Source organism: Diceros bicornis, chromosome 15, assembly GCF_020826845.1.
Source record: "Diceros bicornis minor isolate mBicDic1 chromosome 15, mDicBic1.mat.cur, whole genome shotgun sequence".
NCBI lineage: Eukaryota > Metazoa > Chordata > Mammalia > Perissodactyla > Rhinocerotidae > Diceros > Diceros bicornis.
Genome location: NC_080754.1, coordinates 14,706,392 through 14,850,570, shown reverse-complemented (window position 1 = coordinate 14,850,570; position 144,179 = coordinate 14,706,392). Strand labels below are relative to the sequence as shown.

The 144,179-nt window shown below is 37.8% G+C and overlaps 3 protein-coding genes and 1 long non-coding RNA gene across 5 annotated transcripts; all 4 read left to right on the top strand.

The window, feature by feature from the left end:
• The first annotated feature begins 19,764 nt into the window (after positions 1-19,764).
• LOC131415072 (serine/threonine-protein kinase 24-like) lies at positions 19,765-21,384 on the top strand. Its single transcript, XM_058556519.1, is given in 2 exon segments — positions 19,765-20,470; positions 20,473-21,384. Coding segments are annotated over 2 exon segments (1,482 nt in total). The 3' UTR covers positions 21,249-21,384.
• An 11,063-nt stretch (positions 21,385-32,447) lies between these two features.
• SLC9C1 (solute carrier family 9 member C1) lies at positions 32,448-115,320 on the top strand. The gene is made up of 25 exons (XM_058556518.1): positions 32,448-32,601; positions 33,739-33,839; positions 35,385-35,513; positions 45,288-45,453; positions 48,319-48,447; positions 52,409-52,570; positions 56,430-56,529; positions 61,055-61,198; positions 62,367-62,541; positions 71,978-72,059; positions 74,350-74,516; positions 76,336-76,461; positions 79,424-79,521; positions 82,884-83,003; positions 95,093-95,288; positions 98,429-98,614; positions 99,725-99,874; positions 101,249-101,300; positions 102,494-102,642; positions 109,363-109,488; positions 110,605-110,703; positions 111,819-111,992; positions 113,194-113,322; positions 113,459-113,644; positions 115,144-115,320. The coding sequence occupies exons 1-25, from the start codon at positions 32,448-32,450 to the stop codon at positions 115,318-115,320; spliced, it is 3,477 nt and encodes a 1,158-aa protein (XP_058412501.1).
• Positions 115,321-117,074: 1,754 nt separating this feature from the next.
• Positions 117,075-121,926, top strand: LOC131414521 (uncharacterized). The gene is made up of 3 exons (XR_009222191.1): positions 117,075-117,111; positions 119,370-119,456; positions 121,638-121,926. It is a non-coding gene; the product is annotated as an uncharacterized LOC131414521 (long non-coding RNA).
• Positions 121,927-130,133: 8,207 nt separating this feature from the next.
• Positions 130,134-140,004, top strand: GCSAM (germinal center associated signaling and motility). 2 transcript variants are annotated; one of them, XM_058555777.1, is made up of 6 exons: positions 130,134-130,248; positions 133,056-133,124; positions 135,774-135,818; positions 136,852-136,898; positions 138,655-138,683; positions 139,573-140,004. In XM_058555777.1, the coding sequence occupies exons 1-6, from the start codon at positions 130,220-130,222 to the stop codon at positions 139,885-139,887; spliced, it is 534 nt and encodes a 177-aa protein (XP_058411760.1). In that variant the 5' UTR covers positions 130,134-130,219; the 3' UTR covers positions 139,888-140,004. The 2 variants fall into 2 exon arrangements, with proteins under 2 accessions (XP_058411760.1, XP_058411759.1); XM_058555776.1 differs by having other exon boundaries at positions 139,570-140,004.
• Positions 140,005-144,179: the final 4,175 nt, after the last annotated feature.

The following is a 144,179-nucleotide window of genomic DNA, read 5'->3' as shown; positions in this document are numbered from 1 at the left end:
AAAACGTTATTGAAATAAATTGAAGAAGACACAAAGAAATGGAAAGATATTCTGTGCTCTTGGATTGGAAGCATTAACATAGTTAAAATGTCCAGATCAAAGTCAAGATGGCAGCATAGGCAGATTTGGAACTCAACTCCTCCCGTGGACACAGCCAATTGACAACTACTCATGGAAAAATTACCCCTGAGAGAAAAGTGAAAACTGGATAAAAGGAACCCCTGCAACAAACGACAATCCTAATTGAGGTGGAAGATGCAGAAAGTCTCCTCTGGAGAGAAAAAACGCCACCTTCACAAGCTGCAGCACTTCATGGCCGCCCAGGAGCAGCGCAAAGGTACATAGGCCTCTCTGGAGGAGTGGGGACCTGAGCCAGAGAGCGCTCCCGCTGTAGGCATTTTTTTGGATCCAGCATAATCAAGACAGGTGGCATAATATCTGACTTTGCTTGCTACTAAAACATTGGGGACTATCCCCAAAAAAGCTGGTTCACAAAGAAATTAAAACCAGCTCTTAAGGGGCCCACACACAAGTTCATCCATTTCAGAAAACAACCTAAAATCACCAGAAAGAAAGGTGCACAGTGCTTTGGTGAAAAGAGACTCACCTGACAGGCTCTGAGTGCATCTCAGTGAGAGCTGAGACCTCTCCAAGGACTGGGACATTGGGAGTGGCCATTGTTGTGGTCTGATGTGGGCATGCTGACACAGACACTGGCAGATGCCATTGGAGTTCTCCCTGGGGCCTGCTGGCCCGGGGTCTTCCCCACCCACTAGAGCACCAACTTAATCCAGCTCAGCCAGGGCAGGCAGCCCACCCCAGGGACTGGCCCCACCCAACAACAAGCCCTACTTAGGGCAACTTGTGGGCCTGCTAAATGAGCTGCCTGGATTCTCCTCAGCCTGGCGAGTGGGTCCATCTCTGTGGGGCAGGGTGTGTGCAAGGAGCAAGTGGAGAGTATGGGGCAGTGGTGGAGTGTCTGGGACTCCCACCTTGAAGAGACTGGGTCCACTTCAGGAGGTCAGAGTGCACACATGGGTCAGGACTGTGTTGACTGTGCATGTGGACCTGTGGGTGGCGGGGCTTGTCAGCTGCAGAAGACTTGTGCTTCTCAAAGACCCACATAGGGGGTTTGATCCACCTTCCAAAGCTTGAAACAACTGGGTGTTCCCATGCCTGAGGCCAGCCCCACCCAGCTGCAATCCTCAGAGAGCTGACAAGAGACCTAAAGCCTGGAGGCTTATAGAAACTGTAAGGCCCTGAGCCTAACAACCTGCCACGCTGGGGGCCTACTCACTTAAAAGAAATACTGCAACACAAATGTGCTATTAGAACTTGGAGCCAAATGTGCTGGGGCTCCCCGCACCCGCTAAAGACACTGAAGAGCCCACAACTACAAGCAGCTGAGCATTACAACAGCTGGCTAGGGGCATAGGTCAGCCTCCCTCAGCACCTACAGGGAGAGCAACCCTGCCACAGCAGAAGGACACATGTAGCCCACAGAGGGGTCACTCCTGGAATATTCAGAACTGAGGGAAGCACACTGTGGGCCTCATAAGGCATCACTTATATAAGGTTACCTCTCCAAGAGCAGGAGATGTAGCTGACCTACTTAATATGTAGACACAAGCCCAGTGAAAGAGGCAAAATGAGGAGGCAAAGGAATATGTTCCAAGTAAGAGAACAGGACAGAACCCCAGAAAAGGAACTAAGTGAAACAGAAATGAGCAACTTACCCAACAGAGAGTTCGAACAAAGAGTGTTAAGGATGCTCACTGATCTTGGGAGAATGGATGAACTCAGTGAGAACGTCAACAAAGAAATGGAAGATATAAAAAAGAACCAATCAGAAATGAAGAATACAATACTGGAAATGAAAAATTCACTAGAGGGACTCAAAAGCAGAGTAGAGGATACAGAAGAACGGATCTGCAAGCTGGACGAAAGACTAGAAGAAATCACCCAAGCTGAAAAGATAAAAGAAAAAAGAATTAAACAGAGTGAGGACAATTTAAGGGACCTCTGGGACAACAACAAGCACATTAATATCCGTGTTATAGGTGTCGCAGAAGGAGAAGAGTGAGACAAATGGGTAGAGAATCTATTTGAAGAAATAAGAGATGAAAACTTCCCTAACCTAAGGAAGGAAACAGACATCCAGGTACAGGAAGCACAGAGAGAACCAAACAAGATAAACCCAAAGAGGTCCTCACCAAGACATATAATAATTAAAATGTCCGGAATTAAAGATAAGGAGAGAATCCTAAAAGCCGCAAGAGAAAGACAAGTTACATACAAAGGAAACCCCATAAGGCTATCAGCTGACTTCTCAGCAGAAATCTTACAGGCTAGAAGAGAGTGGCACAATATATTTAAAGTGCTGAAAGAAATAAACCTACAGCCAAGCATACTCTACCCGTCAAGGTTATCATTCAAAATGGAAGGAGAGATAAAACGTTGCCGAGACAAGCAAAAATTAAAGGAGTTTGTCACCAAGAAACCAGTACTATAAGAAATGCTAAAGGAAATTATTTAAGGGTAAAAGAGAAGACCACAAATAGGAAGAATATCTATTTCCATGATAAGAGGGTAATGGATACAAATGCACAAAAAAGATGTAGATATGATATCAAAAATATAAAATGTGGGAAGAGAGAAGTTAAAGAGTAGAGCTTTCAGACAGAGGTCAAACTGAAGAGACCATCGACTTAATATAGATTCCTATATACGTAGGTTACTGTATATGGACGCCATGAGAATCACAAACCAGAAACCTATAATAAATACACAAAAAACTAAGAGAAAGGAACCCAAACATAATATTAAAGAAAGCCATCAAACCACAAGGGAAGACAGAAAGAGAAGAAGAAAGAAACAGAGAATGGCTACTAAAACACCGAGAAAAAAAGTTACAAAATGGCAGTAAGTACATACTTATGAATAGCTACTTTAAACATCAATGGACTAAATGCTCCAATTAAAAGGCATAGGGTGGCGGACAGGATAAAACAACAAAACCCATGTGTATGCTACATACAAGAGACACACTTCAGACCTAAAGACACTCACAAACTGAAAGTGAAGAGATGGAAAAAGATACTCCACGCAAATGGCAATGAAAAGAAAGCTGGGGTTGCAGCACTCATAACAGACAAAATAGATTTTAAAACAAAGACTGTAAAAAGAGACAAAGAAGGGCATTACATAATGATCAAGGGAGCAATCCAACAGGAGGTTATAACACTTGTAAATACCTATGTACCCAATGTAGGAGCACGTAAATATATAAAGCAATTATTAACAGACATAAAAAGAGAAATAGATAGTAACACAATAATAGTAGGGGACTTTAACACTTCACTTACACCAATGGATAGATCATCCAAACAGAAGATCAAGAAGGAAATATTGGCCTTCAATGACACACTAGAACAGATGGACCTAGTAGATATGTACAGAACATTCCATCCAAAAACCAAACAATACACATTCTTTTCAAATGCACAAGGAATATTCTCCAGGATTGATCACATATTAGGCCACAAAAGAAGTCTCCATAAATTTAAGATTGAAATAACACCAAGCATCTTTTCTGACCACAACGGTATGAAACTAGAAACCAACTATAGGAAGAAAATCAGAAAAGCCACAAATACGTGGAGATTAAACAAATGCTACTGAACAACGATTGGGTCAATGATGAAATCAAAGGAAAAATCAAAAAATACCTGGAGACAAATGAAAATGAAAATATGACATGACAGAACTTGTGGGATACAGCAAAGCGGTTCTAAGAGGGAAGTTTATAGCAATACAGGCCTATCTCAACAAACAAGAAAAATCTCAAATAAACGATCTAAAAGTGCACCTAACGGAACTGGAAAAAGAAGAACAAACAAAGCCCAAAATCAGTAGAAGAAGGGAAATAATAAAAATCAGAGCAGAAATAAATGAAATAGAGGCTAAACACCAATAGAAAAAATTAATAAAACCAAGAGCTGGTTCTTTGAAAAGATCAACAAAATTGACAAACATTTACCTAGACTCACCAAGAAAAAAAGAGAGAAGGCTCAAATAAGTAAAATCAGAAAGGAAAGAGGAGAAATTACAACAGACACCTCAGAAATACAAAAGATTATGGGAGAATACTATGAAAAGCTATATGCCAACAAAATGGACAATCTGGAAGAAATGGATCAATTCTTAGAATCATACAACCTTCCAAAAATGAATCAAGAAGAAATAGAGAATTTGAATAGACCAATCACCAGTAAGGAGATTGAAACAGTAATCAAAAACCTCCCCAAAAATAAAAGTCCGAGACCAGATGGCTTCCCTGGTGAATTCTACCAAACATTCAAAGAAGACGTAATACCTATCAGTCTCAAACGCTTCCAAAAAATTGAGGTGTGGGGGAAGACCCTACCTCATTCTCTGAGGCTGACATTACCCTGATACCAAATAAGACAAGAACAACACAAAAAAAAGAAAATTACAGGCCAATATCACTGATAAACATCCATGCAAAAATCCTCAACAAAATACTAGCAAATCACATACAACAATACATTAAAAAGATTATACACCATGATCAGGTGGGATTTATTCCAGGGATGCAGGGATGGTTCAACATTCGCAAATAAATCAATGTGATACACCACATTAATAAAATGAAGAATAAAAATCATATGATCATCTCAATAGATACAGAGAAAGAATTTGACAAGATACAGCATCCATTTACAATAAAAACTCTGAATAAAATGGGTATAGAGGAAAGTACCTCAACATAATAAAGGCCATATATGACAAACCCACAGCTAATATCGTCCTCAAAGGTGAAAAACTGAAAACTACCCCTCTAAGAACAAGAACCAGACAAGGATGCCCACTCTCACCACTCCTATTTCACGTAGTATTGGAAGTCCTAGCCAGAGCAATCAGGCAAGAAAAAGAAATAAAAGGGATCCAAATTGGAAAGGAAGAAGTGAAACTGTCACTATTTGCAGATGACATGATTTTATATATAGAAAACCCTAAAGAATCCACCAAAAAAACTTTTAGAAGTAATAAACGAATATGGTAAAGTTGCAGGATACAAAATAAACATACAAAAATCAGTTGCATTTCTATACACTAACAACGAGGTAGCAGAAAGAGAAATTACGAATACCCTCCCATTTACAATTGTAACAAAAAGAATAAAATACCTAGGAATGAACTTAACCAAAGAGGTGAAAGATCTGTACACGGAAAACTATAAAACATTGTTGAAAGAAATTGAAGAAGACACAAAGAAATGGAAAGATATTCTGTGCTCCTGGATTAAAAGAATTAACATAGTTAAGATGTACATACTTCCTAAAGAAATCTATAGATTCAATGCACTCCCTATCAAAGTTCCAACAACACTTTTCACAGAAATAGAACAAAATATCCTAAAATTTATATGGAATAACAAAAGACCCTGAATAGCTAAAGGAATCCTGAGAAAAAAGAACAAAGCTGGAGGTATCACACTCCTTGATTTCAAAATACTACAAAGCTATAGTAACCAAAACAGCATGGTACTGGCACAAAAACAGACACACAGATCAATGGAATAAAACCGAAAGCCCAGAAGTAAACCCACACATCTATGGACAGCTAATCTTTGACAAAGGAGCCAAGAACATACAATGGAGAAAGGAAAGTCTCTTCAACAAATGGTGTTGGGAAAACTGGACAGCCACATGCAAAAAAATGAAAGTAGACCCTTACCTTACACCATACACAAAAATTAACTCAAAATGGATTAAAGACTTGAATGTAAGACCTGAAACTATGAAACTTCTAGAAGAAAACATAGGCAGTATGCTCTTCGACATGGGTCTTAGCAACATATTTTCAAGCACTATGTCTGACCCGGCAAGAGAAACAATAGAAAAAATAAACAAATGGGACTACATCAAACTAAAAAGCTTCTGCACAGCCAAGGAAACCATCAATAAAACGAAAAGACAACCTAACAATTGGGAGAAGATATTTGCAAGCCATATATCTGATAAGGAGTTAATCTCCAAAACATATAAAGAACTCATGCATCTCAACAACAAAAAAACTAACAACCCAATTAAAAAATGGGCAAAAAACCTGAACAGACATTTCTCCAAAGAAGATATGCAGATGGCCAACAGGCACATGAAAAGATGTTCAACATCATTAACTATCAAGGAAATGCAAATCAAAACTACAATGAGATATCACCTCACATCCTTCAGAATGGCTATAATCAACAAGACAGGAAACAACAAGTTTTGGAGAGGATGCGGAGAGAAGAGAACTCTCATACACTGCTGGTGGGAGTGCAAACTGGTGCAGCCACTGTGGAAAACAGTATGGAGATTCCTCAAAAAAACTAGGATAGAATTACCATACAATCCAGCTATTCCATTGCTGGATATTTACCCAAAGAAGGTGAAAACACCAATGTGTAAAGATACATGCACCCCTGTGTTCATTGCAGCGTTATTCACAACAGCCAAGACTTGGAAGCAACCTAAGTACTCATCAAGGGATGAATGGATAAAGAAGATGTGATATATATACACAATGGAATACTACTCAGCCACAAGAAACGATGAAATCCAGCCATGTGTGACAACATGGATGGACACTGAGGGTATTATGCAAAGTGAAATAAGTCAGAGGGAGAAGGTCAAATACCGTATGATCTCACTCATTAAGCGGTAGATAATAACAACAACAAACAAACACAGAGAGACAGAGATTGGATTGGTGGTTACCAGAGGGGAAGGGGGGAGGGAGGAGGGGGAAAGGGTTAATTAGGCACATGTGTATGGTGATGGATTGTAATTAGTATTTGGGTGGTGAACATGAGAACATGATATAATCCATGCAGAAATAGAAGTATAATGATGTACATCTGAAATTTATACAATGTTACAAACCAATGTTACTGCAATAAACAAAAAAAAAACAAAACTAAAAAAACATAGTTAAAATGTCCATACTTACTAAAGCAATCTACAGATTCAATGCAATCCCTATCAAAGTTCCAATGACATTCTTCACAGAAATAGAACAAAGAATCCTAAACTTTATATGGAACAACAAAAGACCTGGCATAGCCAAAGGAATCCTGAGAAAAAAGAACAAAGCTGGAGGTATCATACACCCTGATTTCAAAATATACTACAAAGCTATAGTAATCAAAACAGCATGGTACTGGCACAAAAACAGACACAGAGATCTATCGAACAGAATTGAGAGCCCAGAAATAAACACACACATCTATGGACAGCTAATTTTTTACAAGGGAGCCAAGAACATACAATGGAGAAAGGAAAGTCTCTTCAATAAATGGTGCTGGGAAAACTAGACAGCCACACTCAAAAAAATGAATGTAGACCATTATCTTACACCATACTCAAAAATTAACTCAAAATGGATTAAAGACTTGAATGTAAGACCTGAAACCATAAAACTTATAGAAGAAAACAGTGCATTCTTTGGCACCAGTCTCAGCAGCATATTTTCATATACCGTGTTTTTCCAGGCAAGGGAAACTAAATTAAAAATAAACAAATGGGACTACATCAGACTAAAAACCTTCTGCAAGGCAAAGGAAACCATCAACAAAATGAAAAAAACAACCTAACAATTGGGAGAAGATATTTGCAAGCCATTTATCTGATAAGGAGTTAATATCCAAAATATATAAGGACCACATGCATCTCAACAACAAACAAACTAACAACCCAATTAAAAAATGGGCAAAAGGTCTGAACATAAATTTTTCCAAAGAAGATGGCCAACAGGCACATGAAAGATATTCAACATCACTAATTATTAGGGAAATGCAAATCAAAACTACAATGAGATATCACCTCATGCTTGTCAGAATGGCTATAATTAACAAGACAGGAAAAAACAAGTGTTGGAGAGGGTGTGGAGAGAAGGGAGCTCTCATACACTGCTGGTGGGAGTGCAAACTGGTGCAGCCACTATGGAAAACAGGATGGAGATTCCTCAAAAAATTAAGCATAGAACTACCATATGATCCAGCTATTCCACTGCTGGGTATTTATCCAAAGAATATGAAAACACGAATGCATAAAGAAATATGCACCCTTATGTTCATTGAAGCATTATTCACAATAGCCATGACTTGGAAACAACCTAAGTGCCCATCAAGGGACCAATGGATAAAGATGATGTGGTATATATACACAATGGAATACTACTGAGCTATAAAAAAGATGCAATCTTGCCATTTGTGATAACATGGATGGACATTGAGGGTATTATGCTAAGGAAATAAGTCAGATGGAGAAAGTCAAATACCACATGATCTCACTCAGAAATAGAAGATAAAAACAACAACAACAACAAACACATAGATACGGAGATTAGATTGGTGGTTACCAGAGGGGAAGGGTGGAGGCAGGAGCTGAAAGGGGTGACTGGGCACATGTGTATGGTGATGGATTATAATTACTCTTTTGGTGGTGAACATGATGTAATCTATACAGAAATTGAAATATAATGATGTACACCTGAAACTTACATAATGTTATAAACCAATGTTACCTCAATAAAAATAAATAAATTAAATTTTAAAAAAGTGCAAAGCTTAATGGAAAAATAAATAAATAAAAAATAAAATAAAGTATTATATAACATCTATTTGGCTGGAGTAGCCGATGATTTCTTAAATAAGACATCCATCAACAGTTATTTGATACCTTATTCCTTTCTTAGAAATGTAAAATGATAAAGATCAGAAGTGAAAAGTTGGCCTATTTTAAGATTTAATAACTTCAATCCATGAAAAGATACACCTTCAGAAGTAAAAAAGCAACCCACAGAGTGAGAGAAGATATTTGCTATACATAGCTATAGCAAAGGACTTGTATTCTAAAGTATATATAATTCCACAAATCAATAAGACAAAGACAGGTAACTCAATAGAAAATTGAGCAAAATATTTGAATATGCACATCACAAAAGAGAATGTCTAGATGGCCAATAAACATATTTAAGATATTCAACTTCTGGGCCAGCCTCGTGGCTTGGTGGTTGGGTGTGCGCACTCTGCTGCTGGCGGCCTGGGTTCGGTGTCCCCGGCGCGGGCCGACGCACCGCTTCTCCGGCCGTGCTGAGGCCGCGTCCCACATACAGCAACTAGAGGGATGTCCAGCTATGACATACAACTACCTACTGGGGCTTTGGGGGGAAAAAAATAAATAAATAAAATCTAAAAAAAAAAAAAAAAGAAAAGATATTCAACTTCTTTAGTCATCAAGGAAATGCACATTAAAACTGGACTACAGGGCCGGCCCTGTGGCTTAGCGGTTAAGTGTGCACGCTCCACTACTGGCAGCCCACGTTTGGATCCGGGTGCGCACCAAGCCACTGCTTCTCCAGCCATGCTGAGGCCACATCCCACATACAGCAACTAGAAGGATGTGCAACTATGACATATACAACTGTCTACTGGGACTTTGGGGAAAAACCAAAAAGGAGGAGGATTGGCAATAGATGTTAGCTCAGAGCCGGTCTTCCTCAGCAAAAAGAGGAGGATTAGCACGGATGTTAGCTCAGGGCTGATCTTCCTCACACACACACAAAAAAACTGGACTACATATGCACCAGAATGATTAACATGAAAGACAGACAATACAAAGTTTAGTGAGGATGTGTAGAAAACACGATTCACATACACTCTGATGGGAGTGTAAATTTGAAGACCCCTTGGTTGTATCTTAAAGCTGAACATAGGCGTATCCTATGACCAGCAAATCTACTCCTAGGTATACATCTAATAGAAATGCATATATATGTTCTCTAAAAGACGTGTACAAGGATGTTCATAGAAGAACTATTTGTAATAGTCAAAACCAAGAAATTACTCAAGTGCAAATAAACAGTAGAATTGATAAATAAATTACAGTATTTACACAATGGAATATTATACAGCAATGAGATTTAATGAATGACATCTATTCTCAACAATATAGATAATGCTCACCAATATATTGTCGAGCCAAAGAAACCACACATAAATGCATAAATGCCAAATGATTACATTTATATCTATAAAAAGATAAAGAATAACAGATAAAGAAGTTAGGGTAGTGGTACTCTTAGGAAAGGACAGCTAACAGGAAGGGAGTATGAATAAGGCTTTGTGATGCTGCTAATGTTCTGTTCTTGATCTGTGCTGGATATATTGCTGTGATCACTATGAAAATTATTATAACTGTATACTTATGTTTGCATACTTTCCTGTATGTCTGTTTTACTTAAACTCAAAAGTTAAAAAAAATCTTCATGGGGCTGGCCCGGTGGCATAGTAGTTAACTTCACGCGCTCTGCTTCAGCGGCCTGGGGTTTGCAGGTTCAGATCCTGGGCGTGGACCTACGCACCGCTTATCACCTGCTGTGGTAGGTGTCCCACATGTAAAGTAGAGGAAGATGAACATGGATGTTAGCCAAGGACCAATCTTCCTCAGCAAAAAAAATAATAAATTAAAAAAAAAATCTTCATGTACCTTCCTCCACTTACCTCATATCATGTTGTCTGTATTTTATTCGCTTCTCTTGATTTTCGTGTTCAAATTATAAACAAAATTTTTCTCAAATATTTTTCAAAAATACACTGGTCTGTATGTATACAGCATTGTAAAATATTTAAATACATATAACACATATGTTATAATAGTGTAAATAGTATTCCATTTGTCAACAAAAGACCTGTGATACTGTCTTACCTGGGCTAAATCAAGAAGTGTGGTTGTGTAGCAATCCTTTACCTTTCTAAGCCTCAGGTTTTTCATCTGAAAAATGGGTTTAATGATACCTGACTCACAGGGTATAGTGAATATCAAATGAGAACGTGTAGATAGAATGGCAGTTATCAATCACCACAGACATTTTAGTTCTCATGGGTAATATAGCCCCTGTCTTCAAGGAAAGACCCAATAATACATAGGGAAAGTCCAAATAGCAACACAAAAGAGTAATACTCAAGCTATCTATCACTATTTCCATAGCGATTTCTATGACTGTTTTTGCCATACCCCTTCATCATTATTTGTTCACATACTTGCCTCCCCCACTAATTTCTGAGTCACTTGATGCGAAAACAAGTCTTCTCCATTGTACATTTTAGATGCTGAAGTAAGGTAAGGAGAAGGAACATGGACATACTGGTTTCCTCCACCTGTCACATTTCTTTTGTCCTCAGCATATGTCGCTCCTCACTCAACTTTTGAGTGAGCCATCTAATTTAATTCAAATGATACTTCCCCCAGGAAAAACTCCTTAACTAGACGTTATCATGATTTTTTTCCTCTGCTGAATTCCTATAGAACATTTGTTATCGCCCTTACCATGAACCAAACTGATTTTAGATGGATTCAAGTTAAATATCTTTAATCAAATAACTTTAAATGACTAGAAAATAACAGGACTTAGATATTTAATACATCTTTAATGTGTCTCAGGAGTACTTCAGTTTGTAAAGATAGATAAACCCGCAAAGGAAACAATTAACAGATTAAACCACATAAAAATGAAAAACTTCTTAATGACCAAGAAGAGCCTCAAAACAAGTCAAACTCAAACTTAAAAGGCAAATGGGCTGCAAGTAATACTGCAAAACAAACTAAACTGACTAACTAACTGACCAACTAATTTGCAAAGAGCTCGGTTGGTTCTAGCATGTTTGTGGTCTCCCTCATTTGAGCTACTTGGGCTCACTTCAGAAGCAGTGCTTACTACCTTTCTCTCATTCTCTGTTTACTAAGTCACTGTTTCAAATACGCTCAACTGAAACAGTTTGCTAGTGGCCAACTACTTGGATAGTTCCATGATTAACATACAGACCCAAACATAATGTCCCGTTCACCTAACTTTATGAAAGTAAAAAGACTACAGCCTGGGATTTTTCTGCCATTGATTTCCAACCAAATGCACTGGAGAGAAAAAGTGAAGAGTTACCTAATCCTTGTACCCGGATGGGAAGCATAAGGAGCTGGAGAGCGGGATGGAATGGAAAGCCCATGAAATTTGATGATAAAATCTTCACTAATATGAGAGTATTTCATTTTCTAACTGAACTTTAGCACTGAAATGGAAAGTTTATTGGATCTTTTGTCATTCCCACCTAAATCGATTACTCATTAACCATTGTCCATTAAAACAGTTTCTTCACCTTACCACATTTTTGAACTTCCTTGTCTGCCTTTTTAGAATCTTAGGTCTATTTATATAATTTTCTTAAACATACCTGCCTACTGTTCTGTAGCTGTCACATAATTCAAACACAGGCTCTGAAGACTTAACCTGCTGACTTGCAAGAAAGTTTAATTAGCTCTTCTTTTGAGTATTTCAACCTTTCCCAGTATTCCATGCCCTGTTATTTATGTAAATAATAGACATCGAACTAGTTTATCCACAATGAGTAACGTCAAGTGAAAAGACTGCTCCCCACAGAAGTATGCTAAGTTTCTAAAAATAAGTTCTCTTGGCATCTAAATTCCTACAGTCTGCCTCCTCAAACAACTGGAGTATGAAAATTAAAAAATAAGTTTCCTGTAAGATCATTAAACAGTTTAAAATTAAATACTATTTACGCATTAGAATGAAAAAAAAAAAAAACAGACACAGATCACTTCCATTTTCTTATAAACTCCTCTCTCTACATCCTAGCACGTTATGGAGAGGGAAAGCACCCTTGCCTGGTGCTTTTGGTTTCTACTTTTCTCCTTTGAAGTCCAGCCCTGCCACCTGCCTATTGGCATTTTATGCACACAAACTCATCCAGGTTTTCCACAAAAGCTTGTCTTCCTCCTGGGGGATCCTGGAAAACCAGTGCTCATTCACTACCAGTTCACAGAATACTTGAACATAAACAATCCATTTGAAAGTAAGGATTCTTTTTCTCCTGCACTTCTGTTATTGCTGGCTTAATGATTAGTGTGTTCTGGACCAAATGTTGTGCCTTACAAGCTAGGAGTAGTGATCTTTACGAAGAATCTCCTAGAATTATATTTAATTAGTCAAGCAGATCAGGGGTGGGGATTGAAGCCAGGGCTAGGACTTGGGGAAAATACTGTCCTCAGAGAAGTGAGTTGGGCTTGGCTTCTCTGGACTGAGATCATTTCACACACACATACATATAACCCCCTGCGCCCTCCCCTCTACAAACACACACAGTAATATGTGCACATGCAGGATGCATTTTGGGCAATAAGCCTTTTCTTTTCCCTTTTTGTCACTCATAAATCCCTATAAAAAATCACCTTCCCCTCTCACAATTTCTCTCTCTGCTTCTGTCTCAGAAGTAACAACAGCCTCCATTGGCATGAATGATCACACCTCCACCTCCCACCCCCATACACTATGATTCATCTCTTTCCTGTGGCTCTAGGTGTGGAGGTCTTTCTTTTCTGTCTTTTCTTAAGACAAACCTTCTCTATATCTAAATTCCAGCCTCTTAAGCCCACACTCTTAGCCCGCTACCCTTCTGAGAGTGGTTGACTCGGTTAATGAGGCAGAGAAAACTCAGTTCCCAAAGAGAAAAGGAAACTGATACTATCAATCTATGACCTCTACTGTTGGGAGCCATGCCTGAGACAGAGGGAGGGGTATTGTGAATAAAGAGGTGTTAGGATTAGAGGCCCAGCAGCCTCTGAATCACTGAGTAGCACTGCTGCTATGTTGGAAATTCTACGGAGTTTCTGTGAAATTCTACTGAGGTGAAAACCCAGTCCCTGGTTCTTGTCTTGTGAGTCATAAAGATGTGAACACAAACATTCAAACTTGAAAAGGATCCCAGCAAAGTGTGCTAAAGGAAACTATGTCTAAAGAATTAAAGGAAAGTATGAGAATGATGTCTCACCAAATATAAAATATCAATAAAGAGATAAAAATCATAAAAAGGAATGAAAAGAAATTCTGGACTAGAAAAGTACAATAACTAAAGTGAAAAATTCACTAGAGAGGCTCAACAAGAGATTCGAGCAGGCAGAAAAGAGGATCAGCAAAGTCGAAGATAGATCAATTGAGGTTATCCAGCCTGAGGAACAGAAATAAAACAAGGAAGAAGAATGAGTAGAACATCAGAGACCTGTGTGACACTTGTCAGTGCAGCACCGTAAACATAATGAGAGTCCCAGAAGAAGAGAGGAGACAGAGAGGAGGTGGAAAGAATATTTGAAGAAATAATAGCTGAAAACTTCCCAAATTTGATGAAAATCATTAGCTTACATATCCAAGATGATCAGCAAACTCTATGTAGAATAAATACAAAGACACATCCTGATCAAACTGTCAAAGACAAAGCGAGAATCTTGAAAGCAGCAAGAGAGTGTGACTCATATGAACAAAGGATTTTCAATAACATTAACAGCTAACTTTTCATTAGAAACCACAGAAGTGAGAAGGCATGTTAAAAGGGCTAAAAGAAAAAAAACTGCTAACAAGGAATTCTATATTTGACAAAACTACCCGTCAAAAATGAATGAGAAACTAAACATTTCCAGATAAGAGCATGAGTAAAGTCTGTACTTCCCGCTCAGCTTTTGCTGGGGTGTGTATTTGTGTGTGAGGAAGGGGGCAGTGAAAGTTTTCCTGTGGTTTTTGGCTGGAGTAAAGTAGTTATTGTTAAAAGTTTCCTCTCTTGTTAGGCTGCCTCTTTCCTGGTCCTTTGGCTAGAGAGAACAGGCTTTTCTTGGGTCTTTTAAAAATCTGTACTCATTGGTGTTTCCAGGTTTCCAGTTTCTCTAATACCTAGTCTGAGACACAGGAGGCAAAAAGATAACCCAGGGAACTCATCACTGTGTAGTTACCCACGTCTCAAGGTCCCTATCTGGTCTCAGTTCCCTTCATCTTTCAGAGTCTTCTTATGTTTATTTTGTGTATAATGTCCAGAGGTTTTAGCTGTACTTACTGAGAGGGATAGGAAAAAGTACATAGACTCCATCTTCTTGGAGATGGAAGTCTCACATAATTCAATTTTTAACAATAGGCAACAGTCTTAAACAGGCACTTCACAAATAAGAATATTCAAATGGTCAATATACACATGAAAAGATAGGTGCTCAACATTGTCGTTCATCAGGTAAATGAAAATTAAATCTACAAATACAATAATACCAAACATCAAACAGAACCAGTAAAATTTTTTTTTAATTGTCAATACCAAGTATTTTGGTGAGTATATTGGCAAAATTGACGCGAGTTTAAATTGGTACAATCATTTTGGCAGTATCTACTACAGCTGTATTTTGCATGCCATTTGACCCACTAGTTAGCTCCTAGATGTACACCCAAGAGAAATAAATGAATATGTCCATCAAAAGACATATACCAAAGTGTCACAGAAGACTTATTTGTGGTAGCCAAAACTAAAAACAACTCAAATGTCCATCAAATCTAGAATGGATAAATTGTGGTAATATTCATAAAATTGAATACTACACAGCAATAAAAAAGAAAGAAGAAAACTATGCTGTGGATGAATCTTACAAAATAATGAGTGAAAAAGTCAAGGACGAAAGAGTATATACTGTTTGCTCCTATTTACATGAAATGCAAAAATAGGCAAACTATTCAAGGGCAATAGAAATCCAAATAATGGTAATTCTAGGGAAGGCATATTGACTGGAAAGAGGTATAGGAGATATTCTGGGTTGCTGGAAATATGCTGTATCTTTGTATGGGTTGTGGTCTCACGGGTTGCTATATATGCAAAAATTAATTGAGTTGGAAATCTAATATTTGTGTGTATGTGTGTTTGTTAAAACTTACAAAAAAATTTTTAAGGTTTTCTTCTATTTCACTTTGCAATACGCTCTAATGGCTACACACTGGACATCTTTGTAATCCAGAATCATTCAACTTTTGAGAACTTTTTTTTTAACCACACCTTCTTCGACTACCCATTCTTTCTACCTTAATTCCCATTGTATTTGCTCTTCAGCTTCCTTAGGGCATACAGTCTTCTACTTGTCTATCAAGACCAATGGTACCGCCCCAACGCCCACTATAGTGAACTATGGAGAATGTCTTGAATACATCACAGTATTTCACGAATCCCTGTGTATACATAAGCTTAGTTTATCTATCAAAATCTGCTATGACATTATCTCATTTGTGCCAACCTCTAATTAATTCTCAGAAAAAGTTCATTATTTCCTTACATAAATAATTGTTTGCTTGCAAACTCAGGATAAGTCCTGGGTAAGATCTGAAACCAGCCACCGTATATGAAGGGCAAAGAGAGACCAAAAAGGTAGATCACTCTTGATTGGTAGGTGGCAGGTTTAGTAAGCAAGGGAACTTATTTATCAGGCTTGCCTCGGGTGGCCACAAGATGAGCAGATCTAGATCTCCACATGCATCCACCAGAATCTTAAAAGTTTATATAGAGGCCTTACCTGGGTGCAGTTACCTATATCATCCAGATGGTCTTAACGACACATTACTCTCTCAAGGCTGCGTCCGTGAAAATGGCTCCCACTGTGGGAACAGTGAGCAGAACCTACATTCCAAGGACAGGAGAAGGGGTGAGGAGCGTCCAATTGCCTGAGTCCAGCTCAAGGGTCAACCAGCAGCCATATCCTCTTGATGATTTCCTCCAACAATTATTAACATAACTGCTTTATTATTATACATACCACACTATTGATGACTGTTTACATACAAGTAAGCTGCTTGGTAGAAGAAATCTCTTATCATTTATCTCTGTATCCCCCACAGCTCCCAAGTATATAGAAATAATGCAGATAAGATGATTTTATTTTGCCAGGGACCCTCATTTCCTCACTAAACTCATCCGTTCAATCAGTTCTTGCCTGTTTTAATAAGGTTCAAATTCTGCTTCCTCTGGAGAACTTTTGTCGATCGTGTCAGTCAAAAGTGATTATGACCTTGCTTCTCCTAGATGGTTGTAGTACACAGGCTGTGCCATTCTTCTGGCAGTTACTATGCACCTAAATAATTTAGAAGGGGTATGAGTTAAACAGGTTTTTGTTAAAAAATCAATTCATTAAAAGTTAGAAGTAAATAGGTTTTAATATTTATTAAACTTCTTAACCATAAAGGGTGGACTTCACTTGAAAATGAAAGAAGAAATCACTGACAAAAAGCATCAGTAAGTCTTAGAATATAAAAAATTTAAATTTACTAATGGCAAAATTTTTAAAAAGCATAATCAAAATTTAAAAAGGCAAATAACAGAATGGGGGTCAAGATGGCGGCGTAGGCAGACTCTGAACTCACCTCCTCCCGCGGACACAGCCAATTTACAACGACTCGTGGAAAAATTACCCCTGAGACAGAACTGAAAACTGGATAAGAGGAACTCCTGCAACAACGGACAATCCTAACTGAGGTGGAAGAGGCAGAGACTCCCTTCTGGAGAGGAAAAACGCCGCCTTCACAAGCCGCCAGCTTCACGGCCACTGGGAGCAGCTCACAGGTACGCACCCTCCCTGGAGGCGCCGGGTCCTGAGCCGGGGAGCGCCCCCGTTGTGGGCATTTTGTGGACCAGCACAATCGACACCAGCAGCATAATATTTGACTGTGCCTGCTACTAAAGCATTGGGGAGCACCCCCAGAAAACCCCGTTCACAAAGAAACTAAAACTGGCTCTTAAAGGGCCTGCGCGCAAACTCACCTGTTTCAGAAAGCATCCTAAAATCACCAGCAAGAAAGGTGCACAGTGCTTTGGTGACAAGAGACTCACCTAACAGGCCCTGAGTGCATCTCGGTGAGGGGTGAGACCTCTCCAGGGACTGGGACATTGGCGGCGGCCATTGTTGTGGCCTGGTGTGGGTGTGCTGACACAGACGCCATTGGAGTTCTCCCTGAGGCCTGCTAGCCCAGGGTCTGCTCCACTCGCTAGAGCACCGATTTAATCCAGCTCAGCCAGGGCAGGCAGCCCACCCTAGAGACTGGCCCCACCCAACAACAAGCCCTCAGGCAACTTGTGGGCCTGCATAGATTGGTGACTGGATTCTCTGCAGCCTGGCAACTGAGCTGACTTGAGCAGGGCAGGGTGTGCACAAGGAGCGGGTGGAGAGTGTGGGGCGGCGGTGGAGTGTGGGGCTCCCTCCGTGGAGAGACTGGGTCTACTTGGGGAGGTTGGGGCGCTCACACGGGGCAGGACTGTGTTGACTGTGTGTGTGGACCTGTGGGCAACAGGGCTTGTCAGCTGCAGAAGACTTGTGCTTCTCAAAGACCCACATAGGAGGTTTGCCCCACCTTCCAAAGCCTGAAACGATTGGGTGCTCCTGTGCCTGAGGCCAGCCCCACCCAGCTGCAATCCTCAGAGAGCTGACAAGAGACCTAATAGGTTAGAGGCTTACAGCAATTGTAAGGCCCTGAGCCTAACAACCTGCCACGCTGGGGGCCTACTCACTTAAAAGAAATACTGCAACACAAATGTGGTATTAGAACTTGCAGCCAACTGTGCTGGGGCTCCCCACACCTGATAAAGAGACTGAAGGGCCCACAAAAACTTCAAGCAGCTGAGCATTACAACAGCTGGCCAGGAGCATAACTCAGCCTCCCTGGGCGCCTACAGGGAGAGCAAACAGGCCACAACAGAAGGACACAAGTAGCCCACATAGGGATCACCCCTGGAACATTGAGAACTGAGGGAAGCACACTGGAAGCCTCCTAAGGCATCACTTACATAAGGTCACCTATCCAAGAGCAGGAGACGTATCTGACCTACCTAACACGTAGACACAAGCACAGGGAAAGAGGCAAAATGAGGAGGCAAAAGAATACATTCCAAGTAAGGGAACAGGACAAAACCCCAGAAAAGGAACTAAGTGAAACAGAAATGAGCAACCTACCCGACTGAGAGTTCAAACTAAGAGTGTTAAGGATGCTCACTGATCTGGGGAGAAGAATAGATGAACCCAGTGAGAACGTCAACAAAGAAATGGAAGATATAAAAAAGAACCAATCAGAAATGAAGAATACAATGCTGGAAATGAAAAATTCATTAGAGGGACTCAAAAGCAGAGTAGAGGACACAGAAGAACGGATCTGTGAGCTGGACGAAAGACTAGAAGAAATTACCCAAGATGAACAGGTAAAAGAGAAAAGAATTAAAAAGAGTGAGGACAGTCTAAGGGACCTCTGGGACAACATCAAGCGCACTAACATCCGTGTTATAGGTGTCCTGGAAGGAGAAGAGCGAGACAAGGGGGCAGAGAATCTATTTCAAGAAATAATAGATGAAAACTTCCCTAACCTAAGGAAGGAAACAGACATCCAGGTACAGGAAGCACAGAGAGCCCCAAACAAGATAAACCCAAAGAGGCCCACACCAAGACACATCATAATCAAAATGTCCAGAATTAAAGATAAAGAGAGAATCCTAAAAGCCGCAAGAGAATGTCAAGTTACATACAAAGGAAACCCCATAAGGCTATCAGCTGACTTCTCAGCAGAAACCTTACAGGCTAGAAGAGAATGGCACAATATATTTAAAGTGCTAAAAGGAAAAAACTTATAGCCAAGGATACTCTACCCAGCAAGGTTATCATTGAAAATGGAAGGAGAGAGGGCGGGGCGTGCGGGGCGCTTGGCACTCGCGGGCTGGGCCGGCTGTGCGCGCCCACTCCGGCTCCAGACCACCGTGGGCACGGGCCCGGGCAGCCCGGCTCCAGCGGAGCAGCAGCGGTGGCAGCTGGCGGCGAGGCCCCGCGCCCCTCGAGCCCCTCCCCGGCGCCGCGCATGGAGACGCGGCCCGCCGCTGAGCTTGCCGCCCGCCCCAGGACCCACCGGGGCTGGGGTGGCCTCGGGCTCCGGCCGGCGCCCCCGCCGCCCGAGGGCTGCACGCGGCCCGCGGGCCTCGTCGCCCGCGCGGATCGCCGCGGCCCGACCGTCCCGCCCCAGGCACTGGCCGTCCCGAGCGCCACGGCACACTCCCCGGTGCAGTCGGACCTGCCCGGCATGCAGAACCTAAAAGCAGATCCAGAAGAGCTTTTTACAAAACTGGAGAAAATTGGAAAGGGCTCTTTTGGTGAGGTGTTCAAAGGCATTGACAATCGGACTCAGAAAGTGGTTGCCATAAAAATCATTGGTCTGGAAGAAGCTGAAGATGAGATAGAGGACATTCAACAAGAAATCACAGTGCTGAGTCAGTGTGACAGTCCATACGTAACCAAATATTATGGATCCTATCTGAAGGATACTAAATTGTGGATAATAATGGAATATCTTGGTGGAGGCTCTGCACTAGATCTATTAGAACCTGGCCCTTTAGATGAAACTCAGATTGCTACTATATTAAGAGAAATACTGAAAGGACTAGATTATTTGCATTCAGAGTAGAAAATTCATAGAGATATTAAAGCTGCCAACGTTTTGCTCTCGCAACATGGAGAGGTGAAACTGGCCCATTTTGGAGTGGCGGGCCAGCTGACAGATACCCAGATAAAGAGAACACCTTCGTGGGCACCCCTTTCTGGATGGCCCCCGAAGTCATTAAACAGTCCGCCTACGAGTCGAAGGCAGACATCTGGTCCCTGGGCATAACAGCTATAGAACTTGCAAAAGGGGAGCCACCTCATTCGGAGCTGCATCCCATGAAGGTTTTATTCCTCATTCCAAAGAACAACCCCCCGACGCTGGAAGGAAACTACAGCAAACCCCTCAAAGAGTTTGTGGAGGCCTGTTTGAATAAGGAACCAAGCTTTAGACCCACTGCTAAGGAGTTACTGAAGCACAAGTTTATAATACGCAATGCAAAGAAAACATCCTACTTGACGGAGCTCATCGACAGGTACAAGAGATGGAAGGCCGAACAGAGCCGTGAAGACTCCAGCTCCGAAGACTCAGACACGGAAACGGACACGGACGGCCAAGCATCCGGAGGCAGCGACTCGGGGGGCTGGAACTTCCCGGACTCAGAGAAGAATTCCCTGAGTCTTGAGAATGGAACTCTTCAGCCATCGGATTTAGAAAGAGATAAGAAGAAAGACATCCCAAAGAGGCCTTTCTCTCAGTGTTTATCTACAATTATTTTTCCTCTCTTTGCAGAGTTGAAGGAGAAGAGCCAGGCGTGCGGAGGTAACATGGGGTCCATAGAAGAACTGCGAGGGGCCATCTACCTGGCAGAAGAGGCGTGCCCTGGGATCTCGGACACCATGGTAGCCCAGCTCGTGCAGCGGCTCCAGAGATACTCTCTAAGTGGTGGAGGAACTTTATCCCACTGAAATTCCTTTGTCATTTGGGGTTTTGTTTTTCCTTTTTTCTTCTTCATCCTCCTCTTTCTTAAAAGTCAACCAGAGCCTTTGCTGACTCCGCTGAAGAGGTGCGCCATCGAGGGGCTATCCTCCCCGTCACGGGTGCCTGTCCAGGCTACACAGTCCTTCCTTGCGGACCTTGGCCACCTGATGTCTCCAGATGGGGTGGGGAGGGTCAGCTCCTTCAAGCGATCATTTTATTTTATTATTATTCTTGTTTTTAATTTTAACCATAATGCACATATCAAGGAAAGTGTCTTTCAAAACAAAAACAAACCCTGAAATGTATATTTGGGATTACGATAAGGCAACTGAAGAAATGAAACCTCAGGTATCCTGCTTTAAGTTGATGACTCCCCCTCCCCAGGTGGATCAGTGTACAGATGTGTATATAGTGTCATTTTTACGGAAACTTTTTTGGCGTGCATAAGGAATCACTGTGTACAAATTGGCCAAGTGCTTCTGTAGATAATGTCAGTGGAGTAAATATTCGACAGGCCATAACTTGAGTCTATTGCCTTGCCTTAGTTACATGTAAATTTTGAATTATGTGACCAGTGATTTGGGTTTTATTTTGTATTTTCAGGGTTTTCCATTAATAATAATTAATGCCCCTCTTATGGAACGCTCCTATTTGTACCTCAACAAATGCAAATTTTCCTCTTGTCTGCCCAACAGCCCTTTTGGTACACTTAGAAGTTGATTTCCTTTTTCATTGATGGTACTATTTCTTAGTGTTTTAAATTGGAACATATCTTGCCTCATGAAGCTTTAAATTATTATTTTAAGTTTCTCCCCAATGAAGTGCTCTCGTCTGCCATTTGTTTGGAATCGTGCCACTGCCAACCCTCGCTGGCTATACCGTCCTTTCCAGTATGATTTTTCTGTTGCACCTTGTAGTGAAATCTGCATATCATCTTTCCCACCTAAAAATGTCTGAATGCTTACACAAATAAATTTTATAACACAAAAAAAAAAAAAAAGAAAAGAAAATGGAAGGAGAGATCAAAAATTTCCCAGATAAGCAAAAATTAAAGGAGTTTGTCACCAAGAAACCAGTGCTACAAGAAATGTTAAAGGGGCTGATTTAAGGGGAAAAGAGAAGACCACAAATAGGAAAAATTATCTATTTCCATGATTAGAATGTAATGGATACAAATGCACAAATAAGAGGTTAGATATGATATCAGAAATATAAAAGGAGGGAGGAGGGGAGTTAAAGAGTACAGCTTTCAGACAGAGGTCAAACTAAAGTGACCATCAATTCTGTATAGAAGAAGAAAGGAACAGAGAAGGACTACTAAAACACTGAGAAAAAAAAAAAGTTAAAAAATGGCAGTAAGTACATACTTATCAATAGCTACTTTAAACGTCAATGGACTAAATGCTCCAATTAAAAGGCATAGGGTGGCTGACTGGATAAAAAAACAAGACCCATATATATGCTGCATACAAGAGACACACTTCAGACCTAAAGACACTCACAAACTGAAAGTGAAGGGATGGAAAAAGATACTCCACACAAATGGCAATGAAAAGAAAGCTGGGGTAGCAGTACTCATATCAGACAAAATAGACTTTAAAACAAAAACTGTAAAAAGAGACAAAGAAGGGCATTACATAATGATCAAGGGAACAATCCAACAAGAGGATACAACACTTGTAAAGATCTACGCACCCAATGTAGGTGCACCTAAATATATAAAGCAATTATTAACAGATATAAAAACAGAAATAGACAGTAACACAATAATAGTAGGGGACTTTAACACTCCACTTACACCAACAGATAGATCATCCAAACAGAAGATCAATAAGGAAACATTGGCCTTAAACGACACACTAGAACAGATGGACCTAGTAGATATATACAGAGCATTCCATCCAAAAACAGAAGAATACACGTTCTTTTCAAATACACATGGAACATTCTCCAGGATTGATCACATATTAGGCCACAAAACAAGTCTCCATAAATTTAAGAAGATTGAAATAATACCAAGCATCTTTTCTGACCACAACGCTATGAAACTAGAAATCAACTATAGGAAGAAAATCAGAAAAGCCACAAATACGTGGAGATTAAACAAAATGCTACTGAACAATGACTGGGTTAACGGAGAAATCAAAGAAGAAATCAAAAAATACCTGGAGACAAATGAAAATGAAAATACGACATGCCAGAATTTATGGGATACAGCAAAAGCGGTTCTAAGAGGGAAGTTTATAGCGATACAGGCCTATCTCAACAAACAAGAAAAATCTCAAATAAACAATCTAACAATGTACCTAAAGGAACTGGATAAAAAAGAACAAACAAAGCCCCAAATCAGTAGAAGAAGGGAAATAATAAAAATCAGAGCAGAAATAAATGAAATAGAGACCAAAAAAACAATAGAAAAAATTAATAAAACCAAGAGCTGGTTCTTTGAAAAGATCAACAAAATTGACAAACCTTTAGCTAGATTCACCAATAAAAAAAGAGAGAAGGCACAAATAAGTAAAATCAGAAATGAAAGAGGAGAGGTTACAACAGACACCTCAGAAATACAAAAGATTATAAGAGAATACTATGAAAAGCTATATGCCAACCAATTCGACAATCTGGAAGAAATGGATAAATTCTTAGAATCATACAACCTTCCAAAACTGGATCAAAAAGAAGTAGAGAATTTGAATAGACCAATCACCAGTAAGGAGATCGAAACAGTAATCACAAACCTCCCCAAAAATAAAAGTCCAGGACCAGACAGCTTCCCTGGTGAATTCTACCAAAATTCAAAGAAGACTTAATACCTATCCTTCTCAAACTCTTCCAAAAAATTGAGGAGAGGGGAAGCTCCCTAACTCATTCTACGAAGCTGACATTACCCTGATACCAAAACCAGACAAGGACAACACACAAAAAAGAAAATTACAGGCCAATATCACTGATGAACATCGATGCAAAAATCCTCAACAAAATACTAGCAAATCGCATACAACAATACGTTAAAAAGATTATACACCATGATCAAGTGGGATTTATTCCAGGTATGCAGGGATGGTTTAACATTCACAAATCAATCAACGTAATACACCACATTAATAAAATGAAGAACAAAAATCACATGATCATCTCAATAGATGCAGAGAAAGCATTTGACAAGATACAGCATCCATTTATGATAAAAACTCTGAATAAAATGGGTATAGAAGGAAAGTACCTCAACATAATAAAGACCATATATGAGAAACCCACAGCTAATATCATCCTCAATGGTGAAAAACTGAGAGCTATCCCTCTAAGAACAGGAACCAGACAAGGATGCCCACTGTCACCACTCCTATTTAACATAGTATTGGAAGTCCTAGCCAGAGCAATCAGGCAAGAGAAAGAAATAAAAGGGATCCAAATTGGAAAGGAAGAAGTGAAACTGTCACTCTTTGCAGATGACATGATTTTATATATAGAAAACCCTAAAGAATCCACCAGAAAACTTTTAGAAGTAACAATCGAATATGGTAAAGTTGCAGGATACAAAATCAACATACAAAAATCAGTTGCATTTCTGTACACTAACAACGAAGTAGCAGAAAGAGAAATTAAGAATACCATCCCATTTACAATTGCAACAAATAGAATAAAATACCTAGGAATAAACTTAACCAAAGAGGTGAAAGATCTGTACACGGAAAACTATAAAACATTTCTGAAAGAAATTGAAGACACAAAGAAATTGAAAGATATTCCGCGCTCTTGGATTGGAAGAACTAACATAGTTAAGATGTCCATACTTCCTAAAGCCATCTATAGATTCAATGCAATCCCTATCAAAGTTCCAACAAGATTTTTCACAGAAATAGAACAAAGAATCCTAAAATTTATATGGAACAACAAAAGACCCCGAATAGCTAAAGGAATCCTGAGAAAAAAGAACAAAGCTGGAGGTATCACACTCCCTGATTTCAAAATATACTACAAAGCTATAGTAACCAAAACAGCATGGTACTGGCACAAAAACAGACACACAGATCAATGGAACAGAATCGAAAGCCCAGAAATAAACCCACACATCTATGGACAGCTAATCTTTGACAAAGGAGCCAAGAACATACAATGGGGCAAAGAAAGTCTCTTCAACAAATGGTGTTGGGAAAACTGGACAGCCACATGCAAAAAAATGAAAGTAGACCCTTACCTTACACCATGCACAAAAATTAACTCCAAATGGATTAAAGACTTGAATGTAAGACCTGAAACTGTGAAACTTCTAGAAGAAAACATAGGCAGTATGCTCTTCCACATCGGTCTTAGCAACATCTTTTCAAACACCACATGTGACCCGGCAAGAGAAACAATAGAAAAAATAAACAAATGGGACTACATCAAACTAAAATCTTCTGCACAGCAAAGGAAACCATCAACAAAACGAAAAGACAACCTAACAATTGGGAGAAGATATTTGCAAACCATATATCTGATAAGGGCTTAATCTCCAAAATATATAAAGAATTAATGCATCTCAACAACAAAAAACTAACAACCCAATTAAAAAATGGGCAAAAGACCTGAACAGACATTTCTCCAAAGAAGATATACAGATGGCCAACAGACACATGAAAAGATGTTCAAAATCACTAACTATCAGGGAAATGCAAATCAAAACTACAATGAGATATCACCTCACGCCCGTCAGCATGGCTATAATTTACAAGACAGGAAACAACATGTGTTGGAGAGGATGTGGAGAGAAGGGAACTCTCATACACTGCTGGTGGGAGTGCAAACTGGTGCAGCCACTGTGGAAAACAGTATGGAGATTCCTCAAAAAATCAAGGATAGAACTACCATATGATCCAGCTATTCCACTGTTGGGTATTTATCCAAAGAACTTGAAAACACCAATGTGTAAAGGTACATGCACCCCTGTGTTCATTGCAGCGTTATTCACAATAGCCAAGACTTGGAAGCAACCTAAGTGCCCATCAAGGGACGAATGGATAAAGAAGCTGTGGTGTATATACACAATGGAATACTACTCAGCCATAAGAAACGATGAAATCCAGCCATTTGTGACAACATGGATGGACATTGATGGTATAATGCAAAGTGAAATACGTCAGAGGGAGAAAGTCAAATACCGTATGATTTCCTTCATTAAGTAGTAGATAATAACAACAATAAACAAACACATAGGGACAGAGATTGGATTGGTGGTTACCAGAGGGGAAGGGGGGAGGGAGGAGGGTGAAAGGGATAATTCGGTACATGTGTGTGGTGGTGGGTTGTAATTAGTATTTTGGTGGTGAACATGATGTAATCTATGCAGAAATAGAAGTACAATGATGTGCACCTGAAATTTTTACAATGTTATAAACCAATGTTACTGCAATAAACAAAAAAAGTGTGGAAAAAAATAAATAAAAATAAAAAGGCAAATAACAGATGAGAGGAAATCACTCCAGTAGATATTATAGAGACAAATCATGACTAACTATTTATTTTCCACTGAATTCCTCCCAAATGAATCAGAGAAAAAAAGGGAAAAATACAGTTACCTATTCCTTGTAGTTGCTGGGGTGGAATTAAGAGGGACTGGAGAAAGATGAAACACAGAGAACAAAAAATAAAAATAAAAAACAACTTTAAAATAAATGTCAATATCTTTCTCATGAGTGTATAGATACAGTGATTGTTTCATTTGCTAATATAATTTTAACTCTAAAAGAAGATATCTTGTATGTGATCCTTATATTTCCATCTAAATGACTTACTCAGAAACAATCTCAATTTTTATTTCATTAAAACATCGTGTGTATTTTATTACTTTAAAAAATCTTTCTTAGTTTCCCTGACTGACCATCCCCAAAATGAATTTATATCGTTAACTTTGTGAAGACAATTTCCTTCAACAAAGTCTATTGCTTTGTTCCCACTACAAGACCATGCATGAAGTCTGAGGAGGATAATTTAATGAGAGATTCTTTAGTATTTACTTCTGTCTTTGGTAGGTTTGCCTTTCACTTCCCCACTTTTTCACCTCTCTTCTCTGCACTTTCCTTTTCATAGGAACATCAAAATAGCTTCACAAAGGCTTTGTGTGAGTAATATTATAAAGAGGTGATGGAGTTCAGGACAGGCTACCCCAAGGTGTGCCACTCTGGTACGCAGATTATTTTAAGCTGAAGACAATAACGGCTCAGAAGACTCAGGAAGAACATTTGACCTTCCCTTCAACTGCCTAAAAGGATTTAACATGGAAGGCCTGTTCCAGGAAAAAGTCAATACCGTATGATAGCTATGGTATAATATAAAATGTGTGCTAGAAAGGCACCAAGGAGCCCATTTTTGGCCCAGCAAAACTTGTTTAACAAACATTTGCATTTCCATCTCCATGTAAATTGTCTTCCTCCTTTCGGAAATCCCAAACCACTACCCCCAACATCCTCCTTTGCCTTTAGCTGAAGATATTTAAGGTTGTGGCTTTGGCCATTCTGGCAGAGCTACTCAGTTTTCCTGGGTTTCTGCAATGTATACATGCTATTAAACTTTGATTTTCTCCGGCTAACCTGCCTTTTTAATTATTTGACCAGCCGTGAGAACTTCAGGGAATAGGGGCAGAGGGGATACTCCCTCTTCCCCTACAGAGGTATTAGACATGCCAAATAAGTATCTAGACTTCAAAATCATTACAAAATTTCTCACCAAATATTTTATGATGAAAGTGGGAATATGAAAATTGGCTCTACGGTAATATCACTAAGTTCAAGTACAGCATCCTCTCTTTTATGTTTAGAAAAAAGAAATGAGTATATCATTGTTCCTAAAAAAAAAAAAAAGAGAGAGACCCAGAAGTGATAGTCCACGTTGCCTATCTTGATTCCATTCTCCTACATGCCCAGAATAGCCATTCTCTTTTTTTTTCTAACCCAACAATCTGCATCCTCATATTTCAAAATCTCTACCGTCCTAACTTATCCAGGAAACTCACTCCTACCAGAATCCTGGAAAAACAGTGTCCATCGGCTCTTTGCCAGAAATCCACTGTTTGAAAGCTTTAAATTAACATAGCAATACGATTTCTGGAGGTTCCTTTTCACCCTTGTTAATAATCACGGCCTTAAGGCTTCAGAGGTTGCCCTAGGTGTGCAGGGGCAATGATGATATGTAGTGCCTTCTAGGACTGTATTTCATCAGCCAATCAACTCAGGGGTTATGAACCTGAAGCCAATGGGTGTAGACCAGGGGCGGGGCTTGGAGCAAGTAACTGTCAGTGAGGTTGCGGTTGGTTGTAGCTGTTCCGGAGTGAACGGAATAGCTAGACTCCACTTCTCACTTAGGTACCACAGGATACTCCTCCTGAGGATCTGGATGGTGAGCTCTCCCCTAGTTTCCCTTTCAGGAAGTTGCCCTTCCCCTGTGGTACTTTCTCCCTCAACCTCCCCTCCCAGAGGAACAAGTGCTCCCACAGTATTCCAGCTACAGATTCAGCCAGCCTTCCCTCCTGGAGTTTCCACCTTTCCTATGGCAGCCAACCCAGGGCTTTCCCAAAGATCAACGAGCAGCTCAGTTTGAATGTCTGCCTCTCAGCCCCTGCCCCTCCTCCGTTACACCTGCTATGTCAATTCTCCGTGCTATTCACTGGGCTCATGTTTGTTCCCTTTGCCTTAAGGAGAAACTGAGAGGAAAGCACACTGATGCCTCAATCTCCTCAGGTGTGTGGAGCTGAGCCGAGGGGGAGGCAGGGCTCATTGTGAGTGAAGAGGCGTTAGGAGGGCAACAGACCGCGCGCCCTCAGCGCCCGCGAGTGAGACGACTGCCGTGTGGGGTCTCAGGCGAGTTTACTGAGGAGACAATCCAACCCCAGCTGTTCATCTGTCATAAACCATTAAGCAAGAGCTTTGCAGCTTGTGACGATTCCTGGGATCCCACAGTGCCCTCTTCAGGATTCTTTTGTCACCTAATTCCTGCGAAATGTAGTGATTGAAAGGAAGAAAGACTTCCCATTTTCAGGGACAGGTTGAAGGAGTATGACTTCCACTCCATGAGAAAGGGAACTTCTCAAGGCTGACTGATTGCTGAGGTCAGATCCACGAGCCGTTTTTGAGAGGGCAGTCCTTAGTTAACTCCACACCCAGAGAATTGAGGCATTATCTAATTTATTGATAAATTAATGTAGGAAACCTATGTAGTAATTTCAAGACAAACCAATATTTTCTCCTTAATGAGACATGGACTCATAAACACATCCAAAGTTGTCAAAAGTCAATTTAAACTGAAGAAAGAGTTTTAATTACACTGAAAGTCTGTTTATTCTCACTGCTACTTCTTTACCCATATTGGAGTTAAATATTAAACTAGTGTCAAATATTAAATATTTAAATTATTAAATATTAAATTAAAGTGATATCAGCATTTACGTGCTAACTTAAGATCATTTCTTAGGGGAAAGGTTTGTTAGGAGAATTTGGAGTAGAGGTTGATGAAGCTGAACCAAGTATTTGCCACATATTCACAGCCAGAGAGTGAAATTCTGTTGAACTTGATCATATGTATCCTTGAATTTCAAGAATAATTAAGACTTGGAGTAATTTTATTCATTTCTCAAAGGGATTTATTAGGATTGAATATATAAACACTTATTAAAGTTTTCAAATAAACAATTTTAAAAATGAGAAAAATGCTTACGGGACCATGTATCCCTATCTTTAGTTTGGAAAACAATAGACTCCTTTACTGTATTAAATTCTGAAAGCATGTAGGAATGTATAACAGTAATGCAGAAAATACTTTTCCTTTTTTGGTCAAGCCCCCTTGGTCCGGGAATAACAGTGGGTAAGTTAATAGGTGACATGGACAATATTTTCCTAAATAGTTTGACGTTAACTCAGAGCGAATATCACCAGTCTGTCACAATGTTCTTCTCTAATAGTGTGGACTTCTCTGGGTCAGTGCTTCTAAACAATGCCTGCTCACTAGAATTACTGGGAAGCTCTTCAAGTTCCCAATATCCGCTGCACCTCAGACCAATTAAATTAATGTCTGGAGGTGCCACCCAGGAATGTGTATGTTGAAAACTCTTTAAGTGATTCCAATGTGTAGCAAAGGTTGAGAATCTCTGTCTTAGAGGGATAGCTGAGCTTGGTTTGCTCTATCACTTATATTACTATCAAGATCCCCTGGTCTACTCCAGCTCTTGACATGTTAAAGTGAGGTTACGGAACATAGAATCCTTTGAGGAAAAACAACAAACAAAAAAGCGACCCCTGACATCAGGGAACGGATCTGATACTCCGAGTTAGGGCCCACTCAGTGTTACCACAAGCTGGCCGGACGCTCACAGCTAGTCCATCCTGTTGTCCTGTTGGACATAAACAATCTCACAGAATATCAACGTCAGATGAGGTTACTCTGAGACCACAATAAAGTGAGACAAAAACAGTCACTGTACAACCCATAGAATACCAAACATCCCTTCTCGGCTAAAATTAGTGACTGCCGCTTCTGTACCCGTTACAGCTTTATCCTCATTCTAGTCTACCTCCCTAGAGATAAGATTTATTGAGATACCCAATCACGGAATTGTCCTTGCTTTCTGACAGCACCTAATCTATAGAAAACTTCATTTCCTTCGACCCTCTCCAAAATTACTCAGCACAGCCCAGATCTACAATAAGTTCGTTCTAACTTCTTTTTATTGAAACATCCCACAGTTTCCCAGGGTGAATGTTCTCCTTCACTGTGACAAATAATAAACCAAACTTGCCAACAACAGATGTGTTCCTGGTAGTCTTTGCCTAAAGGGCACTGATACCCTTTCTCACAAAACTCGACACAAAAATATTGAAAAGAAGCTTTGCATGCAGACAGTCTGATCACAAAGTCAGCACTTTTACATTGATGCTAATATGATACAACCTTTGTAAGTGATGTTTACAAGGCTCTTTGATGCTAGCAATACAATACCAAGTGGAAAATGGCATAAGGATGAACCCGACTATATAAATAAAACATATAAGAGCCACTAGATGACATGACTGTGGGTGATTTTTTTTGTTGTTTTTGAAATGTTTGTTTGCATATTTATTTCAAGTGTTCACAATAAGCATGTATCCATTTAATTTTCTCTTTCAAAATATTATTTTTTTGTAATCAGAAGAGCATATAAGAAAACATAGATATGTATACTTGAAACTGAAAAAAAAAAACATTGCTGGATTATGAGAGAAAGTTTAGTAAAAACTAATTGAATTCTTAGCAAGGCAGCCAGGTGAGATGCTAATGGCAGACTCTAGAAAATATTAAGCCACTACTATGAGAGACAGAATTGGAAGAATTCCCGGCAGGAAGTTTCAGATCCCTGATATAACACTTTCCTTACCACAGGAAGCAGGTGAGATTGGCAGACTGCAGCTATTATTTCTTTTTTCAAACCAACACACATCGTGGCCCTGTTGCTTCCAAGAAGTAACAATGAGATAGAACATGTTATAACTCCCCTGTTCTAAATCCTTTTGGTCTCAATATTTTTCTCACGTTCTTGGTTGCTACATAAATATATAAAATTTAGAGAAGATCTGGCCCATTGGTGTCCCAAATTAGATAAAAGAAGGCTATGACTGAAGATCATGATGGTCTATCAATTTCTGTCTGGATAGAACAACAAAAGAGATCAGAATATTCTTCCCCCATCCCACCTCTCACTTTGGAATAGCTGCCAGAAAATGCTTCCAGAAGCTCAGGTAAGCTGAGAACAAACCCCTCAGTTGTCCATCCCCAGAGCTAAGTAACTCGCACCAGCTCGTGGTCGTGGTGACCAGTTAAATGAAAAGTCCTTTTGGACGGTTGGATAGATGCAGGGTGACTGATAGCTGAGCAGTACTTGGCACTGTAAGTGAGCATAGGGTGACCCTGGTGAGTCCCTATCACTTGGGGTTGAACCTTTCTATCTCATTTAAATTGAAAGCACCATAGCAGGGCGAGGCATCCCTAATTTTGGCAAATCCTAAGATATCACTAGAAATAATTAAGGAATTAAGGAGAAATATGGGCTTCTTTTTTTTTTTTTTTTTTAGAAAAGCATTAGAAGGCCTTCAAGAAGGCAAACCTTACATTCCTTTGAGCCTATGTGAGTTTTGCAGAGAGTCATAAGGACTGGATGCAGATGATCTGTGAGAAACAACAGGATGGATTTCAATTCCCGTATTTCTAATTTCACTTTTCTTAACAAAGAATTTACTAGCAGCACGTGGATGGAATTTTTCAGGAGTGTGCTCATAACTAATTCTGAGGACCTCCCTGAAATCATTCTCATATTGTCTTTGATCTGCACAGTTGGAGGTAGGTGTAAGTCTCTTTATTTGAGTTTATTCTTTGGATATATCTTGTAAATGCCACCATATGGAATTAAGGAAAGTAGCAGTACTAGGAAATTAGAATTTTGTTTCTAAATTCATACCTTTATCCCAAGATTTTCAATGAAATGAATCTAAAGGTAATCTGCCCCTGAGAAGAGACATGTAGAATCTGATCCATATTCTTCACCTCCATTGGGTTCAAATGACTTGCTAGGTCATGGTTGTATTTAAGTGATTGGGAGAATTGAAGCAGAGAAGCAGAAACTCAAGGGTTGGGGGATTTTATCGTTACCTGCATTATCATATATTATAGTTTCATTCATATTTGAAAGTTAGCTGTGCTACCGCTTTCTTCACTTGGACAAAGAATTTTTAAAGTGATAGGTCTTCTGAATGGTTCGGTTACTTTTTAACTTTGTAGGGTGTCCTATAGGTTTTGTCCAAATGACAAATTATACCTAGCTCTAATGAGAAGAAAAAAACACTGTAGAAATCAAAAGAAAGCACTTTTTCTTTTGCATTCTTTGACCTGATTAAGATTTGTATTACAGAGAAGCAGAAAACATTAAACTGAAGGAAATGCTGTGATATTGCTTAGTGCACTTTGATAGAAATGATGAACAAAGTTAAATGTTCATTATAGGCTTGCTAATCTGTAGTGGGTAACTATTAATAGGTAGCTAGTTTTTCTTATTGGTCAAATTATTGTAGCTAGTTCCTCATTATTATCTTGGGAATTAGCCAGGAGATTTCCTTAAAGTTTAGTATTTATTAACCTCTCATTGCAGGATTGCTAAAGAAATTAATGTCTGATTTATATCACGTACAAAAACTGCTATAAATATTTTAGTAGTAATCCAAGAGCCAATGATTGCTAGCAATATTTACTAAAGATTCTAAGGAAATGGGATACTTCATAGAAGAGGTAAAGCAAGAATCTAGTGGAATAACAATTACATTGATTCTGTGTGCTTAAGTGTGAGGGAAGGTTTCAATATAGGGATATAGGTGAGTAGTGAATGGTATTTCATTGTCTTCAGTATTAAGAAATTATATCAATTTAAAGTTCTATAAATGTGATATTTTGCTGCCTTTTAGTAAAGACACATTTTTTTTGCAGCATTTTTAAACCTACACTTGAAAGACTTTCCAATTCCTCTCCCTGTGATATTATTTTTAATTGGATGCAGTTTTGAAATGTTAAGTTTTACATCTGACCAGGTGTGTATAATAAATATGAGTATTTTGTACTATATCTAAGATTCATATAAATACAAAGATGGCTTAAGAAAATTTGTAAAAATACTTATTTCTTCACTGCTCTGCCAGTTGATAGATGATTGTGATATAGATAACATAGGAGCAGATGTGTAGAAAAAGGAACCAGGCGTGAAAGAGCTCAGATCCATCTAAACACAGTCAAAATAGAGCCTAGGTCTGAAACTAGGTAGGTGATTCAGAATGAGTACACATACAGCTACTAGGAGTGTGAGTGGCTAATGAGTATTTAAGCAGACTTCAAAAGCTTAGATAAGAAATTGGTTAACAAGATAGAAGCCTAGAGAGACTTTGAGCTACTGGTACAGGACTCTAGTAGCAAGAGAATTCTAACATTGAACCAATCTATTGCCTCAGTTAGGAATGTTCCATAGAGTTCCCATTTGAATAGAGGCTAGTCTCTAAGTGTGTCTGGCTTAGAATATATTAAGAAATACAAGTGGAACCTCTTACCTGGAGTTGGAAGTGAGGAGCAAGGCAAACTATAGATATAGTCAAGGCAGCTACAATGTTACTAAACAGTTAGGAACAGCTGGAGTCAGGTAGAGGAGAGAGAATATACTTAGTATAAGGGATATAGAATGCATTATTGACACATTAAATAGTCCTCTAACACAGGGGTTGGTGGCAAACCTTTTCTGTAAAAGGCCACATAGTAAATGTCTAAAGATAAAGAGTGTTATATAAGTATGTTAAATTTAAGCTCATCTGCCCTCTTGCCCCAGAAGGAGACATTATCTTTATTACACTAGACAGTATAGTAAAGCTGCCCTTTGCTCTGGAGGGAGAAGCTCTATCTCCCAAAGCTGTTAGCCATGCAAATATTCTTGAAAAGATACTCTGGAAGAAAAGCAATCAGTGCCTCTGCTCACAAGACATAGAGAAATGTAAGAGACCCACGGACATCATCTCCCAAATGCAGATATCACCTAACACAGTTGGTACTCAGTGTTTCCTTAATGAATGAATGTTGAATGGATGCCCCTAATAGGATTTACAAACATCAACCAAATATTTTCTGATAAACACCATAAATTAGTTACTTCATGAACTGTATTCACTTCCCAGTCTCTATCCCTGCTATTTTTTCACACACGTCTTTTATATAAGCCATGCCTAATTATTTGTAGTTTCTGGAATTTGATATGATTGTTTACTCCTTTGTGGATTTTGTTCATGATAATCCATCTACCTGAAATCTCTTTCTTCCTCTTGTATGCCTGAAAATCTACTTATTCTCTAGTACCCACGTCAGTTACTTCCTATACCTGTTCTTTAAAAAAATAAAATGGGCATGGAGATGTGCATTAACTTTCCGCTGTAATTGGTAATCTGATGGAAAATTAAAATTAAAGAGTTAAGACTGTAGCGCTTATTACATTGTGATGTATCTTTTGCTCGTTTGCTAGAGACAGGAGTGCCTGGCGTGTATTCTATGCTAATAGAAGGATGGATAAATGAGAAAATGACATATTTTTATATTATTAGGTCCAAAGATATGCAGATTCCATACAGTGGATAGAACCAGGCTTATTTTTTGATGTATTTACACCAGTAATTATCTTTAATGTTGCATTTGACATGGATGTTTACATGCTCAACAAGTTATTTTGGCAGGTAAAAAGTATTCTTTTTCAATAATATCATTCGCTCATGAACTACTACATGTTATCTATGTTCAGATTTTTAAAATTTTGCTCCAAATTAGAAAATAAAGAAGACAGTGAACAAGTACTAGATGTGGGAAACGTCAATTCCGCTTTATAGTCTAGAGAATAAACCATGTCTTGGCAATTGTCTAGCATATTGAAGACTCAGGAAAAACACTCGTGGAGGAAAAAAGTAATTCTAAAAATCTGACTAGCAGCACTTAATGCCAGTTATAATTTCTGAGATTCTATAAGAGAGCTGAAATCAATTAGATCCAGTAAAAGGAAATTGTTGGTAAAACTCGTGGGTTTTTGTGTGTGTGTGTTGGGGGGTGGTGTTTACACTCGAAAATGTTTATTGTAGTTACTTTCTAGAAAATGAGATTGTGTGTATGGAATAGTTTTAAGATAAAATTTCCACTGACTACCTCTAGACTTAAATAACGTTGGAATTTCCCAAACTACCATGAAACAGTTTATAAGTAAAATTTAAAGAACAGAATTTATTTCTATGTTTCTACTAACAACCCAAAAGTGCCTAATTCTTAGCATAATAAAGATCTTCCACGATGTCTACGATCCTCTTCTCTAGCTCTCAAAATGCCTCCTGTTGCTTTTGACTTCGAAGACTCTCTCCTCACTAGTGTCTCTATCGGGCTGTCAGCACATAGTTCAGTCTGGCCATTGCATTACGCATGTGACCCAGACTGGGCCAATCATAGGTAAGGGGTTTCCTTTTTCTCACTCTTACACACACTACCAATCATCTGAGGCTCAAATGCCATGTCTGATATAACCTATTTCCCTACATGCTCAGGACTGTATGTATACATTTATCATCTTTTTTATTATTATTATTGAGCTAACATTGGTTTATAACGTTATATAAGTTTCGTATGTACAACATTGTAATTCAATTTCAGCATGCTCCACCAAAATTTAGTTTCCATCCATCACCATACAATTGACCCCCCTTACCCATTTCAACCTCCCCCCACCCACCTTCGCTTCCTATAACCATCAATCTGTTATCTGTATCTATGTGTTTGTTTTTGTTTGTTTTGTTTGTTCATTTATTTTGGTTTTTTTTTATATTGAACATATGAGAGAAATTACATGGTATTTGTCTTTCTCCAGCTGACTTATTTCACTTAGCATTATACCCTCAAGGTCCATCCATATTGTTGCAAATGGCAAGATTTCATCTTTTTATGGCTGAGTAGTATTCCATTGTATATACGTACCACATCTTCTTTCTCCATTCTTCCATCTATTGGCTCTTAGGTTGTTTCCATATCTTGGCTATTGTAAATAATGCTGTGATGAACATAGTGGCACTTATATCTTTTCTAATTAGTTTTTTCATATTCTTCAGATAAATACTCAGAAGTGGAATAGATGGATCATATGGCAATTCTCTTCTTAATTTTTTGAGGAATCTCCATACTGTATTCCATAATGGCTGCACCAATTTACATTACCACCTAAAGTGTCTGAGGGTTCCCTTTTCTCCACATGCTCTCCAACACTTGTTATTTCTTGGCGTTTTGATAATAGCCATTCTAACAGGCATGAGGTGATATCTCATTGTGGTTTTGATTTACATTTCCCTAAAAATTTGTGATGGTGAACATCTTTTGAAGTGCCTGTTGACCATCTGTGTGTCTTCTTTGGAAAAATGTCTACTCAGATCATCTGCCTATTTTTAAATTGAGTTATTTGTTTTTTGGTTGTTGAGCTGTATGTGTTCTTTATGTACTTTTGATACTGACCCCTCATCAGATATATGATCTACAAATATCTATTCGCATTCAGTAGGTTGTTTATTTGTTTTGCTGATGGTTTCCTTTGCTGTGTAGAAGCTTGTTAGTTTAATGTAATCCCATTTATTTATGTTTGCTTTTGTTTCCCTTGCCTGAGGAGACATATCCAAAAAGATATTGCTAAGACTGATGTCAAAGATTGTACTGCCTATGTTTTCTTCCAGGAGTTTTATGGTTTCAGTTCTTACATTCAAGTCTTTAATCCACTTCCAGTTAATTTTTGTGTATAGCATAACATAATGGTCTACTTTCATTCTCTTGCATGTGGCTGTCTAGTTTTCCCAACATCATTTATTGAAGAGACTTTCCTTTCTCCAGTGTATGTTCTTGGCTCCCTTGTCAAAAAATTAGCTATCTGTAGATGCGTGGGTTTATTTCTGGGCTCTCAATTCTGTACCATTGATCCATGTGTCTATTTTTCTGCCAACACCATGCTGTTTTGATGACTATAGCTTTGTAGTATAATTTGAAATCAGGGAGTATGATTCCTCCAGCTTTGTTCTTTCTTCTCAGGATTGCTTTGGCTGTTCAGGGTCTTTTGTTGTTCCATACAAATTTTGGAATTTTTTGTTCTATTTCTGTGAAAAATATCATTGGGATCTTGCTAGGGCTTTCCTTGAATATGTAGCTTGCTTTAGGTAATATGAATGTTTTAACAATGTTAATTCTTGCAATCCATGAGCATGAAATATCTTTCCATTCCTTTGTGTCTTCTTCAATTTCTTTCAACAATGTCTTAGTTTTCAGTGTACAGGTCTTTCACCTCCTTGGTTAAATTTTTTTTTTTTTTGTGAGGAAGATCAGCCCTGAGCTAACATCCATGCCAATCCTCCTCTTTTTTTTGCTAAGGAAGAACAGCCCTGAGCTAACATCTAATGCCAACCCTCCTCCTTTATTTTTTTCCCTTTCTCTCCCCAAAGCCCCAGTAGATTGTTGTACGTTACAGTTGCACATCCTGCTAGTTGCTGTATGTGGGACACCGCCTCAGCATGGCCCAACAAGCAGTGGGTCGGTGCGTGCCTGGGATCCGAACCCAGGCTGCCAGAAGCGGAGCGTGTGCACTTAACCACTAAGCCACGGGGCTGGCCCCTTCTTGTTAAATTTATTCCTAGGTATTTTATTCTTTTTTTTGTGATTCTAAATGGGATTGTTTTCTTTATTGTTGTTTCTGCTACTTCATTGTTGTTGTGTAGAAATGCAACAGGTTTTTGTATATTGATTTTGTACCCTGCAACTTTACTATATCCATTTATTATTTCTAATAGCTTTTTTGGTGGAGTCTTTAGGGTGTTGTTTTTTTTTTTTCATTTTTTGTTTATTGCTGTAACATTGGTTTATAACATTGTAAAAATTTCAGGTGTACATCATTATACTTCTATTTCTGCATAGATTATATCATGTTCACCACCAAAATACTAATTACAACCCACCACCACATACATGTACCGAATTATCCCTTTCGCTCTCCTCCCTCCCCCCTTCCCCTCTGGTAACCACCAATCCAATCTCTGTCCCGATGTGTTTGTTTATTGTTGTTATTATCTACTACTTAATGAAGGAAATCATGTGGTATTTGACCTTCTCCCTCTGACTTATTTCACTTTGCATTATACCCTCAAATGTCCATCCATGTTGTCACAAATGGCTGGATTTCATGTTTTTTATGGCTGAGTAGTTTCCATTGTGTATATATACCACAGCTTCTTTATCCATTCATACCTTGATGGGCACTTAGGTTGCTTCCAAGTCTTGGCTATTGTGAATAACACTGCAATGAACACAGGGGTGCATGTACCTTTACAAATTGGTGTTTTCGAGTTCTTTGGATAAATACCCAGTAGTGGAATAGCTGGATCATATGGTAGTTCTATCCTTGATTTTTTGAGGAATCTCCATACTGTTTTCCACAGTGGCTGCACCAGTTTGCACTCCCACCAGCAGTGTATGAGAGTTCCCTTCTCTCCACATCCTCTCCAACACATGTTGTTTCCTGTCTTGTAAATTATAGCCATGCTGACGGGCGTGAGGTGATATCTCATTGTAGTTTTGATTTGCATTTCCCTGATAGTTAGTGATTTTGAACATCTTTTCATGTGTCTGTTGGCCATCTGTATATCTTCTTTGGAGAAATGTCTGTTCAGGTCTTTTGCCCATTTTTTAATTGGGTTGTTAGTTTTTTTGTTGTTGAGATGCATGAGTTCTTTATATATTTTGGAGATTAGGCCCTTATCAGATGTATGGTTTGCAAATATCTTCTCCCAATTGTTAGGTTGTCTTTTCGTTTTGTTGATGGTTTCCTTTACTGTGCAGAAGCTTTTTAGTTTGATGTAGTCCCATTTGTTTATTTCTTCTATTGTTTCTCTTGCCTGGTCAGACATGGTGTTTGAAAAGATGTTGCTAAGACCGATGTCGAAGAGCGTACTGCCTATGTTTTCTTCTAGAAGTTTCACAGTTTCAGGTCTTACATTCAAGTCTTTAATCCATTTGGAGTTAATTTTTGTGTATGGTGTAAGGTAAGGGTCTACTTTCAGTATTTTGCATGTGGCTATCCAGTTTTCCCAACACCATTTGTTGAAGAGACTTTCTTTTCCCCATTGTATGTTCTTGGCTCCTTTGTCAAAGATTAGCTGTCCATAGATGTGTGGGTTTATTTCTGAGCTTTCGATTCTATTCCATTGATCTGTGTGTCTGTTTTTGTGCCAGTACTACGCTGTTTTGGTTACTATAGCTTTGTAGTATATTTTGAAATCAGAGAGTGTGATACCTCCAGTTTTGTTCTTTTTTCTGAGGATTCCTTTAGCTATTCGGGGTCTTTTGTTATTCCATATAAATTTTAGGATTCTTTGTTCTATTTCTGTGAAAAATCTTGTTGGAACTTTGATAGGGATTGCATTGAATCTGTAGATGGCTTTAGGAAGTATGGACATCTTAACTATGTTAATTCTTCCAATCCAAGAGCACGGAATATCTTTCCATTTCTTTGTGTCTTCTTCAATTTCTTTCAGAAATGTTTTATAGTTTTCGGTGTACAGATCTTTCACCTCTTTGGTTAAGTTTTTCCTAGGTATTTTATTCTTTTTGTTGCAATTGTAAATGGGATGGTATTCTTAATTTCTCTTTCTGCTACTTCGTTGTTAGTGTACAGAAATGCAACTGATTTTTGTATGTTGATTTTGTATCCTGCAACTTTACCATATTCGATTATTACTTCCAAAAGTTTTCTCATGGATTCTTTAGGGTTTTCTATATATAAAATCATGTCATCTGCAAAGAGTGACAGTTTCACTTCTTCCTTTCCAATTTGGATCCCTTTTATTTCTTTCTCTTGCCTGATTGCTCTGGCTAGGACTTCCAGTACTATGTTAAATAGGAGTGGTGACAGTGGGCATCCTTGTCTGGTTCCTGTTCTTAGAGGGATAGCTTTCAGTTTTTCACCATTGAGGATGATATTAGCTGTGGGTTTCTCATATATGGTCTTTATTATGTTGAGGTACTTTCCTTTTATACCCATTTTATTCAGAGTTTTTATCATAAATGGATACTGTATCTTGTCAAATGCTTTCTCTGCATCTATTGAGATGATCATGTGATTTTTATTCTTCATTTTATTAATGTGGTGTATTACGTTGATTGATTTGCGAATGTTGAACCATCCCTGCATCCCTGGAATAAATCCCACTTGATCATGGTGTATAATCTTTTTAACGTACTGTTGTATGCGATTTGCTAGTATTTTGTTGAGGATTTTTGCACTGATATTTATCAGTGATATTGGCCTGTAATTTTCTTTTTTTGTGTTGTCCTTGTCTGGTTTTGGTATCAGGGTAATGTCAGCTTCGTAGAATGAGTTAGGGAGCTTCCCCCCCTCCTCAATTTTTTGGAAGAGTTTGAGAAGGATAGGTATTAAATCTTCTTTGAATGTTTGGTAGAATTCACCAGGGAAGCCGTCTGGTCCTGGACTTTTATTTTTGGGGAGGTTCGTGATTACTGTTTCGATCTCCTTATTGGTGATTGGTCTATTCAAATTCTCTACTTCTTCTTGATCCAGTTTTGGAAAGTTGTATGATTCTAAGAATTTATCCATTTCTTCCAGATTGTCAAATTGGTTGGCATATAGCTTTTCATAGTATTCTCTTATAATCTTTTGTATTTCTGAGGTGTCTGTTGTAACCTCTCCTCTTTCATTTCTGATTTTACTTATTTGTGCCTTCTCTCTTTTTTTCTTGGTGAGTCTAGCTAAAAGTTTGTCAATTTTGTTGATCTTTTCAAAGAACCAGCTCTTGGTTTTATTAATTTTTTCTATTGTTTTTTTGGGGGGTCTATTTCATTTATTTCTGCTCTGATTTTTATTATTTCCCTTCTTCTACTGATTTGGGGCTTTGTTTTTTCTTCTTTTTCCAGTTCCTTTAGGTGCACTGTTAGATTGTTTATTTGAGATTTTTCTTGTTTATTGAGATAGGCCTGTATCACTATAAACTTCCCTCTTAGAACCGCTTTTGCTGTATCCCATAAATTCTGGCATGTCGTATTTTCATTTTCATTTGTCTCCAGGTATTTTTTGATTTCTTCTTTGATTTCTTCGTTAACCCAGTCATTGTTCAGTAGCATTTTGTTTAATCTCCACGTATTTGTGACTTTTCTGATTTTCTTCCTATAGTTGATTTCTAGTTTCATAGCGTTGTGGTCAGAAAAGATGCTTGGTATTATTTCAATCTTCTTAAATTTATGGAGACTTGTTTTGTGGCCTAATATGTGATCAATCCTGGAGAATGTTCCATGTGCATTTGAAAAGAACGTGTATTCTTCGGTTTTTGGATGGAATGCTCTGTATATATCTACTAGGTCCATCTGTTCTAGTGTGTCATTTAAGACCAATGTTTCCTTCTTGATCTTCTGTTTGGATGATCTATCCGTTGGTGTAAGTGGAGTGTTAAAGTCCCCTACTATTATTGTGTTACAGTCTATTTCTGTTTTTATGTCTATTAATAATTGCTTTATATATTTAGGTGCACCTACATTAGGTGCGTAGATATTTTTAGGGTGTTTTTTATGTAAAATTGTGTCATCCACAAATAGTGACAGTTTTACTTCTTATTTTCCAATTTGGATGCCTTTTCTTTCTTTCGTTCGTGTTTTTTTTTTTTTTTTTTTTTTTGCCTAATTGCTTTGGCCAGGACTTCCAATACTATGTTGAATAAGAGTGGCAAGATGGGAATCTTTGTTTTGTTCCTGATCTTAGAAGGATAGCTTTCAGATTTTCACCATTGAGTATGATGTTAGCTGTGGTTTTGTTATATGTGGCCTTATGTTGTAGTAGGTTCCTTCTATACTCATTTTATTGAGAGTTTTTATCATAAATGGATGTTGAATTTTGTCAAATGCTTTCTCTGCATCTACTGAGATGATCATATGATTCTTTTCCTTAATTTTGTTAATGTGGTGTATCTCATTGGTTGGTTTGCAGATGTTGAACCATCTTTGCATTCTTGGAATATATCCAACTTGATCATGTATATGACTCTTTTAATATATTGTTGTATTTGATTTGCTAATAATTTGTTGAAAATTTTTGCATTTATGTTCATTAGGGATATTGGCCTACAATTTTCTTTTCTTGTAATGTCCTTGTCTGGTTTTGGTATCATGGTAATGTTGGCCTTGTAAAATGAGTTAGGAAGCATTCCCTCCTCTTCAACTTTTTGGAAGACTTTGAGAATGATAGGTATTAAATCATCTTTGAATGTTTGGTAGAATTTACCAGTGAAGCCATCTGGTCCTGAACTTTTGGTTTTTGGGAGGTTTTTTGATTACTGTTTCAATCTCCTTACTAGTGATTAGTCTATTCATATTTTTTATTTCTTCATGATTCAGTTTTGGAAGGTTGTATGATTCTAAGAATTTATCCATTTCTTCTAGGTTGTCCCATGTGTTGGCATATAGCTGTTCATAATAGTCTCTTATAATCCTTTGTATTTCTGTTGTATCTGTTATAACTTCTTCTGTTTTGTTTCTGATCTTATTTATTTGAGCCTTTTCTCTTTCTTCCTTTGTGAGTCTGAATAAAGGTTTTCAATTTTGTTTATCTTTTCAAAGAACCTGCTCTTAATATAATTACTCTTTTCTATTGTCTTTCATTTCTTTCTCCTCCGATTTTTATTATTTCCTTTCTTCTCCTGATTTTTGGCTTCATTTGTTCTTTTTCTAGTTCCTTTAGTGTAAGGTTAGATTGTTTATTTGAGATTTTGTCTTATGTCTTGAGGTAGGCCTGTATTGCTATAAACTTCCCTCTTAGTATAACTTTCCTAAAGTAGAAAAAAGAGACAGGAACCTGGAGGTATCACTTGATTTTACCTCTCTGGAGAATTGTTTTAAATGGGAATGAATGAGACATTGCTCGTGGCTTTGCTTGCTGGTAAACCGTTTTGGAGGGCAGTTTAGTAATCTCTACAGAAGGCCATAAAATGATGCATGTCTTTAATTTTACTTATTGAAATTGTAAAGAAATAATTAAAGATGTACGATAAGGCTTAGTCACAAGACTCATTGTTTTTATACTACCGTTTTTGTTTTATATGGGCAGCGGGAGCATTTTTCAACATCATTACTAAGTCCTTATAGTTATCCTTTTTTATTTTCTTATTTAAATTGAGAGATAACTGACATATAACGTTATATTAGTTTCAGGTGTACAACATAATGATTTGATATTTGTATATATTTCAAAATGATCACCAAAATAAGTCTAGTTAATATCCATCACCTCGCATAGTTACAAATGTTTTTTTTGTGATGAGAACTTTTAAGATCTACTCCTTCGACAACTTTCAAATATACAATACAGTATTATTAACTATAGTCACCATGCTTTACATTATGTCCCCATGATTTATTTATTTTATAACTGAAAATTTGTACCTTTTGACCCTCTACCCCTGCCTCTGGCAACCACCAATCTGTTCTCTGTATCTATGTGTTTAGCTTTGTTGTTGTTTAGTTTCCACATATAAGTGAGATCATATGGTATTTATCTTTCTCTGTCTGACTTATTTTACTTAGCATAATGCCCTCAAGGTCCATCCATGTTGTTGCAAAAGGCAAGATTTCCTTCTTTTTTATGGCTAAATAATATTCATTGTGTATATGTATAATATATACATGTACTTATACATATATAACACATTTTCGTTATCCATTCATCCATTGATTGACGCTTAGGTTGCCTCTATGTCTTGGTTATTGTAAATAATACTACAGTCAACATGGGGGTGCAGTTCTGAATTCTTATAGGTACCTTCAGGCACAATTATCACATTTCCGAAGTCCATTTAGAAAGGAAATCTTAATAAATAGCTGCCACAGATAGAATAAGAAAAAGTAGAAAGCAGTGATGGGAAGGCAGATGGCCAAGTTCCAGTCCTAGAATAACAGAATTTCCCTTCCCATCTTGTCTATGTTCTTCTGCCATTTCTCTGCATTCTTTCAATTGTCTTATTTTCTTTTCCTCTTTTGTAACTTCTTTTTAAACTTTTCTTTTTTTTTATGTTAATAGGCTATGTCTCAGTTTTCATGCATAGTTACATGTGTGTGTGTATATATATATGTATATATATAAACGGTATGTGTGTACCTTCATACATAAATATCTATATTCAATGGCCTTATCAAGAAAAGTAAATGTTCCTTTTTAATTATAATATGGTATTTCCTACAACTGGTATTTCTTAGGTCCTACGAATTTCATTGCAGTATTTGCCCCTTATTTCCAGAGTTGCAAGCACATTGTTGTTAAATAAAATAACTTAAAATTTCCCTTTGAGGGATCGAGTGTGATTCTACATCTCCAATAATCCTGATTATCTGCTTTTAAAAATGGAATACAAAGACAATCTGATTTTTCTATCTATAAAATTTCTTTGCAGATACTTTTAATTACAATTCCTGGCTTTTTGATGAATTATATCTTAATTCTTTGGTATCTGGCATCTGTGAATAAATTACTTTTGAAAACTACCCCATGGTTATTATTTTCAGCTATCCTTGTGAGTTCAGATCCCATGCTGACTTCAGCAGCTATAAGAGACCTTGGTAGGTATATTCTTCTCTTTTTCCATATTTAAAATATCATATTCTGTTTTTAACTTGTCTATTTTTAAGATATTTTGTTCACTGTAGCTTTTCACTATACGAAGTGGGGTATGGGGGCTTTGGGATTGAGCAGAGAGATTCGAGTGGTGATGCTTAGAACAAAATGAAATGACAGTGATGGGCTTAATTAGTATAGGTTTTTTTACAAGTCTTGCATCCAGCTGTGGAACAGGGCAGGGATTAGTTGGAATCCTTGACTTTATAAATGCTTCTACCTTGAGTCAATAGAATAGTTCTGGAGGCATTACAATATGGCATATACACGGTGGTGACCATTTCTATTGCCTAACACCTCTTTCCTTTGAAAACACTGTCATTAGGTTAATGCCATTTGTAAAAAAATTTGTCTTTGGAGTTATTGTCACCATTAGGACCAAAAACCTAAGTAGTCACTAACAATAAAATCACTAATAATACAGTGTTTCCTATTTTAGGAGAAAGAAATTTATATTTAAAAGTGAAATATCAAGTCAACATAACTCAGAAAAAAAATCTAAGAGCCTCCTTCAAGAAAAACAGCAACCAAATTTGTTTTCTCTTAGTCATTTTTTTATAATAAGATCTAGAACATTTGTATTAAAGTAGAATTTTAATATGGCACACACATGCACACGTGACCACAGACACATACAGACACTCTTCTCATTTTATGGCCAGTTAAAGGAGAAGAACTATCTGAGGGTAGAAATTGAGCTGAGGAGACACATCAAGTGTACATATATGAATAAAGGAAAGCCAAGTCTTCAAAACAAGGATTTTAAGATTGTGAGCTAAGACTTCAGAAGAAGGAAGTGCCAGCATCTGTCACCCAACCCTGACTCTACAGGACTCTGTCAGTGCCAGCCCTTTGTCTACTCAAAAGATTTGGGGGAATTCTATGCTACCTGAGAGCATTCCATACTTTTCTTAACTTTATAATCTCATAATCTAGTTGGTTTTCCACTGATTTCCTGGCCTGCCATTGTTGAATTTAAATAATTTCTTTGGGTTAATTTGCAAGGTTATTCTCAAAAATGTTGGCCATCTTGCCATTACTTTTGGAATTTTGTTATTCTCCTCACTTTGCATCTTTTAAAAAATATTTTTATTTTGTTAACATTTTTGCCTGAGTTTTGAAAGCAAAAGTTTTATATTTTTTTATTTTATCATCAAAAAAGAAATCTGGGGGGCTGGCCCGGTGGCGCAAGCGGTTAAGTGCGCGCGCTCCGCTGCGGCGGCCCGGGGTTCGCTGGTTCGGATCCCGGGCGCGCACCGACGCACTGCTTGGCAAGCCATGCTGTGGCGGCGTCCCATATAAAGTGGAGGAAGATGGGCACAGATGTTAGCCCAGGGCCGTCTTCCTCAGCAAAAGAAGAGGAGGATTGGCGGATGTTAGCACAGGGCTGATCTCCTCACAAAAAAAAAAAAAAAAAAAGAAATCTGCCCAAGCCTATGAGTAGAGTATATAAGTACATTCACGTTGCCTTGAGATTTTTACAGTCGGTTTACTCCTCTTATGCCCTCATCTCTGTTATTTATTTCCAAATATTCACATTTTGTTATAGTTCCATTTTCTAAAATGGAATAATTATACAACAGTATCAGTTGGGTTTTATTGAGTAAGAAACAACTCTAAAACATAGTGGGTTAAAACAATAATTTATTACTCTCGTGAGTCCAGAAGTTCTGCTGATATGTGCTGGGCTCTGCTGATCATGGCTAGGCTCACTAATGAATCTACAGTCAGCTGAAGGGTCATCTGGGGGCTAACTGATCTACGATGGCCTCAACTTGGAAGATCCACCTTTGGATGGATCTTGCTGCCATGATGGTGGCAAGGGTCCAAGAGAGAGTAAGCAGAAATCTTTCTCAAGCCTCTGGTGCCTCAAGTCTTATAACAAAACAGACTGGATCTTTTTGGTGAGAGGAACTGCAAAGTCTTACAGCAAAGGGCATGGATGCAGGGAGAGGTGAAGTATTGGATCATCAAGGCAACTGAACTTCCACAGGAACAGACTGCCTTGGCTTTCCTTCTCCTCCAACAGCATACTTACTGTATTAGGTTGCGATCACAGCTCTAGAGAGGATGGTTCACAAGAAGGGCTTTTACCATGTAGTAACACTTCCCTCCTATGGGCATTTAGAAAATTATTAAAGATACTTAAAGTTATAGTTTTGCCACTAGAGGCACAATTAATAGCAGAGAACAATGATAATTGATGGATATCAAAACTTAGAATACCATTGTAAATGAAGAAAAATTAGGATGGAAATAGATAATATCAGGGTGCTCTCCATTCATGGAGCTTGATTTCTAAAACCATTAAAAGGAATGTATGGGAAAGTCAGACAATTTCTAAGTATGGTTAGATTATCTGGACTATTGTCTTAATACTTTGCTTAGGTATCATGTTATAAAGCCTTGGTTTATGAATTTATCCCTCCATCATAATTTTTGGTCTTGCCTTAAATACATGATGTGTGTATTTATATAAGCCAAATCACCAAATTAAAAAATAATAAATTTCATGTTTTTATTTGTGCTTTGAAACAAAGAATGACAGCTCTAATTGATTATCTCACTTACATAAACCATAATCAACCACAATTAACTTGGTACCTAATGATGATGATCTAGACCTAACTTACAGCTGATACATAACTAAACTTCCTTGAAGGGAGTTTTCAAACATAACTAAAGTTTACTTAAGTATATAGGAGAAGTATGTGATATAAATCCATAGCTAGGAACATCCTTCTACTTGATAATAAGATTTTATTCTTTAATATTGAAGTTTTCCCACCTTAATATTTTCCCTTCCATAGGTCTTTCTAGAGGCCTCGTCAATTTAATTAACGGAGAAAGTCTGATGACTTCTATAATGTCTTTAATTATGTTTACTGGTATTGTGGATATTAACTCTGGCATGCAAAAGAAGACAAACCATTCCTTAGGTAAGGACCTATTTTTTCTGAATTTCTTAAAATCAGAACCCTGTATTTTCTGAAAGCTGATGTGGTTTCTGTAATATCTTACCATAAGTTATGCTTGTACAAACATAATCGTATTAGTATAGTGATTTACTCTTTACAAAGCACTACCACACATCCCCTATTTAATATTAGTTGTGGTTTTGTTGTGAGGCTGGGTTGGGGCTTTTCATGAGGATGCTTATAGGAGCAGCGTGCCACAGGCCTAGGCTGAACCAGAATGCTTGACAACAGGAACAAGAGGTGCTGTTTTTTATGTGCTGGAGATGAACTCAGAAGATAAGCCAGGTAGTGCATCCACCAGTGAGGAGAGGAGCCAGCTTCCCTTCCCTTCGCCCTGGGACTGGCTCCCTACAGACAACACAGAAAGCTGTCAGCTCAGGGAGGAAGTGTGAGCTATATGGCCATTTACAGGGCCTGAGAGCAGGGCTGGTAAGCAGAGAGATTGCAAGGTCCCCACAAGCTCATTTACCACCATCGGATAGCCCTGAAGCATAAGTATTTTTTTTCCTTTATCATATACATGTATGTGTGTGTGTATAAAATAAATTATATATGCACACTATAGTGAATGATTATAAAGTACACAGATGTGTATTTCTCAGTCAGGACAAGAAATACAGTGTTACAAACACCACCGGAAGCATCTATGTGCCTCTTCCGACCAAAACCCGGTACCTTCCTCCTAGAACAGTGGTTCTTAGGGTGTAGTCTCTGGTTGGGAGGGGGTCCACAGCATCCTGTAAGGGTGTCCATGAAGTCAAATATTTTTATAATAGTACTAAGAGGTTATTTACCTTTTTTACTATGTTGCCATTTGCACTGATTTTGGAAAAGCAGTGACTATAATCTTCTTGAGAAAAGTGCTGATGTAAACTATTCTACTACTGAATATCTCGTGTGTTCTAAGGCCTTCTGCAGCATCCTCTCATTCCACTCCCCTAACCCCCTGAAATAGGAGTGTGTAAGAGGTGCTTCCAGACCACGTTCTAGTACATCGAGAGTCTGTGTGACGCCACATAATTCATTATGTTGAAGTAGGATCCTTCTACTACCCCTCTTCCCAGCAGTCAAGCATATCCCAAATTACCTTTCCAATCACTGAAGAGAAGAAAGTGTTAGCTATAGTTGTTTTCCCTGTCCCTGGAGAGGGCTTCATTGTTGGGCAGCCAGGGACCCTGTTTACCTCTATTCTGACCCATCTGTGCCTTACGTATTCGTAATCAATGACTCAAACTCAGAATTGAAGACTATTCTTTCCCAAAAAGACCCATTCTGAGGACCATCGCCCCTCTCGTGCCTTCCTCAAAGGAGCTGGTCCTGATGATGGACAGCTTCCCGACTTGAGCGGAAGAAGCACTCTCCTTCAGCCTTGCTCCGTATCCAGTTAGCTTACCCAGGCCGAGGCAGCTTGGAACATCTGTGGTGAACCCTCAAGTTAGCACAGGAAGGTACATCCTCTTCAAATGCTTTGTATATGCCATCTGTGGTGTGTGAGAAAGTTAAACAACCACACACATACAACCTCTTTCGAAATCCAAAGTACAAAGGGAGGTGACACAATATGACACTCAGAGAGCTTTCACCATAAAACTTCCTACAGATATGGCCTTCCTGAGGGTAACTAAGGTGAGCAACAAAGAGATGTCTATATTCAGAAGCATCTTAAAAACTCAAGGACCACCCTAGGGGGAAACTGAAAAAAGCAAAGAAGTATAGTCATACAGGCGGGTCGGAAGGATCCATGCCCGGCCTCTAAAACTGGCCCAGTATTCTACCAGGCCCCATTTAAGACAGTAAACATTGACCACAGAATTTCAGAGAACCTTATCAGAGATGACATCTATAGTCTAATCAAGAGACCCTTCTTGATATTCATAGGGAAGCAAAAAAAAAATATGGAAAAGGAAAAGCAGAAGAAAAAGAAAGGTACTGATGAGGAAGTTCATTCGTTCGTTAATCCAACAATTATGTATTGATATGTACTATGTGATAGTTTCTATTCCAGGCCCTGGTGATTCAGCCATGTACATAATAGTCCTTGCTTTCACAGAGCTTGAATTTTGAATTGCCTTGCATTTTTTATAATAATCAATGGAACAGAATTGTGTGTTTGTTTAGGTTTCAAAAGAGTAAAACCTTAAGTAATCACTCTATTAAAATAATAATAATAACAACCACAATAATAAAAGCTCTGCTGTAGGAGGAAGAGAATAGTGAATTTATTTCCTTAGCCATTAGAACTGTCTCTGAATTTTTAATGGCTTTGAAAGAAAAGTTTCCCTTAAGAAAGCAAGATGCTTTATAAGCTTTAATGATGTTTCATTTATATTTCAATGATATCAATTGACACAATATGAAACAATTATTTTCATAGTAATCATTGTTTTAATAACTTATGAATTATTTAAACAGTATTGCTCTATCTTTGAAGGTAGCACATATTCCATAATAGGGAAAAACTAAGAGTTATTGCACTCGGAATTCTTACCTTTTCCAACTTGTGTATTAGGAGTTTAAGAACATCGTAAGAAGTAACGGATTTGCTTTGAGGCTTTTCCTGGCCTAATGAATCCATTCAGCAAACATTTTACTGATGAAAAGCTGTTTTCCTTTCTTAAAGGAGAAAGCAATTTTCAGACTAGGTCTTCTAATTCCAGTTTACTGCATCCTTCTGGAACCAGAGTCAGCATCCATCCTATGTTTTAGTTACAGAAGGTACTGGGACTCCCCAAATTATCACCATGGCCAGCTCAATGCCTAGAACAGATGTGACCTAGAGGGCCTTTCATGAAACTCTCCTCTCATGTTCACACTATCCCTACAGATGTTCAGTCTTTCTACCTGGCAAATCTAGAAACCCTGGCTCTCTTTCAGCCATGGGAATGAGACTAGGTAAGAAAGAATCTGAATCGCCTCAGCACTTTTAACAGTGCCCTCTCCAGCAGTGGGCCTCTGTGGACAAGGATTCATAAAAGGATTCTTTCTCCTTCATTTTGCCACCTCAGAGCACAGTTCTAGGATTTACTTCCCCAAATTTAGCCTTGTTTTTGTCGTGGTGCCTGCTGCTGTTTTCTGTTGGCCATTCTTTGTCTTGGTTTTGTTCTTGCTCTCCTACCTTTTCTATTGGGATTGACCCTTCAGGCTTTCCTGATCCCGGACCCACTCTTAGCTGTGATTCTGTTCCTCATCTTGTAAAGGTGGAGAGGACTTCCTCAACCTTTGGCAGCCCTGATTCCAGCAACCAGGGCTATCAATGGCTTAGGCTTCCTGTTCTCCTGAGAAGGGCATCATAATAACTGTAGAAAGCAGTTTGGCAAAATACAACCCTATCAATAAAGGACAACTATTCTTAGTGCAGTAATTCCACTTCTGAGGCCTAAGGAAGTAATCAGAGAAGTCAAAAAATTTGTGTACAGAAATGTACACTGCAGCATTGTTTATCAGGAAACAGTGAAAACTGGAAACAATGACATGCACAGCAATAAGGAAGCAATCAGTCGGTTCGGCAGGCCAAGACATCACGGGAGATGCCCTCAGCTGGGATCCGGAGGCAGTCCTTTCTCTGTATTTCCTGTGTGTATTACATTAGATCTAGAATATAAGTGTCATGAGTTCAGAGAATTTCTACTTCTCGTTCATTACCGTATCTCCCAAATTTATTATACTGTTTGATACTGAATAAATATATATTCCTTAATGGGGACTGAAAGAAGCTCCTAAACTAAACTGACTGAATTTTACAAACTTAAGTGTGACTTTCAGCATTTGAAATGAAACTCCTTCAATTTAGGAGTAAGAAAATACCCTACATCTACCCCAAAGGCAATGAGCTATTTTTAAAGGTAATTGACCAGAGTATCACTTAAAATTAAGAGAAAATAAGTTCTATTAACTATTTTCTATTTACTCTCCTTTCTTGCAGCCCATGAAATCATGGAAAAAATTTGGTCGTCTGTTATACAAAGCTTCTTGTGTGGAATTCTAAGTGTAAAACTGATTCAGTTGTGGATGGCTACTGTTTTTGATGATGATGTCAATCATATAAGTCTCAGCTTTTCAGTTATGTACCTCATCTTTTTTGCTTGTAAGTGAGGGGCCTATGCCTAAAATTAAATGAAATAGAAAAATTCCAAATAAAGATACAGGAAAATACATTACAGGCAAAAGTTAGTAAAAAAACAAAACAAAAACAAATAAAACAAAACAAAACAAAATGTTCAACTGATCTAAAAGGAGTATTTGTGTTAAAATAACCTATCAAAAGAGATAAAAAGTACTAATATCTAGACAACAGAAAACAATCTACCAAGATATACAAAGCAAATGACATTATAAAAGATAGAAGAATTTGACAAAACCGTAATTACAGTGAGATACTTTAGCATGCCTTTCCCAGATAATTTCATAACCAATTGGACAAAAAATAATTATGGTTATAAAAATATTTAAATAAAAAAATTAAATGCTTGGTTGTATAAGATATACAAAACAGAATGCATATTCTTTACATATACCTGTAACCGTTCACAGAAATGAAATAGACTAGAAGAACATTTCAATAAAATTCCAAACATTGTTTAAACACAGTGCAAGTAAATACTAAGTACAAAAAGAGAGTCTTAAAAAAATAATTATTCTAACTGCCTGAAATTAAATATACTTTTTTGGTATCTTTTAGATCAAAAAGGAAATAAAAACAGAAGTTACAGATCAAGTAAGGCTAAGTATTAGAAAATCTATCAATATTATTAATCCATTTACCACCCCTCCCTTCTCACAGAAGTATGGCAGATATTGACAATTAGCCATATCATTGCTTCCTGATACGCCTCAGAATCGCGTTCAACCCAGCTCTTCAGACAGCTCTACAAATGCCTTGGCGTTGGCTTGCATGATGATACCTAGTTACCAACTTATACTATGTCTTTCCATTACATTTAGGAATAAGGGAACGTTGCCTATTCTCATATCTGTGATTAAAAATAGTTTTGGAAACTCTAGATAATACAATAAGAAAAAAAAAGAAGTTTATACATATTTTGAAAGAGAAAATGTTTACATTAGTCACAATGTTTTAGATTACATAGAAAACCCAAGAGAATTAATTAATAAACTAAGCCAGCGAGGCTCTTTAACAGCTGATATAAGGTAAATATTTAAAAAAAAAAAAAAAAAGCAATAGCCTTCTTATAAGCCAGTGGTAACTACTTAGAAAATTTAATGAAAATTTGATTCTCTTTACACTGACAAAAAGTTATAAAATATCAAGGAATAAACTGAACAGAAAGTTTGGACCTAAACAGAAAACTACACACGTTTACTAAGCATAAAATTTGAAGAAATTGAGACAGAAAAACCTTCTCTTTAGAAATGCTAGAGTAACAGGCTTCTTTATTTTCGTGTCTGAGAAAAGAATGGCAGAACATAGAATCGTAAAGTCTCCTAACTCATCAGTGGATTAAAGCCAATTGTAATCTAGTGAGGTCACAGAATTAAGGTAATGAATTAAGACACAGTGAGGGAATGATCAGTAGTACAAGTACCCTCATCATGTACTGCTTTAATTGTGTATACCTAAATTCCTACAAAAATATATTCCAGCGAATATAATTTCCTCTAACGTCATTTAAAGTAAGCAGAGCCTCAAAATTAAAGGTCATGCCCAAAGAAATAATTCTAAACTTTCAGAGTCAAGATTTCTCAAAAAACATTTTAGAAAGAAAACTTCTAGGATAGATTTTCGTGAAAACAAGATACAGAGTAAATACAAAAAATCTAACAGAAAAAGACTTTCACTCTGGGGGCTGGCCCAGTGAGTGGTAGCTGTTGAGGTCACATGCTCTGCTTCCCCAGCCCCGGGTTTGCAGGTTCGGATCCTCGGCACAGACCGACGCACTGCTTGTCAGACCATGCTGTGGCGGCGTCCCATATAAAGTGGAGGAAGATGGGCACGGATGTTAGCCCATGGCCAATCTTCCTCAGCAAAAAGAGGAGGATTGGCAACAGATGTTAGCTCAGGGCTAATTTTCCTCACCGAAAAAAAAAAAGAAAGAAAGAAAGACTTTCACTCTGACCTAGCCTGTTTATATTATTAGTATCTTCAAGTTAGTCATCATAAATATTTTCCAAATTTTACCATTACCTAACAATGACTAGTCCAAGACTTGATCTCCTCAAGGCACCTATGGCCACAGTTCTCTCCTCTTTCATGATTCAAAAATGACTAAAGTGTTAGTTTCTGGCTTAGGTACCGTTTCTAGCCAGGACTAAAATAAAGAAAATAGAACTTGTAATTTTCCATCTCTAGAAGGGAAGACTCAGTAATGTGATAACAATACTATTTTCATCAAATTAAAATATGTCACAATCTGAAGCAAACAATGACAGAAATTTTTTTTCGGTTTTGAAATTTTACAAAACAATTAAAAAATCATCTGGAAATATTAATTGTGAGAATAAGCAAGATAATTTTTTAAAAAGTGGAGAACTTTCCCTACTTGGTAGGTATTAAATATTTAATAAGCCTACAGTTGTAACAAAGGAATACAAAGTAAACCAAGGAAACAAGGTGCACAGAACTGATCCCAGTATGTATGGCAATTTGATAAATATGGCAATATGATAAAAATGGCATATCCACAATATTCTTTAATATTAAAAAAACTTTAATTTTTATTTATTAACTACAATGACGTCTGCTAAACATTAAGTGAAAAAGAAGCCTATTACAGAACTATTACTGTATAATCCCACTGTAGTTTTTCTGTGTGTGACTTTGTGTCTATGTATGTTGGATGTAAGCCACTGAGTGGTCAGTGGGTCCTGCACTCCATTCAAAGATCTTAATCCAACTATCTTCAATTCCCAATTCAATAGCCTATGAAAACCCAAAGATCTCCTCATGACTTCTGAAAATTTCTGGGGTTTCCTTCCTCATGATCTCTGCTGCCCCCTCTTAAATATACAGCAGTTTCTGGTCCTCAGTAAATTTCACCCACGTTGGGGACAAGGGGAGCTCACAGGGCAAGTTACATTATGTAGTTCACGGGTTTATGGGATCTGATAGCTATCTCTACTTCCTCACATTTCCATGTTTTCTGCTGAATTTTTACCATTTGTCTCCAGTACAGAAATTCAGTGAGCATCCTTTAGTGCTCAAAGCTGCCCTTTGGGTCTTATTCTCTATTCTCAATAGCTAATCAAATTATTTCTTATAGGTGAATATAGTCCTCTCCCTAATAGAAATTCCAATCAAAATTCTCTTTAAAATTATACCTGAAATCTTGGCAGTAGAATTATAGCTGTTCTCTTTTTAAAAAAATATAATCTCTACACGGTACCATATTATTTGAATTTTTCACAGTGATACTATATCACTTCCATAAGCTAGGGGGGAAAATAATTCTAACAGAGCTACTTTTAAGAATATTCCACAGTTTTTTATGCTTTACAGCCCCCCACAATAAAAGTACCAAAACAAAATTATACTAGGGAAGCAGATCCGTATTGGGTTTCTGCTGGCTTGGCTCCCTTAGTCGTGTCACAAAGTCAAACCATTTCTATCTCTTACTGTCTCCCAGTGTCTTTACTTTCATTTCATTCATCCAGATCCGCTCTGACAAAATTAGACCTGTAGAGGGTGGTCCAGCCTCACTAGGACACATGAAGTGTTTTGTGAGCTCCATACTGTTGCCAGTGATCTGAAGCCAAAGCAGTGCAAGGCTGCCCAGTATAGACTTTACTACACAGTTGTGTGTGAATCTGAGAAGAAGGATGATGGGTGGTGGTAATAATTTGCAATATTATCTAGTTGAAACCAAGCAAAGTAGCCTCCCTATAAAGTCACTGTACTATGAAGATATCTGGTATTTTCATCCCCGGTCAAATTTCTGTCACAGTTGATGTTAAATGAATACTTAATATTTATATCTTTTTAAAAATAGGTGAGCTAGCTGGAATATCTGGAATATTTACCCTGGCCGTTACAGGACTTTTTTTAAATTCTACCAGTTTTAAACCAGGAGTTGAAGCACTTCTTCTCAAGTGAGTGGCTAGCATATTTTCACTTTGTTTCATTCATTAGAAGTTATAATATTGTGAGAGTAATTACATCTACATCTACATGGTCAAAGTTAAGATAGTGACTTGAAAACTACCAAACTAGAAACCCTTCCTAAAAACTCTATTGCCTGTGTCTTCTGATCCTCTAATTTTAGGCACCTCACCTTGAGTTCCTGTTGGCTCTGTTTCCCCATTAATTCCCTCAAGTCTCTGACCATCTACCCAGTAATTTCCAGTCTAATCCACTAGACAGGGCCAGGATTAAGGTAAGACAAGTGAGGCACCCATCACAGGCGCAAAATTTAAGAGGGTGCCTAAAATCTCAGTATTCACCATAAATAATATTTTTGTGCTATATTTTTTTTAAATTTGAAATTAATGCAAAAAGATCCATGGTGAAAATATAAAAATTTTAAATGAAGATAAGATCAATATTACTGATAATTCCTTTTGCCTCAGGCTCCAGTAAGGCTCAGCAAGGCACTGGTGCTGGAATGGAAGACCAATATTTTAAGGAGAATGAAGAAGAGCTATGCAAAGCAAATTAAAAGATTAAGCTAGGGCATTTGCAGAGGACTGGTGGTGTTATAAAAGAAAGTATTGCCAAACTAAATGTAAGAAAGACTCACATTTAGTAGAATTTTACAAACTGTGTCCTGCTCGAGGGCACCCAGCTGAGGGGTGAGCGGAATCTGAGTCAGGCTAGAAGAGGGGTGTTTTCTGTAATGCTCCAATACATAGGGTGAGAACTTGGTCTAAATCACACTGTTAACAGAGGCCCTGAGCATAATCAATGGTTTTTGGAGTTTGGAAGACTGTTATTAAAGGTAGAATAAATTCAGAAGTTAGAAGCTTAAAAGTATAGGTTTTTAAAGGATTTTGGAGCACTTCACTAAAATTTCATGTCAATTACAATGGAAGCCAATTGTACTAGCAGCTAGGCAGAATTAATTGTGCCACAGTTGTAGGAAGAATTAAAAATGTTATGCAAGTGTTTAACTACATCTCTGGGAAGTGATTCTGAAGGTTCCCTTCACCTTCTTGCTCTAACCAAAAGCTGGATCTTCCCTGAAGACATTACTTTCTTTGTATTCTTTAAAAGTCATGATATCTTTCTTACCCATGTCCCTGGTGCTATTGAGCCTAGAGATGAGGTAGGTAATTTCTCTGTACCTCAGTCATTTCTACATCATTCTTTCCCCTTCTTCCCCAGGGGAACCCAATTTTGATGTTCATGCCATCAGATTATACCATTTGCCACTCTCTTGGTTGTAGTTATCTCTATAGCCCTGGGTCACACTCTCCCTTTCGTGAAGATTTTGGCCCCTCTCTCTCTCTCTGTGACTCTCTCCAACATTACCGTGTCATCACTCTCAGTGATGTCAATCAATATCCACACAGTTGAGCCTTCTACTCCCTCACCTTTTCGTTCCTGGACTTCCTCTCCTCATATAAACATGTCCCCCACCCCACTTACATAGTCATACAAATAACCACTTCATAAATCTCAATTTCAAGAATCCTACTGTCTAAAATATGATATGTACCCGTACTCTCCAAGATAGTAGAAGTCTAAGAGAATAATGGTAAATTTTACTACATCCTACAACAGTCTACAGCAGGTCCATGCAGCTCTCTGGGAGAGGAAATGCACCATCTCCCATCTTTTCAGCTTACACCCAGTAGGACCCCAATTCTAACAATTCTGCAAACACGCTGAGACTATAATGCATTGATCCTATGATCTTTTACTGATCCACACCCACCTCTCTTCCTCCTTACCCAGATCATTTCCTTTGTTTAAAACCATCTAATAACTGCTCATCTCATTTGGCTACAAGTCAAAGTTGTTGTAATGGCAAAGTCCTAAGATATGTCCCCCTGTAACCTCTGTGATTCATTTCTATCACCCTCACCCACCCTGCTCCAGCCACACTGATTACCTCGTTATTCCTCAAACATGCCAAACATGCTCCCTATTTGGGCTTGCGTCCTTATGTTTCTGCTCTTGAAATGTGCTTCCTGTACATATTGGCATCCTTCCCCCACATACTGGCAGAAGAGGCTGCCTCACTTCTTTCATGCTTCTATTCATACAACACCTTGTTAGAAATTCCCAAAATAGGAACTACTTCCTTGTCAGCCTGTATAATCTTTTATTCCTGGAAAATTGACGTCCCTAAAATGTCCAGTCCGTAAGGCCTTATGATTTCTCCAGGCTAGTGGTTGTGTAACATTGGACAATAAAAATAACACAGATGCCTAGATCTATAGAATCAAAATCTATGATGATTATAGCATAGGACTTCTGATTTTAAAAAACTCTCCCCAGATGATACTTACATACATGCAGAGTTGTGACCTTTTGCTACCATAAAAGATCTAGATTTATTAGGATAAATCAGGATCGACAAATGAAAGGAAGAGACTTTTTAAAAAATATTCAGAAGCTCTTTTTCTGTGTGCCTGACTTATTGCATGCACACACACACACTCACACACACATACGCATACATGCACACATCTATTACATGGGTTTAGAGCTTGGTTGGTTGGCTCACACCAGCTCTGAATTTGATGGAGACTGATTCCTTAAAGAATCTGGTTTTCTCCTCATCAGGTTTCTCCCATAATATTCTGCCACATATGAAAGGGTCTTGACAGCTTCTCAATAATTTTTTGCCTAATTGATTTGATTACATTTTATGCCAATTAACGAAACTGTGATTTTTGGTATTTGTTGACATTTTTCTACAATGTTAAAGAGAATTTCTTAAAATTATGTAATTGTTAAATGAACAGTAAAGTATGATAGTGGTTCCTATTCACCATTCACTTGACTGAATAATCTTACTCAATTCATGTTTACAAGTGATTTCATTAATTGTATGGGTAGGTGGGTATAATGCTTTGAGGGATTTTTTTTTTTTTTGGTGTCTATCTATGTGGTGCAACAATTAGATTTTCTTTTGATAGTGAAGGTAAAAGAAGGATAAAAAATATAAAAATTACACAGTTTTCATAAAATATATCTTAGTGTGTTTCCCTCCAAGTTAATATTGGATACAATATTGCAATCCAGAAGATAACAGAATTAAAAGTATGGCCATACATATACAAGAAAGGGATGATAGTTCACAGCCTAGAGTAATTAGCCTAAATTCAGGCACAGAAAAGATATTTTGAATGATTTGACTTAATATTTCCTAGGCTAGAATGTTTCATATTGATTTTTGTCTCTGATAATGCCTAGGTATTGGCGCCTCTTAAATATAGCTCAGAAACAGAGATTTCTTATTAATGTAACAGAGAAAGGTTTGCTTTTAGTATTGAATTTGTTTTTAAGCAAAAGCAATATTCCTGGAGAAGGAACAAAAATGATCTTTAAAAGGTTTAAGGGACCGAGTCTGGCAGCATAGGGGTAAAACCAAGCTACCTTTCTCTCATAAAAGAGTATTCGTGTGGCTTTTTAATCTTTTCAATTTATTTTGTTATAAATATAATATATTGATGTCAAAGGCATAAAATACGTAGAAAGACAAGAAGAAGTAAGTTTTAAATAGCCTCCTATGGTCCCAACACCCAAACGTGACCAATATTGGTATTTAAGCGTGCTTTTTTTTTTTTAAGTATTATTACTGTTCATTAGCTATCATTTATTTTTTTTTGAGATTTTATTTATTTTTTCCCCCCAAAGCCCCAGTAGATAGTTGTGTGTCATAGCTGCACATCCTTCTAGTTGCTGTATGTGGGACTCGGCCTCAGCATGGCCAGAGAAATGGTGCCTCGGTGTGCGCCTGGATCCGAACCCAGGCCGCCAGCAGCAGAGCGTGCGCACTTAACCGCTAAGCCACGGGGCCGGGCCCTAAGCGTGCTTTTTTAAACCGCTTTGCCTGCAGCTGATGAAAACATGAGCTTTGGGAATGATGCCAAGTTTTCCTGGGCTCTGCAGCGCTTGAATAAGCACATGCTCAGAAATCGCAAGCAGAGAATCTGCAAAGGGCATTCATGTGAATAAAAGATTCATTCACATCTTCCAAGTGCTAGCTAGCTAGATATTAGGCAAAGGCTTAATTCTATCACTGTGTAACTCAGACTAGCAGTTCAGTATTCCCTTTCAGAATAAATGATTTTAGCTCTTCCTAATGATACAAGGGCTTCACAATCAGCGTTTTCAAGCTACGTGAACCGTGATGCCTGAACGAGTTCTGTCAAATAGCGTAGCTACAACATAAACATGTTTTTCAAAGTCGATCCAGAAAGAAAAACACTAATTTGCATGCAGTGTAAACTGGTTAAAATTGCTTTAGAATTATTTGTTTACCTACCTTAGTTCTCCTTTCTAATTAATTAAATTATAAGCCCCTTGAGTGTTGTTGGTAAATGCCTTATTCATCTTTATTTTCTTGATAATGCCTAGCACAACGCCTCACATAGTTAAGCCTTGCAATAAACGTTTTAGATTAATTAACTATAACTAACTTTAAATTTTTTTCTGAAAATACAGATTCTGGAATTATCTATCATTTGCTGCCTTTCTTATGGTGTTTACTTTCATTGGACTTCTAATTCCTGCACATACGTATTTATATATATCATTTTCTGATATATATTATTCATTAAATATCTACCTCACACTTATTGTTTTAAGGTAAGAATTTCATTTGAATTTTTCTATTTATAGGACATCGAATAAACCTGAAGATATTCTTTTAAGTAATAGAAATGTTTCATTCTAATGAAAAATTAAACTTTCCAAGGAGTCATCAGCAAATTAGTGGTTAGTATTTTTTTCAGTTTTTAACTGCATTTCAAAGCAATGCAAACACTTCGTAAAATTTTTGAAAATTAGAAGAAAAAAAAAGTCTTTCATCATCTTACTACGTAGAGACAACCGCTGTTAACATTTGGTATATTTCATCCAGTGTTTTTATTTCCTATGAGCTTTCATGAACATAAACACCTATCATAAATAAAAATTTTATCTTGCTTTGTTTGCTTAATATTATATAACAAATAATGTCCTACTAATTAAATTATAGTTGGAAATAGGTTTTTAAAAATCATAAGGAAGTCCTCTTTGTAAATGTCTTTTTTGCTCAAATAAATTTTGTAGTCCCTTTTCAATGTTAAGAGGCAGAAAGGAGTCTGCTTTTGTAGCTGAAAAGGAGATGACATAGAGGAGGAAAAACCAGCATAAGTGGAGTCTCACAATTCTTTAATCTCCATCACTTAGATTGTTAACATTCTACTTCCATCTAGGAAAATTAGTTGAGAGTCAACATTAAGTCAGCTAGTGCCAAGTAAATGGAAATTAGTCCCAAATTATCAGATACAATTAGTGTAACATGTAGGAATGATTTGTGACTGGAAGAAGAAATAGAACTGAATTGGGCAATGTTGGATACATTCAACAAGATTGAAATCTACAAAGAAAAAGAAAGGGGGGACATTTTATTCTCACTTCTTATTCATTAGATCTGCTTTTATTTTTTGGGGGGATCCAGAATAGAATATATCTACAAAATATCTCTAACTTTGTCTTTTCTGCCTGACAAAACACCACTCAAGGGTTATGTGGAATTACCCTACTACTCACCTAACAGAAAGAAACAAAGAGAATAATGGCCTCCTCTTGGCGTGTCTCCCAGGGGAATGCCCTTCCGCCTTCCTCTGGTGCCATGCCAATGGTGTGTGAAAGATGGCTCATTTGTCTCAGAGTTGGCAATTCCACAGAGAATAGATTAGACTACAGTAGAATGAAATGAAAGAAATTTCTAGGACAAGAGTAACTTTGTAAAATTTGTTTTGTATTTTAGACTTCTGGTCTTTCTATTCATGAGCCCTCTCTTGTCTCGACTTGGTCATGGATTCAGCTGGCGCTGGGCATTCATAATGGTCTGGAGTGAAATGAAAGGGACTCCTAATATAAACATGGCCCTTCTATTTGCCTACTCTGATGTTTTTCTTGGATCTCAGAGAGAAAAATCTCAGGTAGAGAAAGATGTATTTTTTTATTTGAATATTTTATTAAAAACTGTCACTGTATATGAAAATATGCTTTTGTAGTGAGGTAGCTCACTCCACTCGTACTGTAGGAGTGATTCAGCTACAATGCAAGATTGGGGAGAGGAAGAACAGCTGGCAACTTTCCTCTTCTCCATTCTAGTTTAGAGATCCTCTAAATCCCTTCACACTCCTAAAAATAGGTTTATTATAACTGTTAAAGGAATTAAAACTTATAAACCATTTAAAATAGCACCTGATACAGAGTATGCACTCAATAAATGTTTTATTTTTATTTGCTCCTAAAACCCACTCAAAAAAAGCAGAAACCTATTTCTGATTGGCTCTATTGCCCTCTGTAAGTTTATGAGGCCACATTTAGTAATGTTAGGAAGCAAAGCATTTTTTTTTTTTATTGCAGTAATGTTGGTTTGTAACATCGTATAAATTTCAGTCATAAGTCATTATACTTCTATTTCGGCATTGATTACATCATGTTCACCACCCAAATACTAATTAGAGTCCATCACCACACACATGTGCCTAATTATCCCTTTTGCCCGCCTCCCTCCCCTCCTCCCCTCTGGTAACCACCAGTCCAATCTCTGTCTCTATGTGTTTATTTGTTGTTGTTTTTATCTTCTACTTATGAGTGAGATCATATGGTATTTGACCTTCTCTCTCTGACTTATTTCACTTAACATAATACCCTCAATGTCCATCCATGTTGCCAAGTGACGTTATCTCTTAGACAGTACCCCCAAACTCTGCCTAACAGAACATAATGGGCATGACTATCCCCCTTCCTCATCTCAAGATAGGACAATTACCAGGAGCTCTGTAAGAAATTTCCTATACAGACAAAAAAAAAAATACAGATTATTTTTTTACATAAATTCCAAGTGTACAAAAATTCCTATCTCTACTAATCACATGTTAAATGACCTTGAATAAGTTACAGTGCCTCAGTTTTCCATCTGTATAATAGGACAATATTGGTATTTACTTTATAGAATTGTAGTCAGGATTAAATAAGCCTGATATATTGTACTATATGCTTACTATATAAATGTTAGCTCTTATTACTATTAAACTATTTAACTAACTTTGTGGTCCTCAACCTTGAATTCACTTTAGAATGCTTCAGGGACTTTTAGAAAAATACCAGTGCCTGTAGAATTCTGGCTCTGACCATGATGAATAATAGATATCAGATTTACTTCCCATAGTAAACAAGTATACAAGTGGTTAAAATACATGAAGCAACTGATTTTAGGTAAGGGCAAGGACATTCCATGGTTAGATCCTTGAGAGAAGGGAAACACATGAGTGGAGTTCACGGTCACTCTTTCTTCCAAAGTGTGGCACAGAAAAGTAGAGAACAGAACAGTAGTCTCACCAAGTGTGAAAAACAGAGTTAGGGCTACCAAAGCAGCTTGAATTTGTGGGGCAGGGTATCAGGGAGGGAAAGATGCTGAAGAGAAGGAATACCAGAAATCTACAAGGGGACCCCCTTGGGTCATTAGCCCAATCTGTGCAAGCAGAGCATTGGAGGAGGATCAGCAGAAAAGGGCCATTAGATGAAAGGGGTAAAGGGGCACATGTGTACAGTGATGGATGGCAACTCGACTTTTGGTAGTGAACACGATGCAGTCTATACAGAAGTCAAAATATAACAATGCATACCTGAAATTTATGTCATGTTATAAACAAATGTGACCTCAATAAAAATAATAATAAAATTTTTAAAAAGAAAGAAAAGAGCCATTAGGGAGCTTTATGCTGAGTGGAGGTTCTGGAGGCCACACAGTGCTGACAGATACTGGATTTCTGACTAGGTACAGTACAAACCTCATGAACACCACATGAGCAAAGTTGTGACCCCAGAAAAACTAAGACTTAGAAATAAGGATTATGCCCTAGAGTAAAGTTTACTTTAGACCCACTCTAAAAAAGACTAAAACCATGTCTTGGCAGGATAATGTGATCTGCTAGTAAATTAACTGATGAACACAATAAAAATCAAAACTCTTTTAAAGGAAGGCAACATAATCAAGACTCTCAACAACGTGGAATCTATAATGTCTAACCTGAAATCAAATATTACTATACATGTGAAGAAGCAGGAAAATGTTACCTACAATTAAGAAAGAAAATTATTCAGACCGGCCCCGTGGCTTAGTGGTTAAGTGCCCACACTCCTCTACTGGCGGCCCAGGTTCGGATCCCGGGCGCGCACTGACTCACCGCTTCTCCAGCCACGCTGAGGCCACGTCCCACATACAACAACTAGAAGGATGTGCAACTATGATGTACAACTATCTACTGGGGCTTTGGGGAAAAATAAAAAGGAGGAGGATTGGCAATAGATGTTAGCTCAGAGCCGGTCTTCCTCAGCAAAAAAAAGAAGAGGATTAGCATGGATGTTAGCTCAGGGTTGATCTTCCTCACAAAAAAAAAGAAAAGAAAAGAAAATTATTCAATTGAAACAGTTCCAGAGATGGCTTAGATGTTGGAATTAGCAGCACTATTAAAAATATATTCAAGGACTTAAAGAAAAAAATGGGCATAAGAAATGAAGACATGAGATATTTCTGGGAAGAAATGAAAACTAAAAAAAGAACCAAAGAGAAATTCCTGAAGTGAAAAATATAATGTTTGAAATAGAAAATTTCCTTTATGAGCTTACTGTGAAGAAGGGAAAAAAGCAATCCTAAGTGAATTGTTCCAAACAAGAGTGGGGAAATATGAGAAACAAAACCTGAGAACTAAAATAAGAAATAGACAAATTGTAGTTGGAGACTTTAACACGTCTTCCTATAAATTGTTCAACAAATTATGGAACAACTAGATAGACTATCAACAAGGGTATGAAATAACTGAACAGCACCATCAACCAACAGGATCTAATTGCCGTTTATAGAATTATATCAATTGATGCAGAAAAAACATTTAACAAAATTCAATATTTATTTATGATAAAAATCTCTCAAAAAGTAGAAATAGAAGGGAACTTCCTAATGTTGATAAAGAACATTTACAAAAAAATCTACAGGTGACGTCATAATTAATAGTGAAAGACTACTTTCTCCCTAAGATTGGGAACAATGCAAGAATGCCTACACTTATTCCTCTTACTGAATATCATGATGGAAGTTCTAGCCTGCTCCATAGGACAAGGAAAAAATGCATGAATTTTGAAAAGGAAGAAATAAAAATCCCTATTTGCAGATGGCCAGATTATATATAATAGCCCAAGGATCTTCAAAACAGAAGGGAAAAAAAATCCTAGAACTAATAAGTGAGTTCAGCAAAGTCTCAGGATGTAAGATAAGTACAAAAAAATTAAATATATTTCTATATACTGAATATTGATGAAAGGAAATGAAAATTAAAAATACAATGCACATACAATTGTTGAGGCAAATAAAAAGGCAAAGGAACTAAAATAACAAAAACAATTTTGGAAAAGAAGTATAAAGTGAGAGGAATCAGTATGCCTGATGTTAAGACATTATTACAGTTATAGTAATGGACACTGCGTAGTATTGACAGAGAGAAAGATGCATGGAACAGAAGAAAGAACCCAGAAATAGATCCACACAAATATTCCCAACTGACTTTTGATAAAGGTACAAAAGCAATTCAATAGAGAATGGATAGTTTTATTAACAAATGGTGTTGAAGAATTGTACATTCATAGGCAAAAAAAAATGAGCCTTGACCTAAGTCTCACATCTTTCACAAAAATTAATTCAAAATGCATCATGGAATTAAATATAAAATGTAAAACAAGAAAACTTTTTTTAAAAAACTTGGGATAAGATCTTTGGGACCTAGCATAGGGCAAAGAGTTCTTAGATTTGACGCCAAAAGCATGATCCATAAAAGAAAAAAAAAAAAACCAACAAATATAGTTCATCAAAATTAAAAACTTTTGCTCTATGAAAGACCCTGTTAAGAAAATGAAAAGGCAAACTCCAATCTGGGAGATGACGTTTGCAAACCACTTATCTGAAAAGTTTCATATTTAGAATATATAAAGAACTCTAAAAACTACATGGTAAAAGATCAAACAGTCCAATGGGCAGAATACATAGAGAGACATTTCACTGAAAACAATATACAGATGGCAAATATGCATGAAAATATGTTCAACATCATTAGCCACTAAGGACAGGCAAATTAAGACCACAAAGAGATATTATCTACCAGAAGGGCTGAAATAAAAATATAATGATGACACCAAGTGCTGGTGAGAATGCAAAGAAACTGGACCACTCATACATTGCTAGTAGGAATATAAAATGGTACGATCACTCTGAAAAAGAATTTGGCAGTTACTTTAAAAAATTGTACATGCAAGTACCATTCAGTCCAGAAATTGCTTTCTTGGGGATTTGTCCCAGAGAAATAAAAATTTATATCTACACAAACCTATACATGAATTTTTATAATAGCTTTATTTATAATAACCAAAAACTGAAAACAACTCAGGTGTCCTTTAACAGGTAAATGTTTAAATACACTGTTGTAGAACTGCACCATGGAATACTACTCAGCGATAAAAAGGAACAATCTATTGATAAAAGCAACAACCTTGATTAATCTCCAGAGAATTATGCTGAGTAAAATAAGCTACTCTCAAAAGAATACATACTATATGATTCCAATTATATAACATTCTTAAATGACAAAATTATAGAAATGGAGAACAGATTAGTGGTCACCAGTAGTAAAGAGGAGTGGAGGCAGGAGGGAAGTGAATGTGGCTATAAAAGTCAATATGAGGAATCCTTATGTTAATGGAACTGTTCTGTGTGTTGACTGTGTCAATGTCAGTATCCTGGTTGTCATGTTCTCCTATAGCTTTGCAAAATGTTACCATTGGGGGCAACTGGGTAAACATTACATAGGCTCTCTCAGTGTTATTTCTTAAAACTGAATGTGAATCTACAATTATCTCAAAATGTTAAACTTAAAAAAAGGATGAGGGGCATAGTGGTTAAGTTTGGCATGGTCCACTTCAGTGGCCTGCGTTCGCAGGTTTGGATCCCGGGTGCAGACATACACCAATTGTCAGCCATGCTGTGGCAGCAACTCACATACAAAATAGAGGAAGACTGGCACAGATGTTAGCTCAGGGCTAATCTTCCTCGGCAAAAAAAAAAAAAAATGAATGAGAGAGGGAAACAAAGAGACAGTAAGAGATATGAAAAAAAATACCAATATCACTAATGAAAATGTGAACATGACTACAAATTATACAGTTATTAAAGGAATAATAAGTAGAAACTATGTATAACTTTAGGTCAAAAATATTTAACACCTTAGATGAAATGGCTAAACTACTTAAAAAACATAACTTACTCAAACTGACACAAAAAAAAGATAGAAAATCTGAAAGCCCTCTATCTGCTGAAGAAATTGGATATACAAATTAAAATTTTCTCACAGACAAAACTAAAAGCCCAGGCGCTTGACTGGCAAATTATACCAAACATTTAAGGAATAAATAATACCAATTCTACGCAAACTCTTCCATAAAATAGAAAAGGATGGAACACTGTATTTTATGTAGCCAGCCCATTCTGATACCAAACACCAACAAAGATATTACAAAAACAAAAACTACGGATTAAACATGATGCAAAAATCCTTTAAAAATATTTAGCCAGTAGATTTCAAATATATAAAAAGGATAATACATCATGATCAAGTAGATTTTATTAAAAGAAATGTGTCCAAAAAATATTAGTTTAACATTCAAAAGACCATATGTGGAATCTAGAAAAATCTGAACTCATAGAAACAGAGAATATATCAGTGGTTGCCAGAGGTCGGGAGTGAGGGGTTGAGGAAATGGGTGTAGGAGGTCAAAAGGTACAAACTTCCAGTTATAAGAGAAATAAGTTCTGGGGATGTCATATACAGCATGATGACTATAGTTACTAATATTGTATTGTATTTTTGAAAGTCGCTAAAAGAGTAGGTCTTAACAGTTCTCATCACAAGAAAAAAAATTTGTAACTATGTGAGGGAATGGATGTTAACTTATTGTGGTAATCATTTACATATGTATAATCATTATGTTATACACCTTAAACTAATATAATGTTCAATGTCAATTATATCTCAATAAAACTGGAAAAAAAATTTCAAAAAACCAATCAAATACAATAGTTCATTACATTACCACAATAAAGGAGAAAACTCATATGATTATTTCAAGAGATGCAGACAAAGCATTTGACAAAATTTAACACCAATTTGTGAAGAAAAAAAGAAAAACTTTCTGTGAACTGGAATTTGAAGGAAACTAAAAGAAAACTAAATATTAAAAAACCTAAATATTACATGACACTTAATGGTAAAATACTAAGTGCTTTCCCCCTAAATTTGGGAAAGAGGCAAATGTGTTTGCTCTTTACACTTCTAGACAACATTGTACTCAGTGTCCTCCTCAGGGCCTTAGGGGCAGAAAAGGCACACAGATCGGTATGTATCAAATAACTACTAGAACTAATAAGTGAATTTAACAAGATCATGAGATGCGTGTTCAGCGTACGAAACTCAGTTGTATTTTTACATACTAACAACAAACAATTAGAAAAATGAAATAATAAATAACAGCAGCATCAAAAATATAACATACTTAGGAATAAATATGAAATACGGCTGTGTAACAAATTGCCCCCAAATCTCAGTTACTTTAAGCAAGAAACATTTATTATCTCAGCTTCTGTGGGTCAGAAATCTGGATGCAGATTAGCTGGACCTCTGATTCAGTTTCTCTCATAAACTTTCATTTAAGTGTAAACTGGGGATGCAGCCATCAGAAGGCTCATTTGGGCTGGAAAATCTGCTTCCAAGCTCATTTGCATCATTGTTGACAGGTTTCATTCCTGGCAGGCAGTTGAACTAGGGCCCCCGTTCCTTGCTGGCTCTTGGCGGGAAGCCTCCCTCAGTTCCTTGCCACTTGAGTCCTTCCATAGGTCAGCTCACAATATGGTAGCTGGCTTATCTCAGAGTGAGTAAGAAAGTGAGAAAAACAAGCATCCAAGACAGAAGCCACAGTCCTTATAACCTAATTGAGAAGTAACTTCCCACTACTTCTGCCATATTCTATATTCATTAGAAGTGAGTCAATAAGTTCAGTCCATCAGTCCACACCAAAAGGGAGGTTATTACACATGGACCTAAATATCAGGAGGCAGCTATCTTTGGGAGCCATCTTGGAGGCTCCTTTAAAAACCTAAATAAATGGACAGATATACCATGTTCATGGATTGGAAGACTCAAGATAATTAAGATGTCACTATATTCAACACTCCCAGTAGATTTGTTTTAGAAACAGATAAGCTGAATCTAAAATTTATATAGAAATATAAAAGACCTAGAATAGCCATAAGAGTTTTGAAAAAGAAGAACAAAGTTGGAAGATTTATATTACCTGGTATCAGGACTTACTATAAAGTTAGAGTAATTAAGTTAGTAGGATATTGGCATAAAAATAGATAAATAGATAAATGGACTATGATTAAGAGTCCAGAAAGGACTCACAATTGATTTTTGACAAATGCCAAAGCAGTTCGGTGGGGGAAAGGATAGCCTTTTTGACAAATGGTGCTGAACAACTGGATATTTATTCAGAAAAAAGAAAATAAAATCTCTGTTTTTACCTCAAACCATACGTAAAACTGATTTGAGATGGACCATAGACTTACATATAAAATCAAAAACTCTAAAACTTAGGGAAGAAAACATAAGAGAATACCTTTGTGACCTTGGGATAGACAAATGGTTCTTAGAACATAAAAGATAATATTGGACTTCATCAACATTAAAAACATTTGCCCATCAAAAGGTAGTTTTACAGAAATGGATAGATAAGTCACAAACTGGGAGAAATTTGTGATCCATGTTGAGATCAACACTACATATATCTGACAGTACACTTCTATCCGGAATATATTTTTCAAAATTTCTACAACTTTATAATAGAAGAAAAGCAACGCAATTTTTAAAATAGGCAAAAGAGTTGAACAGATGCTGCAAAAAGAAAGATGTATACTGCTAAGCACATTAAAAATGCTCCACATCATTGCCGTAGGGAAATGCAAATTAAAACTACAATGAAAAACATAATAGGGCCGGCCCCGTGGCTTAGCGGTTAAGTGCACGCGCTCCGCTGCTGGCGGCCCGGGTTCGGATCTCGGGCGCGCACCGACGCACCGCTTCTCCAGCCACGCTGAGGCCGCGTCCCACATACAGCAACTAGAAGGGTGTGCAGCTATGACATACAACTATCCACTGGGGCTTTGGGGGGAAAAAAAATTTAAAAACATAATAATCACTTTATATGAAGGTTTACTAATTGGCAATTCTTACCTATAGAAATCAGAAACTTAGTTGCCTCTTGTAGCGTGGGGGATTGATTGGGAAGGGGCACCAGAGAAATTTGGGGGGATATGAGAATATTCGACATTGTAATAGGATTGAGGGTTATGTGGGTGTATGCAGTTAAAACTTATCAAATAGTACACAAATATGTTTCAATGCATGTAGATTATTCTTTGGTTTTTCCAATTACCAATGCTTGGGCTGCACCCTTGAAGAATTAAATCAGAATATTCAGTGGGAACATCCTGGGCTACCCAAGTTTCCTAAGTGATCCTAATGTGCAAGCTTGAGAGCCTCTGGTGTGGTTTCATGCTCAGTCCCTCACCTCCCTCTGTGGCCAAAGAACAGAGGACTGCCTAGGTATTTAACACGAGTTCTGGAAGTTAGAACTCCATAAATCAACTGAAGTGCGTAGGCTCAAATTGAAAAGTGTTGCTCCACTTGTCTCTGGAGACCAACTTGGGATATAAGTGAAGAAAGAAATCAAGTGGCACCAAAGAAATTAATTGCTCCTCCCCGCTGACAATGAAAGGATGCCAGAGAGGCAAAGTATGAGGTGGAGCACACACACCAAGGCCTCTGAGTTGTTCTCTTCTCCTAAGGGAAGAGAATTATTTTAACAGATGTACTGGTAATGCTGAGCAGAGAACGGTATGGCTACACACATGGAGGTGTGGATAGTGGATAAGACTTGACCAAGTATAGGCATATTCCCAGGGCCCAAGAAGCGCAGCAATGGAATTTAAGCACAAATATTTTTTTTCAATGTCTTTATAAGTATATGTTTACTTGTCAAGCCATGTGTCCTGAGTTTGGTTTGGTTCCAAAAGCATGGATTAAATATATGCAGGAAGATAGAGAATCCCCAGAGTACTTTCCTCATGGCTGACATCCAAATTCTCCCCTACCACGAGCATCTAATGACATAGCACAACCTAGCTTCATTTACATTGGTAAATATGGAATACATTATATGAAATTGTCGTGAATACTTACTTTGTATTTTTTTTTTCAATTCTAGGTATTATTTCATGGAGTGGCAGTATGCTTAGTTAGCCTGATTGTCAATAGATTTGTTTTGCCAATGGCAGTTAGTAAACTAGGTAAGCCCTACTTATCACTATTCTGAGTGAAGAGAAAAATATTCTAAATATGCTAAAGAATTGCTCATATTGAATAAAGAAGCCATATAAATACAAATCAACTGTGTCTAATTGAAGAGAAAATTGGATCTCTATGTAAAGGCATATGAATGGTTTAGGCCAATAAGCTTTTTTATTTTAAAAGATTACTTATTTACATTAGTTCAGTTTAAGTAAAATAATACAATAAGTTTATTCAATTATTCAACAAACTTTTATTAAGAGCCTCTTACATGCCAGGCACTATGCTAACTGATAGTGATGCCTTATGAAGACAGACAAGATTTCTGAGTTGTTGGAGTTTACAGTGGAGAGAGGAGAAATAGTCAATAAACCAGTCAAATAAGGTAATATCAGAGAGTTATGTGTGCATCAAAGTGAACAGAGCACATATAAATAAATAGAAAACACAACAGATGCTAGAAATTGAGTATGTTCAACGAAAGAGGGTTTGAGGTGTTGGAACCTTCAAGAATAATGCAGATAGCGGAGGAAGGCCAAATGGGAGAGGTAGGAAGGAGTTAGGTAATAAATGGCCTTAAATTTTAAGATTTTATTCTAAGGACAAAAGGAATTCTTGGGTTGGTTTTAAGCAAGTAAGTGTAATTTTACAATTAAGGTCTTAGAAGGACCACTCTCCTTCTGTAGATAAGTGATTGAGGGGTCTGAGGAGAGCAGAAGCAGAAATAGCTTTAGGAGGCGATTGCATTATGCAACATGCCTGTTTTAATCCCCTACTTTTTAACAATTGAGAAATTGAGATCTAGTTCTTGCCCAAGGTCACACAGCTAGGTAATGGCTAGAAAAGAACTAGAAATAAATTGCCCTGTTGCTTTTAATCCATTATTTTCTTAATTGCTGCATCACCCTTTCTACTTCAGGCAGAGTTTTCACCCTAATGGCATTTTTTTTATCAATCTGAAATTTTATTTTTATGGATACTATCTCACTACCCAATTTCCCTTCCTTTCTCATATTTGCAACAAAATCTTCTTCCTTTTCTTTTTTTATTCTCTGAGCCTTAACAGGGTGAATTGGCAAGAACAGATTAAAGACGTAAAGTTTTGCAAAGAGTATCATATATTCTACTTAGTAACTAAATAAACCTAAAATTTTTGTGTGGAATATCCATTTGCTTGCATTGAGAGCAGTGAACATTTGCTCATGGAACATATTGCTTTCTAAACCAGCTTCTATGGCTCAAAAAAAAATTTGTGTCTGAGAGTAAGAGTCTTTCAAACCTTAATGAGGTCTGGAGATAGATAGATAGATATGGAGATATGTATATATAGAGAGATGAATAAATATATATCGTATATACTTATATATATGATCTCACATATAAGTACATATATCTTACATATAGGTACATATATATATACACATGTAGGAGCTTATGTAAGAGGTATATATATGCATATATACAGATACATATATCTCCTACCTATATGTCTTATATATGTGTGTATGTGCATATATTCTGTGTGTGTATGTACATATATATATATATATAAAGGGATTTATTATAAGAAATTGGCTTCCATGATTACAGAAGCTAAGAAGTCCCAAGATCTGCAGTCCAAAAGCCTAAGAACCAGGAAAGCTAATGGTGTAAGTTCCAGTCCAAAATCGCAGGCCGGAGGGGACCGCCATCCCAGTTCGATGACTGTCAGGCAGAGAGTGAATTTTCTTTTGCTCAGCCTTTTGTTCTGTTCAGGCCTCCTGTGGCTTGGATGAGGTCTGCCTGTGCTGAGGAGAGTAACCTGCTTTACTCAGTCTACCAATTTAAGTATTATTCTCATCCGGAAACACCTTCACAGACACACTCAGAATAATGTTCAACCAAATATCTCCGCACCCCGTGGCCCAGTCAAGTTAACATGTAAAGTTAATCATCACACTTCTGTCTCCTTGTCTATCACACTAGAAAAGGGACTTACCTCAAAAGGTAGTCGAGATGATCAAAAGACTGAATATAAAGTGCAAAGTGCTGAGATGTGCTTTCTCAGCAAACAGTAAGCGCTCTATCAATATTAACTATTACTATTATTATTATGTACCTCAGCTTTTGTGAGGAGTGTGAAAGTAGAAAAAGTTGAAATTGTTAGTGTTCCCATTATTAAACAATTTATGTTGAGTCTTTAACTTTAAAAAAAAATGCTTAGTGACAATAAGAACAAAAGGAAGCTTTGTAGTCATATCAAAATGATGGTGTGCCTATTACTTATAAAATACCCTCTTTGTATCAAAGGTCTCCGTGATGTCACCTCAACAAAATATAAATCCCTTTGTTATACATTCCAACACTTTCAAGAGGTAACCAAATCTACAGCCTCTGCGCTCAAATTTGACAAAAATCTCGCTACTGCAGATTGGACCATGGTTGAGAAAGCAATTATACTCCAAAACCCGTATGCGGTAAGCAAGTCATATCTTTTGTTTATTACTTCAAAGTAGATGTGATTGCCTGTAAGTATGCATAAATGTTATAAATATTAATTCACAATTTTTAATGCTTGTAATTGACAGAGAAGTGGTATTGGGAACTCTTTATTTACCATAATAGTAAGGAGGAGATTTTAGGGAATTTTGTGATCACTTTGGGGCAAAATGGAAGTGACAACCCCTATGAGTATGTGGAAAATATATGTTGTAAGTTCAAAAGCAGGAGCAGTGTATTGGAGCTGCCTTTGAAAAATGTCATAAAAAGAGGAGAGTGAACTTTAGAAAATGGCTAGTTTTTTACTAGATTGAGGGTAGACAGGTGCCTTTGTTTAGCATTTTTTCAGCATTTAGGCTATCATATACACCAAGCACTTGCTAGATCCTAGCTTATGGTTAATATTATTTTTTAATATAAAACAGAATTCAAAGCCAGTATCATAAGTGTAGACGTGGGTGAGACGTCACTTCCTGCTTCTGAGACATGGTTTAGAATTTCTGTGGTCAGACGTCTTATTCATTTAAGAATACATAACACACCAATCAGTCATGCTTGCCATAAAGAGAAGTCAAACTTGTTCTGGGATCTTCTCAATGCTGCTACTGCTTTGCCATCTCCTATGTCATGTTTCACTGCGATGAAACATGCAATGTTTTCACTGCAATGTTTTTCTGCATCATACAATATGAGGGGCCAACTTCAGGAGAGTAGGCATGAGAGTTGGTTTCTATGAAATAGGATTCCTAAAAATCCATTTCATATTCACTAACCAGTGCTTGAAGCTCCAAATGGAGGCTCAGAACCAAGCCCCCTGCCTGCAGGAATACTGCCAGGATTTTGGCCAAGTCAAATCCGAGAACTTTCTAGAGTATCTCTCAATGTCTGAATGTGGCCTTTTGCTAACCAGGCTGCATCAGAATCATCTGGAAATCTTATGAAAAATGTGAATTGATTTCCCAACCCCTACCCAGGAGATTCTGATGCAGGGGGTCTGAGGAGGGGCCCAAGAATATGTATTTGTTAATTCATTTACCCAGCTGATTCTAATGCAAAGGGTTGAAGCCACCACTCTGGTACCTAATCTGTTTCAGAAGACAGGTGATCTTCATGATGCAGGCATGAGGGATATTATAGTGGTACAGATAGAGCACTGGCCTCGGACTCAGAAAATCCAAGTTCACATCCTAGCTTTGTCACTTAATAAATGGCTTTGTGATCTTGAACAAATCTTTTATTTTCTCTAAGCTTCAGCTTTTCTCATTGGTAAAATGGGGTTATCCATATTCCCATCTCCTAATGCCATGTTCACTTTCTGTTCCACCCTCAGTGATTAGTTTAAAGCAGTGGTTGTCAGACTTTAGCTGCAGCAGAATCATACAACAGGTTTGTAAAAGCACAGATTGCTGCCCTGTCTCTCAGAGTTTCTGATTCAGTATGTCTGTGGCGGGGTCTGAGAATGTGCATTTCGAATAATTCCCAGATGATGCTGATGCTGCTGGGGGACCACACTTTCAGAACCACTGGTTTCAAATGTGGTCATAGATGTGGTAGCTTTTATAAACTGTTAATGCCAGGTAAAGGGAAAGATATGATATAACTCCTTCCCCCCAAAATTGGCAATTATTTTACCTTCTAGATAACTGTGCAAATGATGGGGAAATTCATCTGAACATTTTTCTGTATCTAGCAGATTTTCTATAGTTTTACAAACCAAACTAGTATGTAAATTGCTTTAGGTTTAAGCTAAACAATATTCATGTATTATTTTTTTATTTTGATTTGTGTTTTACTTAGTTGAGCCAAGGAGAAACAACAGAACATCAAAAGGTGAAATGTCCAGACTGTAACAAGGAAATAGATGAGACCCTTAACATTGAAGCAATGGAACTGGCCAACAGGCGTCTCTTGTCAGCACAAATAGTCAGTACTTTATTATACTCTTCTAAAATTATTTTTTGGCATAAAATTATACTGAACATTTCTTCCTTTGCTGAAGACATCTTGATTATGCTCACCTGTACAGCTTAGTAGTACAGGTAGTTGGGCATTATCTTAGGAATCTGCTTAACTGCAAAAAAAAAAAAGCAAAGAAAAGAAATCCACTCAAGTTAGCTTAAGTAAAAAGTGTTTTATTATGAGGAATTCAGAATTTCACAGATCCCAACATCAGGAATTACAGCTGAGCTCAACCTTCAAACGTTTTGTACAGTCAGATCCATGACACTGCCCATCTCTGGATCCAAGCCAGCTTTTCATGAAAGGATACCACCAGGTCTGCTAATTACTACAAGTAGAGGATAGTATGTTTTCATCTCAAATCTTGGGTAAAAATTAGAGAAATTCTGTAGCACAGCAGCATACAGAACTCTATGGGAAATTGCTAATAGCCTAGTTACTATTATCTATTGAGGTCAGGATCTTGACTAATTGCCATGACTCTTCTCAAAATGTCCATGTGGGGCCTTCTCCATTGCATATGGAACTGTCATGCATTTCTCAGCTGTTCCACGCATACAGGATTCCAAGCATTCTGCTTGCTCAGTCTAACTTGGCAAATGGAAGGTCTGCAGGGTATGGTTGTTCTCTCTTCAGCAGTTGTCCTAGCAGACAAGTTGAGTCTCAAAGGCAGCTTTTTCCAAGGATCTAAATAACTTCTTTAAGCAATTGAGGCAGTGCCATGAAGGACAGACTTATGTGCATATGGTGCTTTGTTCCACCAGCAGATTTTATGTGATACTGTCTTTGAGTCACTTCCAAATTTTTAATTTATTTCAGGAAAATATAGTATTCAAGAACCCTCGGGCCGGCCCCGTGGCTTGGCGGTTGAGTGTGCGCGCTCCGCTGCTGGCGGTCCGGGGTTCAGATCCCGGGCGCGCACCAATGCACTGCTTCTCCGGCCATGCTGAGGCCGCGTCCCACATACAGCAACTAGAAGGATGTGCAGCTATGACATACAACTACCTACTGGGGCTTTGGGGGAAAAATAAATACATAAAAATTTAAAAAGAACCCTCAAAATCAGTGCAGGAGACTCATTTAGAGACTTGTTTTCATTAGTAATATGATGTGTGACTCAGGACTTATTTTTTTTTGGTCTTTATTCTAATCATCTGTAAGAGGGAAAACTTATGCTAACTGAATGACCTCTTCGATTCTTCCCACTTGTGATATTCTATGTTTTCTGCAATATACATTCCGTGTACTTTTTTGATTTCTTGCCTTAAATGTTTATTTTCTACTATTACATCTTTGTTGATTTTGTGCTACGTTTTGGGTCTTAATCAGGAAATCCTATTTTTTAAAGTAGGTTGGATCTCTCTGCTCTGTTCTCTGAATCTTCATCTCACCTCATATCTTTTTAGTTCTTCTTCATCCTAGACATATTTTCATGTTTATCTCAGATTGTTGATTTGGTTTCTGCAAAGTCGTTTCTAATGTTCACTGCTCCCAACCATATTAACTGGTCTATTACAGTTTTCAGAGTTTTGAGAGTTTTTACTTAAATCTCAGCCAGTTCTTGTTAACTAGAGCAGTATCTTCTCTACTATCATACATTAGAAGAGGAAGCACAACATGGCAACACAGTGGTACAGGAGAGGCAGCATCACATACTGGGGGGAGGGAGGGACAGGCTTGAAATTCAGCGATAACTGAGTTTCTAATGTGATCTTGGGAAAACTACTTAACTCTCTGAGCCTCAGCTTTCTCATCTATAAAATACAGATCAGAATACCTTCCTCATAATGTTGTTGCGAGAATTAAATAATTTTGTTTAAAACATATACATCAATTAATTCAATAATATATTAGAGACCTCAATAAATGGCATTTATTTTGAGGAATCAGCCATTCTCTAAATTCTCACTACATTTTGTTGTGAATAATCATTTAAGAATTAACACTTTTCTAGTATCTAAATGCTTTACCATTGCGTTGCTAAGCTTTCATGAGTTCCTTATCATTTTTACTTCCTTATTTTTCCACAAACTAGAATGTTTATCTTTGAAGATACTGAAAAATATTTAAATCTCACATTATTTTATAAGTATTTTAAGGAAGTTTAAGGAGAAAAATGCTGCTTTATTGAATTCCTGTCATTATGGACAAACAGCCTTTTGATCCTTCATCCTCAAATTTAGTTCTATCCTTTTCTAGTATCCCCCAAGAGTAAAACCATGTTTTAATATCCATAAATGATGGTGCAGACAGCATGTTTTCTACGGAACACAGGAGTCTTTAGTGATATCATACATTCCACTTTAGGAAGGTGGTCTATACAGCGATTGTCCACAGTGTTCAGCACACTGAGACAAGACAGTGTCAGACAGTGGTTTCCCTAGCATCAAACATAGCACCTGAACCAGAGTGGGCTCTCAATATACGGACTGAATAAACGAATTACAGCATTCTGCACAATGGTAGCAGTTCATTTAATGCTTACAGTAGACTGGAGACAAGAGTTCTGTTGTCAAAATATTTGGGAAAATGAAATTAAATAAAGATGTAAACAAGATTCTTTAATGCAGGATGTCTCAGAGCCGTTAATATTCTAATATGCATTATGAACTTTTAAGATGGGGATACAGCTTGCAGCAGTTCCAACCCTTACCTGGCCACAGAATTCCACTTATTTTTGAAAACCTAATTAACATCTAGCAGGATCCTAGTTTCCTGCAGAACCAGTTTGGTTCCACCCAAAGCTCAGACCTCCCTTCTGCACTGATCCCATACTATGGACTCCCTAGAAAGATTCTTTTTATAAAGATACTAGATTATTTGGGGATTTTGAATTCTTTCCCACAGATTATTTTCCGATAAAGCAAATAATAAGTTGCCATTGTTATCCCTGCTATATAATGATTTGACTCAACATTTCTTTTAGGCAAGCTACCAGAGACAATACAGGGATGAGATTCTATCCCAGAATGCAGTCCAGGTGCTGGTAGGTGTAGCAGGAAGCTTTGGTGAGAACAAGGGAGAGTAAGTATATTGTCAAGAGAAGGCTTCCATCCTTCTAAGCCACTACATTTAGGAAATTGTACAAGTGAGTTTTCTTGCTTTTGTCTGGTAATTTGGGATCATCCAGTGTTATGTGTGCAAGCCACTGCCTGCTCTGCACCCCAGAATCAAGCCAAATCACCCACTTTCAGTTTCTCAAAGTTGCTCTACTTGTTCACAACTCTGTGCATTTGAACAAGCCATTCCTTCTGACTGAGATGCTCTTTCTGGTCTCCTTTTGCCAAAGCTGAACTATGGTAAACCCCTTTTCCTTTTACACTACTCGAATGTCTCACTAAGGTCAAAGACTTCCTGAATCCCTCCAAGCACATCTTCTCAATGCACATCCTCTCTTAATACTCAGCATACACTTGTAATGATTTCTTTAGATGTACGGCTCCACGGTAAGCAGCGAGTTCCTCAAAGTCAGTGTATTAGGGAGTTCCCTCAGATCCTCCCCTGTGGAAGGATGAAGGATATATTATTGGGCAGAGGGAGGAGTTAAACTGAAATGCAGTTGCAACAATGTCCACCCAAAGCCCAGGCATACCTTCTTGTTCTAGACCACACTCCTGGTACCAAGGACACCAAAATTCCCTGTTCAAATGCTCTTAAGTTCATTTCTAGGGTCTTCTTGGGCCGTTTCCCCTGGGCCATCATCTCACAAGAAAACTAGGCCTTTGGTGTGCACACCCCAAAACCTGAGAGATGTGCTGGGCTGGTGTCCACTTACATGTACCGGCTTATGGTACAGTGAGGGATAAAGCTGTGTGTGGAAAGAGAAGCAGCCAGACACTGGAGCATGTTCTCACGTGGTTCAAGTACAAATTTTCAAAGAGTCTAAGAGTTTTCATTTCAAGCCTAGCCATACAAGTCATTAGGACATTATATTTGTCAAGGTAGGAAGATAAAATATATCTTATTAAAAATTTCATTTTCTGGATTAATCATGTTTAAATATGCCCATACGTGGTACAAGGGCCGCCATGTACCCTCTGGCTCCAGGTTCTTCAAATGCTTGAGGGACCTGAGTGGTGTTAAGGGGATTGGGCAAAAGTGATTGACTAAACACAATATGATGAATACTTTAAAGAGGATAGATACACAGTGTACAGTGCAAGTTTTTAAATGAATGAATAAATGACATGCTGAAAACATCATCACTGCGTTGTCCAGGAGAGGTTAATATTAAAAAGCAGTGTAGAGCAATTCAGCCCACTGCCTTGATTTTTCCCCTATAAATCCTCCACAAAGGCAGAAGCAACATGTGCCCAGAATAAATGAACACAAAGAGGAGGTCGACAGTGGGAGAAGGGGTTAAAGGGTTAAAGGCCTCATAGTGGACTATGAAGGCACATTTTGGAATATATTACATTTTATTCATACATGTAAGAGATAAATATTGTGCAAAGCTACATGCCAGGCACTGTGGGGAATATCAAGATTAGTGAGATGGTGTTCCAATCCCAGAGAACTTTCTATTAATTACACTTGTATTCAATACTTGCTTCTTTGCTGGCCTGCCTTGGAGTTGATTTTGCCATTTGCTGATCTTTCCTATCAGTAGCCCCATGTGTTGGGGTGTCCTGTGGCAAGAAAGTCAATCTAAAGAGAGAAAGAGTAGGGGTTTTAACAGAGGGACCAAGACCTGTGCTAAGTGCCTGTGTAATTGCTTAAGAAATAATACTTTGAATAGAGAGCTCATACTTACAGAGTTCTGTGGTCAGGCACAGTTTTAAACATTTTACATGTGTTAGCTATTTAGTGTCATAAAAATCCTGTAAGTGCTATTAACATCTTCATTTTGCAAGTGAGGAAAATGAGGTACAGAGAGCTTAAGTAATTTACGCAAAGTCATTTGACTAATAAATTACAGAGCTCGGATTTAAAGCTAACTGGCTCACTATCCAGTTAAAGAGATCATACTGTTTTCCTAAATCAGGTCTAAACAGTGACCATGTTGATATAAAATAGGAATTCAGGAGCCTGAGTTACCTAGTAACTTGGGCTGTAAATATATCACACACTTATTGATATCACAGAATTTTAGGATTCATAGGAACTTGTAAAATGATCACATCTTAGCTTAGACGTTAATTCCTTGATTCCTGATTCCCCAAGACTGTATTTAATGCCCCCTTTGTGGGTCCAGCGTGCCCTCTTGTTTATCATCTCCACAGCAACTCTTACTACACTTTGCTGCAATGGTTATTTGCATGTTTTACTCCACTAGTCTGCTGGATCCTTGAGGTCAGAGATCAATACTCATGCATGGTTTATTCCCAGCATTCAGCAAGCATAATAGGTGTTCAAGAAATATTTTCACAATTAGGAATGAATCAAGTCATATACACATTCATGATTTTCCATGTAATTACCACATTATTATATTGAATCACAGAGAATTGAATGACGCCATTCTTTCCAATTACATCAGCATCCCTATAGCAGAGAAATTGCCCACATTTCAGAGTGAGAACATTATAATCAATAAGAAGGACAAGGTCTACCTTTGAACTTAAGTTACCAACGCCCTTCCATTGAGCCGTATTTTAGGACAGGGTTTCAGACCCAGGGACAGAGCCCTATCCTCCTTCTGATGAAGACAATGAAGTATTTGGTCAGCAGCAGGTAAGTTCCTCATAAAACCAAGGGTGTTGGCTAAGCAAGACCAAATCATAGCATACAAATCTGAGCTCTCTCAACAGAAAAGCCAGAAGAAACCTACAGACAACTTGGGACAAGTGCTGCCAGAATGCCTTTTGGGGTCTTCTGACCACTCACTTCTCCCAACTCTTCTTTAACTCTTTTACTTCGCCACTTGTATTTTCCCCGTAAATTCCCTACTTGCCCAGAAGTGAAAGAAAAGACATGGGAGGATATGTGGGATGGGCTGGATGCGTCATATATACTTTCTCATTTAATTATCCCAAGTTGGCATAGGTATTTTTACCTCCATTTTACAGAGCAACCAGGTCAGTGAGGAAATTTGTTCATTGCCACACCAGATAATGGAGGATCCAACATGAAAACCCAGATGTACTCGAATCCCAAATATTTGAATTATGGTATACTTTCTCTCCTTGAACCATGACCTCTCTACTATTTTAAACCATGTATCTCCAATTTTTTATACTCTGTTTAACAAGTGAGCCCCACAATCTTACTTCATAATTATGTGTCTACTTGTATCTATAATTTTGTGACTTGGACCTATGTTCACGGAAGTCTCTCATTCCCAGTCATCACTATAGAAAATAGTCTTCCTGCCTTCTGACAGTACTGCGATAAAGTTATTCCCCAATTTTTAAAGCATGTTTAAAGGTTTCTTTTTATTTTTTTAGACATATGAGTCCTGAAACAATAAAGAATTATGCTGAAAGCAAAACAATTCTTAGCTTTATTAGAAAAGTATTGCTCAACTGGGTGTATAACACTAAAAAGGAAAAAGGAGTCCCATCAAGGTGAGTGCTTTTGAACCTTAATAGAAATGCTTTTATATACATTTGAAATTCCCTTTTTATTTTTTTAAATTTATATTCTGAATACTTTCCAAAAAATTTAGAGGTAGTTTACAACTAAATTACTTATATACACAGAAAAGTTACTTAAAGAAAAAAAAGACAATGTAATAACTATTTTTATTATTGAGATAAATTTCACATAACAAGATTAACCATTAACCGTTTTTGTGTACCATTCAGTGTTGTTTAGTGCATTCAAAATGCTGGGCAACCATCGCCTCCATCAAATTCCACAACATTTTCATTGCACCAAATGTAAACCTGGTACCCATTAAGCAGTCACTCCCCATCCCTTCTCCCTCCTAGCTGCTGGATAGTACTACAGTCATGCATTGCATAACGACGGGGATACGTTCTGAGAAACGTGTTGTTAGGCGATTTCACTCTTGTGCAAACATCATAGAGTGTACTTACACAAACCTAGATGGTATAGGCTACTACACACCTAGGCTATATGGTACTAACTCCTATCATATATGCAGTCTGTCGTTGATCAAAACGTCATTATGCGGGGCGTGACTGTAGTCTGCTTCTGTCTCAATGAATTTACCTATTCTGAATGTTTCATATAAATAGAATCATACAGTATGTAGCCTTTGTTTCTGGCTTCTTTCACTCAGCATAGTGTTTTCATCCATGTTGTAACGTGTATCACTAGCACAAGGTCCATCCACTTTGCATCATGTATCAATACTTTATTCCTTCTTTTGGCTGAATAATAGTCCATTGTATGGATATACTATATTTTCATTACCCATTCATTGGTTGATGGACATATGGGTTGTTTTCATCCTTTGGCTGTTGTGAACAGTGCTGCTATAAACATTTGTGTACAAGTATCTGTTTGAATACCTGCTTTCTATCTTTTGGGTATGCACCTAGGGGTGAAATTGCTGGATCATATGATAATTTTATGTTTAATATCTTGAGAAGCCACCAAATTGTTTTCCACAGCTACTGGGAAATTTTGAAACCAGGAAGTGTGAGTTCATCAACTTTACTTTTCTTTTACAAATTTGGTGTAGCTATTTGGGGTCCCTTGCAACTCCATATGAATTTTAGGATTAGCTTGTCTATTTCTGAATGTCATTGAGATTTTCATAGGGATTACATTGAATCTGTAGATTACTGTGTAGTATTGCTATCTTAACGATGTTAAGCTTTCTAATTCATGAACATGAATTTATTTATTTAGATCATTTATTTATTATAGGTTTGTCATTTATTATCATTTATATAACTTATCAATTATCATTTATTATCAATTTATTTATTTAGATCTTCCTTAATTTTTTTCAAGGATGTCTTATAGTTTTCAGTACACAAAGTCTTTGGTTAAATTTAATCCTAAGTAATTTTTTTTTTGATGCTATTGTAAATGAAATTGTTTTCTTAATTTAATTTTTGGGCTGTTCCTTCCTAGTGTATAGAAATACAACTGATTTTTGTATACTGATCTTGTGTCCTGAAGATTTGTTGAATTCATTTATTAACTCTAGTTGTTTTTTGTGAATTCTCTAAGATTTTCTCTAAGTAAGATCATACCATCTACAAGTAGAGATAATTTTACTTCTTCCTTTCCAATTTGGATGCCTTTTATTTCTTTTCTTAGATTCAAGAGGAGAAAATATAAACCCCTCTTCTCAATAGGAGTATCAAAGACTGTGTGGCTATCTTTAATCCACCACACTCAATGAATAGCAAAAGGATATTTTTGTACTACAATTCTTTTAAAGTCTTCAATACTGACTTATGCTACAACTTTCTGACTAATTATTTCTGTTGACGTAACTTAAAGAAAGGGAGATTTGAAAAACGAGACTTGATAGTTGATGTATCCTTTAGGTTCTCTCTTAAATATCGTTCGTCTCAAAGGGTTAGTACAGATTCTGGACTCTGATGGCTTGGTTTATAATCCCAGTCTCCTTCATTTATTAGCTGAATGAGCTTTTCAGGCCTGTTTTCTTCTCAGAAAAGTGGGTATAGTAATATCTATGTCATATTCTGGAGGCTAACTAATATAGGTAAAACATCTGACAAAATAAATGAAACATAATAGGTACCAAAATATGTGAGTTGGGTTCTCTTCTGCCTACCTCATGGTATGGTTCTAAAGATTACATAGTCTGTGTAGCAGCCTTTAGTCCAGGGACTAGCACTGGGAAAGCACTTAACAAATGTTAGTATTTATTACTAAGTGCTGAATAGCATTCCATTCAAAATTGAGTTCTCTAGCCAATGGATGAAGTCACTATCAAAGATCAACAAACACAAGGAAATAAACAACCATGAAAAAGAATCAGTGGAAATGACAGCAGATTTATATTCCTAAGACTTCAGTTATTAGAATTATTCAGTATGGACTATAAGTATTACTGAAAAGTTGAAATTAATAAGTGATGGAATTACAAACATGACAAGGCAATGACCAAAAGGAACTGAATAGAAAATGGAAAAATACATATAATTCTTAAAATTAAAAATTCAACTTAAATTATTCAGAATTGAATACAAAATTAAAATAGTATATCTAATTTGGGGGGAGCTGCACAAAGAAGAATAAATGCATAGTATTGACAGGACTTCTGTATCAACGTCAGGGCTCTGAGAGGAAAAGTTCAGGACCCTGATATCTGAAGTGGTAGCACTTGGGTGGACAAACATGAGGATCTTGGACCCCCACATTCTCATGTACACTCTGGCCTGGCAGAAGCAGCTGCCTCTCCCCTGCTAGAGTATAATAGCCTCCTATCACCATCAGATGCTGCAAAGACATCACAAGATGAAGATTGTCTTTGTTCCAAAGTTAGTTTCTACCACCTTTCATTGGTTCTAAAGTAATTACCCAGCTCAAGTCTCAACACAGCTAGAAGGGGAAATATAGAGCCTTCTCCAGGAGATTGCAACTCATCTACTGAAGGAATTACAGGACCTGCCTAATACCAGCAATACTAGTAGAACATATAAGAGAATGGATCTGGAGGATGTTGGAGCAGAGGATTGCAACACAAGGCCACATTGGGGAGAATTTATTGGCACAGTGGTCTTATCCATGATGATTCAGGGATGATTCTGCCAAACACACTTGGAGTCGGTACTATTACACTCCTGGGATGGTTCTTTGAAGTTTGACCAGGTGAATAACCTATAGTAAATGAAGTGCATATGATAAAAATTAGAATATTTAACTAGATTTATTACGTGAGAAGGAAGAACCAACCACATGACTTTGTTTCCTGGGAAGGCCCAGAGGACATTTTCCTTCACCAAGGCAATGGTGAGAAACTCAATGATAGATGTCCTTTGCAGGACCTGGTTGTCAGTAGAGGCTGCCATGGAATTAGTCTTTCTAGTATCAAAAGGATTCAAGAATGGAGAGAGAGAGCTGGTGAGCAAAGGGATGAGATCAACTACCGCAAAGGAAAATCATGATCTCTCACCCTTTCTGTATATCCAAGTCAGTTCTCAGAACCAAAGTCCTTGAGAAAATACTGCAACAATATCACAAGTATATAAGATAAATATTCCCTCAATCTTTTCTCCAAATGACCTTTAGTCACTTTACCAGAGTTACTGTGCACTGGGAAGAGAGAATACCCAGACTTTTTTTAGGACTTTGGGGTATAGCATTTAAAATGATACTAATATGAAAGGCTTAAAATGCTATCACATTCCCCAAGCTAGACTTGGAGCTTTTAGACTAGATGATATATGGAGTTTCTGACCCAGTCTGTATCATAGAAGTCCAGCAGGTCCACTCTGTGATTATTTCCCTGAGACTGTAAGTGTATAATTGGAATGAATATACTTAGTATCTAGCCAAACACTCACATTGTCCCGCTGACCTATAGATTAATAATCATTATGGCAGGAAGGGCCAAGTGGCCAAGTGGAACCCCTGGCCAAAATAGTAATAAGAAGTAATGCAGCATTCTAGAAGGAGCTAAGAAATTAACACCAACTTTAAAGATTTAAAGGAATTGTGAGTAATCTCCATCATATCCCCTTCAATTCATCTATCTGGCATAAATAAGTCAGATTATAGTCAATTATAAACTTAAGCAAAAGGTAACTTTGAGTGCAATGCTGTGCCAGATAGGATTTTATTGCTGGAAGAAATCAAGAAAAGCAGTCTGTGGTTTGGTCCAAGATAGCACCATAGGAGGCCCCTGAACTCAACTCCTCCCATGGATATACTGAATCTACAGCTACACATGGATCACTTCCCTCTAAAAGAAATCTAGAAACTAGCTGAGTGACGTCTACACATCAGGCTAATGAGAAAATACCTACATTGAGATGAGCAAGAAAGGCTGAGGCACACTCTCACCACAAAACCCACCCCCTGGAACAGAGACATACAATCAGAAGGGAACTCACAGCTCCTAGCTTTTCCCTGAGAAGCAAAATGTTTAGACCCAACATTTAGTGCCTCAACTTTTAAGACTTCCACCTGGGATGGGCCCCCAAAACGCCTAGCTCTGAAAGCTAATGGGGCTTACATCCACAAGATCCACAAGGCTAGAGAAGACAAAAAAATTAGTTCTTAATAAGCTTGCAAAGATAGTTTCTCCCTGTAAGGAGCTTGTGTAAAAGTCTGGCACCCTGGCTTTTGTGGCTGCTGCCCAGATGACACATCCCTTGATTATTTGGCTCTAGTGGCCAGTGGGGCTTGCATTCAAGTGCCCACTAGAATATAGCAAACAAAGACACAGTTCTTAACTGGCTATCCCCCCAGGGCTCAGTACAGAGGAAGCAGACAGAAATTCCCATCTCTCAGTCTTTCTCTGAAAGTTTATTTGCATACATCAAAAGCTGCTACCTGAGTGAATGGGCTTCTAATCAGCCTGCATCTAGGTGCTGAATAAGATCCTCCCCTTTGGGACACAGACAAGTCTTGGCATACTCTCAACCACTGGGAGCCACTAAGACCAAATAAGGCAGCTTGGATAGTCATAAAGGTTTGAGAGACAACTAAGAGCTCAGGCTGGGCTGAATGATTAGGTTCAACTCCTAAACAAGACCACTCCATCAAGACTGGAAGAGGTGGCTGTTTTATCTAATGCACAGAAACCAACACAGAGAGTAAAGGAAAATGAGGAAACAGAGGAATATGTTCCAAAAAAAAAGAATAGGATAAAATTCCAGAAACAGATCTTAATGAAGCTGAGATAAGTGATTTATCTGATAGAGAGATCAAAATAACAATCAGAAAGATGCTCACCAAGGTCAGAAGAATGCATGAACAAAGGGAGAATCCCAACAAAGAGGCAGAAAATATAAGAAAGTACCAAGCAGAAATCATAGAGCTGAAGAATACAATAACTGAGCTGAAAAATTCAATAGAGGGGCTCAATAGCAGACTAGATCAAGTAGAAGAAAGAATCAGTGAACTAAAAGAAAGGGCAATGAAATTCATCCAATCAGAGAAGAAAAAATAATTAAAAAGAGTGGAGATAGCTTAAGGGACTTATGGGACACCATCAAACAGACCAATATTTACATTATAGGGGTCCCAGAAGGAGCAGAGGGACAGAAAGAGGTAGAAAGCTTGTTCAAAGAAATAATGGCTGAAAACTTCCCTAACTTGGGGAAAGAAACAGACATCCAGATCCAAGAAACTCACAGAGTTCCAAATACAATGTTTCCAGAGACCTACACTGAGACACATTATATAATTAAATTGTCAAAAGTTAAAGACAAGGAGGGGCCGGCCCGGTGGCGCAAGCAGTTAAGTGCGCGCGCTCCGCTGCGGCGGCCCGGGGTTCGCTGGTTCGGATCCCGGGCGCGCACCGACGCACTGCTTGGTAAGCCATGCTGTGGCGGCCTCCCATATAAAGTGGAGGAAGATGGGCACAGATGTTAGCCCAGGGCCGTCTTCCTCAGCAAAAAAAGAGGAGGATTGGCGGATGTTAGCTCAGGGCTGATCTCCTCACAAAAAAAAAAAAAAAGTTAAAGACAAGGAGAGAATCTCAGAAGCCGCAAGAGAAAAACAAGTTGTTATGTGGAAGAGAACCACCCATAAGACTATCAGCAGATATTTCAGCAGAAATTTTCAGGCCAGAAGAGAGTGTCATGATATATTCCAAGTACTAAAAGGAAAAAAAACTGATAACCAAGAATACTCTACACAGAAAAGTTAAAATAGATTGTTATAAATATAAGATGTTTTAGATTAGCCTCGTGGTAATCACAAAGCAAAAAACCTATAGTAGATACACAGAAGATAAAGAGAAAGGAATCTAAGCATACCACTACGGAAAATCATCAAATCAGAAAGGAGGAGAGCAAAAGAAGAAGAAAGGCACAAAATAATAACAAAGTAGCCAGAAAACAATTATCAAAATGGCAATAGTAATCCATACCTGTCAATATTTACTTCAAATGTATGGATGGATTTAAAAAAAAATCCATCTGAATAGATTAAAAAAAAAAAAAAAAAACCCAAGGGCCAGCCCAGTGGTGCAGCGGTTAAGTGCTCACGTTCTGCTTTGATGGCCCAGGGTTCACAGCTTCAGATCCCAGGCACACACCAACACACCGCTTGTCAAGCCATGCTGTGGCAGCGTCCCATATAAAGTAGAGGAAGATGGGCACAGATGTGAGCCCAGGGCTAATATTCCTCACACACACACACACAAAAAAAAACCCAAGACCTAACTATACGCTGCCTAGAAGAGACTCACTTCAGTGCTAAGGACACACACAGACTGAGAGTGAAGTGATGGAAAAAAGATGTTCCATGCAAATGGAAATCAAAATAAAGCTGAGGTAGCTATATTTATATCAGACAAAATAGACTTTAAGACAAAGATTGTAATAAGAGACAAATAATTATATAATGATATCATGACATAATTATATCATTATATACAGTTATATAATGATAAAGGGGTCAATCCAACAAGTGAAAATAACATTTGTAAATATTATGCACCCAACATAGGAGCACCTAAATATATAAACCAAAAATTAACAGACTTGAAGGGAGAAATAGACAGGAATACAATGATAGTAGGGGACTTTAACACCCCACCTTAAACAATGGATAGATCATCTGGACAGAAAATCAATAAGGAAACATTGGATTTAAACTACAGATTGGACCAGATGGACCTAACAGACATTTACAGAACATCCTATCCAACAGCAGCAGAACACATTTTCTTCTCAAGTGCACATAGAACATTATCCAGGATAGATCATACGTTGGGCAATGAAAACAAGTCTTAATAAATTTAAGAAGATTGAAATCATAAACATCTTTTCCAACCACAATGGTATGAAATTAAAAATCAATTACAAGGAGAAAACTGGAAAACTCACAAATATGTGGAGATTAAACCGCATACTACTAAACAACCAATGGGTCAAAGAATAAATCAAAAGTAAAATCAAAAAATATCTTGAGAAAACTGAAAATGGAAATACAACACACCAAAACCTATGGAATGCAGCAAAAACAGTTTTCAGAGGAAAGTTCATAGCAAAAAATACCTACATTAAGAACAAGAAAAATGGCTGGCCCGGTGGCGTAGCAGTTAAGTTCACATGCTCCACATCGGTGGCCTAGGGTTCTCAGGTTTGGATCCTGGGCGTGGACCGATGCACCACTTGTCAAGCCATGCTGTGGTGATGTTCCATATAAAGTAGAGGAAGATGGGCATGGATGTTAGCCCAGGGCCAATCTTCCTCACCAAAAAAAAACAAAGAAAGAACAAGAAAGATCTCAAATAAACAACCTAACTTTACAGCTCAAGGAACTAGAAAAAGAAGAACAAATTAAGCCCAAAGTTAGTAGAAAGAAGGAAATAACAAAAAGCAGAGTGGAAATAAATGAGATAGAGACTAAAAAGACGATAGAAAATATCAATGAAACTAAGAGCTGGTTTTTTTGAAAAGATAAACAAAATAGACAAACCTTTAGCTAGGTTTACCAAGAAAAAAGAAGACTAAAATAAATAAAATTAGAAATGAAAGAGGAGACATTACAACTGATACTACACAAATACAAAGGCTCATAAGAGACTACTATGAAAAGTTAGGCACCAACAAATTGGACAATCTAGAAGAAATGGATAAATTCCTAGACCATACAACTGCCAACTCTGATTCAGGAAGAAATAGAAAATTTCAACAGACAAATAACTAGTAAATATATTGAATCAGTAACCAAAAACCTCCCAACAAACAAAAGTCCAGGACCAGAGGGCTTCACTGGTGAATTCTACCAAACATTTAAAGAAGAATTGCTATCAATCCTTCTCAAACTCTTCCAAAAAATACAAGAGGAGGGAGTACACCCATACCCATGTTACAAGGCCAGCATTAACCTGATACCAAAACCAAACAAGGACACTACAAGAAAAGAATATTATAGGCCAATATCCCTGATGAACATAGATGCAAAAATCCTCAATAAAATATTAATAAACCAAATTAAATAATACATTTAAATGATCATATACCATGATCAAGTAGGATTTATTCCAGGGATGTAAGGATGGTTCAACAGCCACAAATCAATTAATGTTATACACCACATTAACAAAATGAGGATAAAAGTCATATGATCATCTCAATAGATGCAGAAGAAGCATTTGACAAAATTCAACATCCACTCATGATAAAAACTCTTAACAAACTGGGTATAGAGGAAATGTACCTCAACGTAATAAAAGCCATATATGACAAGCCCACGGCTAACATCATACTCAATGAAAATCTGAAAGTTTTTCCTCTATGATCAGGAACAAGACAAGGATGCCTCTCTCACCACTTTATTCAACGTAGTAGCGGAAGTCCTAGCCAGAGCAATTAGGCAAGAAAAAGAAATAAAAGGCAACCAAATCAGAAAGGAAGAAGTAAAACTGTCTCTATTTGCAGATGACATAATATTATTTATAGAAAACCCTAAGGACTCTACCAAAACCTGTTAGAACTAATAAACAAATTCAATAAAGTTGCAGGATATAAAATCACTATATAAAAATCAGTAGCATTTCTACACACTAATAACCAACTACCAGGAAGAGAAGTTAAGCAAACAATCCCGTTTAAAATTGCATCAAAAAGAATGAAATATCTAGGAATATGTTTAACCGGGGAGGTGAAAGAACTGTACACTGAATACTATAAGACGTTGATGAGAGAAATTGAAGAAGACACATATAAATGGAAAGATATTCTGTGCTCATGGATAGGAAGAATTAATTTTGTTAAAATGTCCATCCTACCAAAAACAATCTACAGATTCAATGCAATCCCTATCAAACTTCCAATGGCATTTTTTACAAAAATTTTTAAAAATCTGAAAATTTGTATAGAACTACAAAAGACTCTGAACAATCAAAGCAGTCCTGAGAAAGAAGAACAAAGCTGGAGGTATCACACTTCCTGATTTCAATCTGTATTACAAAACTGTAGTAATCAAATAGTAGACATTGGCATAAAAACAGACACATAGGTCAATGGAACAAAATAGAGAACCCAGAAATAAACTCATGAATGTAAAGTCAATTAACTTATGACAAAGGAGCCAAGAATATACAAAGGGGGAAAGATGGTCTCTTCAATAAATGGTGTTGGGGGAACTGGACAGCCACACGCAAAACAATGAAACTAGACCACTATCTTACACGATACACAAAAATCAACTCAAAATGGAGTAAAGACTTGAATATAAGGCCTGAAACCATAAAACTAGAAAAAAAACATGGGGGTAAACTCCTTGATATCTGTCTTGACAATGATTTTTTGGATTTGACACCAAAAGCAAAGGCAACAAAAACAAAAATAAAGTGGGACTATATCAAACTAACAAGCTTCTGCACAGCAACGGAAACCATCAACAAAATGAAAAGACAAGCTATGGAATGGGAGAAAATATTTGCAATTCATATATCTTATAAGGGATTAATATCCAAAGTATTTAAAGAACTCACACAACTCAATAGCAAAAAAAAAAAAAATCTGATTTAAAAATTGGCTGAGGTACTAAAAAGACAGTTTTCCAAAGAAGTCATACAAATGACCAACGGATGCATGAAAAGGTGCTTAACATCACTAATTATCAGGAAAATGCAAATCAAAACCACAATGAGCTATCACCTCACGCCTGTTAGAATGCCTATCCTCAAAAGGACAAAAGATAATAAATGTTGGTGAGGATGGATGTGGAGAAAAGGGAACACTTGTGCACTGTTGGTGGGAATGTAAATTGGTACAGCCACTATGGAAAACAGTATGGAGGTTCCACAAAAATTAAAAATAGACCTACCATACGATCCAGCAATCCCACTTCTAGGTATATATCCAAAGGAAATAAAAGCAGGATATCGAAGAGATATCTACACTCTCATGTTCATTGCAGCATTATTCACAATAGCCAAGATATGAAAATAACCTAAGTGTTCACCAATGGATTAATGGATAAAGAAAATATTATATATATTCTCATATTCCTCTTTATCCATATAGATATATATATATATATGTATAATTATTCAGCCATGAGAAAGAAGGAAATCCTGCCATTTGCAACAACATGGATGAAACTTGAGGGCATTATGCTATGTGAAATAAGCCAGACAGAGGAAGACAAATACTGCATGGTATCACTTATTTGTGGAATCTAAAAAAAAAATATCAACCCATAGAAACAGAGACTGGAAAAGTGGTTGCCAGGGACCTGGGGATGGGAAAATAGAGAGAAGTTGGTAAAAGGTTATAAACTTTAAGCTACAACATGAGTAAGGTCTGAGGATCTAACATATAGCATGGTGACTATAGTTGATAATACTGTATCGTATAATTGAAATTTGCTAAGAGAGTAGAACTTAAATGGTCTCATCCTCAAAAAAATATATTTATGTGAGGTAATGGATGTGTTAATTAACTAGATGGGAGGAATCTTTTCACAATGTATATGTATATCAAACTACCATGATGTACACTTTAAATATCTGCAATTTTATATGTCAATTATACCTCCATACAGCTGGAGAGAGGACTGAAAAAGGCAGAGGCAGTGTTAACCACGCAGTTAACAAGGCTTACACTCTGGCTTCTCCCTCACACAGGCACTGCCTGAGGCCTTGGAGGGCCCTAGCGATTTGATGACAGGATCATCTGTTATTCATAATTTCATCTTCTTCTTAAATAGGGCCCCAAGTTGTAAAATTTTCAGGTCATGAGTAACACAGATCCACCTCTGAGAATACGGAAGTGATCTATACTTACCCAATCTTCAATCAGTAATTGATTAATCATTTCATTTGAGTTTTAACAATAATAATGCATTATTATACTACTCGACTAATTAAAAAATAAAATTTAAATACTTAAAGTAAATCCTATCACTACAATTCCACTCTCTAGCATACTTGGTATGGCAACTTTTTAAAAGCATATTCATTAATTTAAATTTTTTGATAAAATGTGGATCTGTACTGTTCCACTACCACACACCCTAGGATTTGTTCCAGATTTTATGCCTTGACAAGGAAAGATGCTCATGATACATTGTTAAGAGGAAAAAAAAAAAAAAAAACAGGTTACAGAACAATACGTATGGTATAATTCCTTTTGTGTTTATAGATAATGATTATATAAACAAAAAGATTGGAACAATATTCAAACTGTTAATAGTAGTCATCTCTGAGAAGAGAATTATTGGAACATGGGAGGGATTCCCTTTGTTTTATTTTTTTTTAATATTTCCAGTTTGAATTATCCCTGTTTTATAACCCAAAGTATTTCTATTAGAAATAGAAGTAAAAATGAATGAGAGGTTGAGAGGTGAGTAATGTGAGAAAGAAAGAGAGGAAACCAGCCTCAAGACATTGAGCAGAGGAGGAAATTAAAAGGGCAACATCTGAAGTAGGATGCCATAAAGCATTAGGTAGTGATAGCTACTTCCCGGAATTAAGCTGTGCTTTGTAGCTATTGATGATTAGAATAGAACTGAGCATACGATGAAAATAATCCAACGTAATTCTTTTATCAGATAAAACTATCTTTTTTTACAGGCATTGCTTTCTTTATGTATGCCATAAAATAGTATTTACTGAAGAATTTGAGCATGTCGGATACCTTGTGATACTAATGAATATGTTTCCTATTATAATTTCTTGGATACCTGGGTTAAATGCTATCTATGAGCATGAAGTAAGACGTTCTAACTACTCTTTTCTTGCATTTTATATCCTGGAGGCCCTACTTAAGGTAATATAAAATGTGTGTGTGTGTGTGTACGTGTGTGTGTGTGTGTGTGTGTGTGTGTGTGTGTGTGTGTGTGTGAATGTGTTACATGTCTAACAGGAAGATTTCCTAACTTCATTTTTCAACACTAGCTACAGACAGTTTTCTAAAGGAGTGTATGAAATTCTCCCTCACTTCTCAAACAAGTAAACTTTAATTTCTAAAGGTGATTTTTTAGGGTGATTCGATAGAAAATATCCATACTTTAAGTATTGCTTTTGTATTTGCAAAAATAAATTTTAAAATCATGTGTGTTAAAGGGACCCAGAGTGAGTTTCAAAGGTGTTGCCAACGTTCTTAAACTTAACAAGGTGGTGAGTACATGGTTGGTCATTTTATTATTTTTGTACTAGACAGATAAACTGATGAATAGGTAGATTGATAGGTATTCATTTATACTTGAAAACATTTCATAATTTGATTTTTCAAATCCAATATAAAAGTACTTGTTAAATAACGGGAATATATACCCAAAAACTGATAATAATATTGTGTCATATGGATCAACAAGTTGTAATAAAAAATATTTTTAGCGAGAAGATTTAAATAGAAGAATTATAACTTATATTTGGACAAAATAAACGAATTTCAAATTTTTCCTGAAAAATTGAATGCTACTGCCTAGCCATGATATTGGGGGAAGGGGATGGATTCACATTCAATCACATTGTATGTAACAAATTCCAAGTTAGTTGGAAAGACCATAGGAGATTTCATATAATTAAGAGGAAATAAAGCAATTAGGGTTAGGGTTAGTAATAGGGTGAGAGTGAGAGTGAGGAGTTCCCTAAAATCATTTAATGTGTACTATAGTGGAAAGAGCACTGAGCAGGATTTAGCAGACTTGGCTCTGGTTTTGGTTTTCTCTGACAAACTGTTAGCTGTTCATCAAATTACTGAACTTTTCCCAACCTCAATTTCTTCTTCTACAAAATGTCAGGGTTGGCCTAAATGACAGATGAAGATCCCTCTAGCTCTACTATTCTTCGTACTTTGCCAAGGTTAAGCTGCTGTCATAGCCATGCACCACCATAGCTTCATTCAATCAGGCCCACATAAGACAGCAGAACTGGGCTGCAGAGACATTGTTACACTTCACAGCTGAAAGGATACTCTGAACTAGGCAATCTCATTCTTCACTCTCCCTTCTACTTAACTCAAGACTCATCCTCACTGCTCGACCTGCAAACTTGCCTTTACTTATCATTTCCTTCACTCTCTTTACTATTTAGTTCAGTTCTGCCCCTTTGTACTGTGCTTTTTTAAATATCCATTGTGTTAATAACAGTAAAAATAAATGATCACCTTGAAGGTACCAATCATTTTGATTATAACATTTCAAACCCTTAAATTAACCCTTTAACGTAGATATTATGCCTTGCATTTTATAGATGAGGGATCTGAGTCTCTGATAAGTTGTGTAACTTGTCTAAAGTCACATAGATAATCAATAGTAGAGTTGAGATTCAGTCCATCAAAGTTTGTGTTCTTTCTAATATACAATGCTGACTTAGAATTCCCTACTCGTATTTTCAACATTTTCCCAAAACATTCCTCAACCTGTTAGAGGAATGGTTCTTTTGAAACTTTCTCAGAGGAAGGGTAATCGCTCTTCTGCATCTAAGAGCCAGAAGTTGGCATTACCTGAACTTCCAACCATTCTTTGACAACCTTACATTCAACAAACCCCTATTCCTTTGAAGCCTACACTATCCTTTTACACCAGGATCTTCCTCTCCCGTGGCTCTATTCTAGTGACCTCCAGGTAATTTTCTCAAGCTTCCGAATATTTGGTATCTGGATAAGGTTTTAACTTTTATACCAGTTCTTTGAGGTTCCTATGAGAATGATCCAGTGTATATTCTGTTTCAATAAGAAGGAAATGAGACATCTACAAGAGGCTAAATGGTGACTTGGGCAGGACCTCACAAGACCAGGATCTGGTCTTCTACTTCCTAGATTCAGACACTGAATTTCCTCAGCCCAGCCAAATGTGAGCAGACTCAAGGAAAATGATTGTCTACCACTAAACACACAGGAGTCTGTTTATAAACAAATATGGCAATTTCTTAGTTTATAATGGAGCATGTGCTTTCCCTGGGACATGAAGATGTCTGTCTCCTACACTTTCTTTGAATCATAGTGAGTAGGGGGATCAGGCTGCTAAAAGAGGACAAATTAATCAGAATTACAAATCAGTATCTTAAGTATTACAATAGAGAAACACACAGGGTGCTATGGGAAAAAACAAGAGCTTGTTACACAGAATAGTAGGGTCAGAGAAGAAAGGCTTTCAAGGGAAGGAGGTGCTTGAGTTGAATTTTGAATAATGAATAAGAGTCATAGTAGAAAATGAATATATGAACATGTAGCATAATGGGAAACAGGAACAAGGGAAAACTTAGAGGCAACACTGTGACACATGCGAGGAACATCATTCCCAATGACAGAAGCTTAGGAATAGGTTGCTCAGGGAGATTGGAGAGATGTTAAAATGCGTGGAGGATATGGAAAATGAGACAAGAGACATAGACATGAATTAGGTCATGCTATTTTGTCCACTTCCCTGGCATCAACTACCATTCATAGTCTAATGACTCCCAAATTCATGTCTCCAGCTCAGATTTTATCCAGAGCCTTAGATCATATAGACATGATGACTGAATCTCTCTAACAAAATACTGTGCAAACATCTCAAACAGCATATATGAAACACATGTATCTTCTCTGAACCTACTTTTCCTTCAAAATTCCACTGGAAACCTAATTTCCCAGGCTGAAATCCACAATCATCTTTGACATGTCCCACTCTCTTAGCTATAAGTAGGTTTTAAATGAAAGTTTTTTTAAATAAAGAAGGAATGAATGAATGAACTGTCATAAACTAGAAGGTATTTTGAATGTTTCCTCCCTCAGAATAGATGCTTCAATATGTTATCCATCTAATTTCAAATTAATATGATCCGACTTAAACAAGTATTTCAGGCATGTAGAATCCTAAGGTAGGTCAGAGAAAAACCTAAGTGATGTTTCAGTGATTGTAGAAAATGGTATAGTAAAAGCAAAAACAAACAAGATAATGTAATTTCTTTTTAAATCAACAGATAGCAGCAATGAGGAAGGAATATTTTTTGCATACCTGGAATCTATTTGAGTTAGCAATTACATTAGTTGGCCTCATAGATGTAATACTTATTGAGAAATATTCCATGGATTATATTTTTGATTTGATTCAAACAGTGGTCTTTATAAAAATTGTTCGATTTCTTCGCATACTACGTATTTTGAAGGTAAAGAACTATTAAATCACGCAATATCAAATTTCTCTTGCCTGCTTCATGAAATACAGACTAAAATCAGTTTACTAGTTTTATGGCTTCCACTTTCTGTTGGGTTGATGTTTATATTTTAAATTTTAGATCCCTTTGAAAAATTAAGTTTTATAACATATTATATTATGAATATCCAAATTACATTAGAATTTATTTAGTATATAAAAGTATAGAAATACTCATCACAGCTTTTCCTTTGAATAGAGAACACATGAAACATTCCATATTAATGTAAATACAAATTAATCCCAAAGTAATGTTTATCATACAGATAATTGGAATAAAAGATGGAAATCAACAAAACACCCATACAAACCATTCATAGTGATAAAGCAAATAGTATACATTCATACAAATCAAGAAACCAAAAAAATACACATTTCGTGTTATATAAATTTGTATTATAGAATCATAGTAACAAAAATGACCTTTGATTGTCTATTATATCTTTCTATAACTAGTATGATGGGTAGTTATTTATTTTCTATATGACTATGGAGATTTTGGAGCATAGATAGGAAAACAGAGGAGCAGCCAATTCTGCTGAAATTAGGGGATTGCACAACGGTAACAAATAACCTGGAGACTGAAACCCTTGGCAAAGGAACAATGAGAAGTTGACTGTGGGATCAAACAGGGAATATAGTTGTAGCAGGTTCTAACCCAAATGAACCATCTAGTGAGAAGTTTAGGAGAAGATTTAGCAGGTAAAAGTAGCAGTACTTTATGGACAGTCAGTTTATGACCTAAGCACAGAAGATTAATCACATTGTTTTCCAAGTATTTAAACCAGTTGAAAATAGCATCCAATTTTCTATAAGGGAAATAAGTAAAGAATACAGTCATAACTTTACATAGGTGCCCAACATTATTAGTTATAGGGAAATAGCTGTAGCCATGGAGTTATAAAAATAACATGAGTAAAATAACTAAGAACCTTGACAGGTTACTATAGTTACTATTGAGAGCATGCCATTTAGTCTTATTATTTATTTTAATTAAACTAATCAACATATAATCAACTAAAATTTGTACAATTTATATTAAATAGTAGTCCTGTTTTTTCAGCTCGTAACACCAAAGTTGCTGCAAATACTAGATAAAAAGATGAGTCATCAGCTGTCCTTTAGTTATGCTATACTAAAAGGATATGTCCAGGGTGAAGCAGACATAATGACTATAATTGATCAGATTGCAAGTTCTAAACAGGTTAAACAGGTGAGGAAAACTTTAAATACTAAGAAAAGGGTTTATTCTCCTCACCCTTCCGTTGCCCTCACCTATCATGTCCTCTGTCTATTTATGTAGATGTGGTCTTTGATTCCTGGTTTGCTAAGTAATTTCTGTAAAAGTTTAAACTAGTCTACATTTGCATTACTCAAATGGCTCCTTACTGAAATGTCTGTGCCATATTAGCAAGTTACGAGGCTCTCGGAATGTACCTTTCCGTCCTTGTGGAAGCTATCATGAAACACATGAGCAGTGGTCATGTCCTCCCAATGCAAATTCCAGGATCTGTCAAGCTACAGATGCATTAAACTGGAAATATTGGAGGATGAGAAGTGATGGCAGTGTTGAACAAACAGAGCTTCTTCATAATTCCCAAAGGCTGCTTCTAGCTCTCTCTATCCCTAATTTTCCCACAGTAAATAGTAAAAGAAGCAAAGGATGGGGATCTGGCAAATGGAAAGAAGTAACAATAACTCTTTTGGAGGGAAACCTTGGCTAGTGCCCTCATTTACACAGATAAAAAACATGAAGCCAAGAGATATTAAATGATTGATGTTCAAAGTCACATAGATAGTAAACAGCAAAGAGAATTCTAGTTCGTAAGATCTAGATTTTCTTATTTTCTCAGTTGAGGCAGATTAGAGGACTGATACGTGCCCACAAGTTTGTCAGCTATGTGGAATCAAATATTTACCTTTCAAGGCAATTTAGGACATTTGAGTGCTATATGTTATATGCTCAAAGCTTTGGAGTTGAGAAAATTAGACATTCGATATGTAGTAGAGCACAAAAAGCAGTATCTTTCCTCTCTTCACTACTTGTAACTTTAAAGCTATTTCTCTGAATTTTGTTACCTTTTCTAACCACTCATTTTTAGCACTGGAATTTGAGGATACACAATAGAAAATACTAAAGAACTTGAATCTCTAAGATGTTGTCCAGTTTTAGTGTTCATTTCTGCTCTTACACAGCTTGGCCAAACCTCCTACCTCACTTGAGGTTGAAAGCTGCCCCTGTTTCCCAAATTTGGAGGCTCTCATAAAGTTGAATGGGAAAGTACCTACCATGCCTGCACTTTTCAGAATCAATAGTATCCTACAGGAGGTTACTTTAAGGAAAAATATATGACTCAACTTCAGGCTTCTGAAAATCAGCCTAGGTAATACCACTTATCCTCTCACACCACTCCTGCTGGAGCAAAATAAAATTCACTGCACAAAATTTAATTCTAATTTCTGAAAAGCTCTCTGTCATATTTTTCTTTAAAGTTATTAATTTAGGTTAAAAATCTATCAGTTGCAAGTGCAGACATTTTATAACAGTTTGTTTTCCAATGGGGATAACACTTCTTTTGTTCCACAGATGTTATTAAGGAGGGTAACGAGGAATACAGGACAGGCTATGAAAGAACTAGGTAGGTATCTCTCACCCTAGAGATTCAGCATGACCATCTCTTATTATCACTACTTCAGAGAGGCAATGGTTTTGATAACTAAACTGATCTTTGAGGAAACCTACTTACCATTAATAGTCATGTGAATAACTTTAACAATCAGCATGATCATATCTTTGGCTGGATGAGAATAGTGTAATATTACCTCTCCACACTTATCTTCTCTGCCTTATACCACAATGAAGGCTTTTTAATTTCTGTTTAAAGAAAATGCATTAGCATGCCATTATTACACGTTACTATCACCTTATAAATTCTATTTTCTTCCAAATCAGAAGTATACACACCTGTCTGAGCAACACAGGAAAGAAGTTATTTGTTCCCTCCACTTGCCACAGAGCTGCCATTTGAGAACTTAGGCTTATAATGAGTTGAAACCAGAACAAAGTCTCGTAGATCTCTGTTATGATTGCAGGGACGCTCAATGCCCAAACATCACAACATGTTTCTCTGAGTCACACCAGGTCATGCTCCTAGTGCAGGACAAATCCTGGGAATGGGACAGACACACCCCTATATATAGCATTCATGTGTGAGGAGAAGGGGATTTAGTACCAGAGGGTGGGCAGCAAAAGGATACAGCAAACCTGGGAATGAAGCCAAGCTTGAGAGATCTTGCATGGCAGATAGTTGTCAAGCCAGACAAGAGGTCATGACCAATGAAAAGCCCAAATGTAAGATTCAAGTGGATGAATCTCTCGTGGGCATCCAGAAAAGACAAGTAGAAAAGCATAGATGGAAGATTCATCTAGATATATAGGCAGGGCAAATGGACGATGACCCAGGCTGAGTGAAAGGACTTAATCAGAAGCCATATCTAAGCACACAGTCTGTAGTCAAAAATCCTGATTTACACAGAATAGAAAAGCCGATCATGAACTTTAGAGCCCAGAAAAGCCTCACAGTGTCCAATGCAGGTGTATCTCTGTAATTGTTAATTCTAGGATTGTTAATACACAATCCGTGTAATTGTTAATTTTGTGGGCTGACAAGAAAATGGCGGGCAGAACTCTGCAACTCCTGGTTAATTATGATTGATTGCAGAGGCCTCATCAGGAAGAGATACCCTTCCCTGTGTTGAGGGTTTTACTCCATGGGTTTAGAACAGAAATACTAGCATAATGTCCATCTGAAAATCTTTTGTCACTTTTCAGGCTACTTAGAGTATGATCACCCAGAAATCGCTGTCACTATGAAAACAAAGGAGGAGATTCATGTCATGCTCAATTTGGCTAGACAAATTATTAAAGTTTTCAGGTTAAAAGGAATTATTCAGAAAATTGAAGGTTCTGAAATTAATAAGGTAAGGTAGAATATTTTCAAAGCAAATGTACAGACTTGATGTATGGTCATTCATGATCTTCAGACCTACGTTTGGCTCTTTCCTATGTAGGCCATCCCTGAGATATGAATATCTAACTTAAAATAATTGTCTAAATAAAAGCACCCATCATAGAGAGTTTCCTTCCTGTAGCTCCAGTGGTCAGCTTCTCTTTCCTTTCTTACCATAGTGAGGGACCACCTCTTTCTATGCTTTGCTTCCAAACCAAAGCTATGATGAAACTATTCCTCATCCTAGGCTAGAGTAGGTATCAATATGTTCCTGGGAGATATCTGTGACACTGAAACAACTTTTCCCATAGAAAGTATAAGAACACTCAGTTATAGGGTAAGCATTATCTACATTTCCTTTCTCTAAGCTATTTAAATAGTACCATGACGCATGAAAAGATAGAAAGGGTCCTAACTCATTCCGTAAGTACAAAATGTATTCTCAAAATTGGAAATAGTATAAGAAAAAAAACCCATAAAGCTATTATATTTGTGACTACATATACAAAACTTCTTAACATAATAGTAGCTAATTGAATCTGGCAATAAATTAAAAGCATAATATACTCTGATTAAGAAGGTTTTATCTCCCAAAATAGCTATATAACTCACTTATTAAGAGATCAAAGAAGAAAAACTATTTGATAAAATTCAATCCTCATTCAGAACGTTCAAAAAAATCTTACAAGGTTAATAAGAGAAGAAATATCATTAACTAAATAAAAAGTATTTACTAAAAATCTGAAGCAAACATTGTGTTAGATGGCAAAACACTTAGAAGTATTCCTATTAAATTCAAGAACAAAAGAAGAATGAACAGTGTCGTTCCAAGTTTTGAATGCTCTGCTGGATGTCTTAGCCAGGTCCAGAAGAAAAGAAAGGAACTTGAGTGATGGAAATTTTGGAAAGAGAAGAAAATTGTTTTACTTGTTTATTGTTTAAAATCCTAAGGAATTAACTTAAAATCTAAAGGATTAATAAGATAATTTAATAGCATATCCAGAAACAAGATCAATATTCAAAATTCTTTCCTAATTAAAGAAAATATAAAAAAATATTGTATTCACAATAGCAATTAAAAACTCTAAATCCTTAAGTATGAATTTACTGTAAAATGTATAATACCTATGTGGCAAGAAATGAAGGGCATATTTAAGCAGGCAGAGAAAGAATCAGTCACCTTGAAGAAAGGGTTTTGTATGTTATGGATGTTAAGCTGGTATAAAGTCAAATTAGAGTGTTACATGCTAGGGTGTTAAATGTAACCTCCATGGTAACTAAAAAGAAAAGAACTAAAGAATATACACAAAAATAAATGAGAAATTTAAATGTTTCACTACAAGAAATCATCTAAATATAAAAGAAGACAGTAATGAGGAAATTAGGGACAAAAAAGCTATGAGGCATATAGAAAAAAATAGTAAAATGACAGAAGTAAGTGCTTCCTTATCAGTAATTAATTTAAATGTAAATGAATTAAACTCTCCAATCAAAACACAAAGATTAGAATAATGGATAAAAAAATATGATCCAACTATATGCTGTTTCTGGGAAAACTGGATATCCACATGCAAAAGAATGATGTTGGACCCTTACCTAACACGATATACAAAAATTAATTTAAAGTGAATCCATGACCTAAATGTAAGACCTAAAACTATAAAACTCTTAGAAGAAACATAGGGCAAAACGTACATGACATTGGATTTGGCAATGATTTCTTGGAAATGATAAGGCACAGGCAAAGAAAGAAAAAATAGACAAATTACACTTCAAGAAAATTAAAAAATTTTTTATGATATACTTCATTTGCATCAAAAGACACTATCAACAGAATAAAAAGGCAACCCACAGAATGGGATAAAATATTTGCAAAGCATATATCTGATAAGGAATTAATTATCCAGAATATATAGAGAACTCTAAAACTCAAAAACAAAAACCAAACAACCCAATTAAAAAATGGGCAAAGAACTTGGATAGATATTTCTCCAAAGCAGATAAGCAAATGACCAATAAGTACATGCAAAGATGTTTAACATCACTAATAATTCACTAATTATTAGGGAAATGCAAATCAAAACTACATAATCATACCAACTAGGATGCCTATCACAAAAAAATGAAGACAAAAACTCTTATGCACTATTGGTGGGAATGTAAAATGATACAACCACTGTGGAAAACAGTATGGCACTTACTCAAAAAATTAAAAATAGAACTACCATAAGATCCAGCAATTCCACTTCTGAGAATATACTTTAAAAAATTGAAAGCAGGATCTCAAAGAGATATTTGTATACCCATGTTTATAGCAGCATTGTTCACAGGAGCTAAAACAAGGAAGCAATCCAAATGTTCATTGATGGATGAATGGGTAAGCAAAATTACAGTGGAATATTATTCAGCCTTAAAAAGGAAGGAAATTCTGACATATGCTACAACACGGATGAACCTTGAGGACATTGTACTAAGTGAAATAAGACAGTTACAGAAAGACAAATACTGTATGATTCCACTTGTGTGAGGTACTTATAGCAGTCAAAATCTTAAACACAGAAAGGAGAATGCTGGTTGCCAAGAGCTGGGGGGAGGGAAGAATGGGGAACTATCGTTTAATGAGTATATAATTTCAGTTTTGCAAGATGAAAAGCATTCTGGAAATGAATAGTACTGTTGATTGCACTATATGAATGTACTTAATACCAGTGAACTGTTCGCTTAAAAATGGTTAAGATGGTAAATTTTATATTTTGTGTATTTTACCACAAATGAAAAAATGGAGGGGGAAACAGTGAGGCAATGTTTACCCTAGTAGATAGTAAAACATGCTATAAATCCACAATAATCAAATAACGTGGAATTAGAATAGAATTAGGAAAAAATACATCAATGGAATAGGTTTGAATCTAGTAGCACATCTAAATACACATAGTATTCTAGTATACCTAAAGGTGACATTGCAAATTAGGAAAAATGATAGATTATTCAATAAATGATGCTGAAACATTCAAAATTCATATGGAAAAAATAACATTAGGGCCATACTTCACACCACACAGGGAAAGAAAAACTTCCAGATGTAATGATGGAACATGGAAAATTGTGCAAATTTTATAATCAAATGTAGAGAATATCTTTATATTCTTGATGCGGGAAAAGCTCTATTAAACCATTCACAAAACCCAGATACCATTAGTGAACAGATTAGTAGATAATGCTGCATAAAATTTAAAACCTCATATGTTTAAATATATTACAAACAAGTTAAGAAGCAAGGCACAGCCTGGAAGATATTTGTAACAAAAATTACACACAAAGTAGTGATAGCAATAATACCTAAAAAGTTCCCACAAATCAATGGAAAAAAGACAAAGAATTCTACAGAAAGAGAGAAAAGAATTAAACAGGCATTTCACAGATGTGAAAAGAAAATTTGCCAAAGAATGTTTGAAAGTCCGTTTGACATCTCTAGTAACCAAGGAAATAGAAACTGAAGTATTAATAGCTACCATATTTTGCCCATTAAATCAGCAATAATGGAAGAAACTGTCAATGTTCAATGCTAATGAGGTTATAAGAAAATAGTCAGACTTAAATATGGCAGAATGAAATGCAAATGAGTACAGCCATTCTGGAGGGCAATTTTAGCAAATGAAAACTTTAAAAATGCATACCTTTTAAACCAGCAATTACACATGTAGAAACGTACAGATATTTAAAAGTACACAAAGATATATGTTTAAACATATGCTATAAACAACCTACATGTCTATCAAATTATGAATCGTTATATAAATTGATACATCCATGCAAATGAACATTATATATAAATTAGCAAGATTAAGAAAAATCTATATGTACTGGTATGAAAAAGATCACCAAGATATATTATACATTGTATCTATGTACTATTTAAAAAAAATCTAGACAAAAATATATGAAACTCAATATTTGTTGCATCTGGAGGAAAGAGTAGTAAGGATAGAGCGAGGGTAAAGGGAGATTTATTTATTTTATTTATATTTTTCATAATACTTGAAACTGTTACTTGGAAACGTTCTCATATATCACTTGTATAATAAGTAAACTAAATTTTTAAAGAAGATTTTGTACTGATATATGGTGTCTCAAGCCAGTTGCCACAATTTTCCTGAGGTATCCAGAATAATATCCTGAAGACACAGTCTGGCTTATACTTCTGTAGGTTACTCCATTACCACACAATGCCTGTGTGCCTTGTATGAATAAAAAAACTCACCATGATCAATGCAGACTATTTTTAGATTAATGCTTATTTTGTAGTTTAAAGATCCAGCATTTTCACTTGACTATAGCAGGAAGACCTGTGAAAAGGGGCATCTTCACTGGAGAAAAAACATAGAACACTAGAGGAAAACCTCAAAAGACCGTGGTAAAATAAAGCAAAGAGAAGAATAATAAAAGCATAAAAAAACAATAGTAAATCTGCATTCACTTGATCTTCACGGTAACCCTACGACTTGGGGACTATTATCGTCCTATTTTGTAAGGGAGGAAACTGAGGCACAGAGAGATTAAGTAACCTGCCCCAAGTTCAGACAACTAGTAAGTATGGAGACAGTATTCTAATGCAGGAATTCTGATTCCAGAGCCCATGCTTTTAAACACACCACCACCAAAAACCAAAATAGAGAGAGAGAGTTGTATATATGGCTAAAATGACTGGGAGTTTTGAACTTAAAAAACCAAGACCAATACGCCTGATTATGGGGAAAGTTTATCCTGCAGGATAGTAGAAATAATAAACAGAAGCAATGCCATTTAGAATCCCTTATATAACAGTGCTAGGTTAAAGTTAACATTTTTCCCATACGGAGAATCATCAATCCAGCATCATTTATAGAAAAGATCATCCTACCCCATTACACTGCAGTAGAGCTTTTGTCATAAATTGACTATGTATGTGCTAATGAGTTTCTGAACTCTTGTTTTATTTTTTTATCTATCTATCATTGAACGTTTTCCAATGTATGTCACACTCTCTTATATTGAAACTTAATAATAAATCTTCATGCCTGAGGGCACGTATCTTCCAGCTTCATTCTTTTATTCAAGATTATTCTGGCTAGTTTTGGCATTTTGTATTTTCAAATAAATTGTAGAATCAGCTAGTCAATTTCCACTAAATAGCCTACTGAAATTTCCATTGGGATTCCAGTAAGTCCGTACATCAATTTAGAGACTGACATCTTTGTAATATTGACTCAATCTATTAACGTATCTCTCCACTTAATTGGGTTTTAATTTTACCTCAGTGGTTCTTATTTTTTTCTGTGTAGAGTTCTTGCACCTATTTCATTCATGAATCTGAACTCTTGTCTCATACCACATGCAAAAAATCAATTCCAGATGGATTGTACATAACTGTAAAAGGCAAAACAATAAGCTCTAGAAGATAACATAAGAGAACTTTCATGATATTGGCTTAAGTAAAGATTTCTTAAAACAGAACAGAAAATTGGATTTAAATAACATTAAAATTGAGAATTTCTCTTTATTAAAATATAAGAAAATGAAAAGACAATGCACAAAAAGTTAGAGGATATTTTCAAAATAAATAAATCCAACAAAGGTCTTATGTCCAGAATATATTAAAATCTGTTACAAATCAATACGAACAAGAGAGAAAATCCATTTTTTAAAAAATCAGCAAAAGACTTGAACAGGCACTTCACAACAGACAATATTCAAACAGCCAATAAACATAAGAAAAGGCGCCAAATAATCATTGTCATAAGCTTAACACGAATTAAAATCAAAATGAAATATCAACACACAACCACCAGAATATCTAAACTTTTTTAAAAACTGACAATACCAAATGTAGACAATGGTGTGGAACTGCTGGAACATTGGAGTGGAACGTAAATTGATGCAATCACTTTGGAAAATGGTTTGGCAGAATCTACTAAATGTGAACATATACATATGTTAAGACGCAGAAATTAGATTATATAATCATACACCTAACAGAAATGCGTACATACGTACAGCAAACAAATACTCATAGCAGCATTACAAAAGCCCAGAACTGGAGCAACCCAAATGTCAATCAACAGTGGATAAATAAAGCTGTGGTCTAGTTATACAACATAATACTACACAGCAGTGAAAATGAAATAAATGACTTTTTGCTCCCTGCAACGTTATAGATGAATCTCAGAAACATAATATTGTGCAAAGGAAACAAGACACAAACAAGTACATACTCTGATTTCATGCAGATAAACCTCAAAACCTGACAAAGCTAAACTACGGTAATAGAAGAGTGCTTATCTTTGGATAGAAGTAATGACTAGAAGAGAACATAAGGGAGGATTCTGGAGTGCAGTAAATGTTTTCTTAACCTGCGTGCTGCTTACACAGATATTTTCACATTGTAAAGGTTTTTTGAGTGGACCTTAATGATTTGTGCACTTTTTGCTTATCTGCTATGCTTTAGTAAAAAGGTTTACTTTTAAAAGTTTAATCTCTGACTTCAGAATATTAACATAGAAAAATGCTATTAGAGGGAAGAGGTGGGAGGTTTCCATGGCAGAACAAAAATCTCAGAAGAGCAAGAAAAAGAAATAGTACAAAACCATAATTGTTTGAACATTCTGTGAACACCAGCTTTGTTCATCTCCTTTCTTAAATTTTGTGTTTTTAGTTAATAATGGCCAAAAAAAGAGAGATAATTGATTTTCAGCCTATTATCAAGCCTCTTACTGTTGAAGAAGCACTGTACCATATTCCATGGCTAGATAAAGAGGAACACCATATAAGCTTCATTCAGGTAATATTTTTATTTCCTAGTAATACTATCTTTAATATACCGCCAAATGATTTTTTAAAAAAAATAAAGATATAACCGTGATACTCTCCAGTTTAAAATTCTTTGTGTCTTTTATTGCCTGTAGGATAAAATTAAAATCCCTTTGAATGACATGCAAAGTGCTTCCACAATCAGCCCATTCATCATGTACTTCATACTCTCTACTGAACCACACATGGTGCCCAAAACACATTGCACTGTTTTCTGATTCCATTCCTCCGTAGGTGCTACTTACTTTTCTTGAAATGCTTTTTGTCTTTTTTTTTTTTTTCAAACCTTCTCTGCATATTGCTTCTCTGCAAACATCCCCACCAAAGGTACTTAGAAAAGTAGGCTTTGGGATCAAACACCCCACCAGTAGAAGACCATCCTGTGGTCCATCTTGAGTTTGAAGGACTGAAGGTGTCACCTCTGTACCCAGTATATACCTTTATTATAGTATTAAGTACATTACATTACAATTATCTTTACCTCTCTCTCTCCTACTATATTTTTTAGCTCATCCAGCTTTTGAATACCCAGCCCCCAGCATGTTGCATATCACATAGTGAGCGCTCAATAAGTGTCTGTGGAATGAACAAATAAATGGGTCTAACTTGTTCTAATAACATTCTTTTTCTATATCTAGTTGGTATCAAAAGACCAATTACATTTTTCCACCTGCTTAAAGTATTTTGAATGAATAATTTTTCTTTTTATTTCGTCAGCTGTTTAAAGCATGAATATGTATGAGAAGTACACGTGACATTAGCCTGAATCTGTCCTGAATATTTTCCATCCAGATGAAATATTTTCATCTTTCCATTACATTCTTATTCCTAGATTAGATATTTCTTTCCTAATCTATGTATAAATCCCCCATCTGAAGTTACATATATCCATGGATATCCACCTTCCTCTCTTTGCTAGCCATAATTCCTATTTTCTCTTACAAATTTATTGCTAACATGATATCTCAGATCTTCTTGAGTGATATTTACTTTAAAAATGTAAAACTTTTATTAAAATGTAAACTTCAACATCCCCAACCACTACTAAAATATTGTTTATAGCTTATGTATTGGTGATATTTTTTAGGACAAAGCCAGAATTGTAACTTTTGATTGTGGAAATGATATATTTGAAGAAGGTGATGAGCCCAAAGGAATTTATATAATTATTTCAGGCATGGTAAAGGTAAGGCAGAGTTATTTATAAATGCACTTGTGAGCATTAGTTAAAAACTTTATAAAATTGAGGGCCGGCCCCGTGGCTCAGTGGTTGAGTGCGCGCGCTCTGCTACTGGCGGCCCAGGTTCGGATCCCGGGCAGGCACCGATGCACCGCTTCTCCGGCCATGCTGAGGCCACGTCCCACATACAGCAACCAGAAGGATGTGCAACTATGACATACAACTATCTACTGGGGCTTTGAGGAGAAAAAGGGGGAAAAAAATGGAGGAGGATTGGCAGTAGATGTTAGCTTAGGGCCAGTCTTCCTCAGCAAAAAGAGGAGGATTGGCATGGATGTTAGCTCAGGGCTGATCTTCCTCAAAAAAAAAAAAAAAAAAACCTTATAAAATTGAGAATTAAGAGCTTTCCATGTTAAGATCTTCATTGTTCCTTTTTTAGAACAGCAGCTACCATCCAAATGACAATTTTCTTGTTCAGATGCAATGGATAACACCACTCATCACCTTTTAAGCCGCACTTTCCCAGAGATAACAAGTAACCATCAAAAGGATGATCTTTAAGATAGAAAATTATAATATAAATTATACTCATCTTATGTTTGAGTTGGGCATTTAGCCATTCTAAGGCAGGTATAGGTTGGCTGAGTAAGTGGAATCTGAAAGATTGGAGTCTTTAAGAATGCTTTGTTTTGGGGCCGGCCCGGTGGCGTAGCGGTTAAGTGCACGCGCTCTGCTTCGGAGGCCCGGGTTTCGCAGGTTCGGATCCCAGGCGTACACCGCTGCGCTGCTTGTCAAGCCATGCTCTGGCGGCTTCCCATATAAAGTAGAGGGAGATGGGCATGGATGTTAGCCCAGGGCCAATCCTCCTCAGCAAAAAGGAGGAGGATTGACATCGGATGTTAGCTCAGGACTGATCTTCCTTGCAAAAAAAATAAAGAATGCTTTGTTTCTAAGTCATTGCTAATTTAATAAATTTACTTAAAAACACACCAGCAATATGTATTCTCAAATCAATATGCACATACTAAAATTGTTAAAACCAAAGGAAAAAGGCCATAAATTAGAAAATCTTTGTAAATTAAATGGCATATGTATTTTTCTCTTTCTTTGTTCCTAAACAGCTTCAAACATCAGAGCCGGGTTTGGGAATTGACCAAGTACTCTGGGAGTCAGACGAGAAAGATTATCAGATAACTTACACAGACTTTGTGATCAATGGGGAAATAATAGGAGAGCTAAACTGCTTAACTAATGAACCCATGAAGTATTCTGCCACCTGCAAAACAGTGGTGGAGGTCAGAAAACATCACCTTATGTCTTACTGTTGTATCTTGTTAAATATCTAGTATCAAATTTCAGGTTATTTCTGTACGACTCATTATTTGTTCATGTCACTAGACAGTGACAATTTTTAAAAAATAGGAATGGTAAAAGAACAAAACTTGTTACAGAATTATACTTACACAGTATAACATCCTGGCAAAATGGCTTGCAAAAGTTAACCTACCATATTGAAAGAAGGATTTAACTAGAAAAACTGGTTATATGAGGTCTTTCATGGGAAAATTAGATAGGATATGTTAACTCTCAATACTGTAATCTGGAGGGTAAGGAAAGGAAAAAGTTGGAGAGCTAAAATCTATGAATAGAAAAGTTGAGCAAAGTGGATGGAAGTTTCCCTAGGCACGATTGAAGACAAAATCCTCAAAGCAACAGGGGCTCCCAGTGGCCTAATTTGAGCTCAGAAAGAACGATGACTGCAAACAGTTGAACCCCATAAGTATATAAGCACATGAAGAAGATGCTCAATATCATTAGCTCTCAGAGAAATACAAAATTAAGTCATGATGAGGAATCACTACACACCTACTACTTTGGCTAAAAATAAAAAGACTGAATACCAGGTATTAGCAAGGATGTGAAACAACTGAAATCCTCATACACAGTTGGTAAGAGTGTGAAATGTTACAATCCTTTGTGAAAACGGTTTGGCAGATTCTTAGAAAGTTAAACACAGGCTTAGCGTAGTACCTGGTAATACCACTCGTAGATACTTACCCAAGAGAAATAAAAACCAACATACACAATGTCTTGTATATTCATAGAAGCTTATTCCTAGTAGCCTACAGTCTGTTCATTGTTAGCATCAACATTTTATTGTTGCCTAACAGGTTTGCTCCCCTCAAATAATGTATTTTTAGAATTACTTACATCTTTCGTTAAAAAGGTTAAATGATTTTTGACACTTGTCCATTTTTTCAGAATTCATAAGAATAATAATTCATTGGATCACGTAGCTTTTTAATATTTAGTGTATGGCAAGATAACACAAATATTTACTAATATAAACATTTTATTAGATTTCCAGGCAATAATATAACTCTTGTATTACATAATTTAAATTCTTAGCTTTAATGTTATATATGAGAACACCTCATTTCCTTAAACCAAAGGTACACAAAATGACACCTTAAATTTATATCCTCCTTTTTCCAGGCGTGTTTTATTCCCAAAAGTCACTTATATGAAGCTTTTAAACATTACTGTCAGATTGAAGATAAAATGTGGGTAAAACTTGGACTTTCTATTACTGCCAAAAAAATCAGGGAACATTTATCTTATGAGGTAAGAGGTATTAATGTAAACTCATGCTTCTCTCTGAATTAAACTATTGTATTAAAGTATTGTTAGAAATTAACTATTTAGGAATTTATATTAAACTTTACAAACAGTAGACTATGAAATTATGTTTTTCTTATAGGATTGGAACTACAAGATGCAACTAAGGCTGTGTAACATTTATGTAAAAGATATACCAAAGAGCACCAAAACTGATATGTATGATGAAACTGTAATTTATGTCATCCTTATACATGGAGCTTTAGAAGATTGTCAGTTACGAAAAGCTTATAAGGCACCTTCCTTAATTCCTACAACATGCTATCAGGTAAAGAAATGTTGATTCATGTCTTCAGGTCAATATGACATATGTCCAACAATGTATTAACATTAGAAAATTTGTCCCTTTTCCACCTTTCCATCCTCTCTCTTTTTCCTATACTCCATAAACACACACACACAAAACACACGCATATCCAGTTCGTTTATTGCTTTGGCACTGGGTAGCCCAAACACCAAGCTTTTTCTGTTCAGTGCCAATGAGGCAGGCCAAACTGTACATTTTGCCCACAGTTCAATTTTGGTGCAGTTGTAAATAGCAAAAGAGGTTAAGTTCATTTACACATTGCAGAAGGACCACTATTTCTGGGCAGTACTGCAATACTCTAGAAAGGTTCTGCCAGACCCATGCTGATCTGATACTAGTAGTAGCTCCCCAGCTACTTTGAAAGTGAATGTGACAGTGAAGGACTTCTCCTATTTAAGCTGTTGAGTTCCTCTTCCAATCAAAATGAGAAGCTGTGCTATGTGAAGAAGGAAAGAAGGAAGACTGTATGTACATGTGTCTGTGTTTGTATAAGTCGGAGTACAGTAAGAGAGACACGTGTCAGGAAGAGTCAGTGTACATATAAAATACAGCTACAGAAAGTGAACTAAAAGAGGGACCTAGAGTCAATTAAATTAGGCATATTTTTTTTTTAAGCAGCTCATATATGACAGAAACAGTGCTAGATGCTAAAGTGATCAAGACAAATGAGACTGGAACTTGCCCTCAAAAGAACTCTCAACCAAGTGAAGAGAAACATATATAAATATATTAATAAAACATTTACCTCTATGATAGAAGTACTTACAGGGTAGATTTGGGGGACAAGAAAAACATGAGGTAGGGATAAGAGGAATCCTGAGGTGAGAAACGGTCACCAGAAAATTTTCTAAGTGGACAACACCAGCGCCAACGTGATGCCCAATGATAGGAAGTGAAATATTGTTCTTAACTATGATGCTCCCTACTTCTGTTCTTGCATACATAATAACAGAATATTGATGTGGTTGCTGGTTGGGAATTTAGATGGCCAAGCAAGAGGTTCTCGTAGCAGCCGAAAACCTGCCTAGCTCTGTCCGCTCTCCTGGGCATAAAGCCCTGCTCACTGTGAATTTGGTTACCGATGTGATTCAAAGCATATTGAAAACAACCACAAGGTTGAAGGATTTCTTGAAATCCATTGTTTTTAACACTTTCTTTCTGCCGCATAGAAAAACTCTCCGTGTGATATTTTAAAGAGTTGTTGATGATTAATTCGTGATCATTTTTCTCATTTGTAAGAGAAATGCATAAAATATTTAAAAATCAGTGCAAGTATATGGAATATTGACTTTCACAAAACCAACTATCCTGGCATTTTAAGATATCTACCTAATATGTATTCATATTTTCAATTTTCAGGCCCAAATATTTAGAGGGGGCCTGAGATAGTAGCTTACCAAAGAAACATTTAATTGTATGATGTTTACTCAGAAATTAACTTGTATTTTGTCAACTTTCAGGTACAAGGCGCTGAAGATTTCACAAAAGTAATGATTGTTCAAACTCCAAACCATGTGAAAAAATTCAGATGGAACGCTACAAAGTATGCACTTTTACGGAAACCATCTCTTCCAGTACCATCAGTATGTAAGTTAGATTTCTTTGAGCAATTGAGAACTTACTTTTCAATAAAATAGCCATATGTGTATTTGGAAACTGTTGTATGCAATCTGTCTAGAGTACTGAGGAACGCTTTTAACTGCTGTGTTTGATATCCAACATATGAATTCAAACTGAGAATATCTGTTCCAGTTAGAAATTATTCTATGTTTCATCTATAAGATAAACATGAATAATTAACAAAATAATATGACAAAAAGATTAATGAAGGAATTTCTAGCTCTTCTCTAAAATTAAAATATTTTATATAGCAGTAGTAATGAAAATGGTTTTGTACTGTCTGAACAACAGAGATATAAATCATTGGAACTGAATAGATAACCCTGATATAAAGCCTATTCTTGATACAAATTTCACCTGATAAAAATTGAATCATAACATAAACGATTATTTAATAACTACTATTAAGCAATTGATTAAAATTTAGAAAATAAGTTTGAGATAGATTGAAAAATTGAATAGTGAAGAATTAAATTATAGAATAAATAATAATAAAATTTAATATTTATCATTTCACTGAAGGGGAAATAATGTTCTAGACTTAGAAACATAGAAATTAATTTTAAAATTCTGAGCATCAATAAAAGTTTTATCTTTATTATGTTACAATTATGTAACTTTGAATCCATGTGGACACACAAATACTGTCATCCCATGAGTCCCCACTGCCATTTCAGTTCAGCAGAAGCAGGACATAGTATTGGAAGCTTCACCATCTGCACCTTCTGAGCCATCTCCCCTCCTCACTCTCTAAAACCTAGCCACACCAAACTGGTAATGGTTCACCTTATACGGAGACCTGGTGGTCTCTCACTCCTGAAGCTTTGCACATTCCTTCTGTTCCTTCTGCCTGGAACCCTGTAAACATCCCCCTCCCACATCTCCCCATTCCACGGACCTAACTCTTTCTTATCCTTTAAATCTCAGCTTCTGCTCCAAGAAGCCATCGCTGATGCATCCCCAATTCACAAAACTGCACGCTCCTCTGTGCTCTTATAGCCCATTATGCACATGGGCCTATTTTTCCATTTTGTATTTTTTTGTTTCTGTGTTTGCTGGTCTGTCTGCTCCGTTAGCATATAAACTTCAAGAAAGCGCGGATCAGGGCCAGCCCCGTGGGTTAGTGGTTAAGTGAGCGCGCTCCGCTACTGGCAGCCCGGGTTTGGATCCCCGGTGCGCACCGATGCACTGCTTCTCCCGCCATGCTGAGGCCACGTCCTCATACAGCAACTAGAAGGATGTGCAACTACGACACACAACTATCTACTGGGGCTTTGGGGAAAAAAAAAAAAAGGAGGAGGATAGGCAATAAATGTTAGCTCAGAGCGGGTCTTCCTCAGCAAAAAGAGGAGGATTAGCATGGATGTTAGCTCAGGGCTGATCTTCCTCACAAAAAAAAGAAAAAGGAAGCACGGATCATAACTGGTTTGCTTTCTTATGTATCCCCATTGTTTACCAATGGCCCAGCACTCTCGATACGTATTAATATAAAAGTATTTGGGGATAGTGGGACAATAGATGATTTTTTCTTTCTAATTCCCAAATTTTCTGTGCATTTGTTACATAATCTTTATACTAAAAGTCTTCTAATCCTTATTTTAAAAAGTGACCCTTCTCCTCACCAACTGAGATCACCACCAATTTCAGACCACAGGTCCTGAGTGTGAGTGATTTGAACCTGGTTTAATTTGATAGGAGGCCTAATTGAAACAGGTGTTGGTTTCAGTGCTTGAACTAACACAGTCTTTTTTGAACCAGCTGCAAACAGGATGTATGAAGAAGGCCTTCAAGATGAAACAAGTATGGAGGTAAATTTAAAGCAGTCTTTTTAAAAGCTTTATTGGGGAGAAGAGAGTCTGGAACTTATGGAAACTATCAATGTGTTTCTCTTATTCTGAAGGAGTTCACCTGCTAGTCATTTTGTAGATTTTGACATGAACACTTTCTTTTAGTGTGGGATACTGCAGAAATTGTACTTATATTTTTAGGTAAATATTAGAGAAATGACAAAGAAAAACAAAGTTCAAGAGATGTCAGAATATTCTTGTTGAATCACATTAGCAACCAGGCACTTACTGGGGTGGCTATGGTTGTAGGGTCCATGAGCCCTTTCCACTTCTCCACGTTGTGCTGAAACTTCAGCTGGTCTGAAGGCTTCCTTGCTGCCTCAGCTATACATCTGGGATCTTCCAACCTGAAAGCAGTCTGCCCCTGTATTCATGATGCCTGTCACAAAGCAGGAGCTCAATAATAAATGCTCTAATCTAATCTACCCCAAGCTAACCTAGGTTATTCAGAGAGTCTCACAAATATTGATTAATTTCATGGTCCACTATGAGCTTGGGTAGATCACTTGGGCATCCTGGGATCTTCAAGTTCTGGGCCAACTTTGCAACAAGATCCCAAGTTATGAAACACTATAGGGCCCTGGAAATGAAACTGGGGCAAAGAGAAATAGAGCAAAAGTGCTTCACGGCATCTACACCAGCCTATCTGTAGACTGGACCTTTGGGTGTTCCAGATGGGGTAGAGAATTTAATTTTCATTCTAGTCTTTGCCAAATTGGTTGTATTACTCCAGGAGATGCTGATTATAATGCCCAGAATCTGAGAGATGTCTGCTGTAAACACACAAGCCAGAAAATGATGTATTTTGTTGTTAAAAATATGTTTTACGTCAGTTAAGCCCGTTTGCTCTATTAGCACTAGGCATGAAACTCTGAGAACACATGCTCCTTCTCCCCCAAATCTCTCCTCACAAGTGTATTTTGAATGAGAGGTGATTATAGTTTCCCTGAGGAAGTTGAAGGTGTTTCTCTCACGTCCATCTTTAACTCAAATGTGTCCAACTTCCCTGGCCTTCAAGAGGCCAACACTCTTCTTTAACATCCAAGTTCCCATCCTGCATAAAAGCAGGAAGTTCACTCCCTCCCTAAGTATTTCGGAATCGTTCTGGGGAAGGTTTTCCTCAGACCTTCCCTAGTTATTGCTTGTTGCCTGGAACTCCCGACCCAACAGCATAGGGGCTAAGAGTATGGGGTCCGGCATGAGACTCCCTGGTTTGCCTCCTGGTTCCATCACTTATTAGCCACGCAACCTTGGACAAATTTCTCAACTTACCTAAGCATCACTTTCCCTATCTATAAAACAGGGATAATAACAATACCTTTCTCATAGCGCTGCTATGGGGATTAAAGAAATGGAAAGTACACCACATAGTATTTGGCACACAACAAGCAATCTCTGTACATAATTTCTATTATTTTCTGCTGACCTCTTCTTAACATTGTAAGCTACTTCTCCAAACTTCTTTTGCTCTCCCCATATTAATTTTCTAAAAAATATGGATACAGTCACCTCCTCTAAGTCTCCCAAACACAGCTGCTGCTGAAGACCTGGAAATAACAAAGGGAAATTACAATTTAAAAAAAAAAAAAAAGGGATGAGGAGGACACTTAACATGAAATATTAGATGATTCTAGAGCCCACTGATCAGCCATCTTTCTCCTTAGCCCTGGCAGGCTGCTAAGCTTGTATGATTCAGCTTCATAGCATATTTGGGGGAATAGAGGGAAAAGCCAGGGAAGCTAATGTTCTTGCTGTACATGTTCCCCAAAGTGCCACTTTTTCATAATTTGAAAAAATGGTTTGCATGATGGTTGTTAATATAGAGGAAGTAGTGTGAAAGTGGGAGACAGTCTGTTAAATGGTAGAAACATTAGCTAATGAGTCATATAGACAAGATGGTCAAATTGTGTTATTTAGTAGATGCTTTTCTCCCTGATGTTAGATCCTGGCTAGGTGTCAGAGCCAGATCCCTTCCCACTCTCCCCAAACCCTTCCCCCACCACCACCCCCCAGAACTGTGATTTTACATTTACATAATGAAAAGGCCTGTCCCAACATCAAATAGCTCTTTACAAATTGTTTTTGTGCTGCCACTGCCAGAAGTCCCAGTTCTTGGTCCCCTGCTCTACAGAACAGATTTGACACCAGGCCAGCTTTATAAATCTGACCCTTATTAACAGTCTCAGAATTTGACTCCTATATCCTATCTCAATTTCTAGATTCAACAGCCTACAGAATCACTAAAAACGTCGAAGAGGAAATGAACATCTATGAGGTCACCTAGAACAAACCTAAATGAGAGTCTGGTAAGCTGCCTCAGTTTCCTCAACATGACCAGGAACATGCCTGTCCCTGGAGTTACAGACTGAACCCAGAAGTTCATTTGCCCTTCGTGTGATAGTGTAAATAACACCACTTTCCACTAGCCAGTTGATTCTTCTAATGACACTATTTCTAAATTCTAACTTGGCAAATTAACTCTAAACTAAGATTCCTTTATCTAGATTTCTGAAAACTTTGTAGTCTCGTGGTTTCCTCTTTCTGTTCTGTGACTTAATCTCACATGCAACATTGGCTGCTCTCAGCAGGTCGTTTTTCAGGCTGGCATGTACTGTGGAAGATACGTATAAATTGATCATAAGTTATGAATTCATTTCTCAAGGGTTTATGCTCTAGTCAAGGAGACAAAACCCACCAGAAGGCAATTAACTAACAATACAGGATACACTCTGGAAAGTGCCACCTAAAGCCAAAGGAATTCAAAAAAGAAAACAGCTGGCAATTGAGCATAAACATGTGGAGAAAGGAAGAGGATGTTCAGAAGAGAGGGCCAAGAGGGCGAGGTTTTTGGGGAGCAAAGAATGGACAAGTCTGGCTTTTGGCTGTTCAAAATGTGACATCTAACGGGGAAATATTCGTGTATATGAGCACTTTATATGACTCTGTCTTACATAAAGCATATCACTGAATTAAAAAATGACCTTCCGATAAATCATTTTATCTCCATTTTAAAAATATTACTTCTTGCATACCACTTCTTATGACAAAGACCATATTTTAAAGTAGATTTAAAGGCTAACAATACACTAGGAAAAATTATTTGCAATATGATCAATATCTTTACCTTGCAAAAATGTACACAAAATGATAAGGAAAACTACGATTCCAATAGGCAAACTTATATAAACAGCCAATTCAGGGGAAAGTCAATACCCAGAATATGGAGAAAATTGTTACCTAAGAAAAGCAAAATTAAACAATGAAGTATTAACATTTCCTTTTTTAAATTAATAATTCTTGTTCAATGGAACATCTATTTCCTTTGAAATAGATGAAAATAAAGTGATACTTATTTTCTCATATTTTACTAGTAGATGAGTAAAAGTAATTTTTAACAAAGTCATAAAAATGTTCACACACTTTGACTCAGTGGAAATCAATCCAAAGAGAGTAAGACAAAGTATTAAAGTAGATATATGGGGCTGGCCCCGTGGCTTAGCAGTTAAGTGCGCACGCTCCGCTGCTGGTGGCCCGGGTTCGGATCCCAGGCGCTCACCGTCGCACCGCTTCTCCCGCCATGCTGAGGCCACGTCCCACATACAGCAACTAGAGGGATGTGCAACTATGACATACGACTATCCACTGGGGCTTTGGGGGGAAAATAAATAAATAAAATTATTAAAAAAATAAATAAAGTAGATACATGCATAAAATGTCCAGTGCACTACTATTTTTAATGGCAAAAAATTTATAAGATTCCAAGTGTTCAACAATAAGAAAGTATATAATTTCACCACAGAACATCCATATAAGGAAATATCATGCAACCATTAAAAGGACTGGTTGTGTAGTCCAAAGTACAATATAAAAGAGGAAAGCAAAACTGTACATACAATTTTTTTTAACAAGAAAAAAGACTGGAAAAGATAAATCCAAATGATTCAATGAGGGTTAAAAAGGTTAGAGCAGGGATGGTTTTCTTCCCCTCTCTTATTTTATGTGGTTTTATTATTCTTATAATGAAAACATGATTTTAAAACTATTAAGCCTCATTCCAATATAAATTATTTGAATGTCGTCTGTTCCTTTCTACCACCCCTTACGCTTAGCACTCGCAGTGCCACGAAAGGGATGGTCGAGTCAGACCTGAAGCTCAGTGAGTGATGGTGGCTTCAGTCAGTGTTTCCATGATGGAAAATCCTCCTGCTGATAATCCATACACTTCCCCTGTCCTGTTCAGCCGGCCCCGGTGGCTTCCTGGGCTCTGCCTCCCAGTTTAAATCACCTCTTTCACTGCTTTATGAATGACGAGTGATTCACACTCACTAGCTCCACTTCCTTCCTGGGCCTCAGCAATAATGACCAGGAGATGTTTCTTGTGGGAATGAAACTGACCCTCTAGTACACCGTCATCTGCATTGTAGGTCAATGTTGAAAGATTCTAAAGCTGTTTTGCATTTGTTTTTTTGCCTTCCCACTTCTGTTAGGAATGGTTGACAAGACTATTTTGAAGATCCATGCATGTATTGGCGCTGCACTCATGAGATGCCTCCTGTTTTTGAAACACATTTCCTACATCAAGAGAGAACAACTTCAAGCGGGATCCTACGTGGATGTTCTTGGTGCCACATGGAAAGAAGTTTGGACCTTGCAACCATTTCATTTAAAATATATTTTTTGTAACATTTCCTTGATTTAAAATACCTCTTATTTTAAATATCTAAAACGTCTCAGAAAATCTTAGAGTAAGTTTTAGTTTTAGAGCCAGAAAATAAGCTTATACCACCTAGATAGTTTGCATATTGCTCTTGGAGCAAAAATGGTTTGATTCCTTTTATGAAAAATAAAATACTATTAAACTGTAGTTTAAATGTTGCTCTTGAACCAAGTGTTGACTTTTGTCATTCATTATACTTCATTCATCTTAGGAATGCTCAGTGAGTTAAAACAGTAAAGAATGGAAATTGAGGGCCGGCCTGGTGGCACAAGCGGTTAAGTGCGCATGCTCCGCTGTGGCAGCCCGGGGTTTGCCGGTTTGGATCCGGGCGCGCACGACACACTGCTTGGCACGCCATGCTGTGGCGGCGTCCCATATAAAGTAGAGGAAGATGGGCATGGATGTTAGCCCAGGGCCAGTCTTCCTCAGCAAAAAAAGAGGAGGATTGGCAGATGTTAGTACAGGGCTGATCTCCTCACAAAAAAAAAAGAATGGAAATTGATTTAGACTGAACCATACAACTCAGTCCTAAACGAAACTTCCAGTGTCCATTTTGTTCACCATTATATTTACAATAATGAGCACAAGGCCTAGCACATAATTTTTAAAAATAGTCTTAGTTAAGATTTATTGCATGCTTTCTGTATGCTGGTGTATAACAAATGCTGTACAGTTATGAACTTATTTAATCTTCACAACAACCAAATAAGGTAGATACTATTATTCCCAATTCACAAATGAGTAAACTGAAAGAAAGAGTGTAATTTGCCAAAAATCTCACATCTAGTAAGAGGCAGAGCAGAGACTTGAAAACAAGCCTGTGATTAGCTATTATGCCATATATCCCTCCAGTATGGTAAGTCCTAAATAAGTATCTGAAGAATTAATAAAAATTTAAATATATGTCTTCAGGATCATGCTTCCACCCGAGTGTCAGAAAATCTGAATGCTATTCCAAACTTCGTTTTTGCTACAACGGGTGGTAGGCACATTTTCAGAAGCCAAGTGTAGAGACTCCATTCACAAAACGTCCTTGTGGAAAAGACAATTTGGTTTGTTTCTGTTGGGAAAGTCAAATCAAACCACTATCATTTCACTCCAAAACTAACCACAACCAGTTTTTTTTCCAGTGATAATTACATGACAGCTGTTTTAGTGTTGGAGGGATCCCATTAATGAGTACCCTTCCTATAGTGAGTGCTGAACCAACTGAAAATTAAGGCGAAGGATCAAGGCAGGTAGAGACTAAAACACACACACCCATCACCACATACACACCTTTATTAGTGACTGAGCTGACATAGAGAATATTGTTGCCTTCTGGCCCCCAGAATTGGACAAATTGACACTATACGCATTTATCTTTGAGTTACTGCATAGCTGAGAACAGTACAAAATGCAAGATTTCTAAGGGCAAGTTCACTCCCAAAAGAAATCTGGAAGAAGAGGCTGGACAAAGAATGTCCAGATTCTGCTTCCAAATTCATCAATTTGATAAGCCACTCCACCTCAGCAGAATGAGTGAGGAGGTGGTGACAGGCCAGGAGTGTTAGGGCAATGCAGACCGCAGCCCTCACTCTGGAAGGAGACAACAGGAAGGGGACAACAGTAGCTGTCACTTACAGCGAGCTATGTATGGACCAGACACTCTTCTGAGGGTTTTGCCCTCATTCCCTCCAGCAATCATTACATGAACTTTAGGAGGTGGGTATATCATTACCCCATTTACAGAGGAAGTAATGGAGCTTAGGGAATTCAGATAAATTACTCAAAGTCACAGCTAGACGTCATGACACCAGGACTCAAATCCTCCAAGCACCTTCACTATAATTTGCAAGGCTTTTTAAATTCTCTGGATTTCAGTTTGGAAATCTAAGCCATTGGAGAAGAGAAGGATACTCTCCACAATTAGTCATTGTCAGTGTCTAACTAGGTTCATGTCCTGAGTGTAAACATTTCCATATGTGGAAAGAACCCTGACCAAGGCTGAGATATGAGATAATCCCAGCACCATGCATGGTGTGTATCCACCCTCATCAGCAGGGTATGGGTGATTCTGTGCCTGGACTCTTACGTAATGCACAGACTTTGGCCCGAGGAGGGTGCTTAGAGCTCCCTTCCATTTGACTCTTCAGAGGAAACCCACTTATTTGCTTACAAAGCCCAGAACATTGTCTGCTTATAAATTTTTTAAATAAAAGGCCTTCCTTGGTCCTTTGACTCTTGGAATATTTTTTAACTTAGCTTTTAATTTTTACAGTACTTAAACTTGTTTTTTTTGTATTTTTGTATTTTTTTCCTTCAAAATACTTAACTTAATCGTCTAGATTCTATGTTAGTCTTACTAATGAGAAAGAGGAAGCTGCAAATGAAGGAACATTCTTCCCAAGGGTCATTCATGTCCAAAACAATGACAGGGAAGTGCTGTCCCATCCACCCGCCTGTTACATCTGTAAGAGCCCTCTCCGTGAGCTGAGCAAATTCCCATTTTGTTTACAAGCAGTCCCCTTACAGTTAAAATAACCCTCTGCAGTATTATTATTGTTCCTGACAAGTCAGTGGAGCTATATGCTAACATCCCTCCACCAGAAAGCAAAATCCCAGCCCCAAAGTTCACTTAGAGAGGTACAGGAACTCTGTTGCTATCTCCTCTTTAAAACCAAATACTCCTTAATGAGTAATATCAGAAATCAGTAGTCATAGTTTTCAAATGCCTCATTCTCCGACATTAGCCAGGACTCCTAATCAGCTCATACTCTGTACCATGGAGTCAGTAGTTAAAAAACGATACACAGTGTAACTGGTGCAGCCACCATGGAAAACAGTATGGAGATTTCTCAAAAAACTAAAAGCAGAAACACCATATGATCCAGCTATTCCACTTCTAGGTATTTATCCAAAGAACGTGAAAACACTAATTTGAAAAGATATATGCACCCCGATGTTCATTGCGGCATTCTTCACAATAGCCAGGACTTAGAAGCAACCCGAGTGCCCATCAATGGATGAATGGATAAAGAAGATGTGGTCTGTATATACAACAGAGTACTACTCAGCCATAAAAATAGATGAAATTGTGCCATTTGGGAAAATTTGGATGGACCTTGAGGGTATTAAGCTAAGTGAAATAAATCAGACAGAGAAAGACAAATGCCATATGATCTCACTCATATGTGGAAGATAAACAAACAAACACGTAGATATGGACAATAGACTTGGTGGTTACCAGATTGGGGGTGGGGAGGGGAGAGCAAAAGAGGTAAAGGGGCACATATGTATGGTGATGGATGGAAACTAGACTTTTGGTGGTGAGCACAATGCAGTCTATACAGAAGCCAAAATATAATGATGTACACCTGAAATTTACACAATGTTATAAACCAATGTGACCTCAGTAAAAAAAAATAATAGTAATAAATAATACTCAGAAAGATCTCTCAATATTATCCCACCACACAGTCTTCATCTTTTCTATAAGACTTTTTGGAGGGAAGTCTCAGCTAAGCTATTAGATTTCTGACTCTACAAGAACTCTTAAATAAACCAGTTCTTTTCCTACCATAAAATGCTCCAAAAGGATTTTCTTTATGCATAAATAGCTCTCCCAGCTCCCTTCTCTAATCACAAAAGTCTAAAAAGGAGTAGGCTAGAGCTAGATTTATCCCATCCAGTTCTTTAAGACCAAGGGGCTCAAAAAATCACTCATCCAAAAGGCCTATAACCTGCCTTGGCAGCTGAGGCCAGCTGGGAGTTTGAAAGCCACACAAGAACTGGGAAGCCATAACACACTCCAAACTTGCAAATATGTTTCAGCCTTTCCAGACATATTGGAGTGATATAGTCCAGAGTTCAAAGCCAAGCTTGTCTTTTCACAAGTATTTATTAAATAACAATGAATAAATAGATACGGTCCACACTCGGTTTGAACTTATCTGCTCTCTCACTTACTATTGGGGTGTCCTTGAGCAAGTCACTTGACTTCTACGAGCCTGGGTGTCCTCATCTATAAAAAAGAGGAAACGGTGTTTATTCCACAGAATTCTTGCATGAGCAAATGAGAAATTGTAACTAATGCATTTAACACAGTGCATGGATTACAGAAAGCTCTCAACAAATGGTTGTTCTGACTGTATTATAACCTTGGAGGTATAGCAAAACAGTCTTTGCATTGGTCATTAATTCTCTACAGTAATGCCAAAGGATAGGAAAGTAAATTTAAAGATTCCAACTCAATCTTCCTCTGATTTCACCATCATCTGCTTACAAACATCCAGATTTTTATTTCCAATTCAATACATATATTTTCTCAAAACTATTAGGCACTGGGGTAAGCCCTTAGGACGATAAAGAGAGAATGTACGATTCAAAGATTTGTTATTTTGGCTTCTTCACGTGGAGATGTGTGTTGCTATACTTTCGTTTGTGGAGTGGACGTAGATTATTTACTCCAGAGTCAGTTACAATAAATAATAAATGTGCGTATCATAAATATCCAGCTCTTTCTTGCTGCCATATGCAATCATAAGGCATTTTCCTGATTGGTAGCAAACACTGCCACAGCTCAGCGTCTCCCTCTAGTGGCCTGAGTAAAACTGAAGCTTGCAAGTTAGGGAGCAATCCCCAGCGTTTCCTTAATTACAAGGGTAGATGGCTTTCCTCCCCGCTATGGCATTGACTCTCTGGACTCAAGCCTTTGCTCAGCACTGGAGCTAATCAAGCTACCCATGGGGCAGCACCCAGGCTGTTTGCTCAAGCTGCTTTAGCTAGGGTCTGGGATATCTTAATTCACACTGCTCAGGAGTCAACAACAGCTCTGCTCGCTGGCAAAGCTCCCTTGTCTTTCTCGTCTTTCTTCTGCAAAGCTGAGAAACACTGGTTCCCTGCTGCTAACCTCTAGTAGTGCAAAAGGTACAGAGGCCATTGAGGAGAGGGACTTTTAGATTGGATTGAATTTTTCATTTTTTCCTGAAGATAATGGGGAAGAGAAAGATTAGTCATAACAGTGTGTCAAGACTCCTTCATAGTCTCTGTCACATGCACACACACCGCTTTCCTCACACACAAAATGGCAGACCGTTGGCTATCTCAGATTTCCTATACACAGAAAAGAAGGCTTTAGATAGCTTGGAAGACATTCTCTAAAATTTATTGTAACTATCCAGCCTGGGAAAGGAAGTGGTTTTGACATGGGAGAAGGGAAGAAACAGATTAGCGCAGCCCCAGATTTCTTATATCTGTGTGCAGTGGACACCCTAATTTTTAATATATGCTGATGGAGTTCAGGGCAGGCTGCCCCAAGATGTGCCACTTTGGCAGGCAGACTATTTCGAGCTGAAAACAATCAATACCCAAAAGATTAAGGGTCAAAGCAGAACCTTTGACCTTCCCTCTAACGATCTAACAGAATTCAGATAAAGGACCTGTTCTAGGAAGAGAGCTATCACCATAGATAACTACAGTATAATATGAACTAGGTGTGATAGACGGGTAGGAACTTAGCAACATCTGTTTGTTAAAATTCCTCTCTCTGCCCCATTGTTTCTGTATGGCCAAGCAAACATTTGTTTACCAAACATTTACTTTTTTCATCTTCCTGTGAATTGCTTTTCTTCCCTTTGGAGTCCTAGATCCCTACTCCCTTCTTCTTAGTCCAAGATGACATATATATCTCATTTTGCCTGACTGTCTTTGGAATCTCCCATGCTTATGTGGATACCCCATACATATGAAATTAAATTTGTTTTTCTCCTATTGATCTGTCTTACATCATTTTAATTATTCGACCAACCAAAAGAACTAAGAGGGTGAGGAGGAAATTTTCCCCTCCTTAACAATGCTTTGTTAAGAATTTTCTTTTTTACTTCACCGCTTCATCTAATTTACTGAACAGAGGGTTTTCTGAATTTTAGATATTCACCAGATGAGAAAATCTGCCACCCTAACATCTTTCTTAGAGTTAATTACCTTAGGGATTAATGAAAAATTGAATAGAGGTACTGTTGGAGAAACATAATTAAAAACAAAATCTCCTGCCACCCTAGAAAATCTCTCCATAAAAGTAGAAGAAAAAGAAAACAATTTTATTATTGAATAAGCATTAAACCAGGATGTGATGTGAATTATGGGCAATCTGCTAGGGAGATTGTAAAAACAAAGAAATCTTGCCCTTTTATACAGCCAAGCAGATATAATCCACTTTATACATTTTCTCGAGATAAACAATGACCAGTCCTCAAATGACCAGTCCTCCAATGAGACTTTACTGCACCATTTGTCACATATAATTCGTCCTAAGTTCATTTGGTAAAACTGTTTCTTCTGTTAAAAAAGAGACAACAGGCCCAAAATAAAGTCACTTGTGCTAAGCCCCACATCAGCAAACCAAGACTTAATACCTAACCTAATTGCAGTTACAACCTCCCCCAAGAATATGGTCTTAACCGATCAGTCTGGAAGTTTCTAGTGAACACCAATGAAGTAATCTGCCACACAGCCTGCTTCGTCCCCCATAGGTAGGTTACCTAAGCCTGAAGCAATCCACTCTTTCCCCCTTCTGCCTATAAAAGCCTTCCATTTGGTACTGCTCCTTGGAGCTCCTTTCTACTCGCCAGATGGAATGCTGCCCGATTCATGAATCGTTCAATAAAGCCAATTAGATTTTTAACTCTTACTCTGTTGAATTTTTGTGATTTAACACTTCTAAGCTCCCTCCCCATGCTGCTCCTGACTTTTGGAGGTATGACCTCTATGTTTCTCAAGGACAAGCAGTAAAATATTTTGCACTTTGTTTTATTTCATTTCGAGGAGCTCAACAAGGGCAAGCCTGGGTCTGCTTTGCTCACCATTGAACCCACATTGCCCAGCATATAGTAGGCGCTCAGCCTATATTTGTTGAAGGAATGAAGGAAAAATGAACGACCAAACTACAGCCAACTACCAACTATAAGGATAATATAAAAAAATCCATAATTCCCCTCCCCAGGTTCATTTCTTTTTTTTTAACCTCTTTTTTTCTATTATAGTTCTATAATTTACATGCAGTAAAATGCACCCTTTTTGACATACAGCCCTATGAATTATGAGAAAGGTGTACAGTCATGTAGCCACCACCACAAGATACAGAACAACCACCAAAAAATTTCCTCCTGCTCCTTGAAGGTCAGTCCCTCCCCCACCCCTTGCTCCTGGCCACCACTGGTGTGTTTTCTGTCCCTTCTGTTTTGCTTTGTCCTGAATGTCACAAAAGGTAGACTTTAGTTCTGACTTCTTTAGCTAACACATTTGAGATTCATCCATGTGGTTGCATATATTAGTAGTCCCTTCCTTTTTATTACTGGGCAGTATTCCATTGTGTGGATGCAACACAGTTTGTTTGTTTAGCCATTCACCACTTAAAGATCATTTGGGTTATTTTCAGGGTTTTTTGGGAAATTATGAGTTAAGCAGCTATAAGCATTTGCAGAAAGTTTCTTAGAGGTTTTAGTTTTTTATTTCATTTGGGTAAATACCTAGGAGTGGGATTGCTAGGTTGTGTGGTAAGGCTATGTTTAATTTCATGAGAAACGGCCATATTGCTTTCCAAAAAGGCTGAACCATTTTGCATTTCCATCAACAGTGCATGAGACTTCCAATTCCTCTACCTTCCTTGTTAGCACTTATCAGTTCTTGCTTTTGTTTCAGTGTTAGCCATTCTAATACGTGTGTAAAAGTACTGCATTGTTGTTTTGATTTATGCTTCCCTAATGTCTATGGCGTTGAGCATCTTTTCATGTATTTATTTCCCATCTATATATTTTCTTTGGTGAAGTGTCTGTTCAAATATTTTGCCCATTTTGTTGTTTATTGTATGTTTGCTTCTTCCTGAGTTTTCAGAGTTCTTTATATGCTCTCAACAAAAGACTTTTTATCAGATATATTTATTACTAATATTTTCTACTGGTCTGTGGCTTGACTTTTAATTTCTTTTAACCTTTTCTTGTTTTAAAACAAGATCCCCCCTCTGACAAAAATACTACCAAGTGGTTTAATAAATTTAGGTATAAGAAGGGAAAAACTCCATGACCTGTCTGTAATTGCAGATGGGGCTTCCCCAGAGGCTCAACGCTCTTGTTGACCAATGGCTTCTGGTTAAGGCCAACAGCCTGTCTCTTTCAGGCTCTGACATGTTAGAAGTTGTGGGCGAGTGAACCTCTGACTCTCCTCCCCCTGGGCTCCTCCTCCCTCTGCAAAGAGACACTCTTCTCCTTTCTACTCTCTCTGCACTGGTAGCTAGAGCAACACAGCCAGTCTCTCAGGAACTCCTTGTCAGAGCACAAGGTGGGCTGAGAGAGAGGCACCAAGAGGACTGAGAGGATGGGAAACTCTCTGCTGAGGCAAAACAGGTGAGTCCAGACTCCCTGAGGGGGAGTAGAGGAGATAGGTCATGCCAATGTAGCCAGAAAGAGAAAAAGAGGTCTGCTCTGGGGTGGGAGGGAATTGGGAAAGGAACTGATAAGAATGAAGTGCCTGCTATGTAGCAGAGACCAATTCAATTCCTTATAGATCTGGCCTTCTCCCCAGAATCACAGTGAGCAGCTGGTGGAGAACAGCTGAAAAGTGGAAGGACTTTATCAAGGGAGGTCTATGCAATAGACCACCAGCTAAGAAATGGAACAGCGTGCTGAGGCCTGAGAAGGGATGCTCTCCTGAGCTCTTAATGTCTCAGAAGGATCTCAAACACAACACCACCCTTTTAGTCACCATTGAAGTTCAAAATAAATTGCAAGCCTCCTGCCACCATGAGGCCTCCTCTGGTGCACACTCCCTGCAACAGGCAAGCAGAGGTCACTGACATCAGTAGAGAACTTGGCCTAACTTTTCGGGACCTCAGTTACCTCATTTTAAATGGAAATAATAATAATACAATATCTGTCTTGGAGGGTTCTAGTATGTGTGATGATAGCATAGTGCCTGACACATAGTAGGGTTCAATAATTAGAAGTTTTTTTTTCGGACCATTATCTTCATTAACATCAAAGCAGCCATTGTAAAAATTAGTACCATCCAATACAAGGGAATCCCCAGGGTACAAAGTGAGGTAGTTTTAGAAAGAACGAGCTAGCGGGGGATGAGGGAGGGCTGTCTCTACAGGATCATGTTTGATGTGCCAGATCTCAGTTCGTGCCACTGGGAGCTAGGGCACAGAACCCAAAATGCCACCTGCCAAAAGGAGGCTTGGTGAGCCCGTGGAATGTGTCCTCTCCCCTCCTGAGAGTCAGTGTTTTCTGAGACTTCTCCTCCCCAGATCCTCACAGGCCTTTGTCAGTCTGCCACTCCAGTAGCCTCCTATCAGATTATGAATCCCCATTTTTATGTCTAGACGCAAGCTCCTCAAATGTAGAGATTGTTTTTTACTCATCTTTGAATTCCGGTTTCCTGGCATTGTTTCTGGCGTAGAGTAGGGGCTCAATAAGTGTTGGAGGAATGATTGGAAACTTAAAGAAATCACTGTCTGGAGAGGAGAAATAAAATGAAATACAGATGTGGTGTGACTGAGAAAGTCATGATTGAAGTCACATTTGTAATTTTGTTTTTTAGAACTTTGGTGTTGGGGTGACGGATTATGACAGTATTATGTTAGCTGTAAAAAAAAATGGAAACTACGTGAAGCATAAACAAGAAAATAAAAAACTGGTAAATCACAGTTATAACTACGCATAACGTTAGATGCACTATGTTCATTTCAACGTCTATATTTACCAGCCATTTGCATTTCTTCATCTGTGAACAGCCAGTAATGTCTTCTGCCCATTTTTGTTTTATTGGTCTACTTTGTTTTCTTGATAGTAAAAGCTATTTGTACTTTGAAAAAATTAGCCCTTTCTCATAAATATTCCAAAAAATATTTTCTCCAGTCTGTGTATCTTGTGCCATCCAGAATTTCTAATGTTTTGCTTATTATATTTTAAACATAATTGAATTAAATCTAGAAAGCTCTTTGGTTTCTACCCATTTATGCTTAAAATTCTTTCCCTTTCTCAAGATAAGACAAATCGACAGTATAATTTTTTATGGTTTTATTGCTTTACATTTAGCCCCGTACTTTCACTATGTGGTGTCAGATATAAATATATTTTTTTCCAAATAGTTAATCAGTTAGCTCAGCATCTTCATTTCCATGCTGATTTTAAAATGTCTTCCTCAATATATTCAAAACTCTTATATTTACTTAGATCTGATTTTCAATTTCCCCCCTACCATCTGGTTATCATCCAATCAGCACACCCCCACTATGTATCTCCAGATCAAATTTGTTACAAAAGTGGGGAAAATTCTCCCCATCTGGCAGAATGACACCCATCCCTTCCCTAGAGGAGCTCAGAATCTTAGAGGAAGGAACCTGCCAGAAGGAAACTCAGCCTCTACCACTTACTGGTTGTGGGTCCTCAGATAAGTTGTCTGACATTTTGGTCTCAGTTTTCTCATTGGTAAAAAATCGAATCATAATAGCTACCTTATCAATTTATTTGAGGATTAAATGAAATATAACATATAAGGTGTATATGTCAAATACATTTAGTAAGTAGCATATATAGTATAGTAAGTAACATATATAGCGCATATATATATCATATAGTAAGTAGTATATATAGTGTATGCATATAAAGCATATAGTAGGTAGTGTTTGTTAGTTCCTTTTTCTCTATACTCCCAACTCCCCACAAATGAAAAGATGGTGATACAGAAATCCAACCCAAACATTGAACCAATTTATTTTCTTTATTTAATCCTTCCTTCCCCTTTTCTCCCATGTTCTCTGCCTTAGTGCTTTCTGTGAAAGATGGCAATTTACAGGAGACAAGGCCAGTACCCTTCCCCGTTCATGTGTACAGTCTCTAAAACTGCACCAAGCAGACAGGCCTCTCTCTATACGCTGATATTCTCGGGGTCATCATAAGGATTCCTGGACATTTGGGAACAAATGATTTAGCACTGGTTGTGTACAGCGGTTGTTGGAGAACAGTGGTGGGCTGTTGCTGTAGCAATGGAGAGAACATCAGATCAAAGACAGGATTTGGTGTAGGTATTAGGAGGGCGTATTAACAGATATGAGGGTGATTCCGAGATCACACACAAATAGCAGAAATGAGGAAAGTTGGAAAGCCTGGAGAAGAAATATTTAACTCATTCCTGATATGCTGAGTTTTAGGTGGCAGCAGAACACTCAAGAGACACCCTGGAATCTGAGAAATCAAAACCACAAACAGAGAACATCCAGGTGAGAGCAAACCCAACAAAACTTCTCCCAGCCTTTGCCCATGAAGAATGAAGTCTGTCAAGTCCTGGACTTCACATATCCTTCAGTGGAGGACCCTGCTTAGACCCAGGCAGTTGTAACAGTAGTGAACGTGAAGACAAGACAAAAGACAAAAACACTTTGAACATTTGGATAGGAGATGTGCCCTTTTGCTCAGAGCCTAGTTAACCTCTAGCAACCTGAAAGAAGACCCCCATTTTCTGTTGTCTCTTTGTCTATCTCGAGTGCCTTTATGCTCAATCTCCATCCTGGCCATTTCATTTTAAGCTCTAAGTTTCTATTCCTGAGATGACCACATCCCCTACATCTCTGCAATTGTTGAAAAGTTTGTGGGGAAAGACACTTGTGACTACCCTGATGCTGTTAAACCAAACCTTTTGGGTGCCAGAGAACTTCTAAAATATGGAACTTGTGTCCCAGGGTCCCAGAATCCCAAAGAGTGGCAAAGCCAGTTGTTCTGTGGCCTGTAGAGTTATCTGCACTTTTCTCATGGTTTCAGGAGAAGCTTTTGAAAGAGTATCAATTAGGGCCCGCCCAATGGCTTAGCAGTTAAGTGCGCACGCTCCGCTACTGGTGGCCCGGGTTCGGATCCCGGGCACACACCGACGCACCGCTTCTCCGGCCATGCTGAGGCCGCGTCCCACATACAGCAACTAGAAGGATGTGTAACTATGACATATAACTATCTACTGGGGCTTTGGGGAAAAAAATAAAAGGAGGAGGATTGGCAATAGACGTTAGCTCAGGGCCGGTCTTCCTCAGCAAAAAGAGGGATTAGCACGGATGTTAGCTCAGGGCTGATCTTCCTCATAAAAAAAAAATAAATTAAAAAAAAATTAAAAAAAAAAAAAAAGAAAGAGTATCAATTAAAAAGCAACCACTGAGCCAAAGCCTGTGTTAGGAGCTGGGGACCCAGAGATTCCACCAACAGGGTGCATTTCTTCAGAGTAAGCTAAGGATCATATATTTAGGGGGTATCATTGAACATATATTAAAGCATATACTCCAAACGATGAAACAGACCAGAAGGACCATGGGCGTCATACCAATGGAGAGATTGGGTAGACTGGGGAGCCAGGGAACCTTTGTGTAAGAGACAGGAACCTGGAATTGCGGACACGTAGCCTGGTGTCATAGAGATTCATCTGGCCTCCTTCATGGAGGTTGTCTGAACCCACTCCAAACCAAAACATCCAAATTGAAATGCAGGAATACATTGCAGAAAAGTTGAGTGGGGGGAATAGCCAATTTAAAAATAGCTTTTGCCTATATTTAACCTTACTTGACCCTTACAATTCCATGAGGTAAGCAATATAAGTACCCTCATTTTATAGATGAAGAAATTGTGGCTCAAGGAGTTCAGAGATATTGATCCAGTTACTCAAAATCGACTGTCTCCTTTCATCTCAGTCCCATATCTCCTCAGAGAACCTGATTTCTTAGCATTGGTGTGATTCAATGGCTTTCTTCTGGTGTTTCTTTAGCCGCAGAAACAGGAGATATAAGCAAATGGCTTAAAGAACTCTGAGTGTAGCCTGAAGAGGAAGAAGAAGTACAGCCATGCCTCTCAGCCCCAAAGACTCTAATGGTACATAGACCCTAGAGGCTGTCAGAACACTCAGCAGTGCTGGCACCCACAGCCAAGGTCACATGCAGCAGCCTCTCCTCCATGGTCCTTTCCCAGGGAACTCCCTGGAAAAGCTCACTGGAGGAGATATTTTTGGATGGTGTTTTCCAAGTGTTTTTACATAGCATTATTGGTACATGTAAAACTTTATAAAGGGCTTTCACATTCAATCATGTGGGTAGTTGACTATGCCTCAAATTCAGAAAGATGCCCAGAATGATACTTAGACTTCAGCCTAGATGTCTGACTGCAGAGAGATCCTGAGCCTTTCTGCCACAAAGGACGTAACAAATCCTGTTTACTTAACTATATCTTGGGGTCAAGGAGGCAGACTTGATGATCTGAGTCAGTTAGAGCTGCTCTGTTCTTGGCTTCTCATTCATTCATCAAATATTTATTGAAAATATATTTACTGTGTGCCAGACACTGTGGCATATGCTGGTAATACATACCATGATGAACAGATAAATATGGTCCCCAGCCTTGTGAAACTCACATTCTAGTGTAGGATATAGACAAGTGAGCAGACAACTAAAATATGGTGTAAACAGGAGAAGTTCAGAGGACAGTGGAATCCTATATAAATATTGCCTTACCCATACCTGGAAGAAATTTCTAAAATATCCACAGACTTGTACCTTGATTTCCTGGAGATAACTCTTGTGTGTCCTTCATCACGAGAGGCCAGGTAAATCACTGGAACCGGAGAGGGGCACACTCTTTTCCTTTGCTGGGAAGAGAGCAGAAAGTTCCCTCCCTGATTGGGAGTTGATAGTGTCATCTTCTTATTTCCAAAAGGCCAGGTAATGTCCTGGGAGGACAAAGGCATTCTATCTAGCATGATAGATGTGTCCAAGTCACCTGGAAGGAACACTCTCTTGGGGAGGAAAAGGTTGTTCACAGAAACGGCCAAGGGAAGGGAGTCACCCTAGCAAAGCCGCAGAAACCAATCTTGTGATTTGTGTCGTCTCTGGGTATTTTAGATGCTGGGACTGCCACATCGCTGAAGAGTGTTTCTGCCTTCCCTGGTAAGTGGAGAATTGTTTTCAGGAGTTATTTCTCTAAGCTTGGTTCCAATATGGTATTTGCTGTAAGTTACCTGTGAACTCCCCTCTGTCTGTGGCCACAGTAGAAGCCTGTCACTAGCCCAGATATAAATCTGAGAGTCAGTCAGGGAAGTGACACTTCAAGTTTTAGTGGAAAACAGGAACAACAGTCTCAAGGGTAGTATTCATCCTCAAATAGAAAGCCTCAGAATCAAGAATGAAACTGGCTACCAATGTAGAGAAAGATCCCTGCATCACACTGCAAATCTCGGAGTCTCCATGTACAAAAGCCCATATTTCTGTCCCTTGCATGGATAATTTATAGCCAGGGTGATCATATAATGTGTCATCCAAAGTGCGAAGCCTTTGAGAGTAAAAGGGATGCTAAAAATAGTTAAGGGTCACTTGATAATAACATTAACTAGACCATCTGAGCGAACAGGATATATGGTCAACCTCCTTAGAGCAGATTTTATTCTTGTCTCCTGAGATGATAACGGGCTTCCATTACATTTATATTGTGTATTTCTGGGGAGTCATCTATACAGTGTAGTTGCCTCTGTGCTCATGTGGGAGGTGTGTATGTGTGTTTGTTTCTTCATTTTCTTGCTTGTTTGGAGATCATAGATTGGAATTGGGGCTGGGATTGGATATAACAATGGCTCCTTAACTCACATGATATGAGAGAAATTGATATTTTGTCAGAAAAAAAATTTCCAAAGAAGTTACCTATAAATCACTGTAGTTCTCCACATCCAGAAATCCACTCCATATCAGCCTTAGAAAAAGGATAAGGAGGAGAAAGAGAGAGAAACACAAAAGAGTAGATTTCTAGTTGGTCTTACCCTTCATTTTTCCTTTTCTCTATCCTCTTATGTCTCTTTGCTGAAGGAGGTATTACAAAAGGCCCATAACTAACAATTGAAAGAGTTAAAAAGTTTTTATAGTTGGTGCCATTTTCTTTGAGAGTTTCTGAATATTGAAACAACTAATTTACTTTCCTTTTCTTTTACAGGAAAAAAATACACAATTTTAAAGCAGAGCAAGATTCCCAGAAGGAAAGTAAGTCATTGCTTTCCCATCATTTTCACTTTTGATAAACTTACATTTCCAAACCGCCCCTTCTCTGTGTTCCCAAAGCTCCTGGGGCTTATTTCCAGTCTAATACGTACACCTTGTGCTGCAATTTGTCCAATTGCATGTCTCTTTTCTCCACTAGACTGTGAGCTCTTCAAAGCAGGACTTGGCTTATTGACCTTCCTATCTTTCAGTTAGTCCCTGAGGTCTGGGGGCTGAAGGAGTTAACTTGGAACAACAAATGCAAAATGTGTAAGTGGAGGCACGGTGAAAGAACTGAAGGAGGCCAGCGCAGGCACAGAGAGGGTAGAGGAGGGGCAGGGCCTTGTGGTCAAGGTTAGAATTGGGGTTTTTGTTTTGAGAGCGACAGGATGTATTGATGGGCTTTAAACAAGGAGCAGATATGACCACATTTGCATGGAAGACATCACCCAGGTTGCTGTGCAGAGAACAAATTGTAGCAGGGAGAGGCAGGAGCAGTTGCTGGAAGACCACTCAGGAGGCTGATGCGATGGTCTCTGGTGACAGAATAGGACTGAAGTTAAGGAGAGAGAAGAATTCGAGAAGGAGAGGGGGGTGCATAGTATCACATGTAAAAGAGAATAGTAAAGTACAGGCCTGAGGACAGGCCACCCATTCCTAAAGAAGAAAAGCAAGACTTTCGCCTTTGCCCTTCTCGGCTTGAAGAGGACGGCCTAGTTCATTCCCTCTGGATCTTTTAAAGACTAGCCCTGTAAGTTGTGTAAATGAATAATACAGCCCTACCACCCCTAGCCATTTCACCCAGGGGAATTGTGGGTCCCAGGAAACCCCAATCTCCATCAGAGCAAAACAATGTAGAAATAAGACCTCTAATGCTGGAACTCACAGACTCTCTTCTCATAGTGAGAATCAGGGAAGTCCTAGACGGCCTTGGGAATCTATGGAGATGTGACAATCTGGGATGTCGGTTCCGAGGGAAGACAATCCATAATATAATAAATAAGGTGGCCTGCATGGGCTCAGCCACCTCCTGTATAGGATGGCTTCCTGCATCTTCCCTGTGAAAGCCTGTGTTTGCTCATGCTGGTGGGTTTGCAAGGGGGTAGCACGTGCATCCATTTGCCACTTTGCTGAGTGGCCAGAGCCAGCTAGTTTTAAGTAAATCGGCTTTTGAAAAACTGGTCTGCTTCTGTTTGTATCTGCCAACAGATGCAGGAACGGGAATGGTCAGCTTAAGAGTTTCCTTCTCTGTAAAGCTTTCCTTGAGTACCAGCCCCCACACAACCACTACCCTTGTCGCCTATAGTAGAAACGACAGCCATCTGCGTTGTGGGTCTCTCTCAGGCCCTGTCTGCCGCCTATGCTAGCCTGTGAGCCCCTTGAGGACAGGGACTGTTTCTGATTCTTCTTTGTCTCCCCAGTGCCTGGTACAGAGTAGGTATGCAAAGAACTTTTTGTAAGGAAGGAGAAAGGGGGGACAGAGGGAGGGAAGGAAGCGTGATTTCCTAACCAAAGACCCACCACATGTGTCTCCTTCCACTTGGCCTCGGCCTGAGCACAGCTCTGCTGTTCCTTGTTTAGGTGACCCAGTCACTCACTCCCCAGGGTTGTGTCCGTAGGTCAGGATAGCCTGATAAGGGCCACTTCAGCTGTTCCTTGGCTCTCTGGTTTCTTATATCCCAGTCGCCCCCTCCTCCCCTTCCCCTCCCTCCAATCCCTCCATGACCTGAAATTCATTGAGTCTATTTTCTTTCTCCAGATAAAGGAACAACATCCACTCCCATCCAGGTAATACAAACATCTCTGAGCCTTTTTTCAGATGTTGTAGAAATGCATACACCCCAGATGGCAGGAGAAGTTGGCTTCCAAGACCTCTTCTGACCTTAATATGAAAGAAAGACGCCAGTGCTTGTGAGCCCAGGGACCGCGTGCAGGGCCTGGTGGCAGAAGCAGCAGCAACCTCTGTTGTACAACTTATTGAAAAGAACTAATATTTATTGAGCACCTAGTCTATGCCAGGCAGTGTGCTGAGGGCTTTGCATGAATCATCTCATGTAACTGTTACATCAACCCTATAAGATTGGTACTCTTATTTCCCCCATTTTACAGATGAGAAAACTGAGAGATCAAGTGATATTCTCCCAAAGCCAGGCAGCTGACAAGATGGCAGGGGCATGATTCAGAACCAAGTCTCCCTCTCAAATCCATGCTCTTTCCCCTGTACTTTGCTGCTTCATTTTTTATCTCCTGAGATTTCACTGAATGAGACCTTCTCTTGAGTGGTTTCCCTTTTTAATAATGCAGATATCTCTAATATCTCTAGAATGGTTAAATATAACTCAATCACACTAAGGTGTCCTCAGATTGTTCTCTTATATAAGAAGGGCCCTGAGACTTTTGGAATTATACGGAGTGGTTGGGGGTCACTCTGGAACATTGGGCAAAGAGGACATACATGGGTAGGCTGAACACTCTGGCAGCATGAGCGCTCTGGCTGCCTGGGCTAGTGGTTGGGGTGGGAGCAGCCATTTAGGAAAGACAGCCAAGACATGGAGGGGAGGTGGCCGTGGAAGAGAAACTTTTGCCCAGGGTCGGGTCTTACACTTCAGTTGAGACTGAGGTGTAAAGGGAATGGCCAGGGGCCAAGTGTTGATGATGGCTCTCCTTTGACCAGCAGGACAATGCTGACCAGAACTCCTTGGAGGATCTGTGCTACACCCTCATCGATCACAGCGTCCCCAGGAGAAGGCCATCAGGGAACTCTGCTGAGGGGTGGTATGAGAACATATCCCCAGAGACCGAGAGACCTAGAGAGTCGTTGAGAGGAACCGAGACTGAGTACTCACTGGTCCATGTGCCCTCCACGCCTAGGCATGCACCTTCCCCAGAAGATGAATATGAACTCCTCGTGCCCAGAGTCTCCTCTCACTCCCTGCAACAGTCATGTCCACTTAGGCCCCCTTCTGAGACGCCATCTGCCCACTTATATTGAAGCGGTTGGACCAGCATTTGTTTAACACCAGCAAATAAAAGCTGGGGGTGGGGGCTCTGGTTAAAGCAGGCATGGGGCACAAGGCCTTTCTGGCTTACCTCCCCCTCACCTAACAACCCCTTCAAGGGTCTCGGCAAAACATGGTTTGCAAACCTTGTGGTTTGCAAACCACAAGGTATCCTGCTTAATACCCAACATCAAAAGATCAACCAACTATCCTAAACACCACTCTTTGAGAAGAGGGTGGCTGTTTTTGCTTCTAAGTGGCTTTGGAACTACTGCACTACTCAGGGGCAGGAGGGGGGCTCCCTGGTCCCCTACAGCAGTGCATATCACAAAGGTCTCTGCTCCCCTTCTGGGTTCTTCTTATAAAATGCACACGATTGTCCTCTGAAGTCACAAGGAAGCTTTACTCATCATACTAAGTGTACCCAGGGGGAGTCCACTTGTTCCACATGTGTTTGTGGGCCCGACTCCTCACTTGTAGCCTTCTAGGTGGGTGCCTGTGCAATCCTCTCACTCCACGCCTCTAAATGGTGTCCTTGGCATAGTGTCCTTTGACTCATCGGCCCTCTTGGCTTGGTTGGTTACATGGGTTGAATCAGCAAGTTCCAGGCCAGTTTTTTACATAATTTTTAATATAATTTTAATCTATATTTTTAATCTTGTATTTCTCCCTATAAATCTTAATAATAAAATCATAGCATCAGAGACTGATAGAGTAGAAAGTCCTTTGGAGATCCTCTAACCCCACTATCCTTTTTTGGCTCAGAGAGGATAATTAGCCCAACATAACACTGCAGGTTAGTGGCAGAACTTTATCCAGAGCCTGATTTCCTGGCTTCCAGTTCAGTGCTCTTCCAACATACTAAATAGACAAGCCTCTGCTGTATGGCATGTGTGTGCATTAAATAATATGTCATGTATATATATAAAATATGAATAAAATGTCCACATTGGAAAAATGACACACTCCTTCTCTAATGAGCATTTCTCTGGATGCCCTGATTATTTTTTTTCCTTCACCTTTTCTTCACATTTCCTAAAATTATATCTATCCCCTAAAACGGGGATCAGCAAACTATAGCCCACAGGCTAAATCTGACCCTCTGCTTGTTTTTATAAATGAAATGTTATTGGAACACAGCCAAGCTCACTTGTTTACAGACTCTCTTGCTGTTCAACCACAGGAGAGTTGAGTGGTTGCAATGCACATTATAGGTCCTACAAAGACAAAAATATTTATTTTGGGGCCCTTTTCAGAAAAAAAGTTTGTAGACCCCCTGCCTACACAATCATACTTGGAGATAAACTTAACAGAAATGTGTTTGGGTATTGATGTAACTCATAGGAGCTGGTACCAATAAAATGGTATGAAAATATTAAACCACAAATTAGATGAGACCAAGAATGATTAGCAAATTAGACTATTTCTATATTCACACCTGCGTTCTCAACTTCCTGTTTTGTTTAAGCCATGGCCATCGTCTTAATTTTAGGGATGTTAAAATAGTAAGAGGTTTGTTGACAAGCAGTAGATGTATTATGTGTTTACTTACTGTTTTGTTCCCCAAACTAACCAAAGTTAAATAACTTTGCTATTTAAAATGTGCTAAGTGCCCACTGAGGATAAATCCAGTGACTTGAGGTTGGGTGCATCAACACAGGTTTGCTGAGACTTCAGCCAGTTGATGGTCTTCAACCAGAGAGCCAATCACACCTCAGTATCTTGTCCTCTGCCAACTTCTTATTTTTAGCCAAATTCTTTCACAAGGAACCCTAACTGTGACCTTTGGCCAGGATTCACTTCGGGAAAGAGTGTGACACCAGAGTCAGATGATCAATGATTCAAATCCCGGTTGCATCTCGAGGCTCTGTGACCTTTGAGCATGTAACTTAGAGGCTCAGCTTTTTCACCCAGGAACGGGAGGATTACATCTAATGTATGTAAATCATCCATCACAGACCCTGAATAAATGATGTCAAAGAGCAAAAGGAAACAGAAATCTCTATGATGTATGGAGAAACACATGTGCTGCTGTGCCTGGCATGCCGGGGTCACCCAGCAGTCTTCCAACAAGGCAGAAACACAGAATCACTGGGTGCTAGGCTGGAATTGTCCACTCAGACATTGGCCCATTGTGGAAATTGGTTGGTTTAAATACTCTTAGTGCAACCTGGCAAGTTATACTTGTCTGAGTCTTATCCTGTGAAAGTATTGCCTGTCCCAAATAGTATATGCCTTTTAGCAGGAACATATTAAGTATAAATGTTTAACCAAAGAAAGTTGTTCATATAATGAAATGTAAAGGGATTATGAAAGGGAATTATTTTTGAGCAGGAGAGGCTTTTGAGAGTGCTTTGAACTACCCAATGTGTCTGTATATAATGCTGATCCTGTTTTCCATAGATTTCAGGATTTCTGATGAAAGCTGTGCACCCTCTTCACAGAAAACGTACATTCACACACACACACACAACATTTCCTTGCAATTTCAAGGGGTTGGGAGTGCAACCCTTCAGTTAAAGAATTCCTGTTCTTGATAAAGAAACTGAGGCTGAGGATATAAATTGCTCTCTCAAGCCACAAGTATAACCAGAAAACCCCCCGTTCCCATGCGGGTCATAAACCTGTAGGTAGCCAAAGTTCACAGAGGCACATATTTTACACCAACTGCAGGCTCTGTGGTTTCCGTTTTATATTCACACCAGTACATGCATCTATAAATAACCCCTTAGTCTCTGAATAAATTCTCATCTAGAATAGAAGAGAGGTACAAGAGAAGGGCAAAGATAGGTCAGGAAAATCTACCATTGACAACAAATAAATTCAAATGCTGACATTTTTAGGACAATCTTGGGTGACAGGTGCTTCCAATATTCTCAGGGATGGAAGGGCATAGGCAGAGCAGGAGAGATGAGTCCCCAGGACTCCGCAGGAGCCTTCAGAGAAAGGGGATTCTGTCTACATTTATCTGACTCTGTTCTTTTCCAAGCAAGCCTCTTGTATTCAGAAAGCAACTTGAAAGCCACTTGATCTGAGCGTACCTCAGTTCTGCCAACTGTTAAATGGATCAGTCTAAGTGCCTCCCACTTTCCTATGGCGGGTTCTTTTGCAAGGCACTCGGGAAGCACTGAGCGGTCATTATCATCCCAGAGAGTCTTCTAGGTCTGATGATCACACTTCTCAACTCATCCCTTCCCCCTCACCACTTGTGCTCCTTGTGGATTCCCAGATATCAGCCAAACCTGAATTGAGCATAACCTTAGGGTGCCCATCAGGGTTGGAGTCCATTGACGGTGAGTGGTTGCTCAGTGGGCTGAGCTTTGTTCCCCGAAACTGTGGAACTCTGAACTTGTTCTTCCACCTCTCTGGACCTTGGTTTCCTAACTACAAGATGAGGGACTACCTTCTGATGCTAAGAGTATCTGAGCTCTAATCATGAAGGAAAGATTAAAGGATGTCTGTGGATACAGCTGCCAGCTATGCAGTAATAGTGTGAATTAACTTCTTTTAAAGCAATGTAACATGAGCAGAGAAGGGAAGACTTAGATTTCTCCCATTTTTCTCAGCACTGATCAGACTCTGCATAGGGCAGGAGTCTATGTCCAGAGTCCACATCTAAGGAAAGGTGAGACCATGCACCTCATCCCAATAAGACACAAACGTGTATAGAGGAGGTCAAATCTGCTTATCCAAATCCCACCACTGCTTCTGGGTTCAGCTTGAGTCCTGTTTCCTAGGCAAAGCCTTCTCCAAGTAAATGGTACTGACCACTCTTTTCTCTGACCACCCACAACCCTAGAGTTTGTCTTTACTTATTTTTAACACCTGGCCATTTTTTTCTGTTGCTTCCTGTTTTGTCTATGCAGAGCCTGACTCCCCAATAAGACTAGCGGCTACTTTTTTTATTATTGTCTTCTTCTTCACTGGTATCTCCTATTGCCTCTGCAAAACACATGATTAATAATCTACAGGGGCCAGCCCTGTGGCATAGTGGTTAAGTTTGGTGCATTCTCCTTCGGCAGCCCGGGTTCGCGGAACCTACACCACTGGTCAGTCATGCTCTGGCGGCGATCCACATATAAAGTAGAGGAAGACTGGCACAGACGTTAGCTCAGGGCTAATCTTCCTCAGCAAAAAAAAAAAAAAGACGAAGAAGAAGAAGAAGAAAATCTACAGAACTAAGTTAAAAGGCAAAAAAGAATTCGACGTGTGGATAGAATTTTTGTTGAGGATGGGGGTGGGTTCCACTGCTCCAGCTGTCTTCTTTCTGTCCATTTCTAACTGA

Bases quoted from the DNA above. Each gene is read 5' to 3' on its own strand.
- SLC9C1 (XM_058556518.1), top strand. From the start codon at position 32,448: ATGGATTTCAATTCCCGTATTTCTAATTTCACTTTTCTTAACAAAGAA. The intron at 72,060-74,349 runs GTAAGCCCTACT...TTTGTATCAAAG, and splicing joins AATGGCAGTTAGTAAACTAG to GTCTCCGTGATGTCACCTCA. The intron at 111,993-113,193 runs GTCAGAAAACAT...TCCTTTTTCCAG, and splicing joins CCTGCAAAACAGTGGTGGAG to GCGTGTTTTATTCCCAAAAG.
- GCSAM (XM_058555776.1), top strand. From the start codon at position 130,220: ATGGGAAACTCTCTGCTGAGGCAAAACAG. The intron at 135,819-136,851 runs GTAAGTGGAGAA...TTTCTTTTACAG, and splicing joins GAGTGTTTCTGCCTTCCCTG to GAAAAAAATACACAATTTTA. The intron at 138,684-139,569 runs GTAATACAAACA...TCCTTTGACCAG, and splicing joins CAACATCCACTCCCATCCAG to CAGGACAATGCTGACCAGAA.